At 47.4% G+C, this 126,202-nt stretch overlaps 4 protein-coding genes across 13 annotated transcripts; 3 read left to right on the top strand and 1 right to left on the bottom strand.

Annotated features, from left to right (window-relative positions):
• The first annotated feature begins 2,533 nt into the window (after nt 1-2,533).
• arcn1b (archain 1b) lies at nt 2,534-12,056 on the top strand. The gene is made up of 10 exons (XM_056612020.1): nt 2,534-2,876; nt 3,511-3,774; nt 4,359-4,538; nt 6,603-6,808; nt 7,077-7,238; nt 7,494-7,659; nt 8,058-8,205; nt 9,117-9,225; nt 9,853-10,057; nt 10,339-12,056. The coding sequence occupies exons 1-10, from the start codon at nt 2,874-2,876 to the stop codon at nt 10,426-10,428; spliced, it is 1,533 nt and encodes a 510-aa protein (XP_056467995.1). The 5' UTR covers nt 2,534-2,873; the 3' UTR covers nt 10,429-12,056.
• Nucleotides 12,057-13,071: 1,015 nt separating this feature from the next.
• Nucleotides 13,072-77,080, top strand: phldb1b (pleckstrin homology-like domain, family B, member 1b). Of its 9 annotated transcripts, none has more exons than XM_056612003.1 (24): nt 13,072-13,361; nt 27,358-27,447; nt 30,479-30,602; nt 30,750-30,920; nt 39,991-40,119; nt 45,080-46,578; nt 56,890-57,198; nt 58,222-58,386; nt 59,335-59,472; nt 60,262-60,393; nt 61,406-61,561; nt 61,919-62,029; nt 62,782-62,871; nt 63,457-63,618; nt 63,832-63,969; nt 66,560-66,676; nt 68,038-68,140; nt 68,409-68,453; nt 69,271-69,658; nt 70,617-70,707; nt 71,522-71,668; nt 72,222-72,441; nt 74,584-74,669; nt 75,799-77,080. In XM_056612003.1, the coding sequence occupies exons 1-24, from the start codon at nt 13,335-13,337 to the stop codon at nt 75,937-75,939; spliced, it is 4,779 nt and encodes a 1,592-aa protein (XP_056467978.1). In that variant the 5' UTR covers nt 13,072-13,334; the 3' UTR covers nt 75,940-77,080. The 9 variants fall into 9 exon arrangements, with proteins under 9 accessions (XP_056467978.1, XP_056467981.1, XP_056467977.1 ...); XM_056612006.1 differs by lacking the exon at nt 13,072-13,361 and adding an exon at nt 16,053-16,185; XM_056612002.1 differs by lacking the exon at nt 13,072-13,361 and adding an exon at nt 26,089-26,251 and having other exon boundaries at nt 58,225-58,386.
• Nucleotides 76,484-104,428, bottom strand: LOC130406431 (alpha-2-macroglobulin-like protein 1). Of its 2 annotated transcripts, none has more exons than XM_056612010.1 (36): nt 104,280-104,428; nt 101,212-101,392; nt 99,985-100,141; nt 98,542-98,594; nt 98,143-98,163; nt 97,713-97,881; nt 97,483-97,567; nt 97,239-97,362; nt 96,811-96,925; nt 96,598-96,713; nt 96,287-96,451; nt 95,754-95,990; nt 95,568-95,631; nt 95,052-95,197; nt 94,638-94,787; nt 92,455-92,592; nt 91,815-91,902; nt 91,580-91,688; nt 90,726-90,954; nt 89,605-89,731; nt 87,854-87,975; nt 87,387-87,438; nt 86,391-86,477; nt 85,922-86,098; nt 85,334-85,415; nt 84,720-84,876; nt 83,772-83,837; nt 82,111-82,279; nt 81,586-81,782; nt 80,986-81,201; nt 80,084-80,202; nt 79,360-79,450; nt 79,043-79,111; nt 78,855-78,960; nt 78,728-78,769; nt 76,484-78,520 (listed from the first exon to the last, which is right to left on the bottom strand). In XM_056612010.1, exons 1-36 carry the CDS (start codon nt 104,354-104,356, stop codon nt 78,441-78,443), a joined length of 4,383 nt encoding a protein of 1,460 aa, XP_056467985.1. In that variant the 5' UTR covers nt 104,357-104,428; the 3' UTR covers nt 76,484-78,440. The 2 variants fall into 2 exon arrangements, with proteins under 2 accessions (XP_056467985.1, XP_056467986.1); XM_056612011.1 differs by having other exon boundaries at nt 86,391-86,474.
• Nucleotides 104,429-112,706: 8,278 nt separating this feature from the next.
• On the top strand, nt 112,707-117,033 carry atf5b (activating transcription factor 5b). The gene is made up of 4 exons (XM_056611928.1): nt 112,707-112,881; nt 113,488-113,724; nt 114,089-115,337; nt 116,850-117,033. Exons 2-4 carry the CDS (start codon nt 113,586-113,588, stop codon nt 117,031-117,033), a joined length of 1,572 nt encoding a protein of 523 aa, XP_056467903.1. The 5' UTR covers nt 112,707-112,881; nt 113,488-113,585.
• Nucleotides 117,034-126,202: the final 9,169 nt, after the last annotated feature.

The raw sequence follows: 126,202 nt of genomic DNA, 5'->3' as shown, positions 1-126,202 counted from the left end.
GCCAGAGGTGTGAGTTGAAGATCGGTAGGACGGGGGCCTCCTCCAGACGATCCCAATACACCCGCACTACCCATTTGGGCTTACCAGGTCTGTCCATAGTCTTCCCCCGTTCCCTGATCCAACTCACCACCAGATGGTGGTTGGTTGACAGTTCCGCCCCTCTCTTCACCCGAGGGTCCAAAACATGCGTCCTCAGATTGGATGACATGATCACGAAATCGATCATTAATCTTTGGCCTAGGGTACTCTGGTACCAGGTACACTTATGAGCATCCTTCTTTTTTTTTTACATGGTGTTTGTGATAGACAATCCATGGATCCATGGATCCATGGATGTCTAACAACAGACAACCGCTCTGGTTTAGATCAGGGAGGCCATTCCTCCCCACCATGCCTCTCCAGGTGTCTCCATCGTTGCTCACGTGGGCGTTGAAATCTCCCAGCAGAACTACGGAGTCCCGTACTGGAGCCCCATTCATAACTCCATTCAAGGTCTCCAAGAAGGCTGAGTACTCTGAACTGCTGTTCTGTGCATACACACAAACAACAGTCAGAGTTTTCCCTCCCACCACCCTTAGGCGTAGGGACACGACCCTCTCGTCTACCGGGGTAAACTCCAACACCGCGGCCCTCAGCTGGGGATTTATGAGTATCCCCACTCCCACCCGGCGGCCCTGGGCATCTCCGGAGAAGAATAGAGTCCAACTCCTATCCAGGGGTACGTTACCAGAGTTGAGACTGTGCGTAGAGGTAAGCCCCACAAGATCTAATTGGTAGCGCTCCACCTCCCTCACAAGCTCCGGTTCCTTTCCCCACAGTGAGGTGATGTTCCACGTCCCCAGAGCCAGCTTCTTCCGTCGGGCCTGGTCAGTCGAGACCCCTGACCTTCAGTGCTAACCCACCACCTGCAGCACCACCTGGCCCACCACCTGCACCACCTGCAGGACGGAGAGGGGGGCGGGGGGGGAGTGCCACGTCGTTTGTTCGGGGCTCTGTATCAAACCTAGCCACCAGGCGCTTGTCGACAAGCACCTGGTAGCCGGTTATCAATCAAACGCTATAGGATGGACTAGACCTGTCTGTCATCATAAATGAAACGCTATATCGATGATTAGACCTATATGTCGTTATGAATCAAATACTGGATGGCCTAGACCTGTCTGTCGTTATAAACTTAAATGCTATATGGATGGACTAGACCTTTTTTTCGTTATTAATTAAACGCTATGGGTGAGCTCGACCTGTCTGTTGTTATAAAACAAACGCTATATGGATCGACTAGACCTGTCTGTGGTTATTAACTTAAACGCTATATGGATGGACTAGACCTGTCTGTCATTATTAATTAAAGGTCCCATGGCATGCTAAATTATGGATGCTTATATATAGGTGTTAGTGTGGGCCCTTAATACAGTATTTGAATACGTTCAAGAAATTCAGCCTTGGTGCAGAATTACAGCCACTGCGAGCCAGTCCCACAATGAGCTTTCCACAAACTTGCTGTTTTTTTGAGGCAAGTCAATGTGGAGGGTAGGAGGGTGGGGGTGTGGCCCTGAGCAGCTTGCGGCCACGGTACCATGCGCTTGTGTTTATAGTGGATGCATCAAAATGGCGAGGCACACACAGCTTTTGGCCGTGTTCTGTAAATATTCTAGAACACTCCGGGTGCTCCGGCGGGAGTCCTGGAGCTCTCTATCTAAATAATATCATATCACACATAGATATCTTTATCATATAATATATATTATCACGGCCAAAGGCTGTGTGCGCCTCCAGACGATATTATGAATCTCAAACGACTGCGTCGGGTTCTCTGACGTCTCTGGTTCTTCCACTACCACATCAATCTGAAGTAGACTGAACCGCGACATGGAGGAGAAAGGGATTGTTGCCTGTTTTGTTGACCGCAATTGTCTCCCGCCTGAGGAGGAGTCAATGCCAAAGTTCCTTTCCCCCCAATTCCTTCTCAACCATGGCTGAGATGACCCCCACCGCGAGTCTCGTTGTGGAAATACCAGAGACATCAGAGAACCCTGCGTTACAGTGTGTGTATTCACACACACACACACACACACACACACACACACACACACACATGTGGCGCTCGCACGGTCGTAGTTCATTGGGCAAAGCAGAGAAAGGGGAGGTAACATGTCCCCGTATGAGGACATACAGGGACAAATTCCAAATTTGTATGAGCTTTGTTTTTTCAAAGGCAGAGCAGGATAGCTATTGCTCGTTTTACACCTAACGCCATTTCTAGCTACTAGGGGACCATAGGCAGGCTAGGGGAACTCATGTTAGAAAACCTCAAAGTGAAATTTTCATGCCATGGGACCTTTAAACGCTATATGGATGAACTAGACCTGTCTGTCGTTATAAATTAAACTCTATGGATGATTAGACCTGTCAGTTGTTATCAAACGCTTTATGGATGGACTCGACCTGTCTGTCGTTATGAATTAAACGCTAAATGGATGGACTAGACCTGTCTTTCGTTATAAAGGATGGATGGACTAAAGGTGAACAAGGACGTTCAACAAGTCCGACGCGCGGATGCCCGCGTCAATGCAATCCCAGAGAGGCGGGTGATCTCGCCCTGTGTTCCGGATGAGACGTGGCTCTGGTCTCGCGCTGTGTTCCGGTGAGACGTGGCTCAGGTCTCGCGCTGTGTTCCGGTGGTCTCGTTTCTCTGGTCTCGCGCTGTGTTCCGGTGAGACGTGGCTCTGTCTGGCCGCCATATTGAAGCTCTAGCTAACAGTCCTACAGCTCGGAGTCCACTGTTAACTCGAGATACGACGTTTAAGAGCTACTTAAAACCACAGGAGCCGAACTTAAAGGATCAGATATAGTTGTTCCGCAGAGAGACCAAAATGGTGAGTGTGTCTCCGACTCGATAGTTCTGGTATTCTTCATTCTTTGTATCATCATAACATCTGCTAACATGACAGCAGCCCCAGTTCATCTGACGCCGAAGGACTTCACATTTTTGAGCTCATTAGCTCGTTCTGCTTGACGACGAGTGTTGTAATGGGTTCAAAGCACAGAGATCTGCTCTGTATGTCCGAGCAGAGTGCGGCTGTAAAGAAGCAGGAGTTAACCGCAGTCTGCTGACGGTAACGATAGACGGCTAGCTAGCTGTCTGGGTACGCTACCTAGCTAGATAGCTAGCCTGATAGACAGGTAGATAGCTAGGTAGCTTGACAGCTATCTAGCTGCGGCTCGTCATTATCTGATGTTCTGGCCAATATTCCTTATCGTTAGGCGATAAACGCTATTCAAGTCCCGTGCCATTTACTTGATGCGGTCTAAATATCCAACTTCCTTAAAGTTTACGTTCCCAAGTTGAAACCATTTCATTTAAATCAAGCTAGCCAACCTGTCTCTGCAATTCCGCGTCAGCTCATCTCCCATTACGAAATAATTGTTCCTTAACTGGCACAATGAGGACGAAGCAGGTGTCTGGTGGAGTGTTGTGTATAGAGGTGATGACATCCCTGTGTGGTGAAGGTGCTGCTGGCCGCGGCGGTGTGCACCAAGGCCGGGAAAGCAATCGTGTCCCGGCAGTTTGTGGAGATGACCCGGACTCGTATTGAGGGTCTTCTGGCTGCATTCCCCAAATTGATGAACACCGGGAAGCAGCACACCTTCGTGGAGACGGATAGCGTTCGCTACGTCTACCAGCCATTAGAGAAGCTCTACATGGTCCTGATCACCACTAAGAACAGCAACATCCTGGAAGACCTGGAGACGCTCAGACTCTTCTCCCGAGTGGTGAGGAAACGTAGACCTGGCCTGTACAAATGTGTGGACATGGCCGCAACTGTTGGGAATTCTTTCTGACCAAAATATAGTTATTATGTTGTAACAATAATGTCTAATGAAAAGTAATGCGAAGTGTCCCATCGACATGTTGACAAAAGGGGTGGGGTTCATCCTCTTCGTTCAGATAGTCTGACGATATGATAAGATAATGTTAAAATCATAACCAAGTTAATCATATTCTCATATTCCATCTGCTTTTATGCATCAATACTACTGGTGCAAAATGTACACCATTGAGTAAAGGTAACCTGCTAAATGATAATTCCCAAAGTTTTATAAATTAATAAATGTGTTTTGAGAAATTGTATTTTAAATTAAACTATTTTCAAAGCCAATGCAGGTGTTTATTTTCTTCCTGCTAAAAAAATTATATTATTTGATAAATGTTCTGTTTTTTTCGTGGCTTTAATGGAACTTGAGAACTAGAGTTTTGAAACCCCTTGAGCCGCTCTGATCAGGTTGTTTACAATCCAGGCCAATACTTTTTGCCTGTTCCTTTCTGATTCATCTTTGTTTATTCCCGGTCTCCTTAGATCCCAGAGTATTGCCGCGTGCTGGAGGAAAGTGAGATATCAGAGCACTGTTTTGACCTGATCTTTGCCTTTGACGAGATCGTTGCACTGGGCTACAGGGAGAACGTCAACCTGGCCCAGATCCGCACCTTCACAGAGATGGACTCCCACGAGGAGAAGGTCTTCCGTGCAGTCAGAGAGGTAAGGCTCCTAGCAGTCAGAGTGGGTTGGTTCCTAGCAGTCAAGAGAGGCGAGGCTCCTAGCAGTCAGAGAGGCGAGGCTCCTAGCAGTCAGCGAGGTGAGGCTCCTAGCAGTCAGAGAGGTGAGGCTCCTAGCAGTCAGAGAGGCGAGGCTCCTAGCAGTCAGTGAGGCGAGGCTCCTAGCAGCCAGAGAGGTGTGGCTTCTAGTAGTCGGAGATGAGGCTCCTAGCAGTCAGAGAGGCGAGGCTCCTAGCAGTCCGCGAGGTGAGGCTCCTTGCAGTCAGAGAGGTGAGGCTCCTTGCAGTCAGAGAGGCGAGGCTCCTTGCAGTCAGAGAGAGGAGGTTCCTAGTGCAGTCAGAGAGGTGAGGTTCCTAGCAGTCAATATATAAATATCAAATATTATTATCTGCATTGACCTAACTTAATAAAAATCAAATAATTGTATTGTTTGAAGGACCGGGCAATTGCCGTGGTCACATTCTTGGTGACCTCTGCACTTGAAAGGTCCTGGTAAAGACTCGTAGTGGTGGTTCTCGGCCAGGGTTCCGAATTAATTAGTGCAAAGAAACGTTAGTGTTCATAAAGGCCAATTTCCACCAGAACCGGTACGGAAGCGCCACGGCAGCGAAGCGGCTGTGTTCCGTACCGCAATCCCCACTGGAAGCGGCACGGACACGTTCCGACTGATGGCTCAAGACGTGCCGAATTATAATAGCCTATATGAATTGTAATTAGAATGATTAATACAATATTATTCACGAGTTATAATCAACCATACACATAACCCATTAAATACGGTAGACCTATGATTTCTAGATGTCATGGCAACGTCCACTCGCGACACTGGACTTGCGAGGCATCGACGCAGACTTACATTTCTTCTTTGCCACTGATTAGCTATTGATACCATAGATGTGAATTGCATAGGGATCGATGTGAGCTCATGAATATTCATGAGCAAAGGCAAACTGATTGGCTGTAGTCGTTTTCTGAGACACGGCAGCGAACCGGATACTTTCAGAAATAGAATAGGGTTTGCTGCCTTGCCGCTTCTGTGCAGATTCCGCTGGAAATTGGCCTTAAGAGAGCTTGCGCAATCAAACCTGCGTACTAGGGCTGGCCCGAATGCCATTTTTCAGGCTTCGAATACTTGTTGGTTTTTCCGAGCAAATATTCGAATACTCTTTCCAGAAAAACACCATCAAAAACAACATTAATAATCCCTATATACTCCCTGGAACGAATTTTGACAGTATCTGCATATTTTGTTGAAGATTTAATAGCTTTTGAACGTTGATTAGTAGGCCTAAGTAATTTGGAGTTCCTTAGTTTTTCCCCGTAAAAAGCAGACAGCTGTTGTTCCGTACCAAATCAGCTGTCCTCTGCCCTCTCAGCCCTTGCGGGAGCTTTTCAATTCATCCTGGAACGTGAATCTTTTCAGGGAATTTGTACAATAAATCCATAACAAATACTGAATATTAATTGTCTTGTGTCCATATTATATCCATTATATTGACCGGGTATTCGCAAGATGCTCACGCTCTGCAGCAAGCCAGTCACAGTTGATTGGCGCGGCGCTGTACAGCAAACGTAAACAAACAACTAAGCTACGGTTAGCATTTCACTAAGCACTCTGCTTGGTGTCGCTTATAATTTGCCTCCCTCGCTCTGGTAACGTCAAATACGTGAAACAACGAAGCTCTGAATACTGATTTAAGCTTCGAAAACTAATTTTCCGAACGAGTATTCGAATATTCGAGTAATTCGGGACAGCCCTATTGCGTACCCGGGTAGTTTGGCTGTTTCGCACAAGCTCAATTCAGCCGTACAAGCAACTGTAACACTGGCTGCCTGGTTTAAATTTAAAGTTGTTTAGAATATGCACGTCTTCCCCTCTCTCTCCCCCACCATCCTGTCTTACCTAACAATAAAAAGGTTAAAAACTTCAAAAATGTATCTTAAAAAAATAAATTATAATGCAAACATTAGAAAGACCCACCCTGGGGGCCGTTGTAAGTTCTCAATAGGCCCATTGACCCCTGACCTCTGCTCCCTTACCCTACAGACCCAGGAGAGAGAAGCCAAGGCAGAGATGAGGAGGAAGGCCAAGGAGCTGCAGCAGGCCAGGAGAGACGCCGAGCGCTCGGGCAAGAAGGTGCCTGCGTTCGGAGGATTCGGCAACAGTGGTATGACCAGCATCTCCTCGGGGTCCATCATCACGGACACCATCATGGAGCCAGAGAAGCCCAAGATGGTAGCCGCTCCAGCCAGGTACACCGCTCACATTCGCTGTCTCGAGATTCGGGATCTAGCGGGGAAGGAGTTATATTATTATTTTATATTGGATATAAGGTTCATTGTTATGGCGTAAAGATCGACATGTTTTTTTTTATTGTATTTACATTCCTGAGCTGCTCGTAATTATGTGGATACATTTAGTGTCATTTCCACATTTGTCCTGGGGAGAGAACCAGGAAACGGGGCCTTGTGGTTGGTAATTGTCATAAGATAGGCTATCAACTAGGGCTTCTTTTTGCAGACCAAGTGGCCCCAGCAAAGCCCTGAAGCTAGGTGCCCGAGGGAAGGAGGTGGATAACTTTGTGGACAAGCTCAAGTCCGAGGGGGAGACCATTATGCCTTCTGCTGGGAAGAGGGGCTCGGATGCATCTAAGATCCTCCCCCCGCCGGCCAATGTAGAGGGGTAAGTCAAGCCGCGTCCCACCATAGCCTCTTCAGAAAATTATCTGAACAAAAAATAGATGACTTTTTTTTGTTCCAAGTCCTTTTATTGTTACCAATAAAAGTAATTTTATTGTTACCAATAAAAGGACTTGGATCTCTGAATGAAACCGAATGTTGATATGAAGAATGAAAGCTGCTTCGGATGAGACCACATATGTGTTGGGATGACAAATATTGAGGCGTGGAGGAGATGCTGATGGTGTGGGTTTATCAGGGTGCACCTGAGGGTGGAGGAGAAGATCTCCCTGACGTGTGGCCGTGACGGAGGCCTCCAGAACATGGAGGTGCTGGGCATGATCACGCTGCGTGTCTCGGACGACAAGAGCGGCCGCATTCGCCTGATGATCATCAACAACGACAACAAAGGACTGCAGCTTCAGGTACTGGTTAAAGCTCCTGGTTCCTTGGCCCTTTTTGTAGGACTAATGGTTCTTGGCCACTGGGCTGTAGGGATGTGATCGTATTGTTTAAATAGTTTCTCAGCCGAGATTCTGAAGTAGCTTTTAGGTGCTTGCTGCATCAGAAATGTCCATTTTCATAATTTTCTGACTCAAATTATGATTTGAATACTTTTTCTTGATTATGTTTTATACCTGATGTGGGCATTATTAAAGAAAATGCTTTTGTATTTTTCGTTATTTAACGATGCACCAAATAATCAAAGGATTACCACACTGATCAAAACAATGGTCATTCACAACCCTCAAATAGTTGTAATGTCCAACACCGTAAAAGAGGTGGTTTAGTGGACCTCATCTTATTCTCTCCTTGTGTTAAGACACATCCCAACGTGGACAAGAAGCTGTTCACGGCCGAGTCGGTGATTGGTCTGAAGAACCCAGAGAAGTCGTTCCCCCTGAACAACGACGTGGGCGTGCTGAAGTGGAGGCTGCAGACCACGGACGAAGCCCTCATCCCCCTGACCAGTGAGTCTCCAGCACCACACAGGCAAACCCATCATGCTGCATTCAACGTTCTCTTACTGTTTGCCTCGGTGACTTCGAAATAGGAATGCTTTTGTAGGTTGTAGTGTTAAGTTTTCGACCAGCTGAAAGGAGGCTCAACAATAAGTCTTTCCTACGCTGCTATTAAGGGTTGAACACCACATTTTCCGAAGAGAATCTCTAGAATCTGTGTCCTGCTCTGCATCTAGAGATGTTTCTGTTGCTCAGCCCTGTTAACCTGAGTGAACGATAAATCATTAACAGAACTGGTATTTAAGTTAGCGGAAATTAACGTTATGGATATGATCGTGATGCTCAAAGGACCATGATGCAGTGATGTAGCACCTATCACAGAAACGCATTCTTTAATAAACTTTAATTTATCCACATAACTATCTGTATTATTGCGCTAGCGATCGCATAATGAATTGAGGATCTACAATAACCATGATTGGCTATATGGAAAAATAAATGATTGCCCAACAGTATCAGTATCTACCAACAAAATAAACGTATATACGTACTAACGTGGACTGGGTCCTAGTGGGTCTTGTCGTGGACTGGGTCCCCCTAGCGGGTCTTGTTGTGGACTGGGTCCTCCTAGCGGGTCTTGTCGTGGACTGGGTCCTAGCGGGTCTTGTCGTGGACTGGGTCCTAGCGGGTCTTGTCGTGGACTGGGTCCTAGCGGGTCTTGTCGTGGACTGGGTCCTAGCGGGTCTTGGCGTGGACTTGGTCCTAGCGGGTCTTGGCGTGGACTTGGTTCTAGCGGGTCTTGGCGTGGACTTGGTCCTAGCGGGTCTTGGCGTGGACTGGGTCCTCACCGGTCTTGGCGTGGACTTGGTCCTAGCGGGTCTTGTCGTAGACTGGGTCTTAACAGGTCGTTTTTTCAACAGTTAACTGCTGGCCTTCAGAGAGTGGCACCGGCTGTGACGTCAACATCGAGTACGAGCTGCAGGAGGAGAACCTGGAGCTGAACGACGTGGTTATCACCATCCCCGTCCCGTGAGTACCTCCTCCCTGCTGGGCGCCGTAGAGCCGGTCACATCCTGAGACGTGGTAGTGATTTGAACGCGCCTCTCTTTGCAGTATGGATGAGGTGTTGATCATCCAGAGTGGTAAACTACCGCCTTAGACCTATACTTAACACTATCTGTAGCGTGACATGGTGTATTCCTGCAGCATACCATGGTGTATTCTTGTAGCATAACATGGTGTATTCCTGTTGGCGTCATGACTGAACAGGGTCTTGTCTTCAGGAGGGAGTCCCCTCCCTCTCTCCCATCATCATGTGTTCCTATGTCTCCCGCTCTGAATTAATTCCAGTGTTTTGTGTTTGGGAGCCTGGGGGATCGGCTGCTTTATGACCAAAATACCAGTGTCTTTATGTACACTGATCCAATTGACATTGTACGTTAACACAATTTTTATGAAATTGGAAAACGCAGACATTGCTAAATTGATCAAAAAATAAAGCGCACATGTCCACTTGACCATAGTGCCCAGTCTACAACACATGGGGCATGGGGCTTGATTTACCTTCTGCCTGGGGGGGGGTGTTGGGGCTTTACCTCTCAATCGCTGGGTTACTGCCTTCTCAAAGCAGGGTTTGTTTTTGCGGTGCGCTCCCAGGTCCGGCGTGGGTGCCCCGGTGATCGGAGACCTCGACGGGGAGTACAAGCATGACAGCAGACGGAACCTCCTGGAGTGGTGTCTGCCTGTCATCGACTCCAACAACAAGAGCGGCAGCCTGGAGTTCAGCATCGCAGGGCAGCCCAACGACTTCTTCCCCGTCAACGTGTCCTTCGTGTCCAAGCGCAGCTACTGCGACATCCAGGTGAGTGCCGTCCGAGAGAGAGACACACACACACAGAGCAGAGAGCCTACTGCTTCATCCAACTAGAGGCAGATCCTATGGCACCTCTGACTGACTGTAATGCAGCACAACTGCAAGGCCAGTGGCCAGAATTGGAACCAAGGTTTATTCATTCGGCAGCAGCAGCATTAAGATGGCTTGAGTTCCCTGCTGCGTAGAGAGGCCGGTGGCGGTCTTGATGTGGTTCTGAAGCCTCATGATGAAGGCTCTGACCTCTTCTTCTTCTGTCCCTCCTGCTGCAGGTGGCCAAAGTAACACACGTGGACGGGGACAACTCTGCTCGCTTCTCCTCGGAAACCTCCTTTGTGGTCGATAAATACGAAATCCTGTAAGAAATGTAGATACGATTTACAATTTAAGAAAAGCGTGAAAGCAAAACAAATTTACAACACCAACAACAAAATTAAATTGCGAGCTCCGTGGAGGAATCCGTAAGTTCGCCCTGTGTACCGTTTCCAGAGACTACATCTACAGGCTGGTGCAGCCTCCTCCTCCTCCCCCACCCTCCCCAGCGTGGGGCCACTGATGATGTATTTATATGTTTGTATGAGAGAATATCATCTATATATAAAGAGTGAAAAATTGAACTGGTAATTCAAGTGATGAGTAATAATGATGCAGACGGATGATAAAACAAATGCTGTTTCCACAGAAAGACTAGGTAGAGGTGGGCTTAAGGGATGGGGTCTGAGGGGGTGGTTCCACAGTAGGGGGGACATGCGGAGGAAGTACAGGAGGTTGGCTTGGAGTCAGCCCACCCCATTAAATGTAAAAATAAACTTGCCTATCTCCTTTTTTATTTCCTTATTTTTGTGCACTCATCTTGAGATGCCAAGCGCTGGAAGTTCAGATCCCAGACATCAGACTTCCTCGCTTTTCTTCTTTCCTGGTATACAAAGCGCCACGTTGCAATGGTTGCTGGGTAAAGTAGATCTTGAAGGTTTGAGCTTTTATTGTTCTTTGTAAGCTCAGAATTGTAGACGTGTCAATCATGATCTGCCTGTCAGTCACAATGCTATGTTCTCCTCTTGCTGTTTGGATCATTGTATAAAGAAATTATTTGTTTGGTTTGGACAAGCCTCCTGGCACCCACCTCATCTATGGCTTTGGAGCGGTAGTATATTTTGTAGCTGGTAAATCTACTAGCAGCAAATGGTTGATAATCTATCTACCATCTGAATATTTCATCAGCAATACCGTCACAATGGCTTCTTTTTGTTATTGTAACTTGGCTACTTTTCACTGTTTCCCTGTTTGAATTGTTGATGTTTAGTTCTCAGCTAATCAGAAAAGATAAACGATTTATAGCAAGTTAGCATTTGAGGTATTAAGGGATTCTTGCCGCATGTCAAATGTTGGAACTACCGGGCAACGTGTTTTAAATGTTGCTGAGGTTTGTTGACCACCAAACAACCTCTTCACAACACAACTGGTCACTGCTCCCTTATGTTGGGATGACTTTAGGTGAAGTGGTCAGAGCTCACAAATGTGTATCATATCCTATATGGCCCGCCATTAAGCCTTTTACCAAGATCCTTTCCTAGTCCACAAGTGTGAAGCAGAAGGCCGAAGGGCTCAGTCCACCCTAGAGCTGATGCTCCAGCAGCCTGGTTGGTTCCCTTCAGACGGAGGGGGGCAGGGGGGGGGGGGGACTGGGACTCTGCATGTCTCAGATCTCAAAGGGACTCTTCTAGGTCCTCATACTCGGATACTTTGTTTCCAATTGTCTTCATTATTCCAACCACAATTCTGATTTAATGTTTAATATTTTCTGTTTCTATTTTAAATATTTTTCTTTACTCCCCAAATTTCAATTTAGCAATGGTTGTGGGGTTGAAGAAACAACTGGATTGAGCATTTTAACTATGACAGTTAAAAAGGGGAATCTTAACATTCCAGTGTACAATTAGAAAATGACAAGAATGAATCTTTAACAAAATAAAAAATGTATTATTAAAAATGCAAGTCTTGTTTTGTTTTACTGCTGAACCATCTCAAATAATGGGGAGCTTTTAACCAATTGTTTGTAGAGAAAAAATAGTTTCAGTTTGACTAACTTCAAGAATCCAATTAATTTAATGAGTATCATTTGCATTTCATTAATCTCTTCATATCCTTTTGGTTCCTGAAGTGCATGGCTTTAATTTATTCCTGTTCCTAAGAAGAGAGATCTGAACCCAACAGGTGGAGCATGGAGACACATTTCTACTTTCAAATCCGACTGCATTGTATGAGCATACGCCTGATATGTCTTTCTACCATGAACCAGTCATCAATGTTACAATGTTATGTTTTACATCTTAATATATAATTGTCTCCGTAGCAACGTGGCAGGGCTCTGAATGACTAACCTAACCCTGAAGGCCTGCAGACAAAGCCTTTCACTGTCCCAGTCGGGGAGCATAGACTCAACACTGCATGGTTGTAGGTACCTGTATGACTCATGAACAACCTCCCATGGGCAGCTCGAGACCTGTGTGTGTGTGTGTGTGTGTGTGTGTGTGTGTGTGTGTGTGTGTGTGTGTCAGCACGAGGAAGAGGAAAACAAGATGATGGGTGAATCCCTCCTGATTAAGCCCAGAAACTCTTGAGGAGTAGTATGAGCAGGTCGGTATAATATGTCTATCAAAACGTGTAGACTGGCGAAACTATCGAAGGGTGCTGGACCAAATCCCCCTGTGGGACTCAACAGATGGCCACCCGAGGTAGAGGTTGGCTCAGAGCCGAGGGAGATTTAACAGCAACCTTATTTGGAGTTTCCAAGGGGTGGGGGAGGAAGGGGGCTGTTGAGGGGGGGTTAGCCAGGAGGAGCAGGGGGGGGAGGGGGCGGGGGGTAACCAAGAGGAGCAGGGGATGGGGTTAATAGCGGCCCCCCAGTCATAAAGGAGGGCGTGTCCACTTAACGGATGAATGAGCAGCCAGATAAGCTCCGAGCCGGTTGGCTTTCGAAATGAAAGAGAACAGTCCAGCAGGACGGAGGCATACAGGGCAGAGACAATAGAGCGAACAAGACACTACCACAGAGAGGCACAACGAGCCAGCGTCTCCCAGGGCACGCCGGAGACACTAGACCCGGAGAGGCTCCCAGGGCACGCCGCAGCACGGCCTGCAGTTGGCCCAACCAATGGCTGATGGGAGACTTGGTCGTCACATTGTTACGTGGTTTAAATCCTCTCATCACTCGGGATATCTGTTTTGATGGTCTTCACGTGGATTCTAATTTCTGAACGGTTCCAGAATGATGCTGAAAAAGGTGCGTTTCGAGGTATGTTCACTATGTGGTGTTGATACTTTGTTGAGATAAATGCTTGCCAAGTTAAGTTAATGATCTGTCTACACTCACATACAACTTATAACCTACATGTGACGATGCTCCGGTTTCATCATAACCACAAGGATCTTCTGAGCCAGCATATCAGCAGCCAGATATAGAGATAGATATGTATATATATATATATATATATATATATATATATATATATATATATATATATATATATATATATATATATATATATATATAAGCTATATTAAGATATAGATGTATCGTTATAGATAAAGAGATATATAGATGTATAGATAGGAGAGCTTACGTGGTGAAATCAAACTGATTGAGGTGCTGTAAGAGGGCCTCCGATTGGTCAACTAGGGTTAGGGCAGAGTGGTGTTCCCCCGTGCGGCGGTTTGGGGACCCCTGGCCTCCTCATCAGGAGCGCCTCCCCCGCCCCCCTCACGACAGCGTAGAGTGGCAGACCAGATGTGGCCTGTCTCACTGACAAACCCCAACAGCTGGCCTGTCTCTCTGCTGCTGTCAGAGACACCATGCATTGGTACAAGACACATTTTCATTCAACAGTTGTCCTTGAGTGTTTCATTCACAGCTGTGTCCCGCCACAGACATGAACAACCAATACAACATGACACTTTCGCATATTCTCTTACTGACCACAAAGAGGACCCCCAAACTAAAGGTGGTTTGGGCTGAACCTGTGGTTTGGGGGGGGGGGGGGGGGGGGGGGGGGGGGGGGGGGACTTATTCTCATAAATTGTTGGGATGTGTTTCCTTGGTGAGGACTTCAAACAGCAGAGAGCAGCCTGCTGCCCTTCGGCCAACTACTTGACCTGACGAGAATATGATAAAAGAATATCGAATACATTTTGGCAAGATGGGGCGCCAATTTGCCAATTCCCCACACAATGATATGATAGTTCATAGTAAACCGCTTTGCGGCGCAGATGATTTTTTATTTTTTTGTGTGTCATGAAAAAATGTCGCCCCGGTTCGCCCGTGAAAGAACCGCCCCTGCCTGTGAGGCTTGTGTCTATGTCGTGTGAATGCTGGCCGGGTGCATGGGCCTTCATGGGGTGAACAGTAAGATTAGTACCACTAGGTGTCGCTAGCGTACTGCTGACGCTGTCGATACCTATGCGTTAAACTACATCATTTTCTTTTTGTATTTCTTTTTCGATTATATATAGGCCTAGCAGTCTAATATTTGCTGTTGTTCCCACACTTTACTATGAATATTGAGAAAAACTCCGCAAACAGAACTTGTTTGTCTGCATTGTAACTTAAGTATGCCCCAGAGATGGGTGAGGTTTGGCATCAGGCAGTCGCAGGTCCCAGCCTCCATTCTGCCTGATCTCGTCCTACCCCAAGGCTTAGGCGCACTTAAGCTACATCCCATCAACTTAAAATATGTCTCTGGAAGGCATTTCTTTTGTATTTGCATTTCTCCACCACAAGTGGTTTTAAAAGCAATTTAACAAATTCAAAATTCCTCCCCCGATACCAGTCAAGCGGAGCAAATACGTACGACTGTTTTAATTACTTTTTGAAAAGAAATACTAAAATCTCCGAAATGGATGACGTGTAGCCACGCGGCCCTTTGATGTTCGTTATGAGCGTTTTATATGAAGGCGGCTGAATCCGATGGCGCGTGGGTGGAAGAGAGGCAGCCAAAAAGAGTGTGTTTTTCATTAAAGATGAAAGGAGCGGGTGCTTTTAACGGTCTCAGCCATTTATGTATGCTAAGTGTGTGTATGCGAGTGCCAGTGTGAGTGTGTGCTATGCATATGTCAATGTGTTTGTGTTGCACAGTGTGAACGTGTGCGTGGATGTGTGAATGTGTCCAAATCCAATGGTTGTGTGTTAAACCGGTGCTCCGCCAGGCTGGGGCCCTTCATTGTGTACCCTCGGGGTCCGGTGTCAACAAGCTGCAATACACTGCTGCTGCTGCTCAGGAAACATCAACGTGTTCAATGAACAGCACTGCAATTACACTTTGCTCCCACCAGGAGCAGCCCTAATGCTGCACAATACTATATACTATATTCTTTATACTATATACTACACTATACTCCACTGTACTCTACTATACTATACTCTATAGGGCTTTAGTGAACTGTAGTACTCCAGCAGGTAGAATGAGCACAGATATTGGAATAAAGGAGAACTAGTGGAGAACAGAATAATAAAATGCTTGTATGAATATCCATGTAAGTATGTAGCAGCTAAACATTCCTTCCAGAGTGTTGCAGTCCTGTTCTGTGTACGCATGACGCAGGGCGAAGGTGAACAAGACTTTCTGTTTCAGTCTGCAGAGAATGGCTGCCTTGTGCCCCAAGAGCAGCCCACCGCACGGAGAAGAGAGGCTCTGTGTGTGTGTGTGTGTGTGTGTGTGTGTGTGTGTGTGTGTGTGTGTGTGTGTGTGTGTGTGTGTGTGTGTGTGTGTGTGTGTGTGTGTGTGTGTGTGTGTGTGTGTGTGGGCACTCTAGTGGGAGAGGGTGCGTGCGACAGCCAGACAGCGTGTCTCAAGGGAGGAAAGGCCAAAATGTCTTTGAGAGAGAGAGAGAGAGAGAGAGAGAGAGAGAGAGAGAGAGAGAGAGAGAGAGAGAGAGAGAGAGAGAGAGAGAGAGAGAGAGAGAGAGAGAGAGAGAGAGAGCACATGTAGTTGTGGAGAATAGATTGAGAGACCTAAATTCTGGGGAGCTGCAGGTGTTAAACAATGAGGTCTTTCTGGTCCAAGGGGCTGCTTATTTGGATACTTTCTCCGAACTTACCTGTAACTTCTTGTCTCTTTTAAAAGGTAAGAGAGGATCACTTTGTGTATGTGTGTGTGTTATTCAAGCTAAGCTATCCTACTGCTATTTGCCTTTCTCTCAGAGCCCTCTCTCAGGTAAATGTGTTTAATGTCAGCAAAAAAACCCACATGATCTAGTTTACATCATAGAGCTTGTTTAGGTGATATTGAAATTGGAGATTCAGATTCATAAGTTTGTTAATCGGTTGGGCTCAAAATCATGGAATATGAATCAGTGTGTGTATCAATATAAACATGCTAAAATTGAGTTAGGTAGCATTGAATTCTGAATAACATCATACATTGTGATATGGTTATGTTATTATGATAGATATTGAGTTAAGAAGTATTGAATTTTGAATAACATCAAACGTTGTGATATGGTTATGTTATCATGATAGCTATTGAGTTAAGAAGTATTGAATTTGGAATAACATCATACATTGTGATATTGTTATTATGATAAATATTGAGTTGACCTAAAGGAGAACCAAAAAAACAATTCATGACCTACTGAGTCCCTCTCTAGTTCTACATGTAGAGTAACTTGTAGGGTTCATGACCTACCTAGTCCCTCTCTAGTTCTACAAGTGGCGCAGTCTTTCTCTTGGTAGAGTGACAGCTAAAGAGCAGGGAGAGCTTCCCGTGTGAGCGTGTTTTTCCACACCAGAACTGAGTTCCCAGACCAGGAAGTCCCGGCGCTCTGAGCTCTGATAGAGAATCCTTTATCATCCACTGAGCTCATTAAGGGTGTAATCAGGCCAGCACAGAACAGAGACCTCCTCACCCAACACACTCCCACCCTGACCCCCCCTCACCCTGACCCCCCCCCATCCTGACCCACATCTCCCCCATCCTGACCCACATCTCCCCCATCCTGACCCACATCTCCCCCATCCTGACCCACATCCAAAGCCCCCACCCTGACCCCCCATCCTGATCCACATCCCTCCATCTTGCCAACCACCCCCCTATCCTCCCCCATCCTGACCTTCTCTTCCCCATCCTGACCCCCACCATTACCCACCTGTACTCCGACCGCCACCACCACCACCACCACCACCACCACCTTCACCCCCCCTACATGCCCCCTGCAGGGCTGGGCCCTAGGCCTCTCATTGGCCCCTGGGTCACTTATACTGACGGCATCTTGACCGTGATGCCACGGTGAAGATCAGGGCGGTGGATCAGAGTCTCTGCTCAACGGCCAAGAGACATCAGAGTAAAGCGTGTGGCAGAGAGCACAGGGGTCTGACATCCTCTTAAGAACTGCACCACGCTGTACGGGAAGTGTTGGTGATCGTATGTTCATTGCGTCGTGGCCGTCAGGGTAAAGGTCCAAGCCTGCATGTCCCTGCCAGCTGTAGTGCCTTTAGCAAACATATACACACATAGGCATGCACGCACGAACGGACACACACATACACACTCTCACACACACACACACACACTCAGACGCAGGCACACACACACACACACACACACACACACACACACACACACACACACACACACACACACACACACACACACACACACACACACACACACACACACACACACACACACACTAGATAGACTAGATAACCTTTTCCAAATCCCCATCATTTCCTCTTCGACCGTCTTTCATCTCCGGCCTGACTCACTCGAAAAAACTCCTCATACCGCTCCCTCTGTATTTCTCTACCTATTCTCTCTCTCTCTCTCTCTCTCTCTCTCTCTCTCTCTCTCTCTCTCTCTCCCCCCCCCCCCCGACACACACATTCACATAGAAAAAGCAGCAAGCTATGATGTTTTGTTTTTTTCCAAGGTGTTGTTATGGCAACAAGGGGAGGGCTGGTGGGCGGGTCTTCAGAGGATGATGTCATGGTTGTAGTCTTTTCTGTGGTTTCGGTTAATGGACCTCCTCTGAAACAATGGAAGAAGACACCTGTCCACGTCCTCACCTCGCCCTCTCTATCATGTCCTAGCGATCCACCAATAGCAACATGTGACCCATTTAGTGACATAACGACTGCTCCCAACAGAATCCCCAGCAGGAGGCTGCTGTGCCGTCCTAGAGGAGCGGGGGGGGATCACTCACCTTCTGGATGCCATTCCATGACACGCTGGAAGGGGATAGCCCAGACGGCTCTCTCCTCCCTCCCCTTCTCTCCCTGCTCCCTCCCCTTCCGTCCCTCCCCTCCCAGTGGTCTTGCGTGCTGGTTGGCAGCGTGGTGGTGGAGGTGTGTGAGGCAGGCTGGGGTGCTGAGGGCTGAATGGGATGTATTTGACTCCAATTTGAATTGGTTTGCTTTCAACTGGGCTGCTGACGTTCCGGGTGCTCACCAAGACAAGGGAGTGGATAGAGGTCAACACAGCTGGGAGGGTGAGGAACACGATGTGCTGTGTGTGTGTGTGTGTGTGTGTGTGTGTGTGTGTGTGTGTGTGTGTGTGTGGTGTGTGTGTGTGTGTGTGTGTGTGTGTGTGTGTGTGTGTGTGTGTGTGTGTGTGTGTGTGTGTGTGTGTGTGTGTGTGTGTCTGCAGTATGCAGTATGCAGTATGCATGCCTTTTTGAGCTGTGATCTGTATGTGTGAGCATGCCGAGTGAGATGTGTGCAGCGGTCCATGAAGGTGTATCAGTGTGTGGAAGGCTGTGCAGCAGTCCTGTTGGCCTTGTTGTCTGATGAGTCCTACTGTATTCAGCAGGGCTTAGTGGGACTCGCTATATTTAATGCTCAGGGAGAAACATGCCCGCTGTTGTGTTTCTCCTCTTTGTTTTGCAGACAAAGAGAATGTGTCCCATAATGCACCCCTCTGTGTTCAGGTGGAATCCCTCCTCTGTAGTGGAGTGAACCAGCGATGCGATGCCACTAGTCATAAGCGACGTATCACAAGATAGCTAACCTGATGGGTGATGCTTTATCAAACCAGAGCCTTCCGCATATTGATTAATGTAGGAGTTATTGCACTAAACACAGACACACACACACACACACACACACACACACACACACACACACACACACACACACACACACACACACACACACACACACACACACACACACACACACACACACACACACACACACACACACACAACACACACACACACACACACACACACACTACTTCTTCTTCCTCATTCCTCTGTCAGTGTTCCTGCATTTACAGTGTATGGCTTGATTAATGTATGTGTTAATGTGTATGCAGAGTGTTTCATACGTGATTAGTTGATGTGTATCTGCATGTGTAAGCGTTATCTAATAGCAGAGCCCTTATGTATCCGCTAATACATGTACATAGGGCTGCTGGTGTGTGTATGTGTGACTATGTGCTGGACCTCTCCTCTGGGGGGCTGCCGGGGTCTGAAAGAGGGTCTTTGTGCTGCTGGGTCAGGAATGCTGGGCTGGTCTAGCGGTCCTCTCTGGAAGACGGAGAACACAGACGCATACGGAACATCTGAGCAACGGGGTGTGGGATGTGAACCCCACCTTCCAGCCGTTGACTAGTGTTACACACACATACAAATACACACACATACTCATACACATACACATACACATACATATGCACACACACACACACACACACACACACACACACACACACACACACACACACACACACACACACACACACACACACACACACACACACACACACACACACACATACACATACACATACACACATACAAACACACACACAGACACACACACACACACATCCACACATACAAACACACACACATACTCACACAAAAACACACTCTGCGTGCGTGCGTGTGTGTGTGCAGAAGGAGGCAGGTGGAGTGTTTATGCCCTGTCCAGGGCCTTGGGGCTAGACAGGCTGCCTGCTCTGCACCAACGCATCAGTGCTATCAGGAGACAGCAGATACCAGGAGCCTCTCTGCATTGTGGCCTCTGGAGCCTCTGCACACAACAACCTCTCACATGCTGCACAACACAGCAGACCAACAGGAATCCTTCTCGGGTGAAGAACAGAGAGTTACGTGCAGGAAGCCATTACAATGCAACTGAGAATAGGAGTGAGCGGAAGGATTCAGATCAGCCTCCATGCTGGTAGAACCATGAGTTCATCCCCGTCGTCAGGACTCATGCTCAGGTGCGGTCAGTCGCTCTCAGATCTGACTTTTCCCCAGAGTGTTCCTCCCCGAACCATAAGAGAGGAAGCAAGGGCGGGCTCAGCTGGCCAGGAACCGGAGGTCAGCATAAAGTGTCGTGTCGCCATAGAGACGATGCCTGCCGGTTTCGAGGCCAGAAAGATGTCTCCTTCTCTTTGTATCTTCTTCCTCACTCTGACTTACCCTTCCTCCTGCTCTCTCTCTCTCTCTCTCTCCTCTTTTTCATCTTCCACACCCTGCTAACACTGGTTGACCGTTTAACACGCTGGTGTGAACACGCTGGTTCGAACACACTGGGGTGAACGTCCTGTTACTACTGTTCTCCTCACTTATGGTGCTCTTTGAGATGCATCGTACACCACCAGCACGAGCTGCTCTTGTGACATTATTTCCTGGCTTGTAGCACTCATAGCGTTCCCGTTGTCTTTGTGGCCATCGCTACACGACGAGTCGGGGAAGAACGGTCATTGGCTGGTTGTTGTTATTGTTATTGTAAGCTAAATTTAGCATGACCTACTGAGTCCCCATTAAACTCTTTAGCAAACCAGCTCGAGAAACAAACAACAAAACTTTACATTGTGTTGCACGCACAGCAAGACCCTGCAATGCATAAATTGGTGACCGGATTAAAGCAGCAATGTAATCAAGTGTGTAAGAGCATTTTTAATCGACATTAAAACGACCAACGTGGCACAAATACAAAGAAAATACGTGTCCTTACGGGCCCAGCCATCTTAGTTTGTTGAGACGTACGGTTAAGCTCACTGAACCCAGTGGATTCTCAGGGCCACAAGTGGGACAGGTTCAAGGGGGCGTGCGTCTGGGAAATAATGCAAGAATGCTGGTAGATTTCCCACCTTGCAACTCGTGCGGCTGGTGTACGATGCACCTCGAATGCATCGTACACCATGCATTTCTATGCATATCGCCGGCACACACTTTTTGTTGCTCCATAGTGAACGGCGACGCCGACCACACACAATCTGGAACTGGATGACTTGAGTAAACCTTGAGTTGGTTGAATAAGACAGACATGGGGTCGTTCAAGATGAAGTGACCGATCTTTGTATAGTGGTATTCTGAAGCATGCTTGGAAAGCCCAAATGTGTTTCCATATGAGGGCTGATTATGATCAGTCTGTATATAAACACACAAAAAGCACGTGATGATAATGAGGCACATTGCACATGTAAAGATACACTTCATTTGGTTGAACAACATGGGTTTCCTTTGGTTTGGCTGACCAACATTGTTCATCTGTGGCGCCAGTAGCTCAGGAGGTAGAGCGGCTTGACTGGTAACCGGAAGGTTGCTTGTTCGATCCCCGGCTCCTTCTTAGCAGAGTGTCGAGGTGTCCATGAGCAAGACACCTCACCCTGACTGCTCCTGATGAGCTGTCTGTCGACCTGCGTGGTTGACTCCGCCAGAGGAGTGTGAATTTGTGACTTTATGTCGCTTTTGATAAAAGCGTCCCCTAAATGTAAGTGAACAATCTATAGATTAATCTAGCATTAGATGAGCAGCAATAGCAAATTGAACTGGTTTTGAATGAGTCCATCGCAGACGCATCGCTGACTGTTGGATAGTCCGTTGTGTCTCTGGTCAGCCATGCGGCCGTCCAGAATGGCACCATCGATGTTGTGCACACATTCAAACATTGAACAAATGCAACAACGAGAGCTGACACGTTTGTAACACACTACTATGCTTCATTCCTGTTGCAACATCTCAGAGCAGCGTGGCAGAAAGCATGGAGCTCTGTTGAGCCAACCGCGGCTGGGTGCGGTCAGCGTGTGGGTGTCACAAAGCTGGGTCTGTCCACCTTTCCCTCTCCTCCCCATGGCCACACAGCTGACTAGCTGCCCAGGAGCAAATTAAGCATTATTCTGTTCTTTAGAGGTAATTTCTCTGGAGAAAACATACATCATAACGTGCTGTTATTCTTAACAAACTATAAGAGTGCTTTTCTGTTTGGTTGAGGAGATATGACTGCATTCCTATGGTCTAAGTAACCTTGTGTATAGTGTCTATTCCTATTGTCTATCCTAAGTAACGTATATAGTGCCTATTCCTATGGTCTATCCAAAGTTACGTTGTATACTGGCTATTCCTATGGACTATCCTGCAATTTGTGTCTCATCTTGGCTCGATTTTATTTGAGTTATTTTGCATGCAGATCAACTCTTAGTACAGCAGCACAGTGCTTGAGCATCTCGGTGGATATGGAAAGACGAGGTATCGTTTGGTTCAAAGTTTGTTTAGTAGGTGAGAGACAAAACAAACGTTGCAGCACATAGAACTAAGGCCATAATTTATCCCACCCGTCAAGGTTTCCTGTCTCAGTCCTTCCTGCTGTAACTATATTCATGAGCAGAAGCTAGTTATTGATCCTGCTTGTGTCCCTTGCTGACCTAGCTGATGTTCTTTTCATGGTTAAAGGAACACAAGGGCTTCGTGCTGTATTTTCATTTCAGCGGTCTTGTCGGCACTAGTTTCCGGTATCTTTCTTTTTCTTCTCTTCGCTTTCAAACGTTTGTTGTGGTCCCAGCTGAGGTTCCCTTCCGCCTTAATCCCTTTAAAGACCTTCTTTTTAATTAAGTCAATGTGGAGATGCCAAAATGATACTTTCTCTTTTCCTATTCTGTTTGTTTAACCTCACCATCTTCACCATCAATATCTGACACTACATTTGTGTCTTCTACTGTCTTTATTGTTTAGTGTTCCTTCTCCCCTTGTCCACCAGGTGTCCTTAGACTTTTCCCCTCACCTTACATCTCCAGCCTGCAATCCCCTCATCGCCCTCACCTATGTGTCCTTGTCCATCTTCCCATCTTCTGATCTCTCTCCCCTCTCTCCCCCATTTCTCTATAGTTCCTCTGTTGTTATGGTTCTGTGTTTTTGTCCCTTGTTCCTCAAGGTTCTCAAATTTAAGTTTTTTTTCTCTAGCTGTTTTTCTGAGTTTCTTTACCAGAGCCTTTTGTTACTTTTCTGCGTATAGCAGAAAAGTAACAGCACCTACAGCACCGACTGGAGCATTAGGGCGCTACAGTCATCGTCTTCAGCTGGGTGGATTTAAACGGCTTTGACGTGATGGAACAGATCTCTCCTGGTGGTTGGCTTGGTACACCTCAAAGAGGGGCCAACTGGATCCCTATCACAAGCCATGACTCGCAGCACAGTTTCCTCTAGTAAAGTCCAAACTCATATCCAGAGGCCCTTTAATATGCGTCTCTTAAAGGGGTGGTATTATGCCACCAGGTCTGAGGCTGATCAGCCATTACAAGCGGTTGGACAATTTGTCTTCCCCTGGGCCCTAGTGACATCACAAGTGGCCATGTCCACCTGGATGTACCCTGGATAGTTCAGTCTACCAGCCTACCCGGTGGACTGCAGCAAACATTGCTCATCTATCCAACGTACCTCTAGGTGGACACGCCCCCTTGTGATGTCACCAGGGCACAGGGAAAAGGCAGGTTTTCAAACGGCTTTTAATGGCTTATCACACTCACACCTGGTGGTGTAATACCCCCCCCCCCCCTTTAAACCCTGTTCCATGAAGCCCACATGGCCGCAGCCTCAGGGACAGCTCACTGGGGTACTCCCCCTGTGTGGAGGACTTCTGGACACACCATGGCCTTTCCAACTGGCTTATGTAGCACCCCCCTTGATGTTTGAAGGTACAGCTACCATGAGCTTGATGCTGTGCCGGAGAGACCCTGATTCATTCATACCTGCACTGAATCAGGTACCGCTTTGTGTTTAGGTTGGTGTGTGTGTGGACATAGAGGAAGATTGTGTTGTGGGAGACTCACAGAAGGCAGGAAAAGATAGGACGGACACACACGCACGCAGGCACGCACGCACGCAGGCAGGCAGGCAGGCACGCACGCACGCACGCACGCACGCACGCACGCACACACACACACACACACACACACACACACACACACACACACACACACACACACACACACACACACACACACACACACACACACACACACACACACACACACAGGAGTGAATGGCTCAGAGCGAGGGATGTGCTCCTTCTTCAGGCTCAGAGCGGCAGCCTGCCAGCTGCATGGACAAGATAACTAATTGACAAAGAGAAAGCGAGGGAAAAGAGAGCCTGCACGCGCCTGCTGGTCTTCCCAAGAGCAGCTCCTCTAACCTCTAGACTTGTCTTTCTTCTCATCTACAGCTTGCTTCCTTTGCCTTCTCTCTCTTTTTATGCCTTTATGTGTTCTTCAGGGTTTTCTCCTGGGTGCTGCTGTCGGTCAGTCTGTCTGAATGGCTCTCTTTTCTCTCCTCTCTATCCACTCTTTCTTCCTCTTTGTTCTTTATTGCCTCTGTGGCTTATCTTTATTTTATGCTGCCCCTTCTGGCTATTGATGTCTGTCTATGTCCCCAATTGTCTGTCTATATCTGCGTCTGTCTGTCCCTCTGTCTGCCTCCTGTATTGTTCCCATTGCCTCTTTTCCGATTGCAGTGGAACCATTGACATCCTTCGCCGCAGCATCCAAACCAGTGATTAGCGATTTAAGCGTGGTCTAAACCCACACAGCAACACTGCATTCCCTGCACTCTCTTTCCCTGCTCCCTACCTTCTGTTAACAATCTCTCTCCCTGCTCTCTACCTTCATAGAACACTGCTCTCTCTCTCGCTGCTCTCTACCTTCAGTGAACACTGCTCTCTCTCTCTCTCTCTCCCTCTACCTTCAATGAACACTACTCTCTCTCTCTTCCTCTACCTTCAGTGAACACTGCACTCTCTCTCCCTGCTTCCTCTACCTTTGGTTTCCAGTCGCTGAGTTGTGGTTGTTTTTTATCTCCTCTGTGCTCCCGTTGCACCACAAACTCCCTCCATGGAGTGATTCTGGACCCTTGGGGTGTCCTTAGAGCCAGGGGTCGAGGGCTGAGAGAGACCTTGTCTGTGGTTCCAGACCCTGAGCTCCGCCTGAGCCCAGGGCACCCAGCACTTTTGTTTGTGATGCATCCTTAGTATATTTGTGTTTTGGGTGTGTGTGAGTGTGTTTTGTGTGTGTGTGTGTGTGTGTGTTGTGTGTGTGTGTGTGTGGAGGTCTCCTTGCTTTCCATTTGTGAGTTCCTGTAATATATAATGCATATCATATTCTTATTAAGCCATGTGTTTATACACCCGGTCTGGGATGAGATCCATCCGATCTTACTCCATCGTTGTATAAGAGTGCCCCCTCCAGTATTTAATCAGCTCTAGTTAGGGTGCTCTTTAGGGGACAACTACAGACAGCTCCCCCCCACCACCAATCCAACGTCTAGTTGTACTTTTTAGTTGACACCAAAGCAGACGCTTCATCGATTCTTATAATTGGCAAATCAAATTCTTGGTAGAGGAGGAGTAGGAGGAGGAAGAGGTGGAGGAGGAGGAGGGGGGAGGTGGAGGAGGAGGGGGAGGTGAAGGAGAAGGAGGAGGTGGAGGAGGAGGAGGAGATGGGGAGGAAGAGGAGGAGGCCCTTTGATCAACTCAGGAATTCAGCTCTTTGCTTTGGCTGGAGCAAGCAGCGACAGGTCCGCATGGTGGGGTGGTGGTAGCTTTGGAGAAGAAAGGGCACCACCCCAGCACACACACACACACACACACACACACACACACACACACACACACACACACACACACACACACAACACACCACACACACACACACACACACACACACACACACACACACACACACACCACACACACACACACACACACACACACACACACACACAGGATCCCACTGCAGCACTAAAGACAAGACAGGCAGACAAAGGCTTTCATCGTCGTACACAGGACACAGAGTTACCTGTGGGGTTTTACTTTTGTCCAAACTGCACTAGCTAGGGATTCTACAGCTATGTGAACATTTCTGTGCTTAAGCGATGAAGGCTGTTTATTTTCTGGATAACTGGAACAAGGTAACAAGTGCTCTCTAAAGGTTGTAGTACTCAGAAACTCTAAGGTTGGAGGGTTTATATTATTATTAATATTTAATTATTATTATTTTCAAATCAATGCTTTTTTTGCTGTCTTGAGGGCAGCGTACATCTGAATCCTAGTTTCCATTTCCGAAGCTGCGTGTTATTATTGTTGTAAGCTCGGCTCCAGGAGACTAGAGTTTGAAACTCTGAGGATTCCTAAACTTTTTTGTTTGCCTGCAATGGAACAAGTGTTGAAATAGCTTGAAGGGCAATGTGTGTTCACTCTGTGTCCGTGGACATTACTCACATGTTTTGATATAGGTATAGGCTAGTATTTATAGCAATACATGCACATTCAAATACATATTGTGAAAACAAACTAATCTCTGAGTAATAGGGAAGGAATTTCTTGGATTTCTGGAAGTCTGGATGTGTGTGTTAGTGTGTGTGCTAATGTGTGTGTGTTAATGTGTGTGTGTGTGCTAATGTGTGTGTGTTAATGTGTGTGTGTTTGTGTGCGTGCGTGTGTGTGGGGTGTGTGTGTGTCTGTGTGTGTGTGTGTGTGTGTGTGTGTGTGTGTGTGTGTGTGTGTGTGTGTGTGTGTGTGTGTGTGGTGTGTGTGTGTTTGCATGTGTTTTCATAGTGGAATAGTGGAAACGGTGGAATACATCCAGTTGATGTTAACTCTCAAAAGAGAGGAAAGCTGTGTGTGTGTGTGTGTGTGTGTTGTGGTGTGTGTGTGTTGTGTGTGTGTGTGTGTGTGTGTGTGTGTGTGTGTGTGTGTGTGTGTGTGTGTGTGTGTGTGTGGTGTGTTGTGTGTGTTGTGTGTGTTGTGTGTGTGTGTGTGTGTGTGTGTGTGGTGTGTGTGTGTGAAAAAGTGCATGTTCATGTGTGTGTATCCACTACATGGCTCACACCTTCAGTCAGGTCTGTCTGGGGAGACCCTAAAACAAAAGGTTTGGGATAGTAGGATGAGCCTCAGAAGACCTTTAAGATGAGAAAGTTTAAAAGGCCATATAGTCCTCTTAGGATGGAAGTCCACCCGCTGCTCTTGCTGTTAGTTGGCCTCCATGTTCACTCTGCTTTAATCCTGTCTGTCCCAGGATCCCCGTGCGTCCCGGACAGTGAATGACAACGCGGAGGAAATGGCCAGTCTGAACAACAACATGGCCCAGTGTCACCAGGAGTTACAGGTGAGCTGGTGTGTGTGTTAAAGGTGAGCTGATATATTGGTGCTAGTGTGTGTGTTGCAGGTGAGCTGGTGTGTGTGTTACAGGTGAGCTAGTGTGTGTGTTGCAGGTGAGCTGGTGTGTGTGTTACAGGTGAGCTGATATATTGTTGCTGGTGTGTGTGTTACAGGTGAGCTGGTATGTTGTTGCTGGTGTGTGTGTTACAGGTGAGCTAGTGTGTGTGTTACAGGTGAGCTGGTGTGTGTGTTACAGGTGAGCTGGTATGTTGTTGCTGGGGATCTATGTTTGGGAGGAAGTGAGATAAAACAAAGAAAGAGATACTAGTTAGTCCAAGTGGACTGAGATGCTTCATCTTGGGGGGGTGGGGGGCTCTTTGTTCTGAGCTGGGCCCGTTGCCAGGGGAACACAGCCCCCGACGCAACAGCAGTCGGCTACTGTGTCTTTCCAGTCGCTCTTCCTCTGCCCTCACAATGACATCCATTGAAGCTGAATGTCAAACTACTGTCTGGTGAAGTTCTTCACGAGCAATGAACTATGACTTCACCAGAGGAAGGGGAATACGTGACGTCCCCTGGTTTACATGTGTGTTAATGCCCGGGCTTGCTGACGGACTTACTGTATTGATTAAGGAATGTTGTCCCTTTCTTAAAGTAATGTTACAGCTAGTCAGCGATATGTAGAGCTGTGTTCAGTGTGTTGTTTATGACATTTCCAACAAACACAAACAAGTCTCACGTTCTTCATGGGCCCGATGTTGTCATGGAAGCCTGGAGCTTTAGTGCCACAGAACAGAATTTCAATTTGAGTATGAGGTCAGATTTTTTGAGGTAGACTGTGGATTCAGCGGACAAGCACCCTGAACCCCAATGACTAGAAGAACCCCTGACCGATAGTAGAGCGTCTTATGACAGACGGAAGTGAGCAGCAGCGAGGTGTGTACCCCCCACCCCCCCTTGACTTGTTGTCTTAAGACCGCCCCTGTGTTTACTCCCCATAATGGGGGATGTTTTCCTCATGAGGTCTGGTCTTTTGTCATCGATGGCGAGTTAAGGCCCCTAGCTGCCCTAGCCTCCTACAGGAATGTGGTTTACACAGGGCACTTCAGGCACGTCCCCACGGCAACGGCGTGTTCCAGGGGAAACGGCTCTGATTCCGTTCTTTACTCAAGACGATGCTATAATCCCATTGGCTTCCAGTACCAGAGGAAGGGACAAAACCTGTTACAAAACAATATGACACCATTATTACGGTTCTATTTATTTTTATAGTTGTATAGTGACACTAACCCAAGCTGTGGACGCTCTTGATGTTGGGGACGGCCCAGCCTGCCCCCGGAGCTGAATAACAGAGCTGATTGGCTGATTCATCTGCCACCTGCAATACCCCAGACAACACCAATCAGCCACTAGCCTGCTTGTATGGTCGAGTCAAAGAAGTGTGTGTATGTATGTGTGTGACTGTCTGTGTGCGTGTATGTTTGTGTGTGTTTATGTGTGTGTGTGTGTGTATGCGTCCTGTGTATGTGAGATTGTGTGTGTGAGTGTGTTTGTGTGTGTGCAAGTGTATGGGTGGGTGCGTGAGTGTTCGGCGAGAGTGTGTGCGTGAGTGTAAGTGTGTTTATGCGTCCTGTATGAGTGTGTGCGAGGAGAGAGACCCCTATAAAGAGACGACAACAGACAGCCAGGGCAGACCAAGCCTCCAGAGGGCCTGTGTGCTGAACAGACCAAGCAGCCCCCTCCCACCCACCACCCCCTGCCTCCTAGACCCCCCGCCGATCCTCTTGTTGGTGGGACTCTGTGGAACGTGATCCTACGTGGAGAGAATGACTCCATGATCCTCCTCCACATGTCTGGGACCTGAAACCTGGACCTGGGTTCCTCGGTATCGCGAGAGTTATAGACATCTAACACCCCAAGACGGGTTTTTATAACCAAGCGACTCATACGTACAGCTTGCTTGTGTCATAACGAAGAGATTGGTTAACGACGTCGGTCTGATTTACAGCCCCACGCCAAGCTAGCTCATTTCCTGGGGGGCCGCCGAACCCCGCCTAGTGAGAACTGCAGAGGCAGCAACCTCTCCTGGGAATTAACACTTAACGCCAAGGAACAATATCCAATGCTTACCCACAGAGGGAGGCACACACACACACACACACACACACACCCACACACACACACACACACACACACACAAACACACACACACACACGTACACGCACACGCACACACACACACACACACCCACACACACACACACACACACACACACCACACACACACACCCACACACACACACACACCCACACCCCCACAATCAGTGTCGTCAAGAGTTTAGCAATAGCAGCTAATTAGCGATGAATAGATTGCTAAAAAGCACAATGTCCCTTTCGTTTTTGCATCGTTTGATGATCACTTGTTCACTTGATGGCCTCCAGCAGCTTAACGAAGCCTAATTGCACCCCCTCTGGTTGGGCTGTCGACGTACAGCACATGCTGTTGCCATGACAACCCTCTCCCCCCGTGCTCAGCCTGAGACACAAGCGTGTTGCCCCTCATTCTGCCGGAGGAGAGTGGAGAAGTAGAGCAGGCACACACACACACGCACGCACGCACACACGCACACACACACACATGCTCTCACATACACACACAGACACACTCTCACATACACACACAGACACACACACACACACACACACACACACCCGCAGGCACGCACACGCACACACACACTCGCAAGAATAGAATATAATGTAACTCATAAACAACACTTTCAACCTCATCCCATCAACATCCTAGCTCGCTTGGCTGATTGTTTTGGAAAGTACACTGAAATGTACTGACTGTGTGGACCTCATGCGATGGGTTTGACTTCATAAGATCTTTATTGACGATGGAAAAGGGTTTTTGGAGCTCATGTCTTATTATTGTACTCGAAGTTCTAGGTCAGGGGGGACCTTCTTTATAAAGCCAACTAACGCTTAACATTCTTGATCAGGAGCCTGAGGAGTCACTCTGTCCTCCCCCCTAGAGCATGCCCCTGGACCTGACGGAGACGGGCGGGGGGCTGAAGTTCCAGGCAGAGCGCCCCCATCTGGTCAGCTTGGGCAGTGGACGCCTGAGCACCGCTGTAACACTGCTGCCATTGGCTGAGGGTAATCTCTCTCTCTCTCTCTCTCTCTCTCTCTCTCTCTCTCTGAGAGTCAACAGGCAGGAATGCAGGAGAATTCCTCTATCAGTTCATGCCTTTCAATGTTATGCGTGTGAGTGTGTATTCCATCTTCTATCCTCTACCCTTGCAGGCCGGACCACGCTGGGCCACGGCTCCGCCGACATCGCCCTCCAGGGGCCCGGGGTGGCGGCCCAGCACGGCTACATTGAGAACCTGTCGGGGCGCGTCACGCTGCACCCCTGTGGGAACCACTGCTCCGTGGACGGCCTGAGCATCAGCTGGCCAGTGCGCCTGTCTCAAGGTAGGAGCCCCTCTCTGAGCCCCTCTCTGTCCTCAAGGGGCAGCCATGAGTGGACCGGTCTGTGACAGAGCGTTGTTCTCAGCGGGCATGCTACACGCCTCCTGGGTGGCTGTTCCTCCTCCAGACGAGGACCAGGGCGGGATGATGAAGCCGCTTTACTATAGTCGTTTGTAGACAATGATCCATGGCCCGGAGCTCCATGCTGCCATGCGGGAGATCTCCCCGAGCGTGTGGAGATGGCCCGTCTAACCTGTGCACACTGAAGATGTGCAACAGGTGTTCAGCCTCACCCAGCCCCAGAGTCCAATCAGACCGGGCCCGGTGAGGCTGATGAAACCAGCCATCATCCACACACTCCACAAGCATGTTGAGGAAGATCCAGAGTCCACAACCGGCCGAAGGGGCCACAGGATCCAGTAGGATGCTGCTGTGTGTCTGGGATGAAGGCTGTGTGTACGCCCGCTCCAGTGTTGAGGGGGTTGCTTGTTAGTTTCACTCTACATGCACACCATGGAGGTGGTCTTCACACTGGAGCTGCACAAACTAGACCTACACACAGTGGTGCTACACACACTGGAGATACACACACCGGAGCTAAGCACTCAGGTCCTAAACACAGTGGAGCTGCACAAACTGGAGCTACACACACTGGCGCTACACACACTGGTCCTACACATACAATTTGTACCACATGCCTTTCTGCCGCCTCCTAATGGATTTACTGCAGCTACTACTACTTGTTGATCTTATGACTGCAGTTCAACTGCAATCCACTGTTGGCTTTGTAACAGCTTATGAGGTGCATTTCCATTTCATACTGGAAATAACACTTCTTGACCAATTATGTGCTTGGATCTTGGACTAGAACTTTCAGTACTATTAACGGTAACTGAGAATTCAAATGATCCATTTGGATTCTGAGGAAATTATGCCAAATGATCTTAAAGAATAAGTACTCAGTGGTTGAATGTACCACTGTGAAATGACGTCAAACGAGGTGTTTGACGTGTGTGTTCCAGCGGGTCTGTCACTCTATCCATCCTATCTTTTGATATTTTGACCTGGAAATGCCCTGTGGAAACCTGAGAAGGGGCCATGGCTCTATTTATACTGCCCTCCCTGACGGCTCAGCCAGCTTTAGCCCGGGCGTTTGGGGTTAAAGGGTTGAAGCCATTACCGGGAGTGGGACGGTAGGCATACAATCCAATTCCCACAAATGTTTGACATTATTCCCATAGTCCAACCCAGTTTGACAAAAAACTATTCCAAGACAATGCAGGCTGTCTTGGAATAGCACCAGCAGCCAAGAGCCTGCATGTTGTGGTCTCTGTTGTGCGACCCTTTCTTCCCTATAACTATTAAAGAGAAATGGGTTATCGGTACAGTAGGATGTTACTCAGAAGCGATTGAAGGGCTGGGTTTTGCCCCTTAGTAGAATAGAATCCTATGAACGGTTTCTTCTGCTATGAATACAGTCATTAAGGAAATACAAACAAATACATTATAACAAGTATTGCTAGGCTTGTTATAGAACAAGTAGCAGATGGGGAAGAGGAAGCCATGAAGACAACCCATCATGACACCCCTACACACACACACACACACACACACACACACACACACACACACACACACACACACACACACACACACCACACACACACACACACACACACACACACACACACACACACACACACACACACACACACACACACTCTTTCTTTAATTACATAACTCTAACCCTCCCACCAGCCCACTGACAACTCACAAACCAGCCCAGGCTCTCTGTCTCTTCGAAAGAAGAATGAGTTGCTTTGAGGTCTTCTCAGCAACAGTTGGCGTAGGGGACCTGCAGGAGAAGATGCCGCTGCATGCCGCAGCAGACAGGGCAGCTTCTACCGCCGCTGAGTGACTGACTGAAGGACAATGGGCGGCAGACCCGTCCACAGAGCAGCCCGGTCTTGTCAGACTCCGGCATGAAGCGTGAACAAAGGAACCAACAGGTTTAAAGCACGTGTCCCGCTGTCACGACGGCATGTAGGATATAAACCCTGCTGGATTCAGAGGAGCCAACAAACAAAAAGTAACATTGGAATTCTTCCCTCTCTTGTTTGAAGTAAGTGCTTTATGTCTTTGTGTAGCAGTCTGTAACAGTAAGTCACGTTATTGTCGTTACTATCAGTTTGCTCTCCAGGTTAGTGGTGTTTAAAGGTGTTTAAAGGCGGTAGTGCAGAACTGTCCCGGGACATCTGACAGTCACCAGTATGAGCCCCCAAGCGGGTGAGGGGTGTAACCAGAGATTTAACGACAGGCTGACTGAAGATACTATATTTGTTTTCATCTGTCTATCAATGGCTTTTAAAGTTTGATTGAGTAGGTCATGTAGGTCGATTTGAAATGAATGTGGCTTTGTAAACAGCAACACAGAAAGACACTTATTGAATTCTCTGTACAGATAGCAGATACAACTCTTCCTCCTGTCCTTCTTTACACTTCAGTGAATGAATTGAACTCCTTGCTCTTAATGTGGCATTTAACTACCTAGCCAAACCGAGATGTGTAGCCCTACGGGGACACCATAGGTAGACCTGTAGCTTATATGTAAATAAGCCTCCGAGCATGCAGTCCAGGTGATCTGTTCCTAGTGCTCGGAACCTTGCATGATGTCTCTGAGTCTGCACAATTCAAACCGTGGTCACGTAGTGACCCCTGGGGTCGGCCCCTCCTCCTGAACACAGCAGAGGGGGCTTCAATGCACCGGGGGTCTGTGTTTCTGACTGGCAGGGTGCAGGAGGTGAAGGGGGTTCCGGAGGTGAAGGGGGTGCAGGAAGAGCATTGTGTGTTTTTGGGGGGAATTGACAGAGTAGCAGCTGGGACTCGGCACTTGGTAGCCAGCATGTAGAGAGGGTGTGTTATGGGTGTGTGTGTGTGTGTGTGTGGGTGAGAGATTGTGAAAAGTTTCCCAAACTCTTCAGGAAGGCTTTCTATTAAACCTACTGCACACGGAGTGCTCTGAATCCACTGAGTCCTTGTAAAGAACGGAAAGCGCTCCCATTTTGCAGAAGCAGAAAACACAATGTTTTGTCTTGAGTGGGAACATGCCATGCTGTTATCACCGTGTCCTGCAGCAGGTGGATCCACACACTAAAGGAGCAGGGAGGAGCTGTTGGAGAAGGGAGACCAACATGTGGTGGAGAAGGGTGATCAGGAGAAGGGTGAGCAGGGGAAGGGTGATCAGGAGAAGGGTGAGCAGGGGAAGGGTGATCAGAAGAAGGGTGAGCAGGGGAAGGGTGATCAGGAGAAGGGTGAGCAGGGGAAGGGTGATCAGGAGAAGGGTGAGCAGGAGAAGGGTGAGCAGGAGAAGGAGTGAGCAGGAGAATGGCTGTCCAGGAGAAGGGTGACCAGCTGTAGCGGGCCTACCATATTAGGAAACCTTTAGAACCCAGGCAGGTTTTTGCTGGGTATTTCCCTATACAATTACAATCAGCAAACTCTCCTCTCTCCAGCTTTCTCACGTGTCTCCTCTCTTCAGAACAACCCAACTCTCGCGAGACTTCTGCTTGAATGAGACTTGGTTGGATACAACAACAAACAGAGTGGAATCAGGCGAAAAGGATGATAGAATATAATCAGAGCCTCTTTTAGAAGTCATACAACGCAGCCCGTTTCCTGGGTTACGGAGCAGCCTAACGCTGGACCAATCTCATGCCCTTAGATATATTAAAAGATGATCAGAAAAAATGGTTGAATATCGACTCACTTTTCCGTTAATAAAATGGTTGCTCTAATGTAATGCATCCAGATAAACCAAACTTTTATTGGAGGACTTTTAAACCGTACTTTTATTGTTAAATACTTGAGAATACAACATAAAGGAATTTTGCTTGAGTAAAATGCTGAGTTGAAGCCTTTTTCTTTTACCAGAGAACTGTGAGAACACTTTTTCATCGTCACCGCCATGCCAAGTCCATGATAATGCGGAAAAATATTATCAGCCACAATATGTGATCCTGTTATTTTCTTTTGGCACTGTATTGTTGCAGCAGAGAGCCCATCCTGGGCTGGTTTGTGTGGTCTGCTCTCCGGCTGCAGCGTCTCTCTGCTCGTCTGCTCAGCACTCTGTCAGTGGAAAACCGCCCTGTGGCTCCCAGTGGGGCTTCTCCTCTACTGCTCCTTTAAAGCCGTCTCCCAGTGTGGCTTCTCCTCTACGTTCCTTTAAAGCAGTCCGTCCCAGTGTGGCTTCACCAGGCCTTCACCCACTCCTCTACTGCTCCTTTAAACCAGTCTCCCAGACAGTGTGGCTTCATCCCCCTCCTCTACTGTTCCTTTAAATCAGTGCGTCCCAGTATGCAGGCCCGTGCTTGATTGCTTCCTGTCTGGCCGAAGCAGTCATTGATTAACTGGTGGGTGGAGCTCAGCAGCTCCTCTTTATCGGTTGGGGTTGTAAAACCCCACTCTCCCCTAGCAACGGTGGGCCACAGACGTGGGCATGTCTTTGTGTTCAGCGAGGTTCCGTCAGTCACACTCGTGGATACTCTTTAAAAAAACAGTCTTTTTCAAGCTATACTTACATTTTCCGTGGTTTGAGAGTCAGCAATGAGAGGTTTTTCTCCATTCCATGACTAATGATAGTTTTGTCATTCTTGTTATTTTCTTAAAAGTGCAAACGCATGCATCTTTCATGCCAAAAAATTACAGAATTACATTCAATAAATAAGCAACTTGCAAATGCATCATATTCATACCCGGGCACTTATTCTAATAATATTAAGTACAAACGTAAATCGATGGTCATCACAAGAGGACAGGCTCCAGAGGACAGGCTCTGTTCCACATCCTACGGGCATGTCCTCAATCTTCTGTCCTGGGTCCCCAGGGGCCCGGGGCCCATGTGAAGACACCGCTCTTGGACTATCGTCATCATTACCAGCACTTTGCCATGGTACTTTCCGATTCCAACTCCTTTCCCTTAGATTTATCTTCAGTAGTCTGAAAGGGACCACATTCTTCATTTAGTAGGACTTATTAGATTCACCCCACAATGTGTTTCAATGAGCTGGTGAGACCCTGGCTCCATGCTGATGCTAGGGCTTAACTAAAATAGTTTGGTGTTTTCACTACCTTAACATTTAAGGCATTTAGCAGACGCTTTTAACCAAAGCAACCTACACCCACTTATATACAAACACAGACAGCGGAGTCAACCATGCAAGGCGACAGCCAGCTCGTCAGGAGCAGTCAGGCTGAGGCGTCTTGCTCAGGGACACCTTAACACTCGGAGCTAGGAGCTAGCCGGGGATCGAACCGGCAACCTTCCGGCCCATGCCGCCTCACTACGCACTGAAGGAGTTGGGGCTTGAGGAGGAAACAGTAACCCAGGCTAGGGTTTGCTGCATTATAATCCAATGTCAACTCTGGGAGAAAAACAGAGGGGATCTTCATTGGTCCTTGTCGGACGTGCTTGTCGTCTCAAGCACGTCCCCCTCTCTTGGTGACCGCTGCATATTCACCGCGTGTGTCTTGGCTCAGCAGTGTTTGGGTGATGAAGTGTCGTCGGACTTATGATGACCATGTGGCTCTTGATGCGTTCTTCTGTGACTCCTCTGCTGTGCTTCCTCTGCATCTCCTCCCTCCAACCCACACACCTTCGAATCAATTTAGCTCATTGACCAGGGATTTACTGATGAACACACATGCACACACACACACACACACACACACACACACACACACACCCACACACACACACACACACACCACACACACACACACACACACACCACACACACACACACACACACACACACACACACACACACACACACACACACACACACACACACACACACACACCAAAGTGCCTCTCTCTTTTTTGCCCAACCTTTGTGGAAATGTCTTTAAAGCTCAACATTTTTGAATTAATTCAGTCCAACATTATGCTGGTTTAATGGTGAAGAAATGCCACATAAACACATCCTGTGTTGTACACTCTAGCTTTCGTACAGAATGACATTTATTTTTCAAATCTAATCATATGTATTTATTTGTTTCATCATGTCCATGTTTCTAGGCCCATACAGGAAGAATTGCATGAAGGATTGTTTGATTATTTGACCTTAACCAGTGAACAGGCATCAGACTGTAAGCAGAACAGTGACTGTAACCTTTCTCCCCGTCACTTGTTTCTAAATCAAACAGTGCATGCGTAGACATGGCTGGGCGTGATGACTACTGAGGATCAGTCTCCTGTGATTCCCTCCACTTCCAGCCTCATGATGATACGTGGTAGGAGCCTCAGTGTTAGGGTTAGAGGGTTGCCATCGGGGCCCCCAGGGTTGGGGCCTCAGTGTTTGGGTTGGGGTTGTCATCGGGGCCCTCAGGGTAGAGGCCTCAGTGTTAGGGTTAGAGGGTTGTCATCGGGCCCTCAGGGTAGGAGCCTCAGTGTTAGGGTTGGGGTTTTCATCGGGCCCTCAGGGTAGGGGCCTCAGTGTTAGGGTTGGGGTTTTCATCGGGCCCCCAGGGTAGGGGCCTCAGTGTTAGGGTTGTCATCGGGCCCTCAGGGTAGGGGCCTCAGTGTTAGGGTTAGAGGGTTGTCATCGGGTCCCCAGGGTAGGAGCCTCAGTGTTGGGGTTAGAGGGTTGTCATCGGGCTCTCAGGGTAGGGGCCTCAGTGTTAGGGTTGGGGTTGCCATCGGGTCCCCAGGGTAGGAGCCTCAGTGTTGGGGTTAGAGGGTTGTCACCGGGCCCTCAGGGTAGGAGCCTGAGCCTCAGTGTTAGGGTTAGGGTTAGAGGGTTGTCATTGTGTAATTGTTCGAGGACCAAGCTTCCCCTCAGGACTCCAGCTAATGAATCCATTTCTTTGGTTAATCAAGGACATTTCAAGACGGGGTTAGAGCATGCTGGTATCCTAACCGACCAATAGGATACTGGCTGTGTTCTGGACTCATGCTTCCATTAAGATTCTGTAGGACCACTTTCAGACCTGAGGGAACAGGGTACATAAGAACACACTCTTGTGTGTGTGTGTGTGTGTGTGTGTGTGTGTGTGTGTGTGTGTGTGTGTGTGTGTGTGTGTGTGTGTGTGTGTGTGTGTGTGTGTATGTTCATAGTTTCTAGGTTCTGTGTGGCCATGTGCACCTTTTGTGTGGTCACATCAATATTGTGTGTGGGTGTTTGTGAGTCTGAGTGTGCGTGAGCCCGTCAGGAGCGGGCGAGCGAGTGCTCTTGATTTGTTTTGCTGACTCACCCTCATGTACTGATCCCTGATGGCCTCTCTCTCCTGTCAGTGATCACACACACACACACACACACACACACACACACACACACACACACACACACACACCACCACACACACACACCACACACCACACACCACACACACACACACACACACACACACACACACACACACACACACACACACATACACACACACACTCGGTGGGACCTATGGCCTGGCGGGCCTGTGGGTCATTGGGGGGAGGGGGGGTGGGAACAACCCCGAGCCGTCTGCCCTGCTGAGACAACAGCACGATAGAAGTGTCTTTCCACATTAGCATCAGAGCCAGTGATCCTCTGTGCGCGGGGTTTCCTCACGCTGAGCTGGAGCTCAGGGGACCCATGGAGGAAGGGTGACCGCATGAAGGCAGGTCCACTCCGCAGATCCATGGGTATTTCTGTATGTTGTGAATGCATGATTGCTGTTTTGATCCTCGGAGGGAGACATTTGGAGGTTACTAGTGGTGCAACACTGATTTCATTAATAACCTACGATTTCTGATACAAAATAATTGATTATATGATCAATATCTGTAGAGATAGATAGTAAAGAATATCTGTAAGGATAGGTGCCAGGCTAGAATGAACTGAATTCCCTGTGAGTCTGCCTTGTTGATTCATCTAACCTCAGGCTATGGATATTTCAATGGCTGTTAGTATTTGTTTTGTATGATGTGTGTTAATCAGAGAATCATGTTAGAACGAGAGAGAGAGAGAGAGAGAGAGAGGAGAGAGAGAGAGAGAGAGAGAGAGAGAGAGAGAGAGAGAGAGAGAGAGAGAGAGAGAGAGAGAGAGAGAGAGAGAGAGAGAGAGAGAGAGAGAGAGAGAGAGAGAGAGAATATGTCATGTCGTTGATGATGTGGCCCTCCCAGCGACAGCACCAACAGTCAGCTGTTCTCAAACCTGCCCGTCATCATCATCTTGACTGCTGTACTTTAAGACATCATTGAGATACTTTTCCAGATTCCAATATCACAGCAGATTTTCTTTGTTCTTGAAGAACTGTTGTTCCTCATGTCAGGGCCTTTTGAGGTGAGCAGGTGTGCTTTTCCAAAGCATCTGATGCCTTAATTTTGGATAATCATAGCTGGAATACAAAGGCTAAGCGGCCTGCCAGCCCAAGCTACCCCTCTGTACAGGAGCAGGGACTGGAGAACACTGCTCATGTCACTGAGTGGCATTGGGCCTGTATTGCAGCGAGAGTAGAGCTATATCTCCTTCGCCTTTGTTGTCCACATTCTGCCTAGAGGTGGGCATTGTTAGGGGGACTAGCAAAAAACTGACCGTACAGACAGAACTGACCTGCCGCTGGCTAGCTTAAAAACACAGGCCTGACCAAAGGGATCTGGATGTGCACTGGCATTCCACAAGTTGTGCTTAGTTGCAGTTCCATTGACAGCCCCTATTTTGTAGAGCCGCAATAATATAAAATTATGCTTTTTGAACCACCACAACACAATTGTAATACTGTGCTAACATTGAATGATAACGTTTAGAAATTGTATTAGCAATGTGTTTATGATAGATCTGCTTTTAAAGATTTGAATATCAGGACGAGCAGAAAACTGGCCAAATGGGGTTCTACAGTGGTTCTGTACCAATGGGATGTGATGAGTACTTCCTGTTACTGTACCTATGGGATGTGATGAGTACTTCCTGGTTCTGTATGTGATGAGTACTTCCTGGTACTGTACCAATGGGATGTGATGAGTACTTCCTGGTTCTGTACCAATGGGATGAGTAATACCAGCTCCATCCTAACCCCCCCTATCCGCGGTCTCTTCCAGGCTGTATGCTGTGTTTCGGCCAATCGTGCTTCTTCCGTTTCAACCACCCCCAGGAGGCCTACAGGATGAAGAGCATGATGCCCCAGGGGGGAAAAGGAGTCTCCACGCAGGACTACCAGCTGCACACAGGTACACCCTCCCTTCACTGGCCCTAAGGCAGCACACAGGTCCACACTCACCCCCCTCAGAAATGAAATGAGCCAGATTGGTCAAGATCTAAATGGTCTCCTACAGAGGCTGCCACAGTCGACTCCAAACAAATATTCTCACGGCCCGTTTTCCTCACTACAGCTGACCGATAACTCTGCCGTTCTCACACATTACACTCAATGATAGATCTTATCTTACCTTCAGCCCCTTGTGAGTCTCCTGGTAGATAGGGATATATGGGAGTGGTCACAGTTGGTTGCGTTGGCGTCAGCATAGGAAGGCGACGCCCAGCCATTAGCGGTGTGACCAATCACGTCTCAACCATGTGGAATTCAAGTGCTATCTCATCTAATTACATTTTTTTGAATACTTTAGGTTTTGAGAAATACTTAAAAATTCTGTATAAGTAACCTGTACTAAAAGACCTAAAGGACCTAAATGACCTACTTTTCAATTTTACAGTAATTAAATCATTCTTTGTGCCTTTAGGTTTCAATTCTGCTGAATACCTTCATTAAAGTAACAGAACTTCTATTAGGCTTTTTCTGGACTCTTTCAACCTCTGCCAACTATGAAATCAATCATTTTTAGTTGAGGCCCCAATTTCCAGACAACTGGAAATTGACAAGCTCTTCATCCAGTTTTATCTTTTAAAAGCTGAGCTGCACATGGATGCAGCTCTGCTTCTAGCTTAACTTGTGATCCGTCGGTTCCCAGCTCTGAGTACATGTCTGCTGGGATGAAACGGACTGAAAATACATTTATTGAGTCAGCCATTCTGAAAAGCATACATTGTGCAATTCAAGGAACAGAGGGTGTTTGTTTCAGAGGTAGTCAAAGGTCCACCAGCCCTCCCTGCTAGACCCTCCCTCCGACGGTTAAATTAAGGGCTTAGAGGGTTCATAGGTCTGCAGCGGAAACGGTTAGGCAGGGTGTCTTTCTTAAGGTGTGTGTGTTTGTGTGTGTGTGTGTGTGTGTGTGTGTGTGTGTGTGTGTGTGTGTGTGTGTGTGTGTGTGTGTGTGTGTGTGTGTGTGTGTGTGTGTGTGTGTATGTGTATGTGTGTATGTGTGTATGTGTGTATGTGTGTGTGGGTCTGTGTGACCAGGCTCTGGGTAGCACCAGAAGCCAGCCAGGCTGTGGGATGATAACATAATTTCAAGTGTGTGTGTGTGTGTGTGTGTGTGTGTGTGTGTGTGTGTGTGTGTGTGTGTGTGTGTGTGTGTGTGTGTGTGTGTGTGTGTGTGTGTGTGTGTGTGTGTAAGCATCTCCAAGCCTTATACTAGTACCAATACTGCTACTGCTCGAACCTTCTGTTGCTGTTGTGTCCTGTTGATGTCGGGGGCGTCAGTACAGCACATGTCCTTATTGGGTGCAGTGCACTGACTTCCTTAGTAATTACTGCTCTCTGTGTTGTTTAGAGACTCACCATTTCCCTCAATTATGCATTCTTGGGATGAGTTTGGAAACGCCCTGTTCCACTCCAACGCTATCTAGAGCTCGGGTCAGCAGGCCAGAGGAATCTCCGTCTGACAGGGCTACAGCTCCTGGCTGTGTACTGTTATGGTTGAGAACTTGGATGAAACATCAATACAATTGATCCCAGAACCCCCTACTGATGGCCCAGCGCGGTGCCTGCGGTGTGACAGGCAGAAGACTCTCTTCCCCGGCTCATTGAGCTCCACCTCCCACAGATCAGACCTGTGTCCTGGGCTACTTGTTAGCACGGATGGCAGACAGCTCTGTTGGCGTAAGGCCACTGCTTTAGCCCCACTAGGGGCTTCAAATAAACACTGGCAGGGTGTCGTATGTAGACAGTGGCTATTTATAACGCCCTGCATCCTCTCGCTATCTACCATCTTCCACTGGCCACAGCGCCTCCTCCCTGTGCCCCCTGCCCTGTGGACCATGAAGCTGCTTCGTGGTCGCTGTACGACCTCCCCATATCTACCTCCAGCCTGCTGGAGATGGGCACAAAGGAATGGCTAGGCTAGGATTAGCCTAGCCATGCTATCACACCATTGTTTGTTTGTGAAAAAGTGACTCTTTAACAGAGAAGGTAGACGCCTACAGCACCAGGAAGTGGAGGAAATGTAATAAACAGATAAATTAAATCACACGGGATATCAAGTTGTCATTAAAATGTCTCTTGATTTCTAATATTTTGATTAAAAGTGTACTGAAAAAGCTGCTAAGTACAGTTTTATTGAGATTGTATCTGTGTTATAATCCAATTACAAGCTAATTACCATTACGTTTAAATTCAGTAGAATATATTGCAGTCATGGATGTTACCTCACTTAATGTTTTCTTTAAAAAATATATATATTTTAGAATATGGATTTCATTGATTTATCCCCTCAGAGGGCAATATATATTTTTTCAAATACAAAATAAATCTTTGCTAGATGGTGTGTTGTTGCTTTAAGGGAGTCAGCAGCACTGGCCCTTTAAGACCGCGGGGCGCCCACCGGGGAGGAGGGAGGGAAGAAGGGGAGGAGAGGAGAGGAGAGGGGAGGGATCTGGAGGCGCTGACGTCCACCGTGGAGGAGGGAGAGGAAGGGGAGGGAAGGGAAGGAGAGGGGAGTGATCTGGAAGCTTTGGCGGCGCTGGGCTCAAGAAACGTACCGGCTGAACACCACTTCTTAGAGGTCTGGTCTCCCTCAGCGCAGAGCCTACAGATTCGGCCACAGTAGGTTCCCATTAAAACCCAGTAAATGCAAGTGTAAAATGTGCGGGTTTCACTCCCATGTCATAGCAGGTGTACCACAACGGAATTGACCGGGTAGCTCTGTTATTCCTTCATGTGGGTAGCCTGTCGTTACCGCCGTGTACCTGAGACCAGCGGCACCCTTTGCGATGACATCATCGAATCCGCGGTCCGTGCTGTGACTGTCCGTCTGTAGGACCACGGGGCCTAGCCCCCCGACAGGACCTTGCCCCTCGGACGGACCTAGCCCCACGACAGGAACCTAGCCTCCCGACAGGACCTAGCCTTCCTATAGGACCTAGCCCCCCGATAGGATCTAGCCCCCCCGACAGGACCTAGCCCCCCGATAGGACCTAGCCCCCCGATAGGACCCGGGTAACTGCTAGACCCAGGACGGATCGCTATCTTGTGTCATTTCCGTTTAGGCATATTGCTTCCTCTCGCTGTCAGTCTGTGTGCCCTGCAGGCTCCGATATGATGAGATATGATGAGAGGAGCAGAGCTTGGCGTAAACAACCGTTCCTGGTGAAACAGGCACCGGGCTTTACATGTCTTACGCTTACGCGTCTGCTTCTAAACACGTTGGACCTCTTGAATCACACAGAACACATTTAATCCCTTTTTATTGACAAAATACTCCTTTATATCTTGTTGCGTTATTACCTAGAATGGTTCTCACCTATACTATCAAATCAGTCTCGTGTTTGAGTCCCAGCTCTCAGGTCTTGGCTCTGTGTGTTCGTCTGATTGCAGCCTGTTGTAAAAGCTTGCGTTCAGAGGTAAACAGGGTTTGGGTCCTGTGCCCCGAAGCCTTCTAGCTGATGGTCCCACGCGGCCCTGCTTCAATTTTTTAATCTGCTTTGTTGACATTAGAGAGAGCTTGTTAAGATTAGATTACCCAGTTTGCGTCCTGCACTCTCGGGACACACAGTAATTGGGTTAGGCGGCACATTTTCTCCTGATGCTTGTCTACCTCTATCTGTTCATCTCCTTATCTCCTCTGTCCTTCCCCTTCGTTTGCTTGCCCCAAATTCTTCTCACTTATTTTTTATATCCATTACAAGCAAAACTGAGGTTCTTAATCTGCTGGACTTCCCCCTGTATAGTTCTCTGTAAATGACTTGCTTATCCAAGAGTTTATAATGCAACTATTATCAGACCAGTTGGCTTTACAGTTGGTTATAGTGGCACTGTGTCAACAGAACGCCCCCCTTTGGCTGTCGGTACACTTCAAAATGTTTTAAGAAACATCCAGACCCCTGTCAGCTAAGACTGCCATAATATTTTATTGATCTATTATGTTACTGCGGTTTCTCGTCACACACACACACACACGCACACGCACACGCACAAGCACGCACACACACGCACACACCATCTGTTTTCAAATGTATTAAAATGACGAGGGCCAAAAGAAAAATGTCATCGTCTTCACGATTTAGGGCTGTCCCTGTTCCTGCTTTCAGCTCAACTGGACCCCTTTCAATGCAAGAGTATGCTTGGGCCGTACTTTTTCAGCCATATCAGTAATGCACCTTTCCTAAAGCTATATCAGACAATTTAGACTACTACACAGCCTACTCTTTAGCTACTGTCATCATCAATTTGGATGTTAAAAAGCAACACAGATAGCTAGTTAGCTAGCGGTTTCAGCCCCCCGCTCGTCTGCTGGTCACCTGAAGGGGTGAGGGGGATGAAGGGGTGAGGGCGTTAGAATTGCAAATTTTGTGTGTTAGGGTTAGACCATTCCATTTCATTTCAGAGGGGGACTTTACCAAGTGTTTTTAAATAAATGTTATACAACATATATTACAGTGTTTTCCCCAGCCCTGTATGGTTAAGGCGGCCGCCTTAACAACAATAGGACCCCGCCATGGCCCATATGCTGTTCACAACAATAGTCTTGCCATAAAGTATTTTGAATGGAATTGAAACGGTGGCATCAGTTGCCCCCCCCCCCCCCCTGCTCCTTGACCACCTTGATTAAGACATTTTCTGGAGGAAACTCTGTATTATGTATATATTATATATATATAATATGTTATTAAATTGCATACCCACACAATAGAACCCCTTTCCTGATTATCAAGAAGAACCATAGTTTTGTCAATGCGGTCCAGAGCTGCCGATGACACCGCTTCAGTCTAATCCCTTGCTAACTGTAACTACCTGGAGCTAATTCACTGGAGCTAACTCACCGTAGATAACTGTATCTCTCTCTACCCCACCAGCCACAGAGAGCCTGGTCAATGGGAACCACCAGCCAGGCCCCACCTATCCCCCCCCAGCTCCCAGCGAGAGAGAGCAGTCTGAACACAGTGCCATCGTCAGCTCCATCGAGAAGGACCTGCAGGACATCATGGACTCCCTGGTGATGGACGACCCGCCGGCCCCCTCGTCCTCGGGGGCCCGGGGGCCTCCCGAGACGGGGCGTTCCATCGCCCACTCCCCCCTCTCGCCCCTGCTCAACGGAGGCGGGGGCTACCTGCTCTCCCCGCCAACCAGCCCCGGGGCCATGTCGGTGGGCTCCAGCTACGAGAACAACTCTCCGCCCTTCTCCCCTCTGTCCTCGCCCTCGGCGGCCAGCAGCGGCAGCTTCACCAGCCCGTCTCCCAGCGGGGGGCCCCAGCAGGTCCAGAGTTCCACCTCTCTGCCCCCAGTGCCTGTACGCTCCTCCAGCTACAACCACAGCCCCCAGGCCGCACCGCAGCCCAGGACCGGACTGCCTAGTTACAGTAGCGGTGGCAGTGTGGCGGGGCAGAAAGTTCAGGAAAGCCCCAGGCTTCAAAGGAAGGCCCTGCTGGACGCCCCTCCAAGCCCCAAGCTCGGACGCAGAAGTGCCGGCCAAGACGGCCACGAAAGCCCTCGACAGATCCGCCTGCTGTCCTCCACCGAGTCTCTCACCGGCCACAACGTTGTGCCAGGCAGCCCCCGGCACACGCCCAAGTTCCCCACCTGCTCCTCCCCGTCCCCCACTAGCCCCCGGACCAAGGTGGGCATGGGGCTTCAGGAGCGTCCCTCCAGCCCAACCAGGCACCTGAACTCACAGCCACTGAGGGCCTTCCAGCCCCCCCTGGACCCCATCATCCACATCATCCAGGGCTCCCCGGGGCTCCAGCCACTTCCCCAGAGCCCCCGCTCGCTGCAGCCTCTGGAGAGCCCCCGAATGGCCCGGAGGAACGCCGAGCTGAACGGAGGAACTTGTGGGAGCAGTCTTCGAGAGCTGCCCCCGCTCAGTCCCTCCATGGCACGCAGGGGCTTCCCTGTGCTCCCTGGGGCCCTACCGGGCACCCCCTCTGGCCTGAGGACTCCCGACAGCCCCTCGGCTCTAGGGAAGCTGGTGCCCGGCAGCCCCCGGCTCCGACACAAGACGGCGTCCACCTCAGACGATCCGTTTGGAGGCCGGGGGGGGTTCCGGACCCGCAGCCCGTCGCCCACCTCCATGTCGCCGGCGGACGGGTTCTCCGGCGGCGGGGGGAGTCTCGGGTCGAGGAAGGCCAGCTTCGGGAGCTCCCTGACCCCCGCCTACAGCCTGGGCTCCCTGCCCGGCTCCTCCCCGGTCGCTAGCCCCCGCAGCCACAGGAAGAGGTCTGGCGGCGGGAGACCCCACCCGGGCATGAGGGAGCGGAAGAACAGCATCTCGGAGATCAGCGACAACGAAGATGAGCTGCTGGACTACCATCGGCGGCAGCGAGAGGAGCGGCTACGCGAGCAGGAGATGGAGAAACTGGTGAGTGTTCTTCGGCTCTTCAACCGTGTACCGTGTCCTGTGCAACGCTGCCAGGGAGTCTCCGTGGCAACGCAGGGTTCAACTGATCCGCAGTCATTGCCTCTTATGTGATCAAATCTAATTTGGAGGATTCAAAAGAAAGTAAAAAGAAGAATTTGTCAGCCCTTGGGCGTAGCACTGCAGGTGGAACGGGGCACTATTCCCATTGTTATGTTTTGATCGTTGCTTTGTGTTCTTTTGTGTTTGCAAAATAAACCCACTGCAGCTGCAAACTGCAGAAGCAGCATAGCTAACTATTCATTCCCACTGTTTCCCACCCTCTGCAGTAATAGTTGTAATAGTTGCATACAGGGGGCGCTGTGGCACTTGTTTCTCAGCCATTGCATGCGTATTCATCTATTTTTTTTTTTTTCATATGAGGTGTTCAGTGAAAGATCTTGAAGATACTTTAGTTTCCACCTAAACATAAAGGTTGGAAATCAATGAGCTGTTAGGTTATGGAAACTCCTTGGCTTGAGCGGGTGACGCTTTCAGAAGTTTAAGTGTTTTTCTGCAGTGGCCACTGGCCAGTCTACACACCTTTCCAGACACTTTTTACAGTTGACTCATGCTGGCTTTGTTTGTGTTAATAGGCAATTAGGTGCTTACACATCCCTGCCTCAGGGCTGCAATTTTTGCTGGGCCGCTGAGTTTTGAAAGAACTCTGTTTTGACTGAGTCTCATGGTTCTCACACACTTGGATCTATAGCAATGAGTAGTCAAACAAATACATGAGCCCCATGAGGATCAAAATGGACCCTTTACAGGTCCAGGTATAGAACCTGCTGGCTAGGCCGGCCCACAGGTGTGGTAGTGCAGTGTGCTGGGCTTCTAACAAACCAGCTCGTATCTCCTCCACCAAGCCGGGTGTGGCACCACTGCCTGTCATTAGTCACAGATCAATCCCTGTTGTAATATCTTCCTCTTTTCTTTTGGTGCACTGAGGCAACAAAATTGGCAATAAGACTTATTGTGACAATTAAAAATACTCAATGATAACAAACTTGGAGCAGCCTGTTTCCATGGAATCTACAAACTTGGAGCAGTCTGTTTCCATGGGTAAGGAATCTATTTAGCAATAACTCAAATAATATGTGACCATACGGAATGAGATACAGATTGCACACTGTTTGGATACAATATTGTTGTGCTATTTTAATATGGGTTAATAAACTTTTGATCTTGTTATCATTCCTAAAATAAGGAGCTACATGATTGTTGTGCGTTAAGGGAAATAATAATACCTGTGTTCAAATTTGCCACTGATTATTTAAAAAAAAGAAACTGGTTGGTAGAGGCAAATTTACTTCATCTTGAGGACTTTAAAATTGTCTTTTGAAATTAAAGTTGTATTTTGACATTACGTGTCTAGTTTTGCATCATGTAATGATTATCTCCCACTGGGAGGGACCGTCTGTTTTCACAACCATGAGACACTTTGGCATGGAGGTCTGGGCGGAATGTAGAGCGCCTGTGTGGAATCTAGCTAGCAAGGCTATATTTACCTTTGTAACGTAAGCCCTGTCCCTGTGAGGACCTGGACAGGTCCCCCAGCCTCCCCCTGTCCCTGGGCCTCTGGTCCCCCAGCCTCCCCCTGTCCCTGTCCCTGTGAGGACCTGGGCCTCTGGTCCCCCAGCCTCCCCCTGTCCCTGGGCCTCTGGTCCCCCAGCCTCCCCCTGTCCCTGTCCCTGTGAGGACCTGGACAGGTCCCCCAGCCTCCCCCTGTCCCTGGGCCTCTGGTCCCCTAGCCTCCCCCTGTCCCTGTCCCTCTGGTCCCCCAGCCTCCCCCTGTCCCTGGGCCTGTGGTCCCCCATCCTCCCCCTGTCCCTGGGCCTGTGAGGATCTTTGCCTCTGCACCACCAGCCTCTGGTCTGCAGGCCATGCTGTTCTGTGTGCTGCTGTGTTTCTGCTTGCCAGGTGTCGCGCTATAGTGCCGATACTGTAGCGGCCCAAAGGAGGAGGCACAGGGATGGTCATCAACTACTTCCAAGATAATTCTGTATGTTTGCACTCATTCATGCATTCAGCTCCTCTGTCATCTCTGTCCTGACGTTATTGGCCAGCAGCGGCGCTTTAGACAGAAGACCTTGCTCAATATACCACTGTGAGTTAGAATCACCCAAGGGAACAGAACCTGCAGTGTTCAGGACCCTCCTGGCCCAAGGGCCCCCTTACTGCCGCCAGCAGCTCGGACCACTCGTCACAACCTGCTTATTGATATGCAGCCATCATGGTCCAGCTCTCTGGCAGCCCCCCCGCACAGGGTCTGGACTCTCACCCTGGTTCAGTGGGACCTCATGACCTCTTGATCTCTCACTCTGTGATAGGTTAGTGGGATCAAATCATCCCTTAAAGCCCCTGCTCACTCTGCTCTCCGTCATGGTATCTGGGTTCACTGTATCTGGGTTCACGGTATCTGGGTTCCGTTCACGGTGTCCCCCTGCTGGCCTGGACACTCATGTGTCACTCACACGGAAGTGTATGTGTGTGTGGTCCACCTCACGTACGGGTGACTAGGTCTGGGTCCTGGTGACTAGGTCTGGGTCCTGGTGACTAGGTCTGGGTCCCGGTGACCAGGTCCAGCTCGCAGCATCAGCCTGGTCTCTGCAGGTGTTTGCCTGCCGGGGTTCGGGAGCAAGAGGATAGTTGGACAAAAGTTAAATCCACCTTTGACTATGACGTGTGTGTGTGTGTGTGTGTGTGTGTGTGTGTGTGTGTGTGTGTGTGTGTGTGTGTGTGTGTGTGTGTGTGTGTGTGTGTGTGTGTGTGTGTGGTGTGTGTGTGTGTGTGTGTGTGTGTGTGTGTGTGTGTGTGTGTGTGCGTAGGCTCCACTTGTTGGCAAATGCCCAGCTCTTTGTGTCTTCTTTCTTTACATCCTCTTTGAAGGTGATTCTGTGCCTGCTGGTGTTTGTCTATTGAAGATCATCAAACATCCCAGGATAAACAATAGGACTATTTAGTCAAGTTAAGCTTCAGAGGCCACTTTCTAAGACCCCCTAACCCTGGCCCCCCAAAACGGTCAGACTCGGGGTGTTATGGATGAAGACTCTTTGGGAAGCAGGAAGAGGGATTCCCCCTTCGGGCATGGGGGGAGTGGACACAACAGAACTGTTCAGTACAATGTGTTGTGTCAGTCGAAGACGTAACAATAAACCATTGCTTCCTGCCTTGCCAGGCTGCATTATGTGGGATCACCACTAGAGGGGGCTACCTCCCTACCCAGTTCGTAGCGGGGAATCCCCAATGCTCTGTGCAGCAAACCGTGGAACAGACTTACCAGTTCCCATCTTGTTATCCTCATAGGGGGACTAAGACTAATGTATAATACTGTTAGGTGCATCTGGACTCTGGAGCGGCAGCATCAACAGAGGAGATGTGAATAAATTATCAGGCTGGAATCTTCCATCGGATTGAATGCTAAGATTGGACAGCATATGATCTGTGTATATATAGATGAATATACATTTATAGGCCGTTTTGCATTTCTTGGAACCCACCGGCAAGCACATCCCACATCAGGAAGTCCCCACACCTGCTGGAACCCAGGACTACTCCCCTTTTAAAGCCACACCCTCTTCAGCTCTGTCTTGCTTCCCCCCCCCCCCCCCCCCCCCCCACCAAAGCATTGACATAGTTGTAAAACACACCTTTCTTTCCAACTGAATCTGGGCCCAGTGAACTTTCACACAAGGAGCCGCAGCCATAAACACATAAACACACCCCAGTGTCGTTCACACTGCCGGGGCAGCACCTTCTCCTATGGACCGGCACCAGGGGCCGAGAGGCTGTGGGCCGGCCCCTTTGATCAGAGCGAGCTCAGCCCGGGGTCAGGACCTGGGGGCCCGGGGTCAGGACCTGGGGGCCCGCGGTCAGGACCTGGGGGCCCGCGGTCAGGACCTGGGGGCCCGCGGTCAGGGCAGGGACCAGGGCCTGGCCAGAGGAAGGCCAGCCGTTCTCAGCAGTTTGGCGTCGCTCATGAAGGTAACTCTACTGGCTGCTTCCACTGCTCTATCCAGAGGGATTCCTGGGACACTCTGCCTTGTTAGGAGGTGCTAAGGCTGCTGCAGGTTGTGTATGTGTATACCTATATCTACCACGTATCTATCACAGTGCGCTGCGCTTTATCACCAGTTGTGACTTTGTAGTTCCTCTGCCCCTCTGGTCACTTTGACTACAGTTATTACAGAACATTGTTTAATTAGCTCAACCCATTGTTCACAAACAATAAATATGGTTTCTCCGCATCCAAATAGAAACTAATTGAATCGATCCTTCATTCCTAAATGCGTGCCAGCGATATAAATTGCTTGGCTAAGAGTATAGTAGTTTGTCTGGTCTCAGCTTTATTTCTTGGTCTACGACGTAGAGACCAAGGGTTGAACTGCGGGAGTGGAAAGTAAACATCTGCTTTGTTTGTTTAAGAAATCATAACTACTATTGTTGCAGTCCACCATTCAAAAGGTCCCTCAAAGTAGTATTCTGGCATCGCAGAGCGATTCGCTACTGCGTGTTTGTCATGTAGCTCTCAGATCAATGTGGATTCATTGAATAGATAGACAAGAGCAGCAGCAGCCCTCCTCTCTGTAGAGTCGGAGAGGGCAGAGACTAAACAAGAGCTCATAAAACATGAGCTTCCAGGTTGGTCTGGTCCTTATCGATCAAATTATCCTCCTTGGAAACCATTGTTTTGGTCGGTTTGTGGCAGAGTGTCCTGAGAGATGCCCTCAGGGACTGTGGCCATCCACCGAAAGGTCTGTGAGGGCGAGCAACCACATTTGATTAGTTAGATGCATTTTGGGGGTTCTTTTAAGCCATGAAATAATCAAAAAAGTAACTTTGTATTGTGGGTTCATATTAGAGACTTATGGTTGAACTGAGATGGGGAAGAAATGCAAATTGAAGAAAAGTTGTGTAAGATGTTCCAGAAATAATTGAAGTCTTTGAGCCTCTGGGCTGTCAGCATGGCCTTTGTCTGACAGCTGGGGAGCTGCTGTCTACCTGGCACTGGGTACATTGACCCAGTCTGTTAGCCCTGTCTGCAGCCTGCCAGACAGACAGACTCATGAATAATCATCCACTGCAGGAGGAACAACACAAAGCAAGGGTGCATGCCATTATGAGGGGTTGTTGACTTATGCACACCAGCTTCCAGATTCAGGAGGATTTTATTCTACACCTCAGCACCTTTTTAAGACCACTGTCTAGTTCGATTAACGAGGTGCAATGGCAGCCCAGGCATGTGCATTCCTAATTGACTAATTATCTCAACCACTTCGAACCTAAGCAGAGCATTTCCTGCTGCTAATCAGCAATCGTCTCTGATATCTTGGGATGTTGAAAAGGGCTATGTTGGTGATCTGTTGAAGATAATCCTGGGGTCTTACATCTGGAGAACAGGAGGCCTCCGGGGCTGAAAGGGCTCTATGGGCAGGCCATTCGGGGCCCGTGCATGCTTCCTAAAGGAGGTGGCATAGAAACCGCATCACCAGTGCCAAGTGGAGATCAGTTCTTGGTTAGCTCCGAGGACCAGCGTGACGGACGAGGGCTCACTCTGTTCCTCAGCAGAGCTCTGCGTCGCCTTTTGATAAAGAAGAAGATTTAAACCAGTCATGCTGCTTTCTGAGAGATATTCTCCCCTTCTCCACTGGGAACAAGCCCAAAACCTCTCAGGATTAAATCCCATCAAAAGGGTGCTCATGTGTTTCTCTAACCCATCTCCAAACATGGACGCAAGATGTTTGTCATTCCCTGAAATAAAAACAGACAAAACATTTCTTTGGATAATTACTTTTCAACTTTAGGATCCATGGTTTGTGGTTTGGATTTGTATACTATTACAACATTTGATGAGGAAATTCAAGTTTGATTGATTGATTGATATTTGCACATGCACTGCCAGGCTTGTGATGGATGGAGGGAGGGGCAAAACATTGCAAACACCACAAGATGGTTATTGTGAGACGTGAAGGGCACATGATGTCAACCAACAAGGACGTGCCCTCCAAGGACCCAGTCTACTCCCTAGGAAGGCCTAAATCCAGACCCTTTCTTCCACCAAGCCAGGATTTATAAAGAACATAAAGAACTAATGTGGTTGGGATTGAAATGAGCTGCCGGACAGTACTTTGTTTAAATTAATCTTGGTTTGTGTAGTCTGAACCCTCACACTTTATGGGCTACTAATTTCACTTGCTTGGCATATTGCAAAATAAAGTTGTTGAATGAAGATTTATGTGTGTGTGTGTGTGTGTGTGTGCCCTGATATCTCCAAATTGTGACTTACTTTTGGCCTTATGCCCCCCAGGCGTCTTATGGAGCTGCTGCTTCAGCGAGAGTTTCAGCGGTTTGAAGCTCTGTTATTACTATTCAGCTGCTGACTAGCCATCTGCACATCGTCTTTAAACCACACCTCAGTATGAGAGTGGCTGCGTGCTGCTTAGCGGTATGTTTCACTGATTGTGCCTTTTAAATGGGGCTTTTGAAAGTATTGGGTTAGTTTTCATAGGAGTGGGATAATTAGGATCAACACCACGACTACAATGCATCCAGATCCCACCACCAGCATCGTTATTCTTGTGGGAGTCTTTTTCAATGTGCAGGTGTGAGCATGATGCCAGATACATGTTTGCACATGTGTGATTCATCATTGCAGTATTCATACTTCTTCGTATTTAAATGCAATATCTTATGAATTAATGATTTTCCATTGAGCCCATTGAAGCAGGTATTCGGTAAAGCAGCTCAGTTTCAGTTAATCATTGTTTGAGATATCTGCTTCCCAGATAAATGGGAAGCAGAGAAAGAAGTCTGCTGGTCAGTCCTTCGACCAGTACATTGAAAACACAACTTGATAACGATCCATTGCATTTTCACTTTTCCAGTCAGCTTAAGGGGCTGGCTTGGTGGGGGACTAGGGAGGTGCAGGTTCACTAGGGAGGTGCAGGTTCACTAGGAAGGTGCAGGTTCACTAGGGAGGTGCATGTTCACTAGGGAGGTGCAGGTTCACTAGGGAGGTGCAGGTTCGCTAGGAAGGTGCAGATTCGCTAGGAAGGTGCAGGTTCGCTAGGGAGGTGGAGTTTCACTAGGGAGGTGCAGGTTCACTAGGGAGGTGCAGGTTCCCTAGGGAGGTGCAGGTTCACTAGGGAGGTGCAGGTTCGCTAGGGAGGTGGAGTTTCATTAGGGAGGTGCAGGTTCACTAGGGAGGTGCTGGTTCGCTAGGGAAGTGGAGGCTCCCTCAGGCCCCTAGTGGGGGACTAGGGAGGTGCAGGTGGGCTGGTTTGGCAGCTAGAGCCAGGATTGGTCCATTGGTCACAGCTACTTTGTTTAATCTGAATTGGGACGGCTCCGTGCACTTCGGGATCAGACTCACCTGCATCATGAGTTTGATATTTAGGTCATACTGATCAGACTCACCCTCATTAGAGTGATACTCGGGTCATACTGATCAGACTCATCCTCATGAGAGTGATACTCATGTCGTACGTAAACGGGAGGTAAAAAGGGGGTGAACAGGAGTTAAACAGTGGGTAAACTGGCGGTAAACGGGAGGTAAACGGGAGGCGAACGGGTGGTGAATGGGAGGTAAACAGGAAGTAAATGGGAGGTAAACAGGAGTTAAACAGGGATAATAAGGAGCCGTTTACAGCCCTGGGCTACAAAGCACTTTACTGTTACCTTTTGAAGCTTGGCTATATAGACGGGGCATCTGACAACCCTAGGCTGATTGGCTGAGATGTTTATTGGGTCTGCTTCAACAGTTAACAAGATCACACTGTGTCCTGCAGCGCCTCAGTCCTCTCTGTGGAAACTCTCTAAGGGGACCAGCTCACCATGTGTCCAGGTCCCAGGAATGTAACGACCAAAACGCGGGGACCACTTTCCCTGGTCCGTCTCACCACTCACTGGAGACTCACAAAACAACCGACTGGAGAGAGCTGGCGCTGACGCTCGCTAATGAAGCTCCTGGAACACATGGGAGTGTGTCGGCGCGGGGACTTTGATCGAAACTAACGCCAGCCCGATTTGAAGGCCCCATCTGGTGCTGAAGTAGATTTATGCTGCGCCCAAATACATCAAGAAAGATAATTCATGGTATAAAATGTGTTGATTCTTCCCACAAGCAGTTCCTAGTGTAGCCGATAAGTGTGCCGAGAGCTTCTGTGGGGGCCTGTCAGCGTGTGGTTTAGGGATGCGCAGCACCATGTTTGTGACTAAATGGTGTGTTGTTTGTGTCTGCGCGTGGGGCATGTCTGTGAGCAGCTGGTGACTTCCCAGCCCGACGTTTGAAGCCTCTTTGCCTCTTTTTTGCTTTTTTTGTGTAACCATTGTCATAGTAACACCACTGTAACTAACGCTGGGTTCAGGACAAGGATGGGGTCACTGAGGGGCTCAGGACCAGGATGGGGGTCATGGGGTTGAGGGGTTCAGGTCAGGATGATGCTGGGGGTCATGGGGTCACTGAGGGGTTCAGGACCAGGATGGGGGTCATGGGGTCACTGAGGTGTTCAGTATCAGGGTGGGGGTCATGGGATAATTTGGGGTGTTCCCACTACAGTCTGCTGCTGTTCCAGAAGATGGAAGTCATTTTGTATTGAGAACCGGAGGTGACTCTAATATACAGTTCAGTACAGTTGTTGTAGTTCATAACATGCCCCAGTGTGGCTGCTTGTGTTTGAAGACACTTTAAATCACAATTCATGCAATGTTCATACCATATTGCGTCTCTATAAATATTGGATAACGATATTTTAAGCAATTATTGCAATGTAATATTTAGTGTGGTTTAACACAGTGTTTGGGGCTCTACAGCCCTGCCAGGATGTCTAATGATGTTTGAACAGAAGAGAGTTGAGGCAGAATGACTGTTGGAGGATACGCTACTGCAGCCTTTGCTGGACAGTTCAACCATCCCTTTGGCTTGCGCTAAGATAACGTTGACATTTGTGTCTTACATGGCCAAAAGGTGGTCATGGTCATAACAAGTGACAAGTATTGTGGAAACAAAGAACCCTGATTCTAGCATGAATCACATTTTCCTCCCCCATCCCTAGCTAATATCGGTCTTAATAATTGCACATCAAAATCCATGTCACGCAGAGCTGGGTTCCACAAAGGGCTTTGTTAAAGGTTCATCAAAGTCAACGTTCTACTAGCTAAATTAAGGCACTATGAAACTATCGAGTAGTTTCAAAGTGTTGCGATGGAGTTGTCCTAGAGTTGTAGAGCTTCTGAGCGTGACGCCCCCCCCCCCCCCTCCCTGGCCCCAGGCCCCAGGCTTCTCTCACATCTCCGCTCCTCTCCCCGGCACCAGGGCGTGTTCCACTGATAAACAGTCCTTTCTGCTCCCTCATTAACCTCCTCTGTGTGAGTGTGTGGCCATCTGAACCAAGGACTCTCTTTGTAATTCAGTGTTTGTATTAATATTAGTATTAGGGATACACAGATTACCTTTTCTAAGGCCAAAACCAATCGTTGATCTTTTGAATGTGTCATCAGCCAATCCGATACCGATCACCCATTCGGTTTTATAGTGAGATATATATTTATTTATATATAGGCACAGATATTAATCATTAGAGTATTCTCCTGATGATCACTATGTTCCGACTATATAAGGGCTCTTAGTTTGCACCTTAAAAGCGCTGCGCGTAATATGAAAGCTACTGTTTTTATTTATTTTTGTTCAGACCGGGGTTCCAGCTGAGGTCAGGAAGTCCAGCATCAACATAGCTTTGTTTTGCTTCTCATCGTAGAAACCACAGTATGTTAACATGTCGTTACGGTGGCTGTTGACAGGGAGCACGCTGGGCTGGAAGCTAACTCTCATTGATGCAGGATGCCCACTGTTTGTCCAAAAATGCATAAGAGCAAGTCACGTGACCTCGGTCTCTTTGGATGAGCATAATCCATCTTCCCAATTGATTTTCATAGTTTTTTATCGAAAGCTGCAAAGGAGGTTGAATACAATATGACAAATGACTGATTGCAATCAATATTGCGGACAGCAATCGTTGCTTTCTTTGCTCCCTCATTGCTCATATTTTATCGAATGTCCTTTCATGTTGTCACACCCAGAGCCTTAAGAAGGAACCTCTCATTTCTGTCTCCTCCATCTCCAAACCACTTGAGGGAATTCTCCTTTATAATGCTCTTCAGCACTCAGGGGCTTCTGCCGTCATGGAGTCCCATTGGACCGCAGCCTTTGAACCCTGTGCCGCCCTGACTCTACCTCCTCCCCCTCCTCTCCCCCTCTCCCCCTCTCCCCCTCCCTAGGAGCGCCAGCGCCTGGAGACCATCCTCAACCTGTGTGCAGAGTACAACAAAGGCGACGACTACGACGGGCCCCTGGAGGCCCCGACGGCCCCGGGCGGTTCCGGGATGAGGACGGGCATCCCCACCGGAGACGGCTCCGCCCACCGGGGCGCGGCCTCCGTCAGCGCCGGCTCCACGCCTGCCATGGCGCTGATGACGCCCATGGCCCCGGGGTCACACCTGGCCTACAATGGCAGGCCGCGGGCGGGGAGGGAGGAGGAGAACCTGAGGGAGGAGGAGAGCAGCAGCACCGAGAGCACGCATCAGGAGGTGAGGAGGAGGGGGAGGGAGGGAGGAGGAGGGAGGGGGAGGGAGGGTTAGGAGGAGGGAGGGAGGGAGGGAGGAGGAGGACCTGAAGGAGGACGAGAGCAGCAGCACCGAGAGCACACATCAGGAGGTGTGGAGGAGGAGGGGGAGGGAGGGAGGAGGAGGAGGGGGAGGAGGAGGAGGGAGGGAGGCAGGAGGGGAAGGCTGGAGGAGGAGGAGGGAGGATGAGGGGGGAGGAGGAGGAGAGGGGGAGAGAGGGGGAGAGAGGGGGAGGAGGAGGTGAGGAGGAAGGAGGAGGAGGAGGAGAGCAGGAGCATAGAGCATGCATCAGGAGGGGAGGGGGAAGAGAGGGAGGAGGGAGGAGGAGGAGAACCTGAGGGAGGAGGAGAGCAGCAGCATGACGTCCAGTATGCACTTACCCAAAGACATTGAAAAAGGCCCAGCAATCTCCAGCAACAACTTGTCCAACCAGCTCATTAATGCGATGAAGATATCGATGAAGTTGCCTCAGTTTGTTTGTCCACGGAGGCTTTAACTTGTTCAGCGCTGGCTGCAGTGCGTACACACAGTGGAAAACGATTTATTCGACCTTAGGAGATCCTCAGTAGTACAGACTTAATTCAGTCGGTACCCTGAAAAGTTCGCAACCCAGCCTATTAGTTCGTAGATTTGAAATCTCTGCCAACACTGTGCAGTAGGAGGGCAACAGTGTTCACTTATGTCTCTGTTCTGCAACTCAATTCATGTTGCTTTATTTATTTTATCAAAGTTTATTTACTGTATTTGTATCTATATATCAATGCACTTCATCCGCACCTTCTCTCTCTTCTGACTGTCTGTCTGTCTGTCTGACTGTGTGTGTGTGTGTGTGTGTGTGTGTGTGTGTGTGTGTGTGTGTGTGTGTGTGTGTGTGTGTGTGTGTGTTTCAGTGTTTCTGTATCTCTCTCTCCCCCTTATCATTTGTCTCGGTCTTGCTATCTCCATTTACAATCTCTCCCCTCCCTCCCTCCCTCCCTCCCCTCCTAGCAGGAGGCCCCTGCAGGGCGGGAGGAGCTGGTGTACCGGGAGGAGGAGCGTCTGGAGGTGCTGTCCCGGGTGGAGGATGAGCGTCTCCAGGTGCTGTCCCGGGTGGATGAGCTCAAGGCGCGGCTGACAGAGCTGGAGCAGCAGCTCCAGGAGGCCCGACAAGAGGTCAGCCTGCTGCCTCCTCCGTCTCCTCACATCCTCAGACACATCACATCATACAGCTTGACGTAATGCTATAGTCCACACGGTTAGAAAAACTGCTTCAACAAGTAAAGCAGAACACACAACGTATACTACATGAATACTAATCCAGGCCTACGTGTAGTTCATGACATTCATCTTTTTGGGCAGCCAGGCCAGTCCTCAGGCTGCTGGCCGCTATTGTTGGAGAGTGCATAGGAAGGATGTCTGTCTGTCTGTCTGTCTGTCTGTCTGTCTGTCTGTCTGTCTGTCTGTCTGTCTGTCTGTCTGTCTGTCTCTGTCTCTGTCTCTGTCTCTGTCTCTGTCTCTGTCTCTGTCTCTGTCTCTGTCTCTGTCTCTGTTTACATCTCTCTGTCTCTGTCTCTGTCTCTGTCTCTGTCTCTGTTTACATCTCTCTGTCTCTGTCTCTGTCTCTGTCTCTGTCTCTGTCTCTGTTTACATCTCTCTGTCTCTGTCTCTGTCTCTGTCTCTGTCTCTGTCTCTGTCTCTTTCTCTCTCTCTCTGTGTTTACCTCTCTCTGTCTGTCTGTCTGTCTGTCTGTCTGTCTGTCTGTCTGTCTGTCTGTCTGTCTGTCTGTCTGTCTGTCTGTCTGTCTGTCTGTCTGTCTGTCTGTCTGTCTCTGTCTCTGTCTCTGTCTCCATCTCTCTGTCTCTGTCTCTGTCTCTGTTTACATCTCTCTGTCTCTGTCTCTGTCTCTGTTTACATCTCTCTGTCTCTGTCTCTGTCTCTGTCTCTTTCTCTCTCTCTCTGTGTTTACCTCTCTCTGTCTCTGTCTCACTCTCACTCTCTACTGTTGGAGAGTGTATAGGAAGGAGGATTCTAATGCAGCGGTATCTACCGTACGCTGAGCTGCGTTCAGGACATTCAAGGTGTTTGTCAAACCCCTGACAGAGAGCCGTCTCCCCCCTGCAGGCGGAGATGGAGCGTGCCCTGCTGCAGGGCGAGCGGCAGGCGGAGCTGGACCAGATGGAAGCGGAGTCAGATGTCATCACACAGCTGCAGCGCAAGCTGGACGAGCTGGAGAACGCCGTGCAGAGAGAGAAGGACGAGGTGAGGCGGCGTGGAGGAACCGATGTTTTCCCTGGTGTTGTCCCGGTGTTATTCCTGGTGTTATCCCTGGTGTTATCCCTGGTGTGATCCCTGGTTTTTCCCTGGTATTTCCCCCCTGGTATTTCCCTGGTATTTCCCTGGTATTATTATTACTGGCTGAGCAATGTGTTATGGTGCACTCCCTATATGGCTTTCATTTGCTTATCCAATTTCGGAGTTGTATGATTGTGTTTTTCAAATTCAACGTTGTCCGATCATCACTCCCTCTTCATCCTCAAAGTGCGCTTAAAATTGGAAATCGCTGCGTCTGAGCTTTGTTTTTCGAAACGCAGAGCAGGATACCTACTGCTCGTTTTTTACACCTAACGCCTATTCTAGCAACTAGGGGACCATAAGCAGGCTAGGGGAACTCATATTAATGTTAGAAAACCTCATAAAGTAAGTTTTCATGCCATGGGACCTTTAAATGAACCTACATCTCTCTCGGTTTTCTTTCTCACTGGTTTTCAGGTTGGTTTGAACTCTGCTCCTATATGTCTCTTTCTCCGTTTGTCTCTCTACCAACAACTAACGAGCGTCCGCTTAACCACCTTAATCTCTACTAGCTCTTCCCTCTGAAACAGGGCAACATTCTAGAGGCCATCCCTGTCTCTGCTTGACTTTGCTCACCACACGTTCCACATGAGCGATGGGGAGTCTGAGTGTGTGTGTTTGTCTGACTGAATTTCTATGTGTGTGTGTGTGTGCGTGTGTGTGCGTGCGTCCGTGGATGTGTGTGTGTGTCTCTAGGAGCGAGCCTGTGTGGAGGTGGAGCGGGCCGCTCTTCAGGCGCTGCAGCGGGGCTACACTGAGCTGCAGGGCCTGCTCCTCCACCAGGGCCCCGGGGCCCGGAGGGACCAGCTGATGGAGCAGCTGAAACGGGTAGGGTGGAGAGGTTTACACTGCAGGTGTAAAAAAAAAGAAAGGCGTAGCTGCGGATCCGTCAGCTGCAGCTCCGCCAGCTGCTTAGCCCTTGGTGCCAGTCTACCCGTATGCGGGCTGTACCTTTTTGAACCCTTTAGCCAGGCAACACAACGTTCAGAGCGCCACGCAGCTTACCTCGATGAACACCTACTCATGCACCCCCCCCCCCCCCCCCCCCCACACACACACACACACACACTCCTGGTGTCTGCCCACCTAGTGCTAAGCCACTCCCATACAGACAGGCTTTATGGGGAGCATGAATGGCTATTCTCCCTGGTGGAGCATGTGGCCCCTGCGGCGGGTACAGTGAGCTGTGTGGGCGCGCTGCTCTCCTGTACACGATCCATTTCCGGGGGTTTAGAGTCTGCTGTTGAAACGGGGCCGTTTGGATTCGGTCCAAGCTGGGGGCAGCTTGTTTTTTACATTTGCCACAGCTCCAAGAATGCATAACTGCTCACTAATCAATTAACAAAGACTAGCTCCGTCGTTTTCTCTCCTCTTTTCTCTCCTCTGCCTTTTTGCTGTGACAATTTCCTGATGTGAGGATAGGTCTTATGCCTCGCTCTGTGCCTGTTTAGTCACACCTGACCTCTAAATCATCCCTTGAAAGCCACACGATGAAATATGACATATTCAATCAATGAACAAAATTCGATTGAACAAAGCTCCCTTTTCAGGAGGATGGGTGCTTCAAGGTCTGAGAGTCTTTGATTTGGGTGATGGGAGGGTTTGGCTGTGACACATGATGGGGAAGGACTGAATCTTTATGTATTCATTTATTTATTATATTGTATATTCCTGTGTGAAGTGTCAGCTATACTGATAATGTGCCGGTGTGTTTGTTGTTCCGTGTGTGTGTGTGTGTGTGTGTGTGTGTGTGTGTGTGTGTGTGTGTGTGTGTGTGTGTGTGTGTGTGTGTGTGTGTGTGTGTGTGTGTGTGTGTGTGTGTGTGTGTGTGTGTGTTCAGGAAGGGGAGGTGCTGGAGGCAAGCAGCAAGCGGTTTGAGGACCTGGAGTTCCAGCAGCTGGAGAAGGAGAGCAGCCTAGAGGAGGAGAGGGAGCTGGTGGGCCAGCAGCTGCTGCACGAGAGGGCCGACTTCCACCGCAGCTCGGCCCGCAGGAAGGTAGGATCACCACTATCTAGACCTTAGGATAGACTTTAACATGGGATTAGGATAGACCTTAACATAGACAGGGTCAGGATAGACTTTAACATGGGATTGGGATAGACCTTAACATAGACAGGGTCAGGATAGACTTTAACATAGATAGGTTCAGGATAGACTTTAACATAGATAGGTTCAGGATAGACTTTAACATAGATAGGGTCAGGATAGACTTTACCATAGATAGGGTCAGGATAGACTTTACCATAGATAGGGTCAGGATAGACTTTACCATAGATAGGGTCAGGATAGACTTTACCATAGATAGGGTTGGGGTCCCGGGACAGAAGGTGACCCTGTTCCTCTGTCCCCAAGGAGAAGGTGTGTGTTCTGGAGGGCCAGGCCCACCAGCTGGGTCTCCAGGCCTCCCAGGAGTCTGAGAGGATGACCTCGGAGCGGACTCTGGCCCTGCAGATGCTGCAGAAGGTGGGTGCTATGTTTGGCCGTGGGGCTGAAAGCCTTGTCTGACTAGCTCATTAGGAGTGTCTCTATAAACCCCGGGCTATCGTCTGACCGCGACCGTCCTTCCCCAGACTGCTCTTCGGTGCGCCCACCTTGTTTTAATATTCTTTGGTGGTGCTTCAGGTCCAGACGGCATTTTGGCTGATCTCTATAAACAGATATCACAGTGGATCCAAAGCTGAGTCGTTGTCCGATGATAGCCAGTGCCCTCTTGGATTGTTGCTCCGCACACACCCGGTTAAACTTGAACATGATTGGTCAATACCACTTGGACTACGAACCAATACCAAAATCTGGTCTTTTTGCCTACAGATTCGGCATCAGATATTTGTTTATAGAGATCCCTGTCGTGCTAATGGTCTGAGTGTCGTGCATTATAATGATGGTAATATTTAGTGTTACAATATAGTCTTAAATGGGTCAGATTCTGACCAGCTCAGATCCTGGAAGGCATTCAATCAGAATGCCATAGTCTACGTTAAAAAGTATCAATGAAACATTCTTGATTTGGCTAACTGTTAAAAGAAAATCAGTGATATCTCCATGTTGCCAAGCTCAAAGCTATGAGATGCCCCTCATGGAATTCCTTAATATGCAAATCAAGTTGACAATAATCCCCATTCTGATCTGGTTTCTCAGCAGAATCTGTGCTTCAATGTTGCTGGAGGATGTGGACGGCTTCTCTAACTCTTGTCTGCATTGTATTTATTCCTCAGGAGAAAGAGCGACTCTCGGTTCTGGAGAAGAGATACCACAGTCTGACGGGAGGGCGGACCTTTCCCAAGCCCTGCAGCACCATGAAAGAGGTGAGAGAACGACGGCCGACAGCCAGAGCAAACACTGACTGGCGGTGAGCTGCTTCTGTTAGACGTGTTCAGCGTGTTCATCCGGTGCATTTAGAATTGTGGTGCTGAGTAAACATTGTGCGATCCTAAACCGTTGCGCTGCAATCCGTTCTCCTGCTCTAATTGCTCATCTTCTGATCAACCTCTGAATTCGAGGGGGGTCTGCCACTGAGGGGGTCTTCGGGGCAGACCACAGGGTTAAAGGGGTCCTCCAGATATAAACCGTCAACTAGCGTCTGCTGTCTTACCCTCAGTCAGACACCTTGGTCATTTCCTAAGTCGTCATTGTCCGTCCAGAAGGGGACTTTTGAATTACTTTCCCAAGTCTGTGTCTTTAACCCTCTATTTCTCTTGTTCTCCTTCTGCTCCTCCTTCTGCTACTCCTTCTGCTCCTCCTTCTGCTCCTCCTTCTGCTCCTCCTTCTGCTCCTCCTTCTGCTCCTCCTTCTGCTCCTTCTTCTGCTCGACCTTCTGCTCCTTCTTCTGCTACTCCTTGCTGCTGTCTCCTTGCTGATGCCCCAACCCCTCCCTCCGCCGGCCTGTGAAGGAGTATGTGACGGTGGGCCAGCTCAGCCAGATGTACGGGATGCCTAAGGTGGAGTCGTCCCCCACCTCTCCTCCCCATCGCCCCCTGCAGGCCAGCGCCGGGGACCGCGTCTTCCCCCGCCTCCCCTCTTTGTACCGCTCCACCCCCTGTCTCTCTATGGAGGTGTGTGTGTGTGTGTGGTCGGTTTCTGACTGCCCCTTTTAAGACCCTCCTCCTTTTTTCCTTTGAGTCTGGGCCACAATCTGATTCTTGTTTCTGTCCCTCTCTGCTTTGCTTACTTGTTGTGTTCTCTTCTTCTACTCTCCTCTCGTCACGCTTTCCTGTCTTCCACGCGGCACCGTCCTCCTCTTCCTCCTCCTCCTTTTCTACTGTCAGTCGGAGGCCCGTAGGCCAAGCATCCCAATGCTAGATTTAGAGCAGTGGTACCGGGAGGTGATGGCGGCTGGGCAGGCCAACCAGCTCTGTCCTGTACCTCCTCTCTCTGCTAAGTCGCTTTCAGGCCACAAGCTACAGGTACACGGGATGAGACTTCCTCCTATTTTCTCCTCCTACTCCTTTTCTCTCTCCCACTCTTTCTCTCTCTGTTTCTGCAACTGTACAATACTGACAGCACCTTGCCAGTAAAACACTCAGAGTGTGTGGGTGGGTGTGTGTGTGTGCGTCTTTTTGTGCGTGTATGTCTGCATGTGATTTGGGGATGAAGTGTATTGACTCCTTAGGGGGGGGAAAGGGAAGTAACACACTCAACCCGGTGGATTGGGATTGTAATTATTGTGCAGACATGGTGGTGTAATTAACGTAGAGGAATTGAAAGGACCAGATATGAAAGGGCATTGTCCCAAGTGTGTGTGTGTGTGTGTGTGTGTGTGTGTGTGTGTGTGTGTGTGTGTTAAGCATAGCTTTAACTAGTGATCACCCGATATATCGGCCGATATTTGCTTTTTTTACGTGTATCGGTATCGGCCGATTGTCGATTAAAAAATTGCCGTGATTTACAGACAGTTCAATAAATGTTCATTTTTTTTTAATTGACACATGGTAACAGTTGTTATCATCATTGTGTCATTTTTATGATGTAAATTGAGGCGGGCTTAGCCTGGAAATCCAGGACCACATCTAGAAAACTAGGGTCTGGCAACGAGTAATGATAATGGCCCAACTCGAGGGGTGGCACCAAGCATGCATTTGAAAATATCACTGGATAGCACACATTGGATAACACTACAACCACTCAGAAGAATACAAGGGGTAACGTATCCAGACCAGTGGAGCTAACCAATAGATAAGACTCTTGCCGTATCCGGTCGGTAAACGGCAACGCTTTTGGCCCGCCTATATTGATACATCGATGTGATTGATTAATGTTCTGGGCCAGGGGAGGCCCAGAATATACACGAGTATATAGCTCGTTCCCAGAGTGACTCGCTGAGCAAATTCAAATTGTGCTCTCGCGAGAACTCTGGATTTCCAGGGTATTATCGGTTCCAAATATCGGCTTAAGAAAATCGGTATCAGCGTATCAGTTATCGGCTAAGGCTGATGAAAGAAAATCGGTATCGGTATCGGCCCTAAAAAAAAATCGGCCGATCCCTAGCTCTAACCACCTTGTATGAGCTTAAGTTGCATCTTGTGGATTAGATCTCTGTGTTTGTGAGACCCCAAGTTTAGTGATGACATTGTCCCTTGTCGAGGTGCATGAAATTAGTTCATGTCCCCCCTCTGATGGAGTGTAGCATCTCCCATAGCTGTATCTTTGCTTTGGCCAAACCAAGTTCGACCAAACCTCCCTGGCCAGGTTGATTTCTCCAACAAGCCCACAAACTAACAAATGCACACCATTGAAAAGGCGCTGGCCGGGGCAGACCTTTTGATCCTGTGGTCTGAGCCAATACGTCCTTCAACATCGTAGCAGTAACATCGTTGAGGTCTGAGCCAACACCTCCTTCAACATCGTAGAGTAGTAACATCGTTGAGGTCTGAGCCAACACCTCCTTCAACATCGGTAGTACGTTCAAGTGCAACTCGCAAAGGATGTTTACCTGTTCAAATAACTTTATTTTTAAATATAAAGTTTTGATGCATTGCTGGGTTTTAAGAGGATTTTTTTTTTTTATAATTTTATATTCCAAAAGCTTTTATCTGTACGTCGTGAATAGAATATTATTTGATGGGGTTTAAACATTGATCTTGTTGTTTTCTCCTATTCAAGCTATTGCATTGCAGCCAACTAGCAAAACAGAAACAGAAACGTGTGACCTATTTAGCAGACCTTATAAATTATGACCTCTCAACGTAGCTCATTACATGATGAGTCCCACTCGAAGCTGAGCTAAAATAATCCGCAACCAATCCTTGATTCCAACCTACACCCTATTTCTGATGAGTGAGCCTAAACTGTGAAAAAAGGATGCAGGTCAATCCTTTGGGGCGATTAGACCCAGTCAACGTACGTCTTCTAAAATTGCTTGTTGATCCTATCATCCTGGAAAGGATCCCTACAGAGAAACAAAACCTATTTCTTTAACTTTCGCCTGAGGCTGTTCTGTGTTTGTTGTCTCGCTCAAGGATAAGTCTCGCGAGAGTTGAGTTGTATCAGGAACGGTGGAAATGTGAGTGAGAGCTGGAGAGAGGAATGTTTGTTGTGGTGGATTACAGAAAGCATAGCTTTGTGCTATCTAAAGGTTCTGGGGAGGGAGAGTTGAGATTGAAATCATCATAGGGACACCTCCTTAAGTGAGACTTGCTCGGACACAACAACAAAGGTTTGAAAAACAGGTTGTATTGACGTAGTGGTCCTTTCCAGGAAGCTGGAATATAATAGGAGTCTGTCAGTGGCAGAAACAAGCAAGCTCTTTAAGAGGACGGCAGCATGTTACTGCAGATTACAGCTGCAACGTTCTCACTCAATACTGGACACATCTCAGAAACCGTGGTCAGTCCTTAGACCCTAATTGATCGGACCAAGGGTCCATGTTGAAAAATCCTGAAGTTCTCGTTGAACATCATCTCACTTTCTCTTGCTCCATGAGATCTGAACGTTGTAAAAGGTTTCTGACTTTGATTCAGCGGTTCCAGCTGACCTCCTCTTGCTCTTCGTTGTCAGGTGTTTCGCTCAAAGCAGGACACTGACGTGGGACTGTCCGTTCACCAGACTAAAGCTGGCTCTCCGTCCCTGCTCCACCACGGCCATGCAACGCTGGGCCGAAACTCATCCCCCAAGGTTAGTTTGATGAAGACTAAACTCATCCTCCAAGGTTAGTTTGATGAAGACTAAACTCATCCTCCAAGGTTAGTTTGATGAAGACTAAACTCATCCTCCAAGGTTAGTTTGAGGACTAAACTCATCCTCCAAGGTTAGTTTGATGAAGACTAAACTCATCCTCCAAGGTGAGTTTGATGAAGACTAAACTCATCCTCCAAGGTTAGTTTGATGACGACTAAACTCATCCTCCAAGGTTAGTTTGATGAAGACTAAACTCATCCTCCAAGGTTAGTTTGATGAAGACTAAACTCATCCTCCAAGGTTAGTTTGATGAAGACTAAACTCATCCTCCAAGGTTAGTTTGATGAAGACTAAACTCATCCTCCAAGGTTAGTTTGATGAAGACTAAACTCATCCTCCAAGGTTAGTTTGATGAAGACTAAACTCATCCTCCAAGGTTAGTTTGATGAAGACTAAACTCATCCTCCAAGGTTAGTTTGATGAAGACTGGACTCATCCTCTAAGGTTAGTTTGAGGACTAAACTCATCCTCCAAGGTTAGTTTGAGGACTAAACTCATCCTTCAAGGTTAGTTTGAGGACTAAACTCACCCTCCAAGGTTAGTTTGATGAAGACTAAACTCATCCTCCAAGGTTAGTTTGATGAAGACTAAACTCATCCTCCAAGGTTAGTTTGAGGACTAAACTCATCCTCCAAGGTTAGTTTGATGAAGACTAAACTCATCCTCCAAGGTTAGTTTGATGAAGACTAAACTCATCCTCCAAGGTTAGTTTGATGAAGACTAAACTCATCCTCCAAGGTTAGTTTGAGGACTAAACTCATCCTCAAAGGTTAGTTTGATGACTACTAAACTCATCCTCAAAGGTTAGTTTGAGGACTAACCTCATCCTCCAAGGTTATTTTGAGGACTAACCTCATCCTCCAAGGTTATTTTGAGGACTAAACTCATCTTCCAAGGTTAGTTTGATGAAGACTCAACAGTTTTGTGGTTGCCTTTATTAGTATGAAGTAGTTCTTTACTACTTGTAGGCATTGGGTTAAGTAGGTACTTTGATAATGTGATATTTGCTGTGACTGTTGGGCACTACCACTCATACAAAGAAAGGAGGAGCCTTTATTTCTAATTGGTATGTATGATGCTACTCTGCACTCTCTGCCGGTGTTGTTAACTACTACTACTGTTGTTAGCTGTTCACTAACCAATCCGATAGCGATTGTTTGCTGGGATTGATGGCAGCCTCTATTGGAAGTGTCTTGTGATAAATACAAAATGGGAACCCAAAACAAGTGAGCATGTAAACGCCCACTTCTATGTATGTTTTTAGTGGTTTAACTTGTGGTAATCCTTGTGTCCCACAGAGTCCCCTTCTGGGGGCCAACAGCACCGGCAGTCTGCCCCGGAACCTGGCCGCCACGCTGCAGGACATAGAGAACAAGAGGCAGCTCGCCCTGCAGCAGAAAGGTGACCGCACACCTCCTCCACCACTTCCTACTGTACCACACACCTCCTCCTTTACCCCACCACAATCTCCTCCTCCTCCTCTTCCTCCTCCTCCTGCTGTACCACTCTCCGAGAGAAATGTGGTTTAGATTGGAACAGAGGCTTCACAGACCCATGGTGTCTTCAGAAGGCCGTGTTTGTCCTCAATTTCTATTTGTCACGTCCTTCCTCCCCCCACCTCTGTGTGGCTGTGTGTTCCTCCTATCTGGACACGTCTCTGTGTCCTCAGAGTCCCAGAGGCCTGGTGTACACTCCGTAGCGGAAGCCCCTGAAGGTAGCACTTGTTTATTTAGTTTTTTTACACTGAGATTGGTACTCTCTTTTATTCTCTTTTATTCAGCATCTCTTTCATCCCTTCTGCCATCTCTGCTCTTTGTCTGTCTCCCTCTCCATCCGTCCGCCTGCTCTCTGATGTTCCCTTTATGTCTGCTTGGGCCTTCAAATGAAATCACGCTCCTCTAGTATTCTGTTTTTTGGGAGAATCAATATTGCATGTTCAGCGCTACAGTGCAACGGTTTTTAGTTTGTACAAATATTTTGGCTCCAGCATTCTAAGGGTTTGATGATGTGCGATAAAGGGGCCCTCTCCACAGCCCTAGTTAAGGGTTTGATGATGTGTGATACAGGGGCCCTTCACAGCCCTCATTGTTAAGGGTTCACTGATGTGTGATACAGGGGCCCTCTCCACAGCCCCCATGGTTAGGAGGGGACTATGCTGTAGCTTGGGGCCCTTGAATCAAATCAGGCCTTTCAGCGATTACAACAAGCTGCTGCGGCAATGTGCCTTGCTCTGTGTGGTGCTGAAGCTGGTGGTGCTGAAGCTGGTGGTGCTGAAGCTGGTGGTGCTGAAGCTGGTGGGGCTGAAGCTGGTGGGGCTGAAGCTGGTGGGGCTGAAGCTGGTGGGGCTGTTACCTGGTGGTGTCTTCATAACAGAAGGTGGATCTGTGGTGGTGGTGTCTCCATGCTGCTTCTAACAGTGAAGCCTCCTGACGGTGTTGTGGTCCCCCTGACGGTGTCGCGGTCCCCCTGACGGTGTCGCGGTCCCCCTGACGGTGTCGCGGTCCCCCTGACGGTGTTGTGGTGCTTTGCAGGGCAGCAGGTGATCGAGGAGCAGCGGCGGCGTCTGCTAGCCCTGAAGCAGCGGGCGGTACTGGAGGCCCAGTGCCAGTGGGAGGCACTGCGGGGCGCCCAGGCCCCGCCGGCCGCCGCCCCGTCCTCCCACTACCCGTCCTCCCAGTGCCAGTGGGAGGCGCTGCGGGGCGCCCAGCCGGCCCCCGCCCAGTCCTCCCAGTACTCCTCGGTCGCCGACGGGGGGGGCTCGCCCCACCTGATGCACCACTCCATCCTGCACCACCACCAGCACCAGGAGGGCGGAGGAGGGAGGCCCTACGACACGCTGAGCCTGGAGAGCTCCGACAGCATGGACACCAGCATCTCCACCGGCAACAACTCGGCCTGCTCACCTGACAACATGTCCAGGTGGGGACGTGCACGCACGCACGCATGCACGCACGCACGCACGCACGCACGCACGCACGCACGCACGCACGCACGCACGCACGCACGCACGCACGCACGCACGCACGCCACACGCACGCACGGACACACGCACGGACACACGCACGGACACACACACACACACACACACACACACACACACACACACACACACACACACACACACACACACACACACACACACACACACACACACACACACACACACGTGCGAACACACACCAACAAACACAAACAATATGCACATATGGGGACAAGAAAATATCATAATTGAAAAGATCATCAAAATCATATTATTTATATATATATGTGTGTGTGTATATATAAATATATATATATATATATATATATATATATATATATTAGAGCTGTCAAGCGATTAAAATATTTAATCGTGATTAATCGCATTAATGTCATAGTTAACTCACGATTAATCCCAATTAATCACAAATTATTTTTCTATGCTAAATATCCCTTGATTTTTTTGTCCCATAATTCTTCTCATTTTAATTCTCTTATCAACATGGTGAAGTGCATCGGCTTGCCTTGTGCAAATGATTTTTTATTGATAACAACATTGGCATATACTGATCAAAACAGGACGATACAAAAAAAGAGCCTATAGTGCAATTAAACGACTGCTTTGAACAAATGTCATTTGAACATAGCAGTCAGGCTACTGCTTCTTTGTTTTGAGCCAAAGAAAAAAAAAAGAATATATATATATTATTTATTTTCTTTAAATATAATAATTGCGTTAATCGTGCGATAAAAAAATTAACGCCGTTGAAATTGGTTTGCGTTAACGCCGTTAATAACGCGTTTAACTGACAGCTCTAATATATATATATATATATAAACCTGTAATAGCGTAACCCATTGATGCTGGTGGCTCACATTGTGGTCCTCTGGTCTTCAGCAGCAGTGGAATGGACGCCTTAAGGATCGAGGAGATGGGGAAGATGTTGAGGGAGGCCCAGCTGGAGAAGGCCAGGCTGATCGAGTCACGGGTAAGTTAAAGGGATGGGACCTGATCACCTTAACCAGATCACATCCCTTAACCAGCTGGGGAACGTGGGCAGTACATAGGGTTTAAAAGACATGTAATAACAGCAGAGACTACCACAATGCATCCAGAGATCTCTGTCCACAACATCAACCAGGGCTGAGCAGCAGCCCCTTCTCTCTCATGGGGGGCAGGCCCCAAAGACCTACGCCCCCCCAGGCTCAACGCCTGCTGAGGCTGCTCCATGAGCACCACTACCCCCCACCGTGTGTGTGTCTGTGTGTGTGTGTGTGTGCGTGTATGTGTAAACCTTTTGTCATATTGTTGCCATAGCAGAGCCATTCTTGGGAGCAAGATGTATGCTTTGCCGACTTCTGAATTTTAAAACGCTGGGCATTGCTTGAGGGGATGCAGCATGCAATAATAATGAAGCCCTCCCCCACCAACCGTGTCCGAGCGTACGGAGACATCCATGTTTAATGGGGTTAGTTCTGGGATCCACGCAGCACTGTCTCTGTGAGGAAAGAACCATTGCACAAAGCAGGCAGCTCTAGTAAACTCCAACCCAAGTTCAAATGAGTATCTACGGTATTAAAACAATAATTTACAGCAATAAACACAAAAAAATGCACTGCTAATTTAATTCAATTTATAATTCACTAACCCAGTATTTAAAGGGACATTATATATGTGTACAGGCCATTGAAAATCAAGAGCCTAAAAAAAACACAGTCTGGTGACAATTTATTCCAAAAGCAATTTGGAGCAATTTGTCACAGAAGGGGAACAGGAATGAGGCGCGTGTGTCTGCGCTGCAGGAGCAGGAGTGCTTGGTGCGCAGCCGGCTGCTGGACGAGGAGAGGAGGAGGAGGGAGGAGGCAGAGCGGAGGCTGCAGGACGAGACCTGCCATCGGCAGCTGCTGGTGGAGAAGGAAGTGAAGATGAGGGCCAAGAACTTCTCCCAGGTGGGGAACAACGCGCACCAGCACACAGTCTGACAGCCCTATACGACCCCCTTGTTAGAATGCATTCAATAATAATTTGGGGGCGCCACTGGGTAGCGTGTGTAACATTAAGGGCTGATTATGGTAACCTGACTCCGCCTGATGGATTGATTCGCATTTGCTCAGCATATCCATCTAGGAACCTTCCGTTGGAGAACTTTTGGGAAAGCGCGAAAATACTGGTTAGCTGATTGGATAAACCATCAGTCCATCACCACCTATTCCATGTTGTTTAGACTGAACAGTCTCTTCTCGTTGCGTCACACCTAAACCCGCCTCAAAACCAACGCTGATTGGCGAACGTTTAGCGAACGTCTCCAAATTTTCTCCATCGCAGGTTACCAGACTGATCTGCGAGGCGATACAATGGAGCTCGCGGGATTTCTCGCCCGTGGTCCTTTGTCCCATAACCTCCTGTCTATCTCACTCTATCTTAAAACATGAAAATGCCCAAAAAAATTCAAAATAAATAAATAGTAATAATCAATTTAATGGATTGACCCCCGACCCGCAGGCCCGGCCCATGACGCGCTACCTCCCCATCCGCAAGGAGGAGTTTGACCTGCGCACGCACGTCGAGTCGTCTGGCCACAACGTGGACACCTGCTACCACGTCATCCTCACAGACAAGATGTGCAAGGGCTACCTGGTGAAGATGGGCGGCAAGATCAAGTCCTGGAAGAAGCGCTGGTTCGTGTTCGACCGCCTCAAGAGGACCTTCTCCTACTACGTCGGTAGGACTCTGGATCCACATTAAGACCTTTCTGAGACACCTCGAGCGCTTTGCATAGTCAGTGTGTCTCACTCCTCATCTGGAGCACGGCAGCCATTTTGCTAACCACACACTGGCTTTCAACACCGGGGTTAGCCCCCTACTCTAGTGATGACTGAGTAGAGACACCGGGGTTAGCCCCCTACTCTAGTGATGACTGAGTAGAGACACCGGGGTTAGCCCCCTACTCTAGTGATGACTGAGTAGAGACACCGGGGTTAGCCCCCTACTCTAGTGATGACTGAGTAGAGACACCGGGGTTAGCCCCCTACTCTAGTGATGACTGAGTAGAGACACCGGGGTTAGCCCCCTACTCTAGTGATGACTGAGTAGAGACACCGGGGTTAGCCCCCTACTCTAGTGATGAGTAGAGACACCGGGGTTAGCCCCCTACTCTAGTGATGAGTAGAGACACCGGGGTTAGCCCCCTACTCTAGTGATGACTGAGTAGAGACACCGGGGTTAGCCCCCTACTCTAGTGATGAGTAGAGACACCGGGGTTAGCCCCCTACTCTAGTGATGAGTAGAGACACCGGGGTTAGCCCCCTACTCTAGTGATGAGTAGAGACACCGGGGGGTCAGGACCTCGGTTTAACGTCTCCTCTGTAAGATGGTGCCCCTACGCAGGACACTGTGTCCCGGGGGCGTTGGGGATATGACATGGCTTTGACAGATATTTGTCGCAGGCTAGAGTTAGAGCGTCCCCTAATGGCCCTCCAACCCCTCTACAAGCACTAGCTGGTCTCCCAACGAAGAGTGGCCCGGGCCAGCCCTGCTTAGCTTCCCGAGGAACCAGCATCTCAATGCAGAGGGAATCATGGTCCTGGCTTGTTTTTTGTATTATAAGTAGAAGTAGTATTCTTCTGAATGATGATGGAAGTGATTGATTCTGAGCGATCTGCTCTCTTAATCAAGTTAGATAATGGAGCCAAGGGTCAACTTATAGGTAGAATGGGATAATGTAAGCACAAAGTGTATAAAGTGAGAAGCGGTAGGGTTGAGGTGGTTTGTGTGATTGAGGTCACGGTGATTATGATTGTATTATTAGCTGCACAGAGGAACTGAGCAGCTCTCTGAAGGCGTCCCATGTGTGTGTGCGTACAGTGACACCTGAGAATCTCAGCAGACAGCGGTGGCCCTGAACCCCAGTGTGGGGATGAGGAGGGTGTTTCTGGGAGAGAGCATCGCTCGCACAATCTCTAATGTAGTCATCCGCCGCGAGCGTTGGGACTCGTTAGGCCTGTAAGGCGTTCTCTCTTAGCTTTTTTTCCGTGGCTTCAAAAGGCTCTGCTTGAAGTATGTTCTTCTCGCGCCGCGCTTTCAAGCAAAAGGCGCGTGGAGAATACCACATAGGTCGTTAGCATACGCAGCCAGCACCACAGGCGCTCTGAGGAGGCGGGGGGGTGGGGAGCCATTAAGATGCAAGGCTCACCTCTCTACTTCTGTTGACCTTGAAACAAAGATTGGGGTGCAGGCAGAGGTGATGCCCAGCCACTCTGCCCTCCCCACCAGAGGGGGTATTCTCCCGAGACACGTCCCCCTGAAGAAGTCCCAACGCTTCATTAGCACATAATGAGTCGGAGGGGGGGGACCACATTTATTATTCCTCGAAATTATGATGCTTATGCGGCATGTGTACCTACCACTCTTAAGTAAGCGTACGCCAGTGTTTCTGCGCCTAAAGAAAGAGGGGAGAGTGTGAGAGGGATGGAGGGTTTGAGTTCCTCAGCTCCCCCTGCTGCTGTTCTGCAGTGGCTGATGAAATAAAACGCAACCATGTACCCGGCGAGTGTAAGAGCGCAAGGCAAGTCTGAAATACAATGAGCACGCTATTAGCTTAGAAAAACACTCTCGCACATACCAGAAAAAATAATTTGCTGCGGTTGTCTTTTTCCATCCATCATCACAAACAATATATGGGGGATCATCCGTTGTATTTCCCTCTTCCTTGGTAATGACTGAATCACCCGCGGTCCGCAACTCTATCCTCTGTGACACACGGATGGAGGAAGAAACCCAACCACTGGATGGGGTTCAAAGGCTCAGGCTTATATTTTGATCTGACCAAATTGTGTGCTCTTTTTTATTTTGTATTGTGGTGCAGACAAGCACGAGACCAAGCTGAAGGGGGTGATCTACTTCCAGGCCATTGAGGAGGTCTACTACGACCACCTGCGCAGTGCCACCAAGGTATGTCTCAGGTTGAACATGTATTCCCGCTGACGGGGTTTTCCCAAACCTCTCTCCCTCTCGGTTCAGATCCCGCCCCCCCCCCCTGTGTGTGTGTGTGTGTGTGTGTGTGTGTGTGTGTGTGTGTGTGTGTGTGTGTGTGTGTCTGTGTCTGTGTCTGTGTCTGTGTCTGTGTCTGTGTGTGTGTGTGTGTGTGTGTGTGTGTGTGTTCTAGCTGTCATGGTTGTGTCATGGCTCTTTTGAATGCTTGGGCTCCCAGTCCAGCCCGCATCCCGATGTGTGAGTGTGTCAGTGTGGGCGGCTGGTCCGCTTGGATTGCTGAAGCCTCGCACTCCTGCAGCCCTCAGAGGAACCTGCGGCACGCGGCTGACTGGACAGCTGGGGTCCCTGCTGTTGCAGGAGCGTTGTGGATGATGTCAGGCACCGCACGCGTCTAGCCCTCCTTGTGACGCGTGGTTGTTTGCTGCACACTAGAAGAGACGGTACCGAGTCCGGCGATCGGTGGTTAAACACCTGTTCTAAACATCGCAGCTGTTTTACCCATAAAGTCTTTAATTGGCACCAGGTGGTAAACGTATATATTTAGAAGCGAGTGGAGTGTGTATTATTTCTACTCTGGCTGTCGCTGCCCCCCTCCCAGTCGAGTTGCTTCCCCAGTGCCTTCCTCAGCTCTAGTGAGACCCCAGGCATGATGCTCCTCACAGCCTGCTGCTGGCTGTCTGTTCCGCTGCATACTAGGATGCATGCTTTACTGCATACTGCCTGGCTGTTTGGCATCATACTGGCTGGCTGTTTGGCTGCATACTAGCTGGCCATTTGGCTGCATGCTTGGATGCACCAGCACAGAGCAGAGTGTAAACCAGTTAAGGGGTTTGCCTTTCCTTCTGTGTTCTGAACAGAATAAGAGGTAAAAGTGCTGTTTAAAACAACATGAAATCCTTAGTCCTAGCTTTACATGCGATAAACAGGTTTCGGAAAGTTAGTATAACATTTGATTCCATTTTGTTTAATGTGTATTAGTATTATTGGTGAATAGGCCCCTTTACCTAGTACTAATGGAGGTTTTATGTGTCTTAGTATTCCCCGTGTTTGTGTGTGGCCTCATGATGATGACCACGTGTGTTTCCAGAGTCCCAACCCCTCCCTCACCTTCTGCGTGAAGACCCACGACCGCCTCTACTACATGGTGGCCCCCTCGCCCGAGGCTATGCGCATCTGGATGGACGTGATCGTCACCGGGGCGGAGGGCTACACCCAGTTCCTGAACTGATGTCCCCTACATAGCCCTGGACCCACAGGGCCGCCCGCTGCCTTCTGCAGGGAACTCTGGCTCATAGTGCACCCCCCTCTCCTCACTCCAAACGCCCACTCCGTCTCACTCTCTTTCCCCACCCCAGCCACGCCCACGCCCGCTCCGTCTCACTCTCCTCTTCACTCCGCCTACGCCAAGTGTCAGCGCCGGAAGGCACTGGACCTGGACCTGGGTCTAGACCTGGACCTTGAGCTTGACCTGAAACCGGACCTGGGCCTCGACCTAGAGCTGGTGCTGCCAGACTATATTTGAAGCTCTTTCAAATACAATGGATTCCACTTGACAACCTTTCTATTATAGATGGATTAACAGTCCGATACATACAATGATACATTTCTTCCCGTCTTCAGTGTCTGGCTCAAGTGGTACTTTCACTTTTGTTTCATTAATTGGTCATCAAGGCTCAAATGTTGTTGGTGTTTCTCTGTTATGATTGACAGGTCAGTTCCGCTCGTGTAATTAGAAAGTTATGAAAAACTACATTTCACATGTATTTTATTGAGAGGTTTAGTATGTAAGGGTTGGATAATTAATTTCTACATTTTCTACTTTTTTGTTTGGATTTAAAAAGGGAGCCAACAGAGGACACACAAACACATTGTATATAAACCAAAATGGAACCAAACTTTCTAAAGAATTTCTTTATTGCCAAATGGAGACCTTGTTGTAGTTCCATGTTTCAAAGCCTTTCATATTATAGCTTTTCTTTTCCTTTTTTTACTCCCCATCGCTAAAGGTGCCAAATGACTGAACATTATGACACATCGATACATGAAGCCACATTTCAGTCAGAGGTGGGATCATTCTTATCGTAACTATTTAAAAAGATTTAAATTGCATTTCATTACGAGGAATTTGAGCTTAACTATCCATTATTATTCATCAGCAAAATATGCAAATCTTAAACTTGCCTGTTGGACGCCCAGCGTGGCTCCAATGTGGAACACCTCGAGTCCAGCCTTCTGCCCACACTGGTGTTACACAAAGAGCATTCGTATGTCCTTCACCCTATACACTAAAACGATGTGCCATTTGTATCAATACTTGGCCTTTTTCTTGTTGGTGCTAAGGTTTTAAGGTAACTGCTGTCTGTACTTTACTGTCAAGTTACATATCCCTGTGTTCTCAGTTTAATTCAAACACACAGACACCACACACATCCAGTGTATCCAAGGATTGTGTTAGCCTTGACCCCAAACTCTGGACTTTCCGAAGCAGGCGTCTCCGCAGCGAGCCACCAGAGGGAGCCCCAGAGACCACCTTTCACACTTGGCACTGTCCGACTGGACTGTCATAAGGGATGACATGGATCCATGCCGTTCCCCAAGCTGTGCCTTAAGTGATTCAGTGTACAGAGAACCCCCCATTTGGCACTAGCACGGTCCACTGTGTGGATGCTACCGTATGCCACTGTGATACACACACCCCCCCCCCCCACTGTTATGAGAGGGTTGGATCATCACCAGGTGCCAGCCTGTGTCTTGTTGAGGGGTCATGTTGCTCCTCTGTGACAGTGTTGTGCGTGTGTTGTGCTGACGTGTTGAGTGGGCATGTAACAGTCTGTGATGTCAGAATGTGGTTTCTTCTCTGTTCATGTGTCACATTTGGTAGGTAGATTATTTATGATGACAATGAGGTGGAAAAGGGGAAAGAAAATCTAAGAAAAAATGCTATGCCCCACTCCTCCCCCCGAACCTCCTAGTCTTGTGGTCGATTGATAAAGGAATCTAGATGGGCTACCGTGGGTTCTATTGATAGAGGAACGTAGATGGGCTACGGTGGGTTTTATTGATAGAGGAACGTAGATGGGCTACGGTGGGTTCTATTGATAGACGAACGTAGATGGGCTACGGTGGGTTCTATTGATAGACGAACGTAGATGGGCTACGGTGGGTTCTATTGATAGAGGAACGTAGATGGCTACGGTGGATTCTATTGATAGAGGAACGTAGATGGGTTCCATTGAAAATCAAACAGTGTTGTACGAGGGAAACAGATTTGTATTTTGTCATTTAAAGATTTTATTGTGGCGAAATTTAAACTATGGTAGTGATGAATTAATATAATATTTGTTAGAAACAGAATAAAATGTAGAGCAAGGCGCACTACATGAAATCACAATCACAATTCACCTGTAATCACCCAGCCTGTGCAGACAAACTTCTACCTAAGCTGTTTTGTAATACTGGTTTGTTTCCGTCGTTCGGATCCATTCAATCCCAGTCGACTGTTGGACCATTATTGTGTTTACGGTACCTTGTTTCATAGCTCACTGTCACGCCAATGGAAACTGGATTATCTTTATCGATTAAAAGACAGAATTGTAATTGAATAAACATTGGCTTTCTTGAATGCATGTCATCTTGGCAAATTCCTCTTTTGTGTATATGTTGAAATTAAATCTTATCTTTTGTCATTCAAAGAATTCACTGGCTACAATTAACAATGTAGCACAACCATTAGTCCGGCTTTAATTTGATTGATGTGCTTCTTGTTGGTGGCTCCGATCGTTCCAATAGTAGATCATTCACATCATCACCTACAAGATTAAAGAAGGTTATTATTTGCAATTCTCAAGTTGTAATTAAAGTATTTTTGGTTTTTAGTTTTTGCTTAAAAACCAAAAGAGGCACAGCAGGATCTACACTTTAATTAATAACAAAACAGCAAGCTGGAATGTGATGTACACATTAGGCAGGGACCTTGGTAAGCTTCAGCTGGGCGTGGTTAAACTGGGTGTACTTACGCTCCGCACAAGGGGAGGAGTAGTCTGCCACTGCCTCGTCACCTTGGAAACAACACAAAGGACAATCAAATGAAGAGCACTCCTCCTCACACGAGTCCTAAGAAGTGGGACTGCGGGGGGGTCATACTTGTCTGGTAGTAGTCGTACACCTTCACCACGGCCGGCCTCAGGTTCCTGACGGCCTCCTCCTCCTCCAGGGTCACGCTGTAGCTCCTCAACACCTCCTTCTTCAGCTGCACACAGAAGAACAGTGAGGGGAGGAGCACAGGAATGTAAACACAAGCATGATGGGAACAGGGCTCCCCTGGTACGTACGCCGTCGAGGTAGATGTTGATGTAGCCCTCTTCAAAGTCCACACGCTTCACACTGCTCTCTCTCTTCAGCTGAGAGGGAAGAACACAGAACGCTTGCTGACAACAGTCTTCATGTTGAAAAAGAAATATGAATACAAAACAGAGCAGTGCATCTAAACTCACTTAAATGGCTACACACAGAACAGAGAAGTGCATCTAAACTCACTTAAAGGGCTACACACAGACCAGTGCATCTAAACTCACTTAAAGGGCTACACACACCAGTGCATCTAAACTCACTTAAAGGGCTACACACAGACCAGTGCATCTAAACTCACCTCCTGCAGAGTGCTCTGCTGAAGGCCATAGCCTGACAGGAGCTTGAGGTTGATGATCACCATGTTGGTCTCCTCTCTCCTACCTTGGTACCTGAGCAACACGGGCAGAAAACCTTCTCAGATGGCCATTCAGTTAACAAGTTCACCTTCCAGAAGACTGTCTTAAAGGAAACCCAACACAGAATTTGAGGTTGTCTGAGCCAACGAGCAACATCTTAAAAAGTTCTTTGTATGGTGGACTCTTTGATTCAGAACCTCGGTGACGTTACCAAGCGACACAAAATGGCCAGTAACAGGTAATTCAAGCAATGACGAGCAAGGATCAAACCATTGCATTATGATGTAGTCCACTAGATCCCATTTCATCTAAGATAAGTTGTTTTAGGGGTTCGGTTTGCTTGCCATCTATACAGGGCTATGGAACCTTTAGGACTGGAGAGCCAGTGGGCAGATTTTAGTTACAAAACAAAAAATCTGTGTGTCTCATTAAAAAATTTACTGGTTAAGTCCACAGTGTACCCTTTAGTCTAGAATTCATTACTAGACTCAAGTTGTGTTTGATGTTCTGTTGTTGGTGGATGCAATGGTTGTATACTGTACATTCACTAAGCCAGTGACAGCACACAGCCGGTTCCCCGTCTATCTGGTAGGTATCGTTGTGGTCTATCTGCTGAGGTCTCCACCACCCCTCTCTCAACAGTCTGGCCTTTTGCCATATCCTTACCTGAGGTCCACTCTGATGGTCAGTGTGGGCCGGGTGCTGTTACACACAGCGGTCGTTGTTGCGACGATGTGGAAGGAACTGAAGTCACCAGGAGGGGGAATGTTGTAACGCATGGCGATCTGGTTGGTGACAACAAGGTGAACCAACATCGGGGTGGAATTACTTGTTGAATTAGATTTTAAGTGCCATCCCCCTCCAGGAATATTGAATCGGGGGCTTACCCCGATCTTTGGGGTACCGTCACCATACAAAAACAAAAACCAGGAGCTTACAAAGTCCAAAAATCTCTCCATATGCCAATATATATTTTAAGGCTGAAACTGAAGTAGTTAATTATTAGTATCAAACAGATTCTATGCGTTTGTAGGAACCATGAAATAAAAGGCTATACTAGCTCATCTATGTATTAAGGCAAGATGGGAAGTTCGATACAAAATATTTATATACAGACCATTAGAACTAAATTGATAGAATATAAGAAGTTCTCGAAGAAGACTTTCAACATGCCTATCTTTTAGACCATGGTTGACATATATTAAGGACTATTAATGAATGCTATTCTAAGTTAAGACTTTATACAAGGAAAGCCTTTATACCTTCCAATGGATGAACACAAATAATAAGAGCTGCTGCTTGGCACCCATAAAGCGGCAGTTGACCAGAGATGTGTCATGGGGCAACCAAGACAGACGCTCAGGCTTCAGTGACTAGTATCAACCCATGAGGTGGGAACCCCTTCTTGGCTTCTTGGAAACCCCTCCTTCCTCCTCCACCCCTGGTCCCGGACACAGCCCTGGTCCCGGACACAGCCCTGGTCCCGGACACAGCCCTGGTCCCGGACACAGCCCTGGTCCCGGACACAGCCCGGTGCCTGTACATAGTCCTGCCCCTGGGGGTCCCACCTGTGCCTGGACACAGCCCTGCCCCTGGGCCGTGACGCGGTAGTCCCCGGGCAGGCGGTCCAGCGCCTGCTCCTGGTACAGCAGCCGGGTGCTCTGGTCCACGGTGAACTGCCAGCTGGTCCCGCCCAGCGAGCTCAGCCCCACCACGCTGGCGCCCTCCGAGCTGTAGGTGGCAGCGCCGTAGCGGGCCAGGGCCTGGAGGGCCACCACCGTGTCCTGTTGGAGTCCAACGGGGTTTACAATTACAATTAGGGTATTTAGCAGACGCCTTTATCCAAAGCGACTTACACACACTATTGTGTTAATACACACATTGACACACCGACGGCAGAGTCAACCATGCAAGGCGGCAGCCAGCTCATCAGGAGCAGTTAGGGTTAGCTGTCTTGCTCAGGAACAAATCAACACACAGCTAGGAGGTTTACACGTTGCACCGGGCGTCAGAACCACACATCTCCTCAATTCATTTAAAATCAAACTGTGGTTAGACAGGACAGATTGAATGAGATTCTGGAACGTGAAAGCTTGCGTGTGTGGGTGGACGTTAATGCTGGGGGCCATTTAGTATCACACAGTGTACATTGGTGTGTGTCCTCCGACCTGCGTAGAGGCGAAGCCGCCGTAGGGGTTCTGCTGTTGGATGAGCCAGCGTGTGATGCTGGAGGCATAGCCTAGGTCGAAGCCCGGCACCGGGGGTCCGGAGAGAACCGCAAGCAGTACGTAGGCCGTCATCTCAACCTCCAGGGAGTCCAGAACCGTCTCAGAGGCCTCCGCCCGCTTCCAGTGGCGCGTGCCCCCTAGAAGAGCAGAGATAGTGAGGGGCTTTTGTGAGAACTACACTTGAACTACTGCAGTAGTTCTAAGTTTATCTTTATTACTTGAATATAAAGCCACATGTATTGAAAACAGTCATGCCTGGCTTAAATACTGTCTTTAACACATATACAGGATACATCTGATCCCCAATATTTCTTTAAATGTGTGCGTGCCCTGCAAATATTGAAAAAGTAGAGTGCCTATGGATGATCTAGTCTAGACTAGACCCTGATCTAATCAATGTTCTCCTCAAAACGTCTGCGGTCAGGCTACTTCATGCGTGGGCAGGCCGAACAGAGATGCAGCTACCGTCTGTGACGGAGCGCTGGTGGAGAGCGGTGAGGAGCGCGGCCCTGGTCTGCTGGTCCCCTGCCAGGGTGAAGGTGTAGGAGAGGAGGGCTGTGGTGTACATGTTCTCCAGCTTTCCCGCTACCGCCACTCTCAGGCACTGCAGGCACCCAGACACCATGGGGTCTGCCTGCAATGGGCACACCAGGCAACAAGGGAATCAGCTATATACTGTATCTATATGGGCACACACACACCAGACAGACGGTATAAATAAATATCTCTATATATATATATATATTTATACCATCTTGCACAACATAAGCTAGAGAGCGAGATATAGAGCTCATGTGGTGACAGACAGTATTTTTTTTATAAAATCCTTTCGTTTACCTTGACAGCTGTCAATTATACTTGGCAACGGTGAATTATCAAATATAATTCACCGCCGGAAGTTGTGAAGAGCAGTCTACAGCATTGAGAAGAGCCGTGTAATTATCCATAATAATGTAAGGTTTAGAAGTTAAATATTTGAAAGTTGTAGAATAAATTAATATAATTTATATTGGAGTTAATTTGCTAGAAATGTACTTACAATCAGTTAATCATTTATATATTTATGTTACACAATTATTACTTACATATTTAACACAGTCAGGATATTCTGTTGAATCTGCCTCTCTGATTCCCTCACGTTTACCTCTAAATTCTAGCTCCTGATTGGTTAGTTCAGTCACATGATGGGTCCGCACAAGGAAGTGTTTGAACGGCGATATTTTTTTTATCGCCGGATAAAAGTTATATATATATATATATATATATATATATATATATATATATATATATAACTTTTATCCGGCGATAAAAAAAAATCTATCTATCTCTCAAGGTGTTTCTATATATAGCTCATAGCTCAAGGTGTTTCTACATATATAGCTCATAGCTCATGGTGTTTTTACATATAGATATGTATAGCTCAAAGCTCTTGGGGATTCTACATATAGATATATATAGCTCATAGCTCTTGGTGTTTCTACATATATAGCTCATGGGGTTTCTACATTATATAGCTCATAGCTCAAGGTGTTTCTACATATATAGCTCATAGCTCATGGTGTTTCTACATATATAGCTCATAGCTCATGGTGTTTCTACATATATAGCTCATGGTGTTTCTACATACATAGCTCATGGTGTTTCTACATATATAGCTCATAGCTCATGGTGTTTCTACATATATAGCTCATTGCTCAAGGTGTTTCAACATAAATAGCTCATAGCTCAAGGTGTTTCTACATATATAGCTCATGGTGTTTCTACATACATAGCTCATGGTGTTTCTACATTATATAGCTCATAGCTCAAGGTGTTTCTACATATATAGCTCATAGCTCATGGTGTTTCTACATATATAGCTCATAGCTCATGGTGTTTCTACATATATAGCTCATGGTGTTTCTACATACATAGCTCATGGTGTTTCTACATATATAGCTCATAGCTCATGGTGTTTCTACATATATAGCTCATTGCTCAAGGTGTTTCTACATATATAGCTCATAGCTCATGGTGTTTCTACATATATAGCTCATAGCTCAAGGTGTTTCTACATATATAGCTCATAGTGTTTCTACATATATAGCTCATAGCTCATGGTGTTAACATGGGGCAGGGGCACTCACTGCATCCAGCTCCAGCAGTGCAGCCGTGATGTAGGCGGTCAGAGACACGTCGTCGCTCACCCCGCCCTGGGGGAACAGGATGGAATGAGCTCAGGCTGCACCAAAGCACGTAGTAAGCACAAGAAAAGAAAAGAACCACGCCTCCTTGACGGAGTGGGAAGTCGCTGGCACTATGGCGATGGAGGGAATGAGCCCTGAGTTTCTGGGCTCATTATTGTCACCTGACACTGAACCACTGGGGCACGGGTAGGGTACAGAGGTGTGGAGATAGGCCTGCTGAGCTCCAGCTGGACGCAAACACACATCCTCTAGGATACTTGGAAAGGAACAAATCTTAATGTCCTTCAGACAGTTTATGCCCGAAAATCGTCCCCATTAAAATACAGAAATACAGATACGCATGATTCACAAAGGTGACTATTTCTAGGTCGGAAATCTGGAATTCCGGATTTGATCTGAAAATCCCATCGCTTTTGACTTTTGATCTACTCAACTTGGAAAAGAAAAGTCCATTTTTATTTTCCTAGTACAGTTCTCATTTTTACTGACCCACAAACATCAGAACTGAAAAACAGTTGTCTACAAAGCAATGTGATATCAGACATCTGGCCCAGATGTCATTATGTCTGAGTTCCATCTCTACTGCTGTTAGCACTAGACATAATACCTTGCAGCAGAACTAGCCCCGAGGATACAAGTGTAACATTCTTCAGACTCACGGCTGTCAGGTATTTACATCTTCTTTGGACTAGATTTCAAAAGCATGTCTCTGTTATATATTCTAAGTGTGCATCATGAGTGACAATAAATTCCCAAATGCTATTTTACCACAGCTGGGAGGACAGGTACCACACCCTTCTAGCACGTCTTAGGGGAGCAACTGTTGGTCATACGAAGCACCTGAATACATTTGCTGCCGTATGGCTCCTTTGGCTTGATCCAAGTTACCTTCATGCCGTTGTGAAACAGTTTTCCAACTGATGTGATGCATCCATCTTGCCGCCGGTGGCTGAGCAGCCAGGTTCTGGAGTCCACGATTAGTTTGGGGTCGATGAAGATGTAGGGCTTGGCGCCGCCAAACGACTTCATCACAAAGGCAGTCAGCCTGGGACAGAGAATGAGGCACAATGCCACAAACGACACATTAAGAAGGTAATGGTAAGAGGGGTGGGGTTTCAATGCCCTTTTATGTTTCAGTGTGTAGGATCATGCAGAGACGCCTGGCTTCCAGCACCTCTACACCAACCTCTTTCCTGTTTTGCTACCATTGCACCTGACCATTATTGTGGCAGTCATTGCACTCCTACCCATCCCTGGAAGGAGGGTTCCCTCTTTCAACGTTCCCTCCCAGGGTGTCTTACCAGCTTATGAAGGGCCCTATATACGCACCTGAGCTGGTGGTACAATAGGGGCCTTTTAAGGGACTTTTCCTGTCTCTTCGAGGGGGGGGGGGGGGGGTCATAAAATATGCCCTGTACCAGAAGGAAACACATGTACATGGCGGGAAGACCCACCCGGTTACCATGCCAACTACGAAGAGAAGCCCCAGCTGACGTACTCACCAGGTGTTTCCAGACGCATCGCTCTTGCCAAAAGCACTGTAGGAGCCATCGTCATGCCGGTAGGTGAGCTCTCTCTGGTAGCCTGCACATGAATGCATAGGATGCACAGATTGTAGATTTGCATTTGATACATGCAAAAACATATCTAAATTATAATTTAATTTGTGATTCCTATGGCTGCTCTGCGCTCTGCCCAGTTGTTTTCTAAACTAGGTTCTTCTTTCTTAACCTCTTCATCAATAGGTCTCTTCCTCAGGTTTTTGCCCAAAAAGACAAACCCAAAGCAGTAGCAAGCAGTGGCTTTTGAGGCGATGTATGCTGGGGACCGCCCCCGGTCCCCCGATGTGTGTCCTAGCTGAGCCACTAGGGGGCTGTGTCACGTGACCTCGAAGCTGATGTGAATTCAGCTCACACACTCAGAGCTTTGAGCACCTCCCCTCTGAGTAAGGGAGCGTTGACATGGAGCGCATGGTGAGATCTGCTGAACACTGGCCCGACCACGAGCGTTTCAGAGTGGAGACCTTCTGGTGGGACTGTGTATGATGTTGGGTGATAATAGTGCTGTCTGGTGCTCTCTGCAGGCCTCACCGCTCTCCAGGAAGCGCGTGGCCCGCTCCTTGATGGCGTGTGTCAGCTGTGCGGTGCTGGTCAGGTAGTTGAGGATGTAGATGTTTGGGGCGAACAGGATCATGTTCTGCTCCCCGCAGCCGTACGGCATGGCCAGCAGTTTGTCCAGGTTCTTCATGGCCCGGCCCATCAGGTCCCCTGGCCAGCACACACACACACACACACACACACACACACACACACACACACACACACACACACACACACACACACACACACACACACACACACACACACACACACACACACACACACACACAATGGGAGATGTAACAAAATACGAAAAACAAATGTACCCTCTTCAAATATTTAAAAAAATATATATTTATTTGATTATAATTATTTTTAAATTGCTTTATTAACAATTTTCCATAATTCTATACTATGATTGCATTATTAAACATTTGTTGGATATCTTTAAGGTACTGACCCAACACAGAGAAAGAGGCCCTGGCAGAACCAGCCACAAACAGGTCTGGCAGCAGGAGAGAGATGTTCTTCTCTGCTGGCTTCTCTGCTGGGGAATAAAAAAACAAACTAATGAAGAGAGAAAATGGTACAAGGTACAATTGACTTCCATCAATCCATCGTCTACATCGTTTAAAATAAATTAGTAGGGAGCATTGTAAATTATCTAAAGAAATAATGATTTACTATTGTAAAAATGATTAATTATTGTAATAATGACACAAGTTACGGTAGACATTGTGTGTCTATTTGTACGGTTTTCATCCAGTCATTTATCTTTGTGGGGCGTGTCAAAAATTTACAAAATCATCCATTTTAAATGAACAGTTATCTGTAATCGGACAAATTCAAATCCACGCAATGATGAATACTTATGGATCGGTTTAAAACTCTCTGGATTGTCATGGTCTTCATATATTTAGAACTATATAAATCTAGAATAATATTATTGTTATTAACAGTCCTTTGAGCATTTAATAGATCAATGTTGGTAAAATGTAAAGGATAACATTGGTAGCCTTGCATTTAGAACTTATTCTATTTAACCCTTAGGTCTGGTGTGGGTTCTGTCTATATAATAATAATAATAATATATATCATTTTTAATATCTCAAGGAAAAACTGGAGATGGGCTAGCAATATTTGGGCTTGCTTCAAGCGATGATTCTCCCCCATATAAACAAGTTCACTTCCTTTGTCCCTTGTCAGTTGGTTGTATGTTTCATGGCCCTTGGTCATTGTGGTCTCTAGTTGCTATTTGTCATGCATTTGAACCTTATCCCTTTTGGTTCCTGCTGCCCTGCCAGCCTGGCCCTGCTTCAGGCTGCATGTGTTGTAGAATGACCCTGGACCTGTCTTGCCGCTGTAGTCCTTAACATAGAGTTGTTGACCCTTTTTCAGTGAGGAAACCCAAAGTAGGTTGAGTAAACAAATGGGAACCAACTGAGGGATGACTGACCTCCAGGACAGAGGACTGCATTGTGGGTAACAGCCACTGGGGTGCCTTCTGCCTGGAAGGGAGAAGAACGACACACTTTCACTATGATGATTAACATCTGCTTTATTCCTAGAATGCTAAAAACACAATTACGTCAACTCTAGTATACAACCACCATCATGTTGCTCTGGGGTCTCTATGGTCCTTCAGAACCGGCCCATTGAGTCCTCTAGCAGGGCTTTGACCTGATGGTTCACTGAACATTATCACTGCTTTCTGTGTGGGAACTTATCATCTAGGTTTAGCTTGAGCGTTTCAAGACCTTCATGATTAACACAGAAAATATAAGATTTAGGATTAACACAGCGCGACAACATGTTGGGACTTAAAGAGATGTTGGCTTTTCTTTTACACATGTGAGGACCCGTGTGGGGCAGAGTACGAGGTGGGCAACGTGTGTGTGTGCCATCCATGAGCGTGAACCTCACCTCCACCAGTAGTTTGCGTACCACTGTGTCCACCCGGCCCACCGTGGGCGGGGGCGCCACCTCGTTCCCACACAGTTGCTCCGTGTGCAGCGCCTCGGCCCGGACCTCCAGGGTCACCTCCCCTAAACACACACACACACACACACACACACACACACACACACACACACACACACACACACACACACACACACACACACACACACACACACACACACACACACACACACACACACACACACACACACACACACACACAATCGATTGACCTTTTTATTTGCCCCCTTGTCACTTGATTTGTGTTCACAAGGCTTTCTCCAGCCGTCTAAGACTTGACCCCCCCACACATCCACCTCATTAACATGACTGTAACATCCCTCCCCTCCTCAACATTACCAAAGCCCTCAAATCAAAACAAAGAGAGGTGTCTCTCACACCCCTCCCTCAGGGAGAGGTTTCTGGCTGTTTCGTCAGAGGGACTACCTGACTTGTTAGCGACGGTTAGCATTCTTCAAAGGAATGGTGTGTGTGTGTGTGTGTGTGTGTGTGTGTGTGTGTGTGTGTGTGTGTGTGTGTGTGTGTGTGTGTGTGTGTGTGTGTGTGTGTGTGTGTGTGTGTGTGTGTGTGTGTGATCACTGCTGATGTGGGATGGCAGGCCATCGCTGGTTCACTGACAGGAGAGGAGGTGGACCGTCTCTGGCAGCAGCACTGCCTCCACTTTTAGAATAGCCTCCTCACTACAGTGGAGTTAGAATGGCCTCCTCACTATAGTGGAGTTAGAATGGCCTCCTCACTATAGTGGAGTTAGAATGGCCTCCTCACTATAGTAGAGTTAGAGTAGCCTCCTCACTATAGTGGAGTTAGAATGCCCTCCTCACTATAGTAGAGTTAGAGTAGCCTCCTCACTATAGTAGAGTTAGAATGGCCTCCTCACTATAGTAGAGTTAGAATAGCCTCCTCACTATAGTAGAGTTAGAATGGCCTCCTCACTATAGTGGAGTTAGAATGGCCTCCTCACTATAGTAGAGTTAGAGTAGCTTCCTCACTATAGTAGACATGCTGCAGCAGATTGACTCAGTGGAGTCACCGCGGTTTCACATCTTTCAAAATGACAGTGGCAAAAAGTCAGGATTATCTCCATCGCCAACTGCTCTCCCTAGACACTTAAATCAGGCTCATGCTCCAGTACCAATATAATGCCCTCCTCAACAATATTAAAATCCAAAGCACTTTGTTAATCAGCTGCACAATGCGCGGAAAGATAGTCTACCATCATGATCAGGCTCAGTGAGAACTGCTATGTGAGAGTCCTCTCATCACAAAGACCAAAGTGCTATAGTGCTGTCGCTGCTCTACGCCCTTCAGTAGAATTAGTACACGGAAGTGATTTTTACAAATGTTATTGGTGACGGATGTTTAGTGAAGCCACGAGGGACGCTTGTGGTGCTTTGATCACCCAGACTGGGGATGTTCTTTAGAGACGCAATGGCAGATCCTTTACTGTGATTTACAATGTGCGAATGGGCCTGTGACGTTACAGTGAAGAAGACTTCTGACATTTACAGCGAGGAACGGAGCGCACTCAACTGAAATGGAGAGAAAATAAAAAGAGATTCATTTTAAGAGCGGCTGCCGCTACTCTTCTGGACTGGGATCAATTAATTGTATTATATTGATATGATTGTCCTTCCATGAAGGAGGAGAGTTTCCTGCGGTGTTAAGGGCATAAGGAGCAGGTCATTAGGTCCTACCAAGGGAGGAGGGGCTGACCTCCCACTGGAAAACCCTGCTCTCCTCTGCACACACACACATGGTGTACTGGCAGTCCGCACACTCTCTGAGGGAGAAGTGGGACGAGTTGCTCAGCTGGACCCTGACCTGCAGAGAGGGAGCGCAGAGTCAACACACATACTACATCATGCATCCTATACTACAAACTAGACTGCATCCTATACTAAAAACTAGACTGCATCCTATACTACAAACTAGACTGCATCCTATACCACAAACTAGACTGGATCCTATACTACAAACTAGACTGCATAATGCTATACTGCAAACTACACTGGATCCTATACTACAAACTAGACTGCATCCTATTCTACAAAGTAGACTGCATCCTATACTACAAACTAGACTACATAATGCTATACTGCATACTATACTACAAACTAGACTACATAATGCTAAACTGCATACTATACTACAAACTAGACTACATAATGCTATACTGCATACTATACTACAAACTAGACTACATAATGCTAAACTGCATACTATACTACAAACTAGACTACATAATGCTATACTGCATACTATACTACAAACTAGACTGCATCCTAAGCTACAAACTAGACTGCATCCTATACTACATAATGCTATACTGCATACTATACTACAAACTAGACTGCATAATGCTATACTGCATCCTATACTACAAACTAGACTGCATAATGCTATACTGCATACTATACAGTACTATGCAGTATAGTATTATAATATAGTCTAGTTTGTAGTATAGGATGCATTCTAGTTTGTAACCTAGACTGCATCCTATACTACAAACTAGACTACATAATACTATACTGCATACTACGCGGCATACTACAGTATACTACATACTATATCACATGCTACACAACTTAATACTATACTGCATACTATGCTACGTACTATACTACAAACTACACTACTTCCTATTCTTCATAATACTACACTACATGATACTATACACAATGCGTTGAAATTCTTGGATGCAAGAGGTGTAAAGAGGATCTCTTCCTTTCTGAGTAGCTTCTAATGAATGGAGAGCGTCCTCGTCTCCCCTCAGCCCACCGGGGGGCCGGGGGACACGCAGCACGGAGAGGCCCACCATGATGCAGCTAGGGAGGTAGTTGAAGACGGTGGCTCTGAGCGTGAACACCTCCCCTCGGACCACCGAGTAGGGCAGCGTCAGGCTGACGAAGAAGGGCTGGAAGGCCACCAGCGCCGTGTCCCGGGACAGGCCGAAGCCCAGGGAGGAGGAGGTACAGAAGGCCTGGGCCCGCCAGCTGGTGATGGTGTCAGGGAGCGTCTTCACCACGCTCACCGACCCGCTGTCTCTGCAGATGGAGAGGGTCACCACGTCAAATAGGGACCTCCAGTGTGTTAAGGGGGTGTGGTTGAGATTCAACCGCTCACTTAACCACCGTCATTAATCAGAAATGGCACAGCCATCAGCCAGAGATGACAATACACTGAGGATATCCTTTCAAGATGACTAGGCCGGCCTTGCCGACAGTATAAGGCCATATGTCCATTTAAGACGGCTCAAAGCTGATGGGAGTGCTCATGACCAATCAGGACATCTCTTCCCTGGTTGGTTGGGGGATCCCAGGCTCTTCTGAGGGGTGGGAGATGTTATTTTTACTGAAATGGTTTCAGTTCCATTTTAAATGAGATACTTGTAACACTTGCCAATTATCGTACTTCTGCAGACATCCTGCCCATTATTTCAATTTAGCAACATACTTCTCTAATTAGTGTAGCTTTAACCTGAAGAGTAGAGCACTAACCAAACGGGATCAGATCCCAGCACTAACCAAACAGGATCAGATCCCAGCACTAACCAAACGGGATCAGATCCCAGTACTGACCCAGCAGGGATCAGATCCCAGCACTAACCCAACAGGGATTAAATCCCAGCACTGACCCAGCAGATCCAGGTTTCAGGAGTAGAGCACTAACCCGACAGCGATCAGCTCCCAGATCCAGGTGTCAGGGAAGTAGCTTCTCACAGTTTCTATTTTTTCCCGTTTTTCTTTCATTTTCTGCAACGATGAGCCGGCAAGTCCCACTGACAAACAGAATGTGTCAGAGAACATTACATTGAGCAATATCCTTGAATGGAGGTGATTTATCAGGCATGTAAATTAGACATTGCTTAACATCCTCAAAGATCCGCCGATATCAAGGAACCTACCGTTATCATACATCATGTAATATACACGGCCCACACAGGTGGCTGGTTTCTTCACCTCAGAGTTGGTCACGAGTTTTATTCCAATTTCCTAAAAGTGTGAGTAAAAAAAAAAAGTGGAAAATGTTGTTTGTCAGTCATCGGCAGTTAGGAATTTAGAACGATACATAAATATTGTGGCAGACGGCAGGAAGGAGTGAGTGGAGTGGTATGTTTGGAGGAGAGGGGGTTACAACAAATTGTATCAATAAGAATATCGTTAACATCAGGGGTTGATTATGAGAGAGAGCGAGAGAGACTTTATTGATTACCTGGACCGTCTGACTACCCCCCTGTGTACAGACCGCTTTGTTTGAGGACCCTCCTGGTGACGGCCCCTGGATACGGATTACCCTTTTCCCCACCCTGGTGACAGTTATTTACCCTGTAAATAAATCACCCCTTTGAACTGCTCTGTGTGTTGTATGGTTTTATCTGTTCAACTTGGTGGCTTGGAAACCCCACACCCACTGGCCTGCTACAATATATAAATAACATTACAAAAGGGCAATTTACATGTCAACATGCATTAGGCATCATGGTCCAAATATTATATTTGACATAATTATTGATGTATTTCCACATGCCATCACTCATACCTTACTTTAAAAACACTGTAGACGTCGTCCTTCGCGGTGGATTCCTCCACCTCTTCCCAGGGCTGTGAGCAGCGATCCGGCTCACGGTCCTCCACTTGGTAGCTGAAGCCACTCAGCTTCTGCACAGGCAGCTGGTTGAACACCTTCAGATACCACGGATGAAAAGAGAGGAGCGTTGGGACTGAGCAGGTGCAGCAGTCTGACATGACGATGTGTGAGAGAGGCCTGTTCCCGAGTCCGAGGTGAACCGTGTTCAGTGGTCTTAAAGTGGGGCTCTCCAATGGAGGCCACGTAAGAGAAAGCCCTACTAAATAGATTTAGCTCAAAATTGTTATGCATATAATACTGGATTTTATTGTATTCAATGCATAGCCTTTTGAGATGTTTTTTTTTTAACAAAAAAATTATACTCTTCATTCATAGTTGGCTATGACACATTTCTTTTGAAATGTGTCATAGCCAACTATTGTTTTAGTCATGAATTTGTGTTTTTTTGTCATGTAAGCCTGGGCTACAATCCTGGGAGTGTTCAAATAAAATAAGCATATGTAGACCGGAAGTACGGATGTCTCCAAAACCTAAAAGGTGCGCCCCCACCCCGTTCTAACAAAATATATCTTAAACTTGGTTTTTGGGCACTATTCTTTGCCAATTGGACCCATAATGTCCGCCTGGAAAGTTTTTCTATATATTGAAAGTTTAAGTAAACCTGAAAAAATAAAATCATGGTAAAACTGGTAAACCCAAATTACCAAAAATTTGGGTCCCAGATTTATGGGATTATTTTCCAGATGATTGTGTTAAAAAGTTATCCAAAGATATATTTATGCAAATGAGACGCCTTTATTCAATCAATCTCAAATCCACAATTGTATTTATCATAGTTAGTTAACATATCACCGTATCCTTAAGGAAGTTTTCAGTACATTTTGCTCAAACATTGCATTAAGTGTTATATAACAATATCCTGTTAGCCTTAAGCAGTCTTAACAGTAGCCAACAGTCAGCTTCTTGTGCTGCTTAGTTCAGAAAAGTAAACAGTCGACAGACTGCTGTTCACTTTTGGATGTAAACCCCATGCTTTACGAAATGGGATTGCCCTAAAAGCCCTTTTGCATAGTACCGTATTTTTGCACTATAAGGCGCACCGGAGTATAAGCCGCAGCAGCTAAATTGAATGATGTGTACATATATAAGCCACACTGGACTATAAGCCGCAGGTGTTTTAATGTTTAATTACCATTAGGGCTGGCCCGAATGCCATTTTTCAGGCTTCGAATACTCGTTGGTTTTTCCGAGTGAATATTCGAATACTCGTTCCAGAAAAAAACACCATCAAAAACAACATTAATAATCCCTATATACTCCCTGGAACCGATTTTGACAGTATCTGCATATTTTGTTGAAGATTTAATAGCTTTTGAACGTTAATTAGTAAGCCTAAGTAGGTTGAAGTTCCTTCGTTTTTCCCCGTGAAAGCGAACAGCTGTTGTTCCGTTCCAAATCAGCTGTCCTCTGCCATCTCAGCCCTTACGGGAGCTTTTCAATTCATCCTGGAACGTGCATCTTCTCAGGGAATTTTTTACAATAAATCCATAACAAATACCGAATATTGATTGTCTTATGTGTCCATATTATATCCATTATATTGTCCGGGTATTACCAAGACGCTCACGATCTGCAGCAAGCCAGTCACAGTTGATTGGCGCGGCGCTGTACAGCGAACGAAAACAAACAACTAAGCTAAGGTTAGCTTTTCACTAAGTATGACTTTTCCTCCCGAGATCCTGCTAATGTTGTGTTATAAAGTAAAGGGAAACAAGATATCTATTCTTCCTCCACCTCTCTCGCTTCTCTGCTTGGTGTCGCTGACGCTTATAGTTTGCCTCCCTCGCTCTGGTAACGTCACGTACGTGAAAAAAAAAAACAAAGCTCCGAATACTGATTTAAGCTTTGAATACTAATTTTCCGAGTGGCCGTTAGCTGTAAAAATCCATAGATAAGCCGCACCGTTATATAAGCCGCAGAATCGAAAATGGGGAAAAAAGGCGCGGCCTATAGTCCGAAAATTCCGGTACCTTAAATAGAAAAAACAATATCTGACCCTTATTTATCAACCTTTGAGCTGGGTCATCACTGGTTGTCCTGGGATGGAGTCTATGTCTTTGGTAAGAGTGTGAGAACGTACATAAGAAGCGCTGAGCTCCTGATCCGGCTGCAGCAGAAGGATGCTCTGGTCCACCGCCCTGACGGAGCACAAGGATCCTGGCTGGCTCTCCAGGCGAAAGGAGGTCTCTCCTCCAGGCAGCTCTCGATCTGCTGAGAACTCCAGCTTCACCTGGAGATAGCAACACAAAAAAGGGTTGCAGTAACATGTATATAACATGTAACATGTATTAATGGCCATTCTGATCAGTTCCTATTGCTGTCTTTATGTATGCTCATTTAGAAACCACAACTTGCATTGTCATGTTAAACAATTTTCATTGGGTTTGGTCTTAGCATAACGTTACACTTTAAAGGGCACAGTAAAATCTCCATGAAATTCAATTTGACAAAAAGCTTTGTCAGCCATTTCAGATTGATGTTTAGCCTGTCACACCCTATTCTCGAAGCACTGGTCCACTGGGAAGTCCATGTTATCCGCCAACACCTCCCCACTTGGCATCAAAGTGTACACCACCACTTGGGCATATGGGCTGAGGGCAGCTTTTCCAAGCAGGGGGATGGATAGCACTCCTTTGTTGACTAGATCGGAGGGAAGGGGAAGAATAAGGCATGGACAGGCTAGTAGCAGCAATATAAAAAAGGTCTACTAAAGAAAAATGCAGAAAGCTTTGCAGTAATAATATTCCAAATGATAAATGATATGGCACATCCTTGATACATTCTTCTAAAATAGTTTTGAATTATTTGAAAGGCCAAAGTCTTAACAGCTTTAGAAAGGTTGTGTTTCATATGAGTGGTGCGGGGGTGTTGTTAAACGTTTCCATAACGCCCGTCACGCTATCAAGCAAGGGAGTGGAGCCAATAGGAGACGTCCTCTCTGGAATAGAAGCTTCATGAGTGGGACTTGCACATTAATTATTATTTTAATATCTATAGAAGGATATTTTACCGATTCCATCTTTTACAGCAACTGGAAGATGCCCGTGCCTCATTATTGCACCCTTGGACATCACCTAATCGAAAGAGGGAGGGAGAAAGCGCTAACACCAGAGATATATCTCCAAATTACAAGTTTTTTTATAAATAAAGCAAAGCGTTGAAGTGTTTGTGTAAAGTGTTTACAACGCTGACTCACGGTGTAGTAGAAGGGCAGTTCCTCCTGCCCCGGCCTAAGCTCCTCGCCCTGGATGATGTACTGGGCGCCCACCTGGGACTCCCCCTCACAGAGGCTCTTGTGGCCGTTGGCTGAGATCTTCACGAAGCTCTTGCTCTTAGAGTAGAACGGCCCCATGGTCAGTACTGCCGAGGGGTATGCAGGCAGGCGTTCCCCATGCACAAATGACTGCTGTTCTTCCTTGGGTCTAGAGCTTGCCTAAAGGAGGAGATATTACAACACATGTCAACTTTAAAATTAAAATAAAAGTTATTTAAATACAGAAAGCATTGAGTGTCCCCCTGGGAAAAATCTTCTGATTGAACAGCTTCTCTGGGAGGTCCACTGACAGGGCCTTGACCCCACAGAGGTGTTGGTGTTGGAGGTTACTGGCTCACCCAGCGGAAACCCAGGTGAACACGTGCAGAACATACAAAACCAGGATCCAGATGCTTTTGCACCCAGGACCTTCTTGCCGCAAGTCAACGATACAACATACAGACACAAGGACAAACCGTAAGAACCACGCTGTTCTTCCACAGGGAGGTGTCCAGGGAGAAAGAAGCCATGCCGTTGTCTTGGGTCAGAAGCGTGAGGTTGTACGACGCTGCGTTGACGTCCACGTATAGATATACCACCTCGTCCCCCACCGCCTTCCTGTCTATTCCAGTCAGCTTGACCTGGAACCCAAGGAAGGAAACGTACACACACACAAGTTTTTAATAGTTATAAAACAAGCAAAGATAAAAAAATATATATACACACTACATACATACTGTATATAGATATAGATTGAATTTGATGGCTCATGACAAATATCCATTACCTTGCCCTCGAATGGGATCCCTGGCTTATAGGCAGTATTATCTGCAACATTCTCAAATGTGAGTTCTCTGACATTAACGGAGAAGGGCGTTTGGCCACTGGCTTGAATGACCACCCCTACAAAATATACAGGCAACGGTCATTATTTGACACCAACACTGACAATGTCTCGTTTTGTCTGCAAAACAACTAATTCATTCATTCATAAACCTACCAGTGCCATACTCCTCCATTTCAGCCGTCACATCAAACATGTCCCGGTACATTTTTACTCTTGGGCCAAATGCTGATACCCTAATGAAGTGCGTTGCACAGCCTGTTCTGTCCGTCTGGGAGATAGAACGAAAAAGTGGTGCGAAGGTTAGCCAAAACCTTCTGAAACCAAATAGATCAAGATCTAGATCACATATAAGCAGCATAATATATATGAGGCAAATGACAAACAAGAGGAGTAATATTTCTATTCGAGTGATCATTTCTGTAAATGTTTGATTTACCTGACCCAAAATAACCCCAACACTACCCCATGCATTGGATGATATTTAAAAATGTCTAGAATAAGTCGGGTTCATGTAGGAAGTATTTACGAGTCACATAACTGCCAGTCAACCCCCTAGGCTGCAAGGTCTAGTTGCCACCTGCCTGCAGTTGTGATGTCACACAGATGTCTTCTTGTGGGACAGGATAACGCCGTACAAAATGGCCCTGGCCCTCTCTACAAACTTCCACCTTGATGGACCCAAGAACAGGCTTTCCATAGGTGTATCTGTCAGAAGGAGCGCCTCGCAAGGCATTGGTGGATTAACAGTGGGAGGAAGCAATGATGACCACAGGCATGATGGGACTGAAGGGCATTTTCCATGAATTCTGCATTGTGGACACTCACCTTCCACAAATTTGTATGGGGACTTCTTGTTGTAAAATATTTATGACATTAGGTAGTCTAATGTTGACGGCATATTTTGGCAAAACTGAAAGGACAAGACTAAGTATCATTTTCCAAGCATGAAAAACCTAATAAAATCCATCAGATTCAAAATGTTTCTAAAACAACATTTACGGTGTACCAGTACGTGTGTGCACGTGTGTGTGTATTTGTTGCAGTCGGGGGCAGACCGTATTCCTTGATGTCAAAGGAGCGAGAGGTGCTCTCTCCTTTCTCCGTCCAGGCGGTGATGGTGTAGGGTCCCTGGGCGGCCTCTGGACTCATGGGGTGAGAGAGGTCCAGGATGCCACTGACGGCGGCCCTATCCAGCCACTGCGCGATGCGGTTTCTGTTGGGGTCCTTGGCATCAAGTGAAAGACATGGAGACATGTACCAAATCACTGCGAATCAAGCAGGTATTGCTGTACTTACAGATGCAACTGATTATTTAAAACCCCCAAGATTACTCCATTTCCCTCCTATGCAAAGTCCATGTGATTTGCGGGGGTGTATAATACCTTTTTATTATCAATGGTTGGAATGAAAAATTGTAAAAATATATAAATATATACACCAAAATGTACAAAAATGTATTATGTACTACATTTGAAGAGTTCTTACCTGAAGCTCAACTGTTTTATACTGCAAATAAACGGGAAGGAGGTTTTTAGACATTTTATATTTATTTTCATAAATACATTTCTAGATTTGTATGTCCTTTTCATATTATTTGTATTTTCTATTCTTTACTCAAAGTATTTTCCTTCATATTATCTTGAGCTGAGTAATTATAATCAATAAAGACCTTTTTTTATATGACATATCAATAGGAAATCCTTCCATAATGACACCAAAAGAATAGTAGTATTGAAGGTAATGGAGAGCACCAGCAGCCCTAGAGGTCAGAGAGCTCAGCCTCCACTCCCCGTCTGGAGGGCGGCTGGGGTCAGTTTGACTGACAGGAACAATTCATGGCTCTCCAGTTTGATGAAGGATTGTAAATAAGAGGACATCACGTACCAGCTCATTGAAAGGGATGAAGCCAGCGTCCATGGAGACGATCCGGAACTGGACTACAAATAAATAAATTCAGGTGTATTCAAATATATATTCAAGTGTGGACATTCAGAATGTACATGAGTCAAAGGTGATCACAAACAATCAAAAGGACAGCCTTATTTTCAAATAAAACAAGAATCAAAACTAGAACAATTTGGTTTCAAGGAAACCAAACCCTCAGAGGTATTTCAGATGAAACCCCTCTACCCATAAGTGATATGGATCAATCCTAGTCCAAAGTTCCCCTTAAAAAGGTATTTCAGATGAAACATGATGTAGACGGTTACTAATGCCCCTTTTCCACCAACAGTACCAGCTCACCTCGCCATGACTTCGCGTGGCACAACTTGGTTTGGTTTCAGGCACGTTGTGTTTCCATCTAGAAAGTATCTCTTTAACGTGGGCGGGTCGTCATAGCACGCATGCACAAAACTGCGACATATGCGACCACGTGACACATTATCAGACAGGGTTATGCACAGAAGCGTCTCCACCTCTGTCACGGTCCACGGCGTGCTCTTGCGCGCTGATCCTGCCATGTTCAATAATCAATCACTATTTTTCACGCTGATGCTAGTATTTAAAGATGCCGGGTGTTGGTTGCCGGGTGTCGGGTGTCAGGCTAGGACGTCGCGCTCATCATTATTCGTCCAGTGGCGGAACTCTGGCCAATCAGTGGCCAGCAGCCTGTTTACGACACACCAAAGTATCAGACCAGCTCTCTTAGAAACTCGACGGAGGTGAGACTGAAAAAGTACCAGATACCAGGTAACTCATTTTGACGATTGAGACGCAAGGAAAGGCGGGCCGAGTCGTGGCAAGTTGAGCTGGTACCGTCAGTGGAAAAGGGGCATAAGCAATATGGAATTAATCCTGGTCCAAAGTTCCCCTTAAAGGTATTTCAGACTAAACATGATGTAGTGGGTCTCTAAGTGATATGGATTAATCCTGGTCCAAAGTTCCTGTTAAAGGCCTTTCAGATGAAACGTGATGTAGTGGGTTTCTAAGTGATGGATTAATCCTGGTCCAAAGATCCTAAATACACAACAGTTCTTATCATGCCCACCCCCCTCAGGTTGTTGTGGGTGGAGACGGTAAAAGGCTGAACAGCAACCACACACCATATGAAAGAATAAGAGTCTGCCAGAAGTGGTGAGGAGGCATTGTCTATGCATTGATGAAGGACGGGGACTAGCTCAAACAGACTGTTTGGTTTTCCTTTCAAAACAGCGAGAGAACACAAATATAATTTCCAGGTTCACGGATGCCCAAAAGCCTACGCTTTGATCCAACCTTTTTATTGCAGTAAACAAAAAATGCAGAGCAAAATTTGTGACTACTGAAATACAGTGTTTCCCTCTCCCTGTAGGCTGGAGGCTTGTGACCGGGTGAGCACATGTGTACCAGTCTGTCCAGGCTTGTAGAGCGGCTTGTCCGTCACGATCAGATGAAGGAAGGCTGGAGGGGCGATGAGGACCTTGGTCTCCTTGCTCATGACGGCACTCTCCCCCTGGATGGTCACATTGACCGTGGCCACCGTGCTGCTGGTCACAATGGGAACCTGCAACACCACCCGCCCCATCATCAAGGGCTCAACGTAGCTTTGAGGTACAACAACGATGCACTGAGATACATTCTGCTGACGGACGCCCCGACCCCGACACCAGTACCTGGACGCCGGCCCCATACAGGACTCATGTACTGGTACAACTTCACCCATATAACCACCACATACCACGTTACGCAACATGACGTAACATTGAAGAGCCAGGGAACCCCAAAAATGTTAGTTATCTATGCGTTAGTGCAGGGGTTCCCAAACTTTTCAACCCGTGACCCCCAAAATAACAGTGCCTGAGACTGGCGACCCCCACTATCCCCGGATTTAACTGAAAAAATAAGATAAAATGTGCGCACAGGCCATACGCACTAGGCTTATCCAAACACGGGCTTAACGACAACACAAAAGAACAGAGCAGCCCGTTATAATTTACTGTTTTATATAAAGCAGAATACCTCAGTCTAAATAATATCCATGTAACATGAGTGCACAGTATTGCTGTCATGTGCAAACTTAACTTTGAAAGATTACTTTAATTTCCATTTGAACATAAGAATATCTCAGTCAGGGTAATATCCACAAACTGTGCTCGGTATTTACCAACGTTTCATTTTGAAAAATCATCCAAAAATCATCAATGAGCTAGTTCAGAGAAAATGTACTGGTCCGCTTTGTGATTTTTACTTTGGAGCCGTAAAGTGACCTGACACCTGCAAATTATGCTATCGTTAATCTGTCGTAATCACCTCAGGAGGAAAATCTGTAGTTTTATTTTAACTACCATGTTTCATAATTTTAATTTTTTTTTCTAAATGTATGTGATTTATGGAAATCATTCCGCGACCCACCCATCGGCGTCCCTCGCCCCCCAGGGGGTCCCGACCCCCACTTTGGGAACCCCTGAAATGGTTACATTAGTGGTTAGTAGGGGTAGTAGGAGTAGTAGGGGGGGGGGGGGGGGGGCTCCAGACTACTGATGATAAATGGGACTTTTGATAAAACCCTGCTCCGTTGAAATTAGTTTAAATAATGAAGTAATTTGTTGGTATTTCTCTACTAGAGGAGCAGACCTGAAAGGTGGAGCAGCCGTAGTAATCCGTGGAAACCGTCTCCTCCAGGATGACGGTGCTCCCGGACTGCGCCTCCAGAGTCACCCTGAGGGCCAGCGGCTCCGGGGGGGAGAGGACGTGGGCGCACAGCGTCTCAGATGCCCCTCCGGTCACCCTGGAGCTCACAGTCACGGCGTAGATGCTGACGAGAGGAGGAGGAGCGGGGATCGTGATGTCTGTGGTCAATATTAACGGGATTTCTCTTCATTGATGCTCCCATCTGATTAATATTACAACTGATTGTTTACGTATGAAATATAACTATATTATTGGATATGTTCGTTTGCTTAGATGTTTTGGTCTTTGTATTAGTTGCACCAACTATTCTTGAGTCATTGTTATTTCTGTCTGGCCAACCTTTTACACCCTGGTATAACCAAAAGCATATCCCTTGGTGGACTTGATTGCAAGCATTGTAAAGGAAAAAACACTCAAATGCTTCCATGTACAAACATTCCTGTGTAATGGCAGATTGGTTCACCAGTACTAATGATGTGTTCAAAAACATTCCTGACAACCCTGATATTATTTTTCTGGCTAAAGATAGGAGGCAGGAGCTGTTGATGGAGGTAGGTTGCGTCTTTGACCTATATATGGACATAGCCTTTTATGACAAAATAACCAAATACCAGCCCATCAGTTCAAGGATCAGAGACCTAGGTTATGAATGCAAATTGATAGTATTAATCTTTGGCAGTTTGGGGCAAGTCCACAAACTCACAGTCAGTGGGCTTGGACTGGCAGGGCTCTCAAAAACCAGAGGTAAAAAACTGCCCAATTCTGTTCTATTTCAGCTACAATAGGCAGCCTTGCTGTGCGGCACAGGTGATGTTTCTTGTATCCTTGAGTATCAAAGCTTGTTATCTTATCATCTAATATTTTTATCCTTTCTCTGTACTTTCTCTGAATGTAATTTGGTGGATTCAAATAAATTATTCAAATGTGCGTGCGTGCGTGATGTACGCCAACCTGCTTGGGAGTGCACGATTGCATAACAGCATTTGGTGTTGTCCAAGTAGGGGCGGATCTACAGGGGGGGGCCCCACTTTAGAGCCTTGCAACCCCAGCTGCCCCCCTAACCTTTTGTTCTTAAAACTGTAGGCCTATTTGTAAAACAAATGAAACCGCCACTATGTCCACAAGCCTCTCAAAGTATTGAAACAAACTAGAAAATGAACCGAAGGTGAAGATTTGGAAATGTAATCTTAGGCCCATTCCCCTCAAACGTAACCCCTTGCAACAAAAACCGGTGTTGTAGTAGAAGTCTTGTAGGCAGTGGCGGTTGGTGATCAAAAATGTTGGTGGGTCACAGTAATAGACTGGGGGTCTATTACTTACAACTCTCCCCCCCCCCCTAAAAAAATAGATTTTAATAGATTTGATTTCCTGTATTCTGGTGCATTTTGGGGATGGCCGTATACCTATTTACCTACTATTCATTCAGATTCATAGCCTACATCCTGACTTGCAGGGCCTAGACAAGCTTACACTGCATATACAGACCTACTTTATGGCCATTCCACCAGCCATCGCTATTTGACCCATTCATTGTTGTTATTCTGATATTGAGAGAAATCATGATCACTGTCCTATAGCGTCCATTTTTTGAGTCTCAATGTCTGCTTGAAATGAAGTTGGAAATATGGGACAGTTGCTTCATTTTGTTTATATGCTATGTGGTAGAAATTAACCTTACATTTTATGTTAAACTATGATTATTATTAGGCCTACATATCATATACTTTAATAGTGGAAAACAGCTGATCACCTTTAGCCTAGATGTTATTTGCCATGTGGCACCAGTGAGAGAGTCCAGTCTACTCCCATTTTGATGTACTCTCTGAAGACAATGCTTACATTCACACGTGTGCATCATCTCTGTTTGTATAAGGATAATACATGTTCTAAGGTCACATTGGGATCCAGAAGACATGAGAATATGCTGACATCCACACAGTATGACCCAGAAAAACATTCTATGCACATCAATATTTGATGAAAGTCCAACTTTGTATTGTGTAAGGATTGGGGATATAAGGAGCTGTCCGGGATTCATTCAGGAGTGTGTATTCGCGAATACCATTCGGCTTTGTTGTCTCGTTTGCGGGTGGCAATAAACTCTCCATCTATACTTGACCTGGACTCCCCGATTCCTCTTGCTTATAGTTAGTTGAAGTGAATTAGATAAGTCGTTATTAGAAATCCCACCACAGCTACAGGCCGAAAGACTAAATTAATATGTAACTTACTTGCTCCTTTTAAGTGTAACATTGCTTGGGGAGTCCAATTCCTCCACTGAAAAGGGTGGAAAGTGCTTACAACTCTCTGCTAGTTAGCGATCCATCTCTTCTCTACATGTAGTAGCGCATGCTGCTGAGGCAAGTAGCCTATTTGATTGATTCGATGAATCGTCCAATCATGTGGTGATAACAAAAAATTGGCCTGGGGCGCACACTGGTGCGACCCGAGGGCGAATTTTCTTGCGCCAATGAAAAGCTGTCTCTGCTTGATAGACAGCAAAAAGTTAGCGAGCTTAGATTGACTTCAACGTGGCCGGCGGCCCTGACTTGGAGGAGGGCTTTATTTCGAATGACCAATAACAAGCCTAGCCTAAATCATTGACGTTCTTCAGACGCATTTAAATGGTTGCTGGCAGTGACAAGTATATCACACAATTAAACGATAAACGCTATGTATTTTTGTTGATTTATTTCGTATTGATAATAGTTGCTTAATAGTTGGCAGATATATTCAAGTGAATATTTCACGGAGGGGCGGCGCCCTAGCGGCTAGCGCTCTCTAGACCCACCGCCACTGCTTGTAGGCCTACGTTTAAGGATTCTTCCCACGTACTGTCGTCTCATGCCCCCTTGCCGAGACCCTTTGCCACCCCATGTCTGTTCCAGATCCGCCAGTGTTGCCCCGTAATGGATTTTGAAACGAAATATCTTATATCGCTACGTCTACGTGTGTTTCTAACGTTGCTGCATAAACCCAGATCAACGGACCTGCCAAGTGTGCATACTTACGTTTCGTTGAGGTGGGCGCGGGTTGGAGACCAGGCAAACGCTGTCCAAACCAGCACGCATAGCAGGATAGGTGCCATGATGCTGCTTTCTGCGGAACACACCAACCAAAGTGTGGCCACGGGAGGTCCAACTGCTCAGAGTATGAGGCAAACCCATTTAATCAGGCTATTTATACCCCAACTATCCAGCCACTCCCACCGAAATCAGGTGGACCACTGCCTCCTCCCTAGTCCCTATGAGAAGTCGAATTTAGGGGAAGTCCAAAAAAACCAAAAGCAAAAGTCCATTCCCCCCCTTAACACCCACACCCCCAGTTTGAATCCATGCAGAACAGCAGAAGCCAGTCAAGGCTTGCTTTGAGTAAATGTTTTTAAATGAGCAAGATTTCACAGGGATGAAGATGTACAGATTCTCTTAGTACATTAGAAAAAGCGTTTGCAATATGAATGAGCTATATGTAATGCGTGGTGGGACAGCAAATGGCCACGTGCCAGAGACCCTTCAACAGGAATGACCCTAAAGTACGGGCCGCCTGCTCCTGGTAGCAGCCGACTGCAGTTCCAGAGGTGGTCAGTGGAGGGCAGCACCGCTGTCGGGCTGCAGGGATAGTTATTCATGTTTCTTATTTTTCTTTCTTCTATCTAGGGAGGAGCTCATTAAAATCTGCCTTCCCAATTTGGGGTGATGAAATCTGTATTAAATCAATATTAACCCCCTCCTCCTCTTCCTCCTCCTCCTCATTTTTTCATTGCCCCAGCAGAATTCATATTAAACATGTATGGAGCACATTTCTAATCTACCATCTGTTGATTCCCCCTCCCCCCACCATCCCATCACACACCCTAACCATGCAGGCATGCACACACACATACACAGAAACAAATACACTCACACACACAAACACGCATGCACACAAAGGCACGTATGCAGGCACACACACACACACGTCACACACACATGCGCATGGCACACACAAACACACACACATACACGAATGCATGCAAGCATGCACACGCAGAGGCACACACACACACACACACACACACACACACACACACACACACACACACACACACACACACACACACATACACACAGACATGCAGACACGCACACATAAAAACACACACGCACGCAAACAGGGACGTATATAAACACCAATACAGGCACGAGCACAAACACACACACACACACACACGCATGCAGGCCTGCACACAAACACACACACACACACGCATGCAGGCATGCATACACAAACACACACACACACACACATGCATACGGTTAAGCCCTTTGCTGTGGATAGGGCACAGTTGGGGTTGTGGGCAGAGGAGCCAGTGAGGAACAGGAGGAAGAACCACCAGCGAGTAACAAAAGGAAGTCAGAGGCTGTGTGGGGATTTAGATGTTCAAAGGAGCGGCTTACGCCCTGGGCCGCGCTAGGGCCCTCTTGAGTCTGAGAATGAATTGTGTTGTTTAACAAGCCTTTATTGGAATCCACACTCCTACCAAAACGTGGAAGATAAAGGGGACAAACAGAAGCCCAGAGCGCTGGATTCTCCGAGCTGAGCCAAGTGAGAGGCCAGCGCAATCCCAGAATCACTGTGAGTCAACAAGAGAGCGCAGGAGACGCATAATGGTGGAGCCCCATCCAGTGGAAGACTTAAACAAGTGTGTGTGTGTGTGTGTGTGTGTGTGTGTGTGTGTGTGTGTGTGTGTGTGTGTGTGTGTGTGTCAGTGGCGTAAATATTGACGGTGCAACACCCCTCCCCCCCCCCCCGCCCCCCTGCTCGGAAGTCCTGTCCAGGGGCACAAAATAAATATTTGCACCGGGGCATATCACCATGATGTTACGCCACTGGTGTGTGTGTGTATGTGTGTGTGTTTGTGTGTGTGTGTGTGTGTGTGTGTGTGTGTGTGTGTGTGTGTGTGTGTGTGTGTGTGTGTGTGTGTGTGTGTGTGTGTGTGTGTGTGTGTGTGTGTGTGTGTGTGTGGGGTGTGTGTTTGTGTCTGTGTGTGTGTGTGTGTGTGTGTGTGTGTGTGTGTGTGTGTGTGTGTGTGTGTGTGTGTGTGTGTGTGTGTGTGTGTGTACGTACGTAGAGGGCTACAGGATGGATCTAGAGAGCATGTTGAGTTTCAGCGGGGGATCAGGGGCCTGCAGGGCAGTGGACCATTGGTCTGGGGGGGCAGGCTCGGGGGGCAGGCTCGGGGCAGACGTTTAGTGCTGGGAGGGCAGGCTGGGGTCAGACATTCAGTCCTGCTGGGGCAGGCTGGGGCAGACCGGGGCAGACCTTCTCTCCTGGGGCCATGAGACCGCCATAAGGACCAGTCCACCTCACTTGTTTTTTGGCCAGCATTTATGGAGGGTCATTTTGTCATTAAAAAGTTTAATGACAATGTTTATCGATTCTGGAGCCTAGAACGGGCCAGATCAGTGGGGAGGGGTGGCAATGCCCACCCAAATGGGCAACTTTATTCTGCGCCATTTGAATATGCCAGTGGTGTTGATTGAGTCCGGGGTAGACGCTTGTCTGTTCTGTGGCCCCAGAACGTGTGTCGCTGAACCACAACATCAGCTCCTTCTTGGTGGAGATTAGTTTGTTGAAGTGCATTGTAGGATAGCGATCTTTCCTTTGTTTTTGTTTAATTTGTATATGGCTAATAATAATAGTGATAATAATAGAAATAATAATAATCATAATAGAAATAATAATAATAATAATAATAATAATATCAGTAATAATAATAATATTATTAATAGTAATAATATTAGTAGTATCAATAGAAATGTGTGTGTTGGGTGTTCGGTGTGTCTGTATGTGTGTATGTGTGTGTGTGTGTTTTGATTGTGTGTGCGTGTGTGTGTATGCGTGCGTATGTATGTGTGTGTGTTGTCAGTCTGGTTGGCTAGTTCATCACTAGATCATTGTCATGATCACCAAATGATTTGCAATTAAATGAAACAGTAGGCAAGCAAACCTATATATTTAGCAAACAATTAATTGTGATATAATAATAAGTTAAACTATTGAATTTTTATTAACTTAGCATTTATTTCAAAGGATGCTCTTTAAAAATATACCAGATGTGCTTGTCATAAAATAGTAACACTTATATAATATACCTTATATTAAGGTTCAGTCATAAGTCAATCGAGTTAATGATCATTATCAAAACATGAATAAACATATTTCGATCATAAGAAGTTCTCCGCCTACCAGCATATTAGTGGACTGTACCAACTGGTAGGCTGATCCATTCATCATCTGGGTGGACTCTCCCTCTTGTGTTGTCAGAGGGTTTTGCTTGTAATGGCTAATAAACATCTCACTCAGTGGTAAAATAGGGGCCCTTTAAAACATGCATTAATCATCTACAAATGTATATTAATGTTTTGTTAATGATTAGTTAATGATTAACTAAACGCTCATTAATAAATGTGTTTTTTATCATTAACTAAAGGCCTATAAATTAATAATGATCAAACCTTATTATAAAGTGTAACAACATACAAACTAAAAACAAGATCAGTTAGAGGGAATTTGTAATGTGAATGTGTAATAATATACTGACAACCATAAGTGATCATCTATGAGGGAAGAGGTGATTGAATCATCTCCTTGTTATGTTTTTCCGGTTCCCCAGCTCTGAACATCATCCATAATCATAATCTTTATTATAATTATGATTACGATCATAATTACCAGTACAGCACAACCGTGTTAATCTTGGCATGTGTTGAAAGGGAACTAATTCCTTAATTTCCACTCCCCATTAGGTCACTGTGGTGTTAACACAGAGCCAGGCCGTCTCTCGCCCGCCGGGCTGCCCCCGCTGGCTCCTCTCCTCCGCAGGGCTGTCCCCCTGCCACAGAGACGCTGGTTCTCCTCCTCCGTGGGGAGCCTTATCAGGACACCAGGCGTCCTCAGACACCGCCGCCTAACTCGGCCTTTTTCCACACATGCTTTGTGTGCCTTTTTTTACCAGCAATTTGGGTCTCCATTTTCCTTGTCTTTTGGAGTGGGAAGTGGGAAATATTTGCAAATTGTGTACAATTTGCTGGTTTAAATAAGTGATATAATGTAAGGACTAGGGTAAAGGATTAGGCCTATATTATATTAATACTATGTGGGCGGTTTGAGGGGAAGTCTGAAAGAGGTGAAATTGTCAGCAGCTAGTCTCGCTGTTTCTGTCTTGCCAATCCCTGTAAAAAGTTAATGTAAGCAGGATTCAGAGGGAGCTAGTGGTGATGAAATTATGGTGTAACCGATACCAATGTGCCATACAAGAGCATGCCGCCTGCCGTCTTTCAAAGAAGAGCTCTACCCTGAGCCCTCTCTGCACTGTTGGATTGCTCTCTCTCTCACTCCCCCACTCTCTCTCACTCCCTCTCTCCCTCTCTCCCTCTCTCCCTCTCTCTCTCTCTCTCTCTCTCTCTCTCTCTCTCTCTCTCTCGTAGGGGTTTACAGTAACAATGAACTGATGGAGGGCAACACTCAGCGAAAAGCAACAATCACCTAAAGCGAGCCAAATGGCAAGAGTTACTACATGTGATATTTGACTTGGCCTGTATGGTATTGTACTGTTCACTCAGTATAATAATATGCAGAGCTAGGTGATATTATTGCCAGGAATATTGCCATGCAATGTTACAAATTGTTTTCAGATAATCGTATTAATCCAATACAATCAGATCATCAGATAATAAGAATAATCAGATGATCATATTACGGTATTACTCTCCTATTTATTTCAATAAGAAAATCGATCAGAACTACAGTAAGGGTGTCCCAACCACACCCACTTGAATAAGAGCCCTCAACGATATAAAGAGTGTGGTCCTCGTGGAGCTGCTGAGGCTCCTCACTTGACTGAAGACAACAAACCAAGGTTAAGCCACGTTCAACATGGGCGGTGATCTTTTTGAAGGCTATAGAAGGGTTTGGCCCCTAAGCAGGCAAGGTGTTTAGACTATAGGAGGGTTTGGCCCCCCATGCCTCGTTTCCACCGAGCAGTGCAGTATGGTGCGGCACGGCTCGCTTATGTTTCCGTTTCCACCGCCAAAACTTGGGCAGGGTCCCATAATAAGCACGCGGAGCCGTACCTTTTTTTCGGTACCCCAAGTCCGTTGGGGTACCAAGCAGTCTGAAGGGGTGCCGAAAAGGTGAAGCTTCACACGCCGTCCAGTGATTGTTAGACAGAATCATCACTTCCGTGCGACAGGGGTATAAAAACAAACAAACACAGCAAGGTATTTTCTGACAACAGCGAAAGCTTTGTTTATTGAAGAAGTGTTAGGGTTGAGGGTGCAGGCAGGCAGGTAGGACCCAGACGCAGACTGTTTAGGGAGAACAGCACTTTATTTATGCCTAAAGGCTAAGGCAAGGAACCAGGGAACTCAGGTGACAACAGGGAACAGGGAAGACGCAGGACGAACAACCACAATGATAGCACACGGAACAAAGGAAAGACAAGGGCTTAAGTAACAAACACAACGAGGAACAGCTGAGACACATTAGGGGAGGGATTAGTAATCAAGCCAGGAGGGAAACACAGGGAAACACACCAAAACACGAAAGACCATGACAAGAAGATGTTGCGCAAAAGTTTGCCGTCCATTCTCGACGTCCTCCATTGTTGCTCTTTGTTTAATATTTCACGTTCTTCTCTTTCCTTGAATTTAATAGCAGGCTACACTGTGTCGGGCTGCTATGAGGTCACGATGCTTACGTAGCTGCCGCGGCTATCACCTTACGGCTTAAACCCTGCCCTACCATAAGGGTACTGGTAGCTGGGCTATACCGCACCTTCACTACTGGGCTGAGGCGTGCTGGGCCAAAGCGTACCCGCCGGTAGAAATGCGCCATAAGACAGAGGAGATGGTTAGACTATAGGAGGGTTTGGACCCTAAGACAGAAGAGGTGTTCAGACTATAGGAGGGTTTGGCCCCTAAGAGAGAAGAGGTGTTCAGACTACAGGAGGGTTTGGACCCTAAGACAGAAGAGGTGTTCAGACTAAAGGAGGGTTTGGCCCCTAAGAGAGAAGAGGTGTTCAGACTACAGGAGGGTTTGGCCCCTAAGAGAGAAGAGGTGTTCCGACTACAGGAGGGTTTGGCCCCTAAGAGAGAAGAGGTGTTCCGACTACAGGAGGGTTTTGCCCCTAAAACAGACAAGGTTTGCTTGTTGTTGGTAATCATCCTTGTATTCCCTGACCCTGAAACAGTTTCCTTCACACCATTATGATAATAATAACAACAACTAACTGCAACCTCCACACATTATTGCCAACGTCTGAGTGGGGGAGGGGGGGGGGAGAGGGGGGGGAGAGAGGAGAGAGGAGAGGGGGTAACAACAAATTGTATCAATATGAATATCGTTAAGAGAGAGGGAGAGAGACAGAGAGAGAGAGAGAGAGAGAGAAAGAGAGAGAGAGAGAGAGAGAGAGAGAGAGAGAGAGAGAGAGAGAGAGAGAGAGAGAGAGAGAGAGAGAGAGACACACACACACACACACACACACACACACACACACACACACACACACACACACACACACACACACACACACACACACACACACACACACACACACACACACAGTGTGTTTGCCTATTGCTATAGCAACAGTCAGAGCTGGCTGGGAGGCTGGGGCCTGGACTGTTGTTGGCTGGTGAGAAGACACAGACAGGTCCCAGACACGCACAGGAGGATGAGGGGTTTTGCTAATGAGGGCAGTGGGACGGACCTCCTGCGGTGACCTCCACCTGTCCTGTAGCTGCCGCCTCCCACCCATGTTGTCCTACCCCCCGTTCCCCAGCGCATGCACGGCCCTCTTCGGAAGGCAGGTGGGAGCGCCGGCTGGACCCGGAGGTCGGCACAGGCTCCACACCCTCTGGAGGTGACATTGAGGCAGCCTATCTATCTATCTATCTATCTATCTATCTATCTATCTATCTATCTATCTGTCTATCTGTCTATCTGTCTGTCTGTCTGTCTGTCTGTCTGTCTGTCTGTCTGTCTGTCTGTCTGTCTGTCTGTCCGTCTGTCCGTCTATCCGTCTATCCGTCTATCCGTCTGTCCGTCTGTCCGTCCGTCCGTCCGTCCGTCCGTCCGTCCGTCCGTCCGTCCGTCCGTCCGTCCGTCCGTCCGTCCGTCCGTCCGTCCGTCCGTCCGTCCGTCCATCTATCTATCTATCTATCTATCTATCTATCTATCTATCTATCTATCTATCTATCTATCTATCTATCTATCTATCTATCTATCTATCTATCTATCTATCTATCTATCTATCTATCTATCTATCTATATAGCTAACAAATCCAAAATCAAGTGACACCTTCTATTGTACTATGCTATTTATTATTATGTATTTTATTTATCTATTATATTTATCTTTTTTTTGGATTCACAATATTTACTTTGGGATATGGAACCCTGTAGGAACTAAATGCCCAACTTGTGGAGGCCAACATTTAAGGGTATTTATAGGCATGCTCGTGTGTGTGTGTCCCATTGACATTATTGTTATTATTATTATTATTAGTAGTAGAAGTAGTAGTATTTGTATTATAATTAATTACATTAATATCAATATTATTGTTGTTATTATAGTGTTATTATTTAGTACTATTATAATAATTATTATTATTATTATCATATTATTATTGACATCAAAACCAATTACAAGAATCCAATAAATATATCTATCTATGTGTTAGTAATTCAGTTAGGACTTTTTTAACCACTGCAACTCTACAATGAATAAGGAATCCAGCATTGTTCCTGGATTTGAATCTGGTTGTTTTTATTTCCTTTTAATAAACAAAAGTATCACTTTGGAAACACACTAATTACCAATAACGGGCAGTAGATGGACCTGGATAGTAGACCATGATCGTGGATAGTAGACCAATAGAAAACTTCCCCCAGTTAAACCAATGATGTGCCTATATTGTTACAGCATTCAGCGAATCCCCTGCGGATCTGATGCAACAGGGCTGCAACTTAAGTTACACCTTTCAGCTGCAAGACTCTCTCCTTCCTCTTTAGCAACGACAAAGTAGTGCCTGGTTATGTTTCGCTCCTTTTTCAGATATCCTACCACCGTGCTGCTTTACATATGTCTTGAGAGAATTTGTCGTCATAGCAACTTAAGTAACACATAACTACAATGATTTTATTATTTCTCAATTTAACATAGGCTAATTGTAATTGAATAAAGTGCACATTTTACTCATTACATGCATTGAACTGAATGTGTTTGTTGCTTTGGAGCACATAGCCTGAGTATTTTTCTAATGAAGTATTTAATGTTCTTGTGGCGGCACTCTCTGGATGACCGGGGCGTCCCGGGGTTCATGACGTAATGGGACCACGGAACGCTGCAAAGCGCGCATTCATCTGCCTGTTGTGATGCGGTCCGGCATGAGGACTTCCAGAAGAAGTAGCGGATTTTGAAACTTTCTGTCTGCTACTCTATCCGGCTAAATAGCACTTCTGCTAGAGTCCTAAGTTCTGAGGGAAATATGGCTTTTTAATCGTGACTTCCCTCAAAAAAGTGGGACAGCCTTGCATTTGCAAAAACACCAAATACTTCTGAATTATGGGGTAAGTGATATTGCTTTACTATTGAGGAACATATACAAGTTTGGAGAAATACTCAGTTTGTTTGAATATTGTGAATATTACCTTTATAAATCAGAGTGGAATAAATGTTCACCATTCAATCATTGTTTATTTTTAACAGTGCTGGATAGATTTGACATATTTTGGAAAAGAGAAATAACCACAGCGGCTTAAACTGTTTTACATTGTTCAATTAAAACCATGGAAAATACTCGGAGATTTTTAAATTATTTACTTTCCTCACTCTCTAAATGAGTGCACTATATTGACAATTGACATTACTACATTAAATTATGCATTGGACTACAGCTATTATTTAATGATGTGTTTTGTGGTTATATTTAGAGTACATTATATACCCTTCCTTATCTGTACATTATCATCTAAAAGTGTATGCAAACGGCTTACTGTTTTGTCAAATACAAAATCATTCATAAGTAGAGTAAATAAAAATAAAAAGTTTTGACCTGAGCAAGTGTTTGATAATTATTTAGGAAATTGTATCTTTTTGGTTAAATTACTAACTTTATTAACTTTTCTTAAATATAAGAAATTTGTTATGCAAAATTATCCAATTCATTTTTACAGGCCTTCAAGTTTTCCACCATCTCTGTCCACTGTGACGCTGTACGGCAAGTACTACACAGTTTGTGCCTTTCAACATTTAAATCGAAGTAGAATCCACGATGTCGGCATCGATCCTTCGCAAGAAAAATCCTGCGATTTGCATGGGCGCCCTCAGCATCGCTCCTCTCCAACTGGCTGGCCTTAGCCAATCAGGATACAGGAAGGGGGCGGAGTTAAGAGAGAGGCAGAACTTAATTGGTGAGTTACGGCAAGACAATTTTTTATTTTTCCACATTCCAAGGTTGGAGCCGCAGTGCAGCACGGGCTAATGTCGTACAGTGAGTACTGCTAAGTGGATATATATTGAACGCAGACGATGCTGTTCAATCATTTTCAGATGATCGGTTAGTTGTGTTTGGATATTTTGGCTCAATATTAGATAAGAATATGCTATCGTGTTTATTTAATGTTTTAGAATTTGTGTCAAGCCTCTTTTTTTTAAGATTGATTGGACGCAATTAATATTTTTCATTTTTTCAAGCTTAAATTTTAATAGATTTGTTGTTTTAATTTTTTTTATTTAATATTTGACATTTTATTTGCATTTTCCAATTTCTCCCAGGTGATGGTCACACGGATTGGATGACAGAGAAAGTTGATTTGTCCTCATTTGTTTCAACGACTACCGGGTCATCTCCTCGCTCATCCCTCCCGCCCTCGCCGCTCCAACACGATGTCAAGGTGCCCTCTGATCTGGAGGTCATGACCTCTCTACTGCAGGAGGAGCTGGCTCAACTGGAGGACTACTTCCGTTCAGAGTCGTCTTCCGCAACGGCCAAGTTGGACAAATCTTCAAAATGTGACAAGGGGGTCCCGGCCATGGGCACCCAGTCCTACTACCAGCTACCCTACGCCTCCTATGGGGCCGGTCAGTCAGACGCCAGCCCCGTGGTCGTTACCTTGGCAACAGGGGAATTGGACCTGGCCAGCTTTTGCAGCAACCCCATAGGCAGAACCAAAATAGCACGTCCGGCGCCGTACAACTACCACCACCGGTACCACCACCACCACCACACCAACGGACGGAGGGGCGAGCCGGGGAAGCTGGGCGAGGACGTGGGACTGGACACATGGGGGTCCAGGGGGGGCTACTCAGGGAGTGCGGACTTGTCTGTGAACCACTATTCCACGCTCAAGCCGGTGGGTAAGAACAGTGTGGTGGGTGTGAAGAAGGTGAGGGAATGTGCTTTATCGCTGAAGGAGGAGGAGAGCTACTGCTTCAGCGAGGGGATGTTCTGCAGCGAGGAGATCGCGAGGGGCTTCTGCCACGGGGGCTCCTCGTCCTACGGCGACGGCCACCACAAGAGAGAGCTGGGCCCGTCCATGTTGGGCTCCAAGGGGAGCGGAGGGTACGAGGGTGGCGGCGGGCTGGAGGTTCTCCACGGCAGCAGGGACGGCCGGCTCTCCGGGGGGCCCCTGGCCCAAGAGACAATGGGGGTAGCGGGCGACGGCTACTACCACCAAGCCATGGTCGGCGCAGAGCCTTACCACAGCTTCATCGGCGACCTGGACCAGCCCTCGCAAGCCTCACACGCCCTGGACTCCCCGCACGGCCACTACCTCTACCCTGATTGCCTTCCGGACCAAAGCTATGAATGTCTCTCCCGAGGGGAGTGTGAGGCACCGCTGGTGGGGGGCTCAGCCCTCCACCGGCCCCACTCCCAGAGGCTGAAGCACGAGGTCTGCTCCGTCAAGCCCCCTCTGGTGTTAGGGGTGGGGTTGGGTGTGGGGGTGGGGGTGGTGCCCCTTGAGGGAGGCACCGGAGAGAGGAAGCAGAAGAAGAGGGACCAGAACAAGACAGCTGCTCACAGGTAGAGTGATCGGCTACTTCCCTTGTTCTCTATCCACTTCCACACATGACCCATATCCCTGCTCTCTCTCTGTCTCTCTCCCTGTTTGTCTGTCTGTCTGTCTCCCTCTCTCTCTCTCTCTCTCTCTCTCTCTCTCCTTCTTTCTCTCACTTTTATGACCTTTTCGAATCATGGTTGCACATTGCAGTATTATATATTGTATACATATGGATAAAAATAGATATATTATAGGATTATATATTGAATTGTATCTATACATATGTGTATATATTTATACATATTTATATATATTTGTGTGTCTATATATATATGTATATATATATATATATATATATATATATATATATATATATATATATACAGTGTATATATGTGGTGGGGTTTTCTGTGTCTGTGCATTCGTGATTGTGTGTATGTGTGTGTGGGTGTTTGTAAATATACGAAGATCTGAGATAAAATTCCTATTTTAAATTCTGTTAAAAATGCCACAGTTCAATACTGACATTGAAAGAGGAAAACAAATGAACTATTTCGTTTTTCTTTAAGTTGTGAATGATTCTGAATCTATTCAACAATTTTGTTCATTTCTATGATGTTGTTTCTGTTACTTGTTGAGAAAAATGTTAAGTATGTAATTTTACTTTAAGTTGTGAATGATTCTGAGGCTATTTTTACAATATTGTTTGTTTCTTTGATGTTGTTTCTGTTACTTGTTAAGAAAATGTTAAGTGTTACATTTTTCTTTGAGTTGTGAATGTTTATGAGGCTATTCAACAATATCGTTTGCTTTTTTTATGTTGTTGAATTCCTTGTTGTATTTGGAATAAAGTGACTGTTTGGACTGAATGACACAACCATACTTATCTGTGTTCAGTGAGTATGAGGCTATGGTCTTTGAGACAACCAGACACACATGTAATGTCCTGCAGAAAGTACAGGGCGATGGAAAGTCCCATACAGCCTGCCAAATCACCCCACCTAACTGTTTCTGGAAGTCTGACTGCTTTTCAGTCTTATCCTGACCATCACTGTATGTATGTGTGTGTGTGTGTGTGTGTGTGTGTGTGTGTGTGTGTGTGTGTGTGTGTGTGTGTGTGTGTGTGTGTGTGTGTGTGTGTGTGTTTTTCTGTGTGTATGTGTGTGTGTTTTTTCTGTGTGTGTGTGTGTGTGTGTGTGTGTGTGTGTGTGTGTGTTTCTGTGTGTGTGTGTGTGTGTGTGTGTGTGTGTGTGTGTGTGTGTTTCAGTGTGTGTGTGTTTCTGTGTGTGTGTGTGTGTGTGTGTGTGTGTGTGTGTGTGTGTGTGTGTTTCTGTGTGTATGTGTGTGTGTGTGTGTGTGCGTGTGTGTGTGTTTCTGTGTTTGCGTGTGTTTCTTTGTGTTCGTGCGTTTCTTTGTGTGTGTGTGTGTGTGTGTGTGTTTGTGTGTATGTGTATGTGTGTGTATGTGTATGTGTGTGTGTGCCTTTCTCCATCCCCACTGGGCCCTGAGCACTAACCCCCTCTGTGCCGGTGCAGGTACAGGCTGCGGAAGCGGGCGGAGCTGGACTCCCTGGAGGAGGAGCTCCACGGACTGGAGGGCCAGAACCGGGAGCTGCGGGACAAGGCCGAGTCGGTGGAGCGGGAGATCCAGTACGTCAAGGACCTGCTGATCGAGGTGTACAAGGCACGCAGCCAGCGCCTCAAACAGGACAGCACCTGACCACGCCCCCTGACCACGCCCCCCCCCCCCCCCCCCCGACCGCCGCCGGCCCCCAGAGCACCCATCGTCCTGGCAACCAGCACTGCATCATGGACCACAGCCACGCCGATGGCCTCCTTTCCTTTTCATTCAATAAAATAAGCGGTAGTTGTGCATGATTTCTGGTCGTTTTCTAAATATTGAATTTGAAGAAATGGAAGAATTTGCTTTAGGATCACTCTCCAGAGGATTGCAAACATATGACATTCATGCGAATACGTGAATTTACCCATGCCACCTGCCCACCCAACGAGCGTACACACGCACACACACACATCCCACAACTGAGAGGGTGGCTGGACTGTACAGCAGGCCCCCGGGGGGGCCTTGCAGGAGATGAGATGCTGAACTGTACTGCAGGCCTCTATGGGGGGTCTTGCAGGAGATGAGATGCTGAACTGTACAGCAGGCCCCAGTGGGGGGTCTTGCAGGAGATAAGATGCTGAATTGTCCGTGACCACTGTGATCCAAACTGCAGCCTTGGAACGCCTGAGTTTGAGCACTAGCAATGATTGACCGTTGACGCAGCATTGTTTGACTGACGGTGTGAAGGAGTTTGCTTGTGATTTCGTGACATGCATTGGCAACAATCAAATCAGTCCCATAATATCATGCAATATTTATTTAATGTTTATATTATTATCATTTTTTTTATTTATGTATCATTTGCTTTCAACAGTTCTGAACATTATTTAATAAAGAGAAACCTTTTTTTCATGTTATATACAAATATTTATGATTAAATGTTGCAAAGGAAACATTATAAATTGATATGGTTAAAGTATTTACACTTCTTTAACCTGCTGAACTACCCGATGCATGTCTGATTTTGGTAAAGCATGTGTGATTGTTATTTGATCAAGGCAATATTTTGTTAACTGCATGGCTTTAAGATCACCACACTGTCAATTTACTGATTTTAATCCCCACAAAAAATCCATGCTCAGGTTTTGCTATTTGATTTCAGACAAAGTATAATCATGGCTTTTTTTTCTCTCCCTCTGTTTCTCTTCTTCTGTTTCTCTCCCTCTGTTTCTCTTCTTCTGTTTCTCTGCCTCTGTTTCTCTTCTTCTGTTTCTCTCCCTCTGTTTCTCTTCTTCTGTTTCTCTGCCTCTGTTTCTCTCCCTCTTTTTCTCTCCCTCGGTTTCTCCCTCTGCTCCCCTTCCTCTGTTTCTCTCCCTCTCTGACCCCCCCCCCCCCCCCCTCTCTCTCTCAGCTGTATTTGCGATTAAACAATCAGCTGTTGACGCAACAATAAATAGTTGTTGAGTTATGGTACGACTTCATGCAGTTGTGTTTCCAAATTGTTCAATGTGACTGAAATTCAGGGCCTGTCGGCGATGTCAATGTCAGGAAATTACACATCAGGTAAACGGCAGCCAAATAAAAACCACCTATGTCGTACCATGGACTGGGTTTCCTGGACTGGTTTTCTTTCCTCTTGTTCCACAACGTCCTGTTTCGTTGTGATGTTGTGGAAGAGCGTCAGAGAGCAGGAGAGCCGGGGGTCCTGGACCCGAGCCTTACTCCCCATCAACGGCTTTCCTCTTCCTTGGACTGCATTGCAGTCTCAGTCAGTTCCTGACCTCACCATGGGGGGGGGGCGCACAGAGGAATCACCAGCACACACCAAGCTGAACAACATGAAATAAAGTCCCAATATTCGACATACATTTGTTTATTTTATCATATATCCTCTCACTAGACGGGGCAGCACTGAAGCGCCCCTGCGTTACCACGGCCCGTTGAGCGGGAAGGCGCCGTGCTGTGTGCGTTCTGCTCTCTAAAGGCTCAGCGTACGGATGGCTGTCAGGCAGTACCCATCACCAGCCCATGTTCTCCATCTATCCTCCCAATGACTGGGGGGGTGGGGGTGATGGTGGTGTGTGTGTTGGGGGGGGGGGGGTTGATGGTGCTGTGTGTGCCGCGCGGGGGGAGGGGAGTGATGGTGCGGTGTGTGTGTGTGTGGGGGGAATGATAGTGGTGTGTGTGTGTGTGTGTGGGGGGGGGTGATAGTGGTGTGTGTGTGTGTGTGTGTGTGGGGGGGGAGTGGTGGTGGTGGTGTGTGTGTAGGGGGGGAGTGAAGCTGCCCGCTCTGTCTCAGTCTTAGCAGTCATAGTACTGCCTTTCAAGTGTATGAGGCAACATCACACAATACTTGCAGAGAATGGTGGAGTGGGGGAGAGAGAGAGAGAGAGAGAGGGAGAGAGAGAGAGAGAGAGAGAGAGAGAGAGAGAGAGAGAGAGAGAGAGAGAGAGAGAGAGGGGGGGAGGGAGGGGAAGGGAGGGGGCAGCGCTGCAATGAGCTATCACCATTCAGCTTCTTGTCTGCCACACCATGTGCAATCTTTGTCGGATTTGTCAGATTTAGAATAATTTGTGTGTGTGTTCATGTGTGCGTGCGTGCGTATGTGTGTGTTTGTGCAAATGTGTGTGTGTGTGTGTGTGTGTGTGTGTTCTACTTCTTGAACAATCATCGAAATTAACTGTATTTATTTTACAGAATATTTTATCTAAAATTCACATGCTTGCTTTCATCAAACGTTCACAGCCCCTTTCAAACAGAAAGGTCCAGTATGACACAGTGAGCCTACACTGGTCACTGGAAGGAAAGGTCCAGTATGACACAGTGAGCCTACACTGGTCGCTGGAAGATCGACAGTCAGGTCCAGTACGACACTGTGAGCCTACACTGGTCACTGGAAGGTCAACAGTAAGGTCCAGTATGACACAGTGAGCCTACACTGGTCACTGGAAGATCGACAGTCAGGTCCAGTACGACACAGTGAGCCTATGCTGTTCACTTGAAGGTCAACATTAAGCAGTGAAACAGTGGAGCTGCTCCAAACCGTTCCTCACCAGCAGATGTCTCTGGTGAGCCCTTGTTCCATCGTCCATGGGCTGCGCTCATCTACATGCCTTCTTGCCGTTGGACCTCGATGAGATAATAAATATTTGTAATCCTTTGTGTCAATAGTTGCCACAAACATAGCTACTGGCCTGGGGTTTGGTTGTATGGAGCATCTGACTGTGGTACTGACAGATAATGCTCCACTTGTAGGCTGAGGAATGATCAACCATGTGTACCACTGATCAATATGGACTAAACTGTTGCTATGATCTATTATGCAGCACTCTCTAATTGACCATTTAACATTGATTGGTTTTGGAATAGAACATCTTCTGTAGAGAAATTGTCCATCTTTCCAATTCAGCTGGTGTTGCACCTCATGTTGAAATATTCAACCAAAGATAGCAATACTAATATTATGGATATGAAGAACTTTTTGCCCATATTGATTCTCTCTTCAATCTGATTTGGCTATCAGGGACATTTCCGTTCCTAAATGTTGTACATGTCTAATGTTAATCGAACACCAATTGGGCTTTGAAGACATTTCTCTTGCCTATTTCAGGTTTAAGGCAGCCATTTAAAGTAATAAAAAACTCAACAACTCAAAGGAATTTCAGTTGTTGAGCAAACATATGATATGTGTGTGTCAGTGTGTTTGTCTCTCAGCTGATTGGACAGAGGGAGGGGAAAAAATAGAGTGAGCGGGAGAGAGAGACTTATTAAGGTAAGGGATGGAGTATTCGAGCCTAAAGCAAAACAGTTTGCCCTGCAAGTCGAGGCCTGCCTTAGGTTCAGGTGTTAGAAGAGTAGGCGTGTGGGGCTTGTGTGTTTTAGTGTGTAGACCGTGCCTGTGTGAGATGAGTACAAATACCATATGTGTGTGTATCAGTGTGTGTTGGTGTGTTGGGTGGGTGGTGTTGTGGAGCTAGTTGGCTGCAGCCTATTGTGTTTTAGTCTGAGTGTGTGTGTGTGTGTGTGTGTGTGTGTGTGTGTGTGTGTGTGTGTGTGTGTGTGTGTGTGTGTGTGTGTGTGTGTGTGTGTGTGTTTTTGAGTGTGTGTGTGTGTGTGTTTGAGTGTGTGTGTTTGTGAGCGTCTGTGTGTGTGTGTGTGTGTTTGTGAGCGTATCTGTGTTTTTGAGTGTGTGTGTGTGTGTGTGCGGGAGCGTGTGTATGTGTGTGTGTGTTTGTGGGTGTGTGTGTACGTGTGTGTTTGTGTAGGAGAGAATTATGGTTGCAGAGCCAAATACCTCGTATGTAATACGGCTGTTATTTTGTGGCGCCACTGTGAGGCCCTATGATCCGCCTCCACAGTGAAGCTCTTCTCCATCAGGTAGTAGGGAAGCAATTCTAGAGTAGAGTACCGGCACTCCGTGGGGAACAACTTCCTGCTGAGAAAATTATGGGTTCCAGTCGCCCTCCTCCGCTAACAGAGCAGCCCAAGCCCCACACCCGAGGCCTCTGTCTACACAGTAAAAGGGATTTCATAGTCTTGCTGTTGCATTACAGGGCCATTCCACCGGCAATCCTAAAGTCGTCAAAGGCCAACTGACACTGAGCAGTCCACTTGACCTTGTTCAGACTGTTTTTCTTGGTCAGCTAGGATACAATGGTTGCCCTTCCGGAGCAGTTGGGGAACAACCGCCGGCACATCCCAAGGATCAGCCCAAGGAAAGGCCTCACCTGGGATTTAGTTCTTTGTACTGGGGTATCAGTGAGGCCACTCACCCTCCCACCCTACCTTTGGCCTTACTGAGGGCGCACTCACACTAGGCAAGTTTGCCTGTTCCGTGCTGCAGGAAGATTTAGCACGATTCCCCCCCCTCCCCCGCTGCAGAGCCGGCGCTGGCCGTTTCGGTGCCCTAGGCGACTCGAAATCAACTTGCGCCCTGGACAGGTCTTCCGGGGGGGGGGGGGGGGGTGCGCCCCCTCCCTTCTCCGTTCGCGTCGTATATTTTCATTGACTAATTAAGGGCGCCACCAGAGGGCGCCCCCAACGCATTTGTCGCCCTAGGCGGTCGCCTAGCTCACCTATGCCGAGCGCCGGCCCTGCCCCGCTGGCCCGTGGGCACGATTGCTCCTTCATACATACGTCATCACGTCATAATACGATAAATACGTCATCACCAAGCGCGGTGTCCACCTGCGACAGGCCAAAGGAGCACCTGAAGGGATTCATAGCCAGGCCATAATCTTCCCTGGAGAATGTCTTGAACGTGGACCAGATGATCCTCCCAAGTCTACTGAGCTACTGAGTCTGGAACAATTTTGCACAGCATTGACTTGAAGGTCTTGTTTAAGGTCTCAAAATGTCAGTTGAGACCTTGTAGAGCATGGTCCTCATTGACTTTATCACTAGGTGCCGTTATACCTGCCACAGAAATGTTGATGTAAAATTACTTCTCTGGTCCATTAAGACTTCCTTGGGATCCTTATTCTTTAAATGCTTTAAAAGCTGCAACTAGCATGATCTAACACTAGCAACCTATCCTGGAGTCCCTTTGGACCAGTTGCTCCTCCTGCAGAGAGCCCGGCCTTTGCCTGAATTTGATTACTTCAGATTTCCACCACCTCCAATGATTAAGTAGATTTCCTCTAATTAATCATTGTACAAAAGAGTACTGGTAACATCTGCCATTCTTAGTTCCCTGATATTAGCTGGTATTGCAACATAATCGCTAGTGTCAAGCATTGGTTAGCGGACTGTCTCTTTCACTCCGCTGACTCCTAGTCTTATTTGACTTACTCCTAGAAATGGGAAGAAATGTCCCCATTATCTTGCACCTATGACTGTGTCCGTCCATATTACATGACTTATCTGCATCTCAGAGCTGAATCAGCCTAGGCATGTCTTCGGGGAGGTGGGTGTATTAACCGGCCACAACGACTGTGTCTTACAGGAGGTCGAGGAGCCACAACTGCGGCAGGTGTCCCGCCATGACACAGATGTGGGGCATGGAGTGTGGAAGTTCTGGGAGAGAGGGGAGCAGGGGGCGGGGGCAGAGCTGGACTTCGTCCGCGTCGTGGGGGCTGGACCAATTCAATGGGTCTGGCCACGTCCAAGTGAGCGGGCTTGAGGCGGTCAATGGAGTGTTGCTCCGGTCTGCAGCCAATGTCCATCACAAAATGTTTGTCCCCTGTCTCCAAAAACCGGAACGGGCCCTCGTAGGGTGGGGGAAGCGACCCCCTTTGGGCGTCGTGGCGAATGAAAACATAGTCAGCCGTCCGAAGCCAAGCGGGGATGTGAGACTGAGGAAGACCGTGACGGGGAGTGGGGACTGGTGCAAAAAGCCTTGCATTGTCCAATAGCGTGGACCGCTGAAGAGTGGCAAACAAAGGAACAGTGGTGCCAGGGACTAAATCCCCTGGAACCCTCAGCGGCAGGCCATAAACAAGCACTGCAGAGGAGGACTGTAGGTCTTCCTTTCGTGCAGTCCTGATGTTAAGCAGTACCCAGCTGCTGTCTCAGAGGCTGGTACGAAGAACAGCCTTTATCGACCTATGAAATCGCTTTCTTTTAGCCTGTGGGTGATATGCGGTCGTGTGGTGGAGTTTCACTCCGAGGCTCTGTGCGACAGCGTTCCCCAGCTCAGACGTAAACTGCGTGCCCTGGTCAGAGGATATGTACGAAGGAGTGCCGAAACGAGCCTCAGGCCAACGGGTGGTCCTGTCAACCATGGTCAACAGGTAGGTGAGACCATGAGAGGAAGGCAGAGGGCCGACCAGATCCACGTTTGCATGGTCAAACCGTCTCTCCGGCACCGGGAACAACTCTAATGGGACTTTAGTGTGGCGGTGCACTTTGGCCCGCTGGCACTCAAGACAGGTGTTAGCCCAGTCCCTGATGTCCTTCTTGAGGCCGTGCCAAACAAACTTATCCGCAACCAATCTCTGTGACGCTTTTGAACCTGGGTGGGAGAGACCATGGATGGCATCAAAAACATGTCGTCTCCATCCCAGGCAGTCCGCCACCTGGTTTTCCTTACCGGCAATGTAATGTAAATCCGTGGTGAACTCCGAAATGTAGGACAGATGACGTTGCTGGCGGGCAGACCACGGCTCAGCCACCTTGGCCATGGCGAAAGTCAGCGGCTTGTGGTTGACAAAACCTATGAAGTGTCGACCTTCCGGCAGGGAACGTAAGTGTCTGATGGCGAGGTAGAGACCAAGCAGCTCTAGGTCGAAAGTGCTGTGCTTCCGCTCGCTGGGGCGCAACTGACGGCTAGAGATGGCAAGTGGCTGCCAGGGCCCGCCTACCAACTGCTCATAGACGGCACCGACAGCGTGGTCCGAGGCGTCCGAGGTGATGGCGATGGAGGCTGTGGGAGAGGGATGTGCAAGCATGGTGGTGTTCGCCAGGGCTGCCTTAGTGGCAACAAAAGCCTTGTCCCTGCTCTCAGTCCAGTCCACAGCGTGCTTGGGCTTACCTTGCAAGGCCTCATGCAAGGGACTTGACAGTGAGTGGGCATGGGAACTGTGTGACCGCCTCCACCTTTGATGGGAGAGGGGCCGCACCGTCCTTCGTGACTCTGTGTCCCAGGAAATCGATGATGGAGAGACCAAACTGGCACTTGGCGGGGTTGACAATTAGCCCATGTTGGCTGAGCCGCTCAAAAAGGGTCCGGAGGTGCTACAGGTGCTGAGATTTGGACGTGCTCGCCACTAGGATTTCATCCAAGTCCAAGTACAGAAAGTGGGCTGAGTGAGGGCTGGGAAACCGACAAGCAGACGGTGGAAGTCATCTAAGGGGGAAAGCATGCGTCGTATGGAGTCAGCCCCACTGAGCGTGCACGCATAGGAACAAAACGTGACATGTCAATCAAACGGCGGTTCTTCACATCCACCAACAGTCCATGCGCACACAGAAAATCGGCGCAGAGGAGATTCCTCCGAGACCTTAGCTGTAACAAAGTCCCAGCCAAACCGGAGCCCCCCGAAACACAATTCAATGTACCTCGTTCCATATGTACGAATGGGGCTACCATTAGCAGCTTCCATAGGGGGGCCGTGGCCGTCGGTCACCATGTCCAAACGGGATGCAGGCAGGACGCTCCTCTGTGCTCCCGTGTTGCACAGGAATCGTCGTCCGGAGATCCTGTCGTGGACGAAGAGCAGCCTGCCAGCGCGGTCGACGCTCATAGCCGCTACCGAGCGCTGGCCCTGGAGTTTCCCAACCCACCGAAACTGCATGGCAGACGGCATTTAAGAGCCTTCGGTCCAAACTTTGCATTGTAAAAAACACATGTCTGAAGACTGTGGGGGGCCTGAAGATTGCTGGGGGTCAGAAGACTGCTGCCGGCGAGAAGTGGTGGCAGTGATGAGCGTGGAGTCGTCCAGTGTCATAGAATGCCAGCTGCGACTGAATGCTGTCGTCGGCCAAAATTTCAAGTAAACACTCGACTTCACTATCGCATCAACGTAAACCCACTCGTGAACCGCTTGCTGCCATTGTTTAAAATTATTGTTGTGGGGAAGAAGGGCTTGGACCTATAAAGAAAGAAGGGTCGCGCAAGGACTACGTCATCCAGCTCACGTTGCGTATCCGCAAGAGCGATGTGCGTGGGAAAAAGCATCAGGAAGGTTTTATCAGCCTCTTCTGCCAGTCTACGTCAGTGATCGTGTTGGCTAATGCAGCTCTCACTCAGTTCTCACGCAGGAAAACCTGAATGAAAAGAAAATCTGGTCCGTGCTCACCCATGAGATCCAGCATATGGTCCATGAGCTCAGACGGTTTGCTGTCACTGAGTCCCTGAAGTGAGAAAAGCCTGCTGGCTCTCTCAGCGTCCGAAATTTCAAACTTCTTCAACAGGTGGGCTTTGAGTGCTGTATACTTCTCCCGTGCCAGAGGATTTTTAAGGAGGCTCACCACTCTGGATGCTGTTGAATTTCCGAGAGCTGACACAACGTAGTAGTACTTTGTCGTATCCGCGGTGATATCCTGCAACGCAAACTGCACTTCGGTCTGGGCGAACCATGCCGACGCCGACGCTTCCCAGAATTCGGGGAGTTTGAGAGTAACAGCGTTCGCGGTCATGGTAGTGTCGTGGTGTGTCTCTGGATATGTCCAGCAGACTAACGTTGGGGTCACCAGTGTGGAAATTGCATTGAATGGAAAAAGTCAATTTCTCACGTTGAGCACACAAATGCATGACTTGTTTATTTTGTTAGAAAACCATAGTGAAAACGCGCTGCATGTAAAACAAATCCTGCATCGGGCTCCATGTCATGAGACGTTCCTAACAATTAAAGGGACAGCGATCCCTGAACAACCAAGACAGTAA

This window comes from Gadus chalcogrammus, chromosome 16, assembly GCF_026213295.1.
Source record: "Gadus chalcogrammus isolate NIFS_2021 chromosome 16, NIFS_Gcha_1.0, whole genome shotgun sequence".
NCBI lineage: Eukaryota > Metazoa > Chordata > Actinopteri > Gadiformes > Gadidae > Gadus > Gadus chalcogrammus.
The sequence above is the reverse complement of the archived record's forward strand: the minus strand, read 5'-3'. Positions and strand labels throughout refer to the sequence as shown.

Bases quoted from the DNA above. Each gene is read 5' to 3' on its own strand.
- LOC130406431 (XM_056612010.1), bottom strand. From the start codon at position 104,356: ATGGCACCTATCCTGCTATGCGTGCTGGTTTGGACAGCGTTTGCCTGG. The intron at 92,593-94,637 runs GTACGTTCTCAC...TGGTATCTGAAG, and splicing joins AGGAGCTCAGCGCTTCTTAT to GTGTTCAACCAGCTGCCTGT. The intron at 84,877-85,333 runs GTGAGTACGTCA...TCTCTGTCCCAG, and splicing joins GATGCGTCTGGAAACACCTG to GCTGACTGCCTTTGTGATGA.
- phldb1b (XM_056612000.1), top strand. From the start codon at position 26,216: ATGAAGGCTGTTTATTTTCTGGATAACTGGAACAAG. The intron at 46,579-56,889 runs GTGAGTGTTCTT...CCCCCTCCCTAG, and splicing joins AGCAGGAGATGGAGAAACTG to GAGCGCCAGCGCCTGGAGAC. The intron at 58,387-59,334 runs GTCAGCCTGCTG...TCCCCCCTGCAG, and splicing joins TCCAGGAGGCCCGACAAGAG to GCGGAGATGGAGCGTGCCCT.
- atf5b (XM_056611928.1), top strand. From the start codon at position 113,586: ATGTCGGCATCGATCCTTCGCAAGAAAAATCCTGCGATTTGCATGGGC. The intron at 113,725-114,088 runs GTGAGTTACGGC...AATTTCTCCCAG, and splicing joins AGAGAGGCAGAACTTAATTG to GTGATGGTCACACGGATTGG. The intron at 115,338-116,849 runs GTAGAGTGATCG...GTGCCGGTGCAG, and splicing joins AACAAGACAGCTGCTCACAG to GTACAGGCTGCGGAAGCGGG.
- arcn1b (XM_056612020.1), top strand. The intron at 6,809-7,076 runs GTACACCGCTCA...TTCTTTTTGCAG, and splicing joins ATGGTAGCCGCTCCAGCCAG to ACCAAGTGGCCCCAGCAAAG. The intron at 9,226-9,852 runs GTGAGTACCTCC...GTGCGCTCCCAG, and splicing joins GTTATCACCATCCCCGTCCC to GTCCGGCGTGGGTGCCCCGG.